Source organism: Pinus tabuliformis, chromosome 5_2 (assembly GCF_031772625.1).
Source record: "Pinus tabuliformis cultivar Carrire ecotype Pingquan chromosome 5_2, CPIR1, whole genome shotgun sequence".
In the NCBI taxonomy this organism is placed as follows: Eukaryota; Viridiplantae; Streptophyta; class Pinopsida; order Pinales; family Pinaceae; genus Pinus; species Pinus tabuliformis.
Window position 1 is genome coordinate 245,288,714 of NC_142306.1, and position 144,179 is coordinate 245,432,892.

At 36.6% G+C, this 144,179-nt stretch overlaps 1 protein-coding gene across 1 annotated transcript; it reads right to left on the bottom strand.

The window, feature by feature from the left end:
* Positions 1 to 27,771: 27,771 nt before the first annotated feature.
* Positions 27,772 to 29,786, bottom strand: LOC149158454 (uncharacterized). Its single transcript, XM_089433986.1, has 2 exons — positions 29,060 to 29,786; positions 27,772 to 28,931 (listed from the first exon to the last, which is right to left on the bottom strand). Exons 1-2 carry the CDS (start codon positions 29,784 to 29,786, stop codon positions 27,772 to 27,774), a joined length of 1,887 nt encoding a protein of 628 aa, XP_089290112.1.
* Between the last annotated feature and the right edge of the window lie 114,393 nt (positions 29,787 to 144,179).

Here is a 144,179-nt window from a genome sequence, read left to right on the forward strand (position 1 = left end):
TTGTCCATTATATATCCCTTCTTGATGGTTTGATATCCTCTTTGATGCTTTGTCTTTTGATATTCCTTTTGATGGTTCTTCCACAAGCTGCCTTTCCTTGCCTTGTTACCTTAGCTCTTCTACCATGTTGAGAAATATCAAGGCAGTAAGTTAGGTGATTCTCGTACTTTGATAACTACTTGTGATGTATTTTTACTTAACTTAATTAGCTTCTTCTTTCTCTTGATTATCTTTAATATTCATATCATCAAACAACTACCAAATCATAAAGAATAATGAGACAAGAGGACACAATATATAGGCGATAAGCCAGGGCCAAAACCTCTCCAATTTGGGAGGAAAACCCACAAGAATTCTTCTCTTCTTATAGAAATTCAATTGACGAATTCCAAGACCTATGACCCTTGACCAAGACCCCTCCAGGACCAAGTCACACTTCTTAGGGATGAGATCCTCTTCCAAAAAGTCAATGATAGTCAAACTATCCTTCCAATAGTGGTTTGCTTCCTCTTCGATGTTAATTTCAGACTTGCACTTTTGACTATGATTTTTGGCCCCTCTTGTAGTCTCTATTCTTCTTTACTTGGGCAACAAATCTCTCTTCAAAAATTCAACTTGAATATTAATGCTTCTTTAACCCTTTACATGGATTCTTGACCTGACTGTAACTCAATCTTGCTATAGGTGAATGATGCCCTAATAACAATCCATGCGATTAAGAGATTTACCCAAAACATTCTTAAGAAATCCAACTTTTCATTCGTTCTATCTTTTTCCTTCTTCACTGGATCTTCTATTGATTACTATGCTTTAGATCAACTTGGTGTATTCTTGGATGCCCTTAAAGGTGGTCGACTAGCCTCATATCTATAGGCTTCTTGTATTACCTTAAGGGCTAAATTATCATTATTTCTAGGATGACTTGACACTTGAAAAGGCAAACTTTTCTAGGAGAATTATGACGAGGTCTTGGAGGGTCTTTGACTTGATTTTGACTCAAATAAAATTTTCTTTTACAATATGTAACATGACCAAATGGGTATTTAATACATGAAAATGCCTCAATTGACCTAGAAGCACTCAATGAGTGCTTGATCTAAAAATAAATTTCCCTTGAGCATGAAACCCTTGCCTGAAGAAAAAGAAAAAGAAATTTATTTTTCCTCTTTTTATTAAATACATAAAGTCATGATTACATATGTCATTATGAAGACCAAACGTAGTTACATATTTCAACATTAATAACATGAGAATTTTTCATTACTAAGGGCCAAATTAGTTTCTATACAATTTTTAAAATGATTTCAAGAATGATTAAGGATTCTTGATAAGTATCACCATATACAGAGAAATCATCCATATAAATTTCAAGACTTTCATGAATTAGATCAACAAATATGTCCATAACCACTCTTTGGAATGTGGTTGGTGCATTACACAGGCCAAAGGGTAATATATTGTACAAATATGTTCCCTAAAGACATGTGAAAGTGGTTTTGTCCTGTTTCTCTATAACTATATTTATTTTATTATAGGCACTAAATCCATCTAGGAAAGAAAAATATTTCTTCCTAGCTAAGGTATCTAGGACTTGATCTATGAATGGTAATGGAAAGTGATATTTGGGGGTGGATTTATTCAATTCCTTATAATCTATATAGATTCACCATTTCCATTTTTCTTTGGAACTACAACTAAGGGATAAACCTACTGACTGTTAGAGACAAGGAAGATGTAATCTAATTTTAGTAGTTTCTGAAGTTCATCTTTTAATATCTCCTTCACCATTGGATTCATCTATCATTGAGGCTACCTTATAGGTCTAGTATTTTCTTCCAAATAGATATGATGAATGCATGTACTAGGATGAATACCTTGCATATCAGTGTAATCCCAAGCAAATGCTTTGGAATACTTCTTTAGAACTTAAATTAATTGATCTTCTTGAGATGCTTCCAATGTGGAAGTAATATTTATAGTTTTTCCTAGTTCAAGTTCAACAATTTTAGATTTTGAATTTACCATTGAATTTATAGGAAAAATTGCTTGAAATGAAGATTGTAAAGAATTCATTGTGCAATTTTCTTGAAAATTTTGTTCCAAAAGATTATTTGTTGTAGCATATTGAATTGTTATTAATTGTGTTTCAACATCAGGATTAAAATGAAGTAATCTAACAAATTCTCATTTTATGCATCCCTAAAAACAATAAATTGATTAATAGTAAATACTGATTGAATCATTTATTCTTCTAAATTTGTTTGTTTAAGCCATGACAATTTTTCTAATTCATTCAAAGTTTTAGTAGGGGGATATAATGTTATTTTGTTACTTCCAGTCCCTTTAGATATTGTCATTTGCATTGATCTACTACTGATGAATGCATCAAATGTAGTGTGCCATGGTCTCCCAAGGATGTGGGGATGCCCACCTAAATTTGATTTGGACTATAAATTAGAAATTCTATAGGATATTCCTAGGAATTCAAGGAGACTATTAAATATTCTATTACACCTTTCAACTTAGTCCTTGATCTATCAACTAAATCAATTATTATTGGAATTGGTAGAAGAGTGTGCAATTAAACTTTACATTGTATCCATTGTCATTACATTGATTTTTGCACCTAAATCAATTAAAGTATTTAGAATTAACATATTGTCAATATATTTTTTGCGGAAAATCAGGGCAGGTCCATGTGAAGGGACCACACCCCCAAGCCAAACTAATCTGAGCCTAACCCCAAGGGTGTCGAGGAGAATTGAACCCATGACCTCCGAATGGTAAGGCACTTTAGCAATGGGACCTTGACCAATTAAGCTAACCCTCGGGGATTCAATCGTAATTGTAACCATAAGAATTCTTGGATCCACAGAGTTTTTAGTTTCAATGACTTTGACATTAGGCTAGCCAAATGACCCATGGCATGTATTGTAGATGGATCTTTCTTTATTTTCTAGGATTTGAAACAAGATTCCTTAATTGTTTTAGCACATATTGAAATTTCTTTAGTAACTGCAATAAAGGAATTTTAGCAAATAAATTCTTCAATTGATATAAGAAAACATGGTCAATAGGAATCATTTATTTTTCTAAAAACTAACCTCTCTCGAAAGGGAGGTACTTTAGTAGCTAAAGATTGATTTTGATGAGATTCTATGCTTTTAGATGTTTATAAGATTTTAGATTTTTTCTATGATTGTTGATGTGCCGATTTTTCTTGGAATTTCCTCAATTTCTTGTTGTTGTTGTTGGTTTTTTTTTTAATTATAGGAGATTTATTTTGCAATACCCTTCTTGACATTAAGTGAATATTATCAATGAAAACAATTGCACAACGGGGAGTGTTTCTTCTAAATTATATACAAGTTTAATTAGTTTAACATTAGGATTTTCCACTATATGGGATAGTAATTGAGGAGGTCTAGGATGAAGTTGATTAGAAGCTAGATGAAGCTAATGTGGCTGGGATCTATGGAATGCAAAGTTGTTGTTGAACATTTTGAGATGGTTGAAATTATTGAAAAGTTAATTGTTGTTCGAAATATGGTTGATAATATTTCTAGACAACTTTTTGATAACGCTTTTGGTATGGTTGTTTGTAAGATTGTTGATATGGGGGTTGGTTTCCATAAACTTTTCCTCACCAATCTTGTTGATAAGGTTCATTTGGAGGTCGCTGAGGTGACCAACCCTACCATGGCATAGGAGTAGTATATGTATTCTAAACATGATTTTGATAATATATAAATTATGGATTTGGATTTGATGACATACCTATGGGTCACAGTTGCTAAGGTATTATTAGAGATGCAACGTAATAAAGTGATTTTGTTGCTTCACCTTCTTTTCTTCTAGTTTAGTTCAGTTATGCTATTGTTGGGAAATTCGTTGTTGAATATTTTCCTACACAAATTCCAAAAACATGAATATTGTCCAAAGGACATTCATGTAAATGATATTTCTTTCATGTAGATAACACTTCATTTTGTTCTTCTTGCCTCTTCCTAGTTTTTAATGTATCATTTTGAGAACCAAGAGTAATTAGAAGATAAATATTAATTTTTTCTAATAAAATTCCAAATTCATCTCTCGTGACTCCTCCGAAAATTGATTTAGTTACCGTTGAAAGTGCATCTCTTTTCCCCTTACTAGACTTCAATCTTCCTTTGGAGTATTTCTTGCACAATTCAATGATTTTTATCATAAGGTAATTGAGAAATATCCCCTATCCCCATAATATTGAGGACATCTATATATTCATCCCATATTCCTTTTAAGAATTGCATTCATATAAATTAAGGGCTTAGATCACTTTGCTTTGTTCTTTGAAAATTATATGTAAATATTTCTACGTAATAATCCATGTTTTCATCTTCCTATTGACTCTTTTTAAAAATATCTCGTTTAGCACTCTGGGATTGATAATAAGGTTGGTATTTTCTCAATTTTTTTTTTTTTTTTTTCTAAGTAAGGTTAATCTATTGATATGATACAAAAATAGTTACAGAGTATCTGGGCCGTAAAGGGTCTCGGCCTTAATCAGCACACAACCATGAAAATTGTCTGAGACTACCCCTACAAAGGGGAAACCAGTCCAAAAGAAGAACTGTCCAAAATGCAACCAGATTTAAACCACAGTTTTCCTGATGAGACCAACCCATCATAAACAACAACAAAACCACCCAGAAAAACAACAGATTGTCCTGACTGGACCAACCAACCAGCAGATTACCCTGATGACACAAAAGCAAGACAAAAACTAGACCCAGAACTAAATGAAATGCCACCTGGCAGAAGTGATACGTGCCTCAAGGTCAGTCAAAATAGGTTCCTCCACGATTGGACATGCCCACGGGTTGTTCGCGTCGCCACGTTCCACTTCCTGATGTCCTTCTTCCCTGCTTCCAGCCTCCACCTGCGGGCTCGACGTGTCCTCCAGATGGCTTTCCATGGCCTGCGTGTCACTTGGAATGCTCAAGTCATCATGCGAGCTGCCAGCAATGGCTTTCCCATGTCTTCTGTTCCGACCTCCATTACCTTCCAGCTCATCATTGTTGTCTCTGTTCTGGCTTGGGCCCGCTCTGTTCGTCTCCTCCATGGACATAGTCATGGGAATGTGCTGCTCAGTCTCTTCAGAAATGGAGATGGAGACGGTGGCAACAATGACCGGGCAATTCAGAGTGCTACGGAACTGGAACTGCGTCGTGTGAGGGACCTGATGCGGAGGCAGAGGAAAGGTAGCAGTGCGGACTGCCGCCTCGTCGCGTCTAGAGCAATGGAGGCAGGCTTTGCCTCTACCACTTCTGGTATTCAGATAAAGACCTGCAAGACTATAATGGCGGGGATTTTCAGCTGAGGAGGAAGGGGAAGCCGAATTGTGGCTATGAAAAGCAGCAGAGTGGGAGCTACCACCTCGCGTGCCACCTTGACGGCTGTGCATTCGGTGGTGAACCATGATGGAGATAGGAGCAGTGGAAGAGTTAGGGGGGGCGGAGGAGGAATTGACAGTAGAATTTTGAGCAGAGGTTACAGGGTGCTGAGGGACAAGAGCCGAGTTGCAGAGGTTTGTATGGGAATGGTGGAAGCCATTACCTAGGTCAAGACAACACACAATCTAGCATCTGTGCCCAGTGCTGGTTCGCTCAGTCGGCTCTCCCGCTTGCGGAGGGCAAGCACAGTGAAACAGGGGCAGGGTGACTGGAATGTGCTCTGGTTCCATAGTTATGTAGGTAATGGCCTTGCCTCGGCTAGAGCAGGCATTAAATGCCGCCTGCGAGGTGCCATGAATATCACTCATGTTGTTCTTGGGATGGTTGCAGAGGGCCATGTGGCCACCTCACCCACCGTCGCCCCGTCTCATCACCAAACTCGCCTTAATTACCACCCACATCTGGGGCTCAAAAAACATTTTTATTATATCGTCCCAATATAATATTGTTAACTCTCCTAACTCCATAAACCATTTTAATGTAGATAGTTTTAATGTAGCATGAATATGTACAACATAAAATATCAAATTCTAATAAGAAAGCATCAGGGTCTTTAATATGCATACCATTGAAACTTGGTAGAACAAAAGGAGGAGTGTTCTTCATTTTTACCTTAGTTCCTAAAAATGTCGAAACTATAAAATAGGAAACCCAAAAGTAACTTCGCCTTCTTGATATTCTCTTTCAATTCTAGGTCTTCTTCCTCCTTTAGTTGATCCTCCTCCATCGTGTTATACTTTAGATTTTCTTTCCCTTTCTGCTTCAAGTACTTATCATTCATGTTCATGTATTTCCTATGCTTATTTTTCTCTTTGTTCTCATTTTCTATCTTCATATGCCATGTTTACTTCAAACAAACTTGACACGTCTTCAGTCTAATCAAAATTTCCTCCTACTAGTTCACTAGTCAATTTAGGTTGTTCAAATTCTTCAAAGACTAGTTGAGGGTTTGGTTCACTACTTTGAAGTTCTTATTCTCTTTGAATTCTTATTTCTTCAAGTATTGGTTAAGGAACTTCTTTTCTTAATCCTTCTACTAAAGAGGTTCCTCATTGTACTTTCTTTTTCTTAGTTTGATGTGCCAATAGCACTTGTCTTTCCACAAGTGTCTATCTCTTTCCTGTATACAATTTTTGTGCAATTTGCTCAATAGTTATATTTCCAACAATTGGTGTACGTTAGTTAACCTCTTTTTGAGTTTTTGATGTTCCAGCTACCATCGAGGGTCAGTCAATTGTGGAGGTTTTTTTTCCTAACATACCTACCTTTTTCATCCCTAGGTCTATGCATGTTTGAACACAATTAAATCTAAATCAATTAAATAAATATAAACATGATTTGGGCTTGAAGATACTCAACAAAAGTGAATGCGCAGGTTCTTACATCTCACCTTACCACCTCCACTCATAAAAATTATAAATGCTTATATTTGTCTCAAAATGCAAACTTTCAAGAAAACTCTAGGTCTAATTAACTCAAAATGTGCTTCCCTAACAACGACGGAAAAAATATCAGGCTAAATTATAGACTTATATTAGGACACAATATTCATATCAATTCAGTGTTTGTAAACTTGGAAGAACACTACAATATGTAATGAGTTAGATTAGGTTAGATATCACTTCTAGGTTGAATTAAAATCGAAGGACAAAACTAAAGACTAAGTCAAGAAAACATGAAATACAACACTATTCTAATCGCACATGCTTGAAATGTAAAACACAACTACATGATTTATTAACACTTTGGACTGGGCATAAACTAAGACTTCTCACTCAAGTCAGGGTCATTTATGTAATAATGTTCAAGATATCATGTTCACACTTAAATGCTTGTAAATGAAGATGGTCAAGGGGGTTTCAATCAAAGGGATTGATTAATGCATTAGGGTCTTTCTTGCCATTGAAGGAAAGTAGACACTCCGGTAGTCTCTTAGCCAATCTAATATATTTTGACCCAATACTATTTTAGAGGCAAAGGATGCACTACAACCTTTCCCATTTGTGAGAGTGAAAATGGGTAGTCACTCATAGTATTCTACTCATCCTTTTAATCACTGTGTTCCCGAACCATTACTCTAATCTAAGGAAATAAGGAAAACAATGTAAACTTTGAAACGGGAACTGATACTGTTACCCGTTTTGTAGAGATAGCAAAAAAGTGACCCGATTTTGAAAAGGGGTGATGCAGAATACACATGTTTTGTAGAGATAGCAAAAAAGTGACCCAATTTTGAAAAGGGGTGATGCAGAACACACATGTTTTTTTAGAGCATAGTTTTTGGCACTTTAATTTTTTTTAATTTTTTTTATGTACATTGTGTTTTAGAACGGTAGTGATTTTCATGCTGATTTTAAAAAGTGGTTATTCTGCATCAGACCCTTTTTTTAAAAGACCTATTTTTTGACTTTAACTTTTCTAATGTATGTAATGTAAATAATTATTTTGTAAATTTAATAATTTTGGAAGTGGTCTTCTTCTTCATATTTTCTTGTTTTTATTTTTATTTTTATTTTTTTTGGTAGTGAGGTTTTTATTGATTTGCATATTTAAAAAAGACAGTCAATATTTTTCATTTTCCATATTTTACATATTTATACATCGTTAATTAAATTTTCAATCCAAATGAAATAATTGTCTCTAAAAAACAAATACAAAATTATATATAGAAAAAGACAAAAATAAAAAATAAAAGTGTTAAAATTTTTTTATCTTATAAACCATAAAACACTTTGGAAAAAAAAAAAAAACAAAATTACATATATATATATATTAAGTCGATAAAAATTGAGAAATTAAAAAAAAAAAACATTAGCAAAAACTAGGAATAAAATTTTAAAAACAAACTAGTTTAAAAAAAATAGAAAATTAACCAAAAAATAAATTAAAAAAACTAATAAAATAAATATTAAAAAAAAAGGGTTAAAAAAATTATCTCACAAAAAAAAACATTAGCAAAACTGGAAAAAAAAAAAAAAAAACTAGTTTAGAAAAAAAAATAGAAAATTAACGAAAAAAAATTGAAAAAATAGTAAAATTAATATTAAAAAAACAAAAATAAATTCAAATTATAAAAAAAAAAAACAAAAAAATACGTAATTTTTATTAAAAAAAAAAATGTAATTATTTTTTATTAAACATACATATTTTATTTTATATATATATATTATTTTTTTTTTTTTTAAACAACCTTTTTTATTATTTAAAAAGAAAATTATAATTTTTTTAAAACAATTTTTATTTTTTCCCTAAAAATACAAATTATTAAATCTACGTTTTATATTTAAAAAAATAAAAAAATAAATAAAACCTAAATTTAAAAAAAAAAATTTACATTTCTTTTTTTATTTAAAAAAAATTAATAAAATTAATTTTCTTTTTTAAACAATTCTTTTTTTATTAAAAAAAAAATTATAACTTTTTTTTAAACATTTTTTTGTTTTTTATTTAAAAATATAAATAATAAAAAAAAATGATTTTTAAAAAAAAATTATATATATTTTTTATTTAAATATTGAAAAATTATTAAAAAAAAATTTAAATAAAAAATATATATAATTTAAAAAAAAAAAAAATGATTTTTAAAAAAAAAATTATATATATATATTTAAATAAAAATATATATAATTTAAAAAAAAAAAATGATTTTTAAAAAAAAATTATATATATTTTTATTTAAATATTAAAAAATTATTAAAAAAAATTTAAAAATTAACATTTTTTTTTTAATTATTAAAAAAAAAAATTTATGAACCCCGGCCGCGCCACCACCGGCCGCCCGTGGTGGCGCGGCGGTGGGCGGAGGGTGGGCGGATTCCGGGGAATCGACGGGCCTTCCACCGCCGCCCGTGGTGGCGCGGCGGTGCAGCCCCCTCCGCCCACCGCTGCGCCACCACGGGCGGCCGGTGGGTGGCTCGTCGATTCCGGGAATCGACAGGCCGCCCACCTCAGCCCCTCCGCCCATTGCCGCGCCACCACGGGCGGCCAGTGGGAGGCCCGTCGATTCTGGGAATCGACGGGCCGCCCACCGACCGCCCGTGGTGGCGCGGCCGGGGCTCATAATTTTTTTTTTTAATAATTAAAAAAAATTGTTAATTTTTAAATTTTTAAATTTTTAATTTTTTTTTTAATAATTTTTTAATATTTAAATAAAAATATATATAATTTTTTTTTAAAAATCATTTTTTTTTATTAATTATATTTTTAAATAAAAAACAAAAAAAATGTTTAAAAAAAAAGTTATAATTTTTTTTTAATAAAAAAAGAATTGTTTAAAAAAGAAAATTAATTTTATTAATTTTTTTTTAAATAAAAAAAGAAATATAATTTTTTTTTTAAATTTAGGTTTTATTTATTTATTTATTTTTTGAAATATAAAACGTAGATTTAATAATTTGTATTTTTAGGGAAAAAATAAAAATAAAAATAAAGATTGTTTTAAAAAAATTATAATTTTTTTTTAAATAATAAAAAAGGTTGTTTAAAAAAAAATTTAAATTTTAATATATATATATATATATATATATATATATATTTTAAATAAAATATGTATGTTTAATAAAAAATATATATATATATATATATATATATATTTTTTTTTGTTTTTAATAAAAATTACGTATTTTTTTGTTTTTTGTTTTTTTTTATAATTTGAATTTATTTTTGTTTTTTTTAATATTAATTTTAGTAGTTTTTCAATTTTTTTCGTTAATTTTCTATTTTTCTTTCTTTAAACTAGTTTTTTTAATTTTTTGATTTTTTTTTTCTAGTTTTGCTAATGTTTTTTTTTAATTTCTCTATTTTTACTTACTTAGTATATATATATATATATATATATATATATATTTATAATTTTATTTTTTTGTTTTCCAAATTTTTTTTTATGGTTTGTGAGATATTATTTTTTAACATTTTTTATTTTTTTATTTTTATCTTTTATATATATTTTAATATTTGTTTTTCAAGTAATCAACATTTTAATCTTAATTTTAGTAATTTTTATCTTTTTTTGTTAATTTTCTATTTTTGTAGATCTAGTTGGTTTTTAATTTTAATTTTTAGTTTTTTAGATTTTCCTTAATTTTTTTTTTTCTAATTTTTCTATTTTCACCTACTTAATTTTTTTGTTTTTTTTAAATGTTTTTTTTTTTTGTGGCAATCTTTTTTTTATGTTTTACAAGATAAATCTTTTTCTTTTTTCTCTCCATTTTTTTAAATATTTTTTTTACTATTCAATTGTTTATAGTTTTTTTTTTTTTTTTTAGTTTTTTAATTCTTATCATTAATTTTGTTTTTTTTGCATTTTTATGATTGACTTTTTTTTTTTTTTTTTTTCGTTTTTTATTTTTATTTTATATTTTCCTTTTAGTATATATTTTAATCTATGTTTTGTTATTTTTTTTAAACTTTTTTTTTTTTTTTTTCATTGTTTTAATTTTTTTTTTTTAATGTTTTTCGGGTTCATGATAAAATATTTTACACCATTATTTCTAAATGTTGAAATTTTACTGTTGAAAAAAAAAAGTGTTCTCCCAGCATCAACACTTTTCGTTTTGAGGGTGTTTTTTGGATATTTTTTGCTCAAAAAATTTGTTTTCACCGCCATTTGTAAAACATGTTGAAAATTTACCCAAGAAAAAAAAAGGTGTTATTCCAGCATCAACACTTTTCATTTTTAGCACTGTTTTTGATGTTTTTTCGGAGTTTTTTGGCCAAAGTTCCCGTTTTGAGTTTATAGTTCCCGTTTCATAGTTTACATTGTTGGAAATGAAAATATGGAACTATGTTGTTTTTTAGCCCAAGGATAAGTGGAAAGGTTGTCAAGATATTTGGGGCCTTCTACACTAAGAAAAATGGTGAATGACACTCCCACGGCCTTGGTCAACTTTTCCAATTAGATTGTTTCTCAAATAAATATTATTCTATGATAAATAAGAATAATAAAGACACTTAAATATACAACAATATATATTCTAATGATGCAATTTTGAATGAATGTGGTTTCTATGATATACGAATGCAATATGGTTACGATATCTAGTGATATGTGGCTTATGATGTCTAGTGAGCTCACATTAAGAATCAACAATTGTAACCAAATCAAATAGCATTAAAAACACTAAAAAATAAATGATATAACCATGGTATAATTAAAAAATGCTTATAAACAATGGATTTAAAACTAGTTTGTGACATAACTACACACCAATTAGGAAACTAGTTTTATGAACAACTTTGTACCTGATTATATAAAATATAATCTAAGCATATAATGTAAGGAAAATTACTGAGAGGGTCGGTGAATCAATATTTTTAAACTACTTAACCTTTTATTTTCACATCCAGATTTATGTACCCTACTATTATGAAGTAAAACTGCATATGTATGTGACTGTAATGAAGACAAGTAGCGTATATCTAGTTAAATAAATTTTTCTTTAATTCATCAACTGTTTAACTTGTATCAGTAATTCACTAGACATTAATTAAATAATAACCATGTGCAGTAAGAACATAATAAACCATCACACAAAAGAAACACATCAACACTCATGAGCACCAAGAGTTTTAGGTGGAAACCCAATGTGGGAAAAAACCACACTGCTGTCATCTTTGTCTTCTTATTTTATTATAAAGAGAAATTTCTTACAATATTATACTGACACAAACTCACACCAATATGCAGGCACCCACCTGCAGAAGGCTACAACCTTCTCTCATTCTCCAACTTCTACTGGAAGTGATATACAACCCCCTTACCCTCTGTTCTTTGTAGATCACTTTTCATAATAATTCAAACTAGATCCATTCCATATATCAGATATAAATATTGAAATCAAAACTGTGTCACGTCACTGAACCAAGTGGATCACCAAATCAAATATTGAAATAACTTATTCAAACAACCAGACCAACTTATATCACTTTATAACCATTCATCAGAATACCAGACTACATACTGCTCGTTAGAATATATATGCTACTATTCATAAGCATACCTGCATATCTATGCACTTTTCCTTCGGATGGCCTGCGTATAAATATCAAAACACAAAAATCTAAATCTGAATTACTACACTACTGAAACAATCATTGAAACACATACTGACCCCATCATAGATCTCTGAACCACATACAAGTCATCTCATAGTAGCATCATTACTATTCAATAGTTTAACCCAACCAACACTATTAAACATAAATAATCATGCAAGATTTCATCGAGAGACGATAAAAAACATAATAAAACAAATCATTCATTATCATTAGCTCATATTGCAAAACCTAGCAGATGTATGCAACCCTTATAAATAATTTCTGTGTATGTACACACCTTTCGTACTTGATACCCGCATATAAATCTATCCATACTGCAGAATATATACGAAACTACCTAGAAGAAGATTCGCATATGTATGTGACCTTTTTGAAGCAAACCTGTGTACATATATGTAATTACTAAGTCAAACCTTCACTCCACACAAAAACACCCGTCAAACCCAAATATCGACATACACCATAATAGATAGAGATCATACAGTCTTCCTAAAAGATCTATCAAACCATAAGCATATTATTCAATATATAGTCATTTTAGATCTAATAGATCTGATCCATTGTCATACTCCTTGGTGCACACCTATTTCTGATCAAACCAATCATCAATAACCCAATACATTCACACTAAGAATTTTGATCTCCATTTACTTATATAGCTTAGGCCTTAGTCAATACCTTAGGCCAATTCCATAGTTATGCTGATGGTATTCTTTGACAGGATCAAATATCCGTTGTCGCCCTCATTACTATGGGCTAATACTATGGAAAATACCCCTGGCATTGAGAATAGTTTGGTGTGGAAACTGTACGCAACTTTGCCTCACCATACCCATGTATGTACACGACCTTTGTTTACAGGATCCATGTATACTTCTTGAAACATCACCTTTATCCTTCCTCTATCTTTGAACTGATATTCCCTTGTCCAATCTATTTGTCACAGCGATACTGACCTGTATACTCATTCTAATACCATCAGGTTGACATCCTTATCAAGTAGGTTTCCATTAAGGACAACACATTAGTCATAGTGCCAACAATATCCCCCTTTGCACTTGATGGCAACCACTTTTGTGTTTGGTCACCCCCACCTGTAGATACCTATAACCACATCTGTAGAGATACCAAGCTTCTCTCCCAAGTCACCAAGAATTCCCAAACACCAAGCTTCTCTCCCCCTTTGACATCAAGGGAAAAGGGCTGACCAATGCTGTATGAAAGCCTCTTTTGCAGAGATGAGCACCATAGATGCTTCTGAATATGAGCACTGACCATGCTCCCCCTGAGCATATCCTGAAACTTATAGAAGATATGCAAAGAAGTACATGATGCTATGACCCAACCAAATATTACCAAGGACTCATGCTTACATCAATTACCCAACATTGTGGGGTTACATATTTGACTCAACATTACATTAAATGCCCAAAATAATGGGATTACATACATAATTAACTTGACTTCAATAGTTCAATCATGACTAAATATAACAATTTTACATCATGGGTCTTTAAATGACCTTTACATTAAGAGACAAATATGAAATTTATAACCAAAACCAATGACCTCAATAGTGAGGTAGCAATATGATGATAGTCATCAATAACCATCATTTACCATATAAGGATGAGCATCTGTTAGCAAAAATATGAACATCTGTTAGCAACAATATGAGCATCATTATGCAACAAGGGAAGCTAAAGAAATCAAATGAAAACAATGTGCACGTTTAGAGATATAGCAAATGATCTCCATGAACTTGTGCCATCTGTTCACTTTTAGGACTTATCATATTCACCAGTAAAGTAATCAAAGCAACAATGTCATTTACAAACCATCATAAGCCAATATGACTTTTAAGTTTCATTGGAGAAACAACAGACTGTAACCAGTCAATATCAGAAGTAGAGGGCCAAAGACCCATCGAATGAAGTATATCAAAATCTCTCCTTAAGTCTGTCCCATAGTTTATTCTTCATAGAGAAACATACGCTACTATCAAGAACCAAACTCGCGTATATACATGACTTTCTTTCATGGAATTCACGTACAGAAAGTAAAATGCAGTAATATTAGACTCAGCTACCCCTGAACATGAAATATCTATCAGAATAATTAACAAATTGATGAACTAGATACCACTCCTAGTTTCTTTCTGAGATATTCAAAGGAATCACATGGAAGTGGTTTAGTAAATATGTTCGCAACTGATTCCTTTGAGGGAACATATTCTAGTTTGACCTTTTGTTCAAGAACTTGTTCCCTTAGAAAGTGATATTTGTTTGGAATATGCTTGCTTTTAGAGTGGATGACAAGATTTTTAGAAATACTTATGGAACTAGTATTATCAAACAAAATAGGTATAGGTTGAGGACAAGTGATTTGAATATCTTGTAATGTTTTCATCATCCATAGAAGTTGAGTACAACAAGATGAAAAAACATATTTTGCCTCATAAATAGATAAAGCAATGGATCTTTGTTTTTTTCTGAACCATGATACCAAGCAAGTTCCCAAATAGAATTCTCCTCCACTAGTACTCTTTCGATCATCAACCCAATCTGCATCTGTGTAAGCATGAAGAGAAAAATATGCATCTTTGGGATACCATAGACCATAATATTGAGTTCCTTGTAAGTACTTAATATTCTATTGATTGCATGGAGATGATTTTCATTAGGATTTTCTTGAAATCCCCAACTACATGCATGATGTCTATTCTTGTTCTTGTAAGGTAGAGAAAGCTCCCAATCATAGATCTATATTCTGGTTGATTTACTGCAGGAGAATCATCATGTGAACTGAGGTTACATTCTATTACCATTGGTGTTCATACAGGCTTGTAGTCTTCCATTCCATATTTCTTTGAAGTCTTCGTGAGGTACTTAGTTTGTGAGAGAAAGATACCATTCTTTGCTTGTTGAACTTGATGACCAAGAAAGTATGTTAGTTCACCAAGTAATGAAATTTCAATTTTTTCTTGCTGCATGGCTGAGGCAAAAATTTGACTCATAGAATCTTCCTTGCTTCCAAATATGATGTCATCTACATAAACAAAAACTATCAAAAGTTTACCATCATCCCTATTTATATATAGATTTCTATCTATAGATCCCTTAGTGAAACCTTGTTGTTGAAGATACTTTTCAAGGTGATAATACCATGCACGAGGAGCTTGTTTTAGCCCATATAATTCCTTCTTGAGTTTAAAAACAATATTTTTATCATTTCCTAGAATGAACCCTTCAGGTTGTTCAATATAAACTTCTTCTTCTAGGTCCCCATTTATAAATGCATATTTAACATCCATTTGATATAATTTAAAGTTATGAAAGCTTGAAAATGCAAGGAACATTCTTATGGCTTCAAGTCTGGCTATAGGTGCAAATGTTTCTTCAAAGTCTATTCCTTCTTGTTGAGCATAGCCTTTGCATACAAGTCTTGCTTTGTTTCTAATTACCTCTCCATTTTCATTTAGTTTCTTTTTGAATACCCATTTTGTCCCAATAACATTTTTATCACGAGGTCATGGTACTAATTCCCATGTATGGTAAAGTTATTCATCCATAGCCTTAAACCAACATTCATCTTTGCTAGCTTGATTTACATTCTTCGGTTCAATTGTGGATAGTAAGGCTAGTTAAATAGAAGTTCCAACAAGATTTCTTCTAGGCTGTAATCCAACTTCCTTATCACCTAAAATTTTAGATTCTGGATGATTTTTCTGAACATACCTTGATGGAGTATTTTCTGATGCTTATACACTGTCAATTCCTTCTTCTGATGCTTCATTGATTCCTTCCCCTACAATGTTTTGGCTTGTTGTAGGAGAGGGAGTCAATTCCTTCTTCTGATGCTTCCTTTTTGGTACTTGTGGATGCTTCTTCTATCACAACATCAATGCATTCAACAATCTTTTGAAGTCTTTAATTGTAGAATTTATATCCTTTTCTTCTAGAGGAGTATCCAAGGAGAATTCCTTCATCAACTCTAGCTTTAAACTTTCCAAATTTATCATCATTATTATTTATGTAACATTTGCTTCCAAAAACTCTAAAATGCTTGACAGTTGGAGGCTTACCAAACCATAGTTCATGAGGAGTTTTGTCACTGTTTACTCGAATATGAGCTTTGTTGAGGATATTTACTACTATATGTGCTACTTCCCCCTAGAAGGTATGAGGTGTTCCAGACTCATCAAGCATGGCACATGCCATTTGTTGGATTGTTCTGTTCATTATTTTTGCCACTCTATTTTGTTGAGGAGTTTTAGCTATAGAAAACTGCCTCTTGATGCCATGTTGTTCACAAAATTTGAAAAACTCATCTGATATAAATTCTCCTCCTCTATCAGATCTAAGACATTTGATTTTCAAATCTAACTCATTCTCTACTAGAGCTTTGAAGACTTTAAATTTATCAAATGCTTCATCTTTATGTTTTAATAAGCCAATCCAACACATACGAGTAAAATCATCAATGAATAATATGAAGTATTGTTCCCCTCAAGGAGACTTCTTTCTCATAGGACCACACAAATCAATATGAATAAGTTCAAGTGGCTTACTTGAAGTACCTTCTTTGACATTAAACTGCACCCTGGTTTTCTTACCAAATTGACATGATTTGCATATGGTATTTTCTGGTAGAGAGATGTTAGGAAAGTCACAAACTGCTCCCATTATGCTTGACTTAAGTAATTGACTGAAGCTTAGATGTCCCAATATTTTGTTCCAGAGCCATATTTCTTCTGATTTTCTCAAGTAACAATGTTCTAAATCGCCTTCCAAGACATAGACATTACCTGGAGTTCTTGTTCCCTTTATTATGATTTTACTTGTATCGAGATTTTGTACCACACAATTCTTTGATCTAAAAACAAACTCATGCTCTTGATCAGACATCTGACTAACAACCAACAAATTATGTTTTAATCAATTAACAAACAAAACATTTCTAGATTTAACCTTTTCTTTCAACAAAACAATTCATTTTCCTTTGATAGCAAGAGGTGAATTATTTCCAAATGTTACATTCTTTTCTTTCTTTATTTCATTAAAGGACATAAACTTATCTTTATCACTTGTAATATGTTTTGAAAATCAGCTGTCAATGTACCACATATTTTCTTGATCCCCTGCATAGAAAGATAAACCAAAATTGTCATATTCTATTTTTTTCTTATTCCATATCTTAGATGTTGTTGCTTTTTGTTCATTCTGAAGAGTTGATCGTATTTTTCTTCTGCATTCAGTTTATCTATGCCCAAATTATTTCAAAAGGAACATTCAGATTCATCTTGAAGAGGTGAGAAGGTATTATAAAAGTATATCTTTAACCCTGTCTCACTCTTTTGTTTTCTTGCTTCTCTAGTCATGATAGTTTTATAAGAAACACACTGAGCAGCCTTATGACAAAAATTACGATAAGTGAAGCATTGAAAATTAAAGGAAAATTTCCTAGGAGCGTAGTACATTTTTATGTAGCTTTCCCTTTGATTGTGATAAGGGTGATTCACCTGAGAAACATTTGATTGCTTATTCATTTGTTGAGAGCTAGAATTTTGTTGTCTGCTTCCTTTTACAACATTGAGATAGCTTCCTGTACCTGTTTCAGAATATTTTACAGTCTTTGCTGATTATCCATTGTATCTGAGACTTTTTTTTATAAAAGGAGAGTGTTGTAATTTGATGATTTCTTCTATGCTCTCAGATCCTTTAGCAAATATAAGGTTTATACTTTTTCCTTTCTCAATTTCCTTCCTTAGACTTACAATTTATAGTTATAACTTTTCATTATGCCTCTCCTTTTCTAGAATTTGTTTGTTCGGAGCTTCTTCTAAATGAATTTTAAGATGAGTAATTTCTTCTATGAGATTATCCTTTTCTTCTAGGGAATCCATAAAAACATCACTAGACTCATTAATACATTTATCTTCAAATGCCATAAGTAATTGATATTCTTGATCAGACTCACCTTATTTGCCATTTGAAAGACCATCACTATCTTTGTGTGTGTAGAAGCTTCTCTTGTCTTTAAACCTTCCTCTAAAATTTACTTTTGTTGAATTATTCCTTTCTCATGGTTTTCTTTATAAGGGAATTTAGCAACATAATGACCAACTCTTCCACAAGAAAAACATTTTAAAGGAAGCTTACCTCTAAATCTGCCAGTGCGTACTTGGAGTTTCTTTACGAAGTTTGTCTCTTCTTCATCTGATGCATACCATGGTTCCTTGAGCTCCTATTTTTCCTTTCATTTAGAAGTAGCTTTGAATGCAACTTCTATGATATCTAAGGGACCCCCTTTTCTCATTTCGTAGGTTGTTAAAATCCCATGAAGCTGTTCAATAGTAAGGTTCTTGAAATCTTGCATTTCTTCAATGACAGAGACTTTGAAATCAAATTTGGGGTTAGATATCTTAATATTTTCTCAACCAATGATGATTATTTTATTTCTTCACCAATATTTCTCATTGAATAATGATATCATCTACCCTAAGAAATAAACTTGTAATACTTTCATTATTATGCATTATGAGAGTTTCATATTAAATTCTAAAAGTTTGAAGTTTGGCACTTTTACCTTGGTGTCGCCTTCATAGCTTTGGACGATATTGTCCCATATAGCCTTTGCAGTATTCAACCGCATGACTTTGACACATTCTGATTCTTCCAAGCTTCCTAACAGAGAATTGACAACCTTTGCATTGGTCTTATACTTTTTATTTTCTGCTTCATATGTGGGAATGGAGGATGGATATTGATAGCCTCCTCCAACGATTCCCCAAACATACACTCCAAGTGATTTTAGGTAAGCTCTTGTTCTGAATTTCCATAAAACTAGATTGGATCCATTAAAAAACAGTGGCCAGATAAATGCTGCTCCCTCTTGGTTTCTCATCTTGATAAGTCTTCCTTCAAGCGATCAAGCTTATTCTGAAGGACCTGCTATGATACCAATTGTTAGGAAAAATACTAAGGTGGTGGGGGGGGGGGTGAATCAATATTTTTAAACTACTTAACCTTTTATTTCCACATCCATATTTATGTACGCTACTGTTATGAAGTAAACCTGCGTATGTACGCGATTATAAGGAAGAAAAGTAGTGTATATCCATTTAACTAACCTTTCAGTTAATTCATCAACTTTTTAACTTGTATCACTACTTCATCAGACATTAATTAAACAATAACCATGTGTAGTAAGAACAAAATAAACCATCACACATAAGAAACACATCAATGCTCGTGAACACCAATATTTGTAGGTGGAAACCCATTGTTGGTAAAAAACATCATTGGTGTCATCTCTATATTCTTATTTTATTATAAAGAGAAATTTCTTACAATCTTGTAATGGCGCAGACTCATACTAGTACACAGGAACCCACCTAGAGAAGGCTGCAACCTTCTCTCATTCTACAACTTCTACTGGAAGGGAGCTACAACCCCCTTATTCTCTGTTCCTTGTGGATCACTTTTTAGAATATTTCAAACTGGATCCATTCCCTATATTAGATAACAATATTGAAATCAACACTGTATCAAGTCACTGAACCAATTGGATCACCAAATCAAATATTAAAATAACTTATTCAAACAACCAGACTAACTTATATCACTGTATAACCATTGATCAAAATACCAGACTACATATTGCTCATCATAGAAACTAGATCTTGTCACCGCAAACCCTGATTAAACACATGTCAGAATATATACGCTACTGTTCAGAAGCATACCTGCGTATATACACACCTTTCCTTCAGATGACCTGCGTATAGATCTCAAAATAGAAAAAATTGAATCTGAGTTACTGCACTACTGAAACAATCACTAAAACTCATATTAACCCCATCACAGATCTATGAACCATATACAAATCATCTCATAGCAGAATCATTACTATTCAACAATTCAATCCAACCAACATTTTTAAACACAAATTATCATGCAAGACTTCATCGACAGACAACAACAAACATAATAAAACAAATCAATCATTATCATCATCTCATACTGCAAAACCCTAACAGATGTACACAACCCTTATAAAGCATTTCCGTGTATGTATGTGCCTTTCATACTTGATACCCGCGTACAAATCTGTCCAAATTGTAGAATATATACTTGACTACCAAGAATAAGATTCACATATGTACACAACCTTTCTAAAGCAAACTTGCATATAGATCTGTAATTACTGAGTCAAGCCTTCGTTGCACACCAGAACACCTGTCAAACCCAAATCTCGGCATACACCATAACATATACACATCATAAAATCATCATCACAGATCTATCAAACCATAAGAAGGTTATTCAATATATATTCATTTCATATCTAATAGATATGATCCATTATCATACTCCTTGGTGCACATCTTTTCAGATCAAAATAATCATCAATAACCCAATAGATGCACACTTAGCATTTTGATCTCCATTTCTTTATATAGATTAGGACTTAGCCAATGACTTAGGCCAATTACGTAGTTATGTCGATGGTATTCTTTGACGGGATCAAATATCCATTGTTGCTCTCATTACTATGGGCCAATACCATGGTAAAGACCCTTGATATTGAGAATACAATGGTGCGGAAACTGTACGTGGCTTTTCCTCACCAAACCAGTGTATGTACACAACCTTTGTTCACAAAACCCATGTATACTTCTTAAAACATCACCTTTATCCTTCCTTTGTCTCTGAAATGATATTCCATTGTCCAATCTCTTTGTCACATCTGTAAGGTCTGTATACTCATTTTGCTACCATCATGTTGACATCCTTATCAAGTAGGTTTCCATCAAAGACAACACATTAGTCATAATGCCAGCATATATACAGGCGAAATATGAGATTAAAAAGCAAGTATATACCAGACTTATGCACATCAATGAAATTGTGCACCAACTTGAGTCATGGGGGGCCTAAGCAAGTACACTTATCTTGTATTAGTGATTGAAAACTCAAAATCACTCTTTGAATTTATTAAAATGGGTTGAAAATAGGTTTGGAGACAAAGTATGATTTCTCAAGTCGAAATCCTAAGTTTCAAAAATAATAACATGTATTGGAAAGCAAGGTTTGCTTTCCTTTATAGGTAAAAACTTAACAAAATGCCCAAAAATCCTACTAGCTATTAATTGCGGCCTATTCTAGAGATGAAATATGATCAAGTCAACCTTATTGGGTGCTCAAATATTGGATTTGATCTCACAAAATCAGATCTGGGCTACTTTTCCAACTCATGATGTATTTTTCCTGCTGGAGTACCTGTGTTGACTATGCATTCATCGGATACTTTGAGGCGAATAGGAGTCTCACCATCTCGAGACAACCATGAACAAAACCTATGTCTTAAAATTTACATAGACCTCCTGAAAGTATCATAACGGAGGAATATTTATGGATTGTACTAAAATCTATAATTTTCTTTTATAATGTAATTATTTATATAAAATTTTTAAAATTAAAAATATCAATAAAATATCTTGGGAAAGTGATAATATTCAAAAGATACGAGAAAATGTGGCCATAAATGACTAAGGGAGGTGTTCCCAAGGAAAAAGAAGGTATACAACTATAGAAAAATTCTATCAAAAGAGAGGACTGACAATCCTTCCAACTTTGATTTTTATAAATTCAATTGGCATCACTTTGGAGATGGTCAAAGGTCCACTAACAATTTGAACTAACTAAAGTCACTCTTGAGCACGTTGATTGCTTTCACATGTCAAGGTATAAAACTTGGATGTCATGTGCATCTAAGGTGATCAAAGTTGACTAAGGGTTCATCATTTTAAGGGATTTAGTTACACCTTTTGTTGGTGCACAAATTGTTTCGGTAATTGAGGAAAAGCTAAGACCACATCACTGAGGATCCTAGATTCTCCTACTCTAGGTGATAAGGGTTGACCTCCCTTTCACTACAGGGGGTATTCCCTGATAATAATGTAAATTAAATAATCATTGTAGAATAATGTAAATTAAATATATTTTCTAATTAAAGAAATAGATAGGCCACATTATTAAATAAATAGTATTTTAAATAAATAATGTTTTTGGGAAATAGGAGTGGTAGGCATATAACATGAGAAAACTTATTAAAAATAAAATATCATTTTGACTAAACGAGGTTTAAATTAATATATCATATTTCTCACAAAACATAAGAGTTAGTAAAAATAAAAAATAAAAATAAAATGAAAGGATAGAAGTTAGGAAAAACTAGTTTAAATGTATTTAATAGAAATGTTGTAGTTGAAACAATATGACATCAAGTGCAATTATTATTCATCTTGCAACAAAATAATTTAATTATTTGATTTATTTTTTCTGAATAGTAAATATTCGAAAAACTAAACCAATTTTACCATGGGAGATTAACCAATCTAATCATGTCAAAACATTGATAATCACCACATATTACCAGTACAATAGAAAAACGAAAAAAGAAAAATAAATTAACAATAAAAAATAAAATAGAAGGACTGGTTTTAGGATATTTAGATTTACGTGCAAATAAAACCCTAAATAACGTGTATTGTTAGAGTTTCGTTTTGCAACAATTAAATTCAAATGTAATTTAAAAAACTTTAAATAACAAGTATTTAAATATTTAAATCATTATTGCAAGCAATATTATTGAAATATCATGTTATATCAATAACCTGCACAATGAACCAATAAATAAAACCTCAAATAAAAATAACGCATAAGAAGAAAGGAAGAAATAGATATTATTATATAAAATCCTCACAGTTAAAATGAAAAACACCATTGTACCAAGTACATGATGGCCTTAAAAAGAATAAGCCTTCATCTCCAATGCACTGCCATCCTTCAATTTTCCCAAAAAGTCCGCCCAAGAAAGGTCCCTGGAACAATCTTCTACCTCCTCATTTGAATGCCTAGAAGTTCGATTCATTTTTAGTTTTCGTAACTTCCAGTAAAATTACATTAATATTTATTATTATAACTAAATGAAACATATATTTATTTCTCCCATTAGTTTCCCATTCAAATCTTCAATCAATTAATTATTAAATTTCCCATGGTAAAATTCCCACATAAGTAGAGAAACGTACAGATTAGTAAATATATATATATATATGATAAATAAAAATTACACATAGTCACCCATAAATTCCGAGTTTGAAACAAAATCTGAAATAAATATAATAAATTATAGATTTCCATTTCAATATAAAATTTGAATAATTCCCCTTCCAATGTTCTTTCACCTTAAACTCATGCCTGCACATTCCCCATTCACCATTAGCTCCATAAAAATAAAATCTCAAAGGTATAGCTTTAAGTTTACATTTTAATTTTAATTTTAAATGTCATTATATTTTTTAAAATAAACTTAAAAAATTATTAAAAACATAATTAAAATGATATATATATATATATATATATATATATATATATATATATATATATATATATATATACAAGAACGGGTATGGGATTATATTAGAATTTGGCCAAAATGCCTTTCACCGGTTACATTTGATCGGGCATAGAATAGGCTCTAGTGCCTCCTTCCTTCTCCTATTGTATTATATTTGTAAATCCTTCAATCCTATCCCAAGTTGTTCTTAAGGGGGGATGTTAGGATATTCCGACACATAGGAAATAGTTAAGTACAACTTGGTCTAGTATAGAATTAGGTAAAGTGTGTTTCTTTACCGTTGTACATTTTGTAACTTACAATCCGACGGTCACGATATGTAGTGATCTGACGGTCCATTCTCTCCTTGGTATTATCGACACTTGATCCGTGGCTTGACACCCGATTGGTCCATGATTTCTATTTAAAGCGCATGGAGGGTCATTTGTAGGGTAATCCGTGCATGAGAGAAACATATGTAAATTTTCATTCTTTTATTAATAAATTGCCTGAAGTGGCCGCGTTGGCTCAGGCCGTGGACTGCCACGTCAAAAATACTGGTGTATTGATCTGCGATCTGGTTGTGAGCGGTGTGCTTTGGTGTTCCGTCTGAGGAACTTACCCTGTAAATTCCTACAAATAGCCCTTAAAATTTCTTCCACTAACTGATCAAAGGCCCCAAAACTTGGGAAATCACAAGAGTTACTCGAGACTATCAAGTCTATCTCCGTTATTTTCCCTATCTTAAATAGACAAACAAACTGATTCAGTAAAATGCAGAAAAACATGACAATCTTTATGGAATGGAGTCCCAGTTCTCAATTCCGTCTGCCAAGAGACAGCCAGCGGGAAGTGGAACTGCCTTGTTGGCTTCCAAATCAGCAGCTTTATTATTGTCCCTCAAAACGTGGAGGAAGGTTGTAGTCCGGAAAGATTTCACCAAGGTTCTGATTCTTGAAATCACTCTTGCCAGTCTAATGTCTGCAGGAGAGGAATCCTCCACTAAGACTTTGATAATGGATTGAGAATCTCCTATAATACTGACATCTGAGAGACCAATAGCCTTTGCTTGCTTAAGACCTTGCAGAAGTGCCAAGGCTTCAGCTTGCATGCTGGTAGACTGCCCTAATCCCCAAGCGAACTTTGCCACAGTTATGCCCTCTTTATTTTTTATAATTCCTCCTGCCCCAGCCAATCCAGGATTGCCTTTCGCTGCTCCATCGAAGAACAAAGAGAATCTGGATTGCCTGAGGAGAAAATCCGATAGATCATTCTCCTTCCCTCTGAATTGCCACTCTTTTATGACCTTGTGATGCCTTGTTTCGCCAGAGAAATGGAGGTCCATTGAGGCACCCCATTCTAAGTCTTGCTGGCTCAGATTCAAATCTGGAAAATGTTCCCCCAGACTTTCTTTCCAAAGGAATTTTGTTTTGGTGATGATGAACTGTGAATTTAGACTTTCATCTCTGAAAACTCTTCTATTACGCTCGAGCCAGATTTTCCAGCAAGCAAATTTCGGCAAGGAGAGCCATGCAGCTATGAAACTTTCATTTTTTGGGAGCGTTTCTGGGTAGTAATTCCGCCAGTTTGCAAAAAGATCTGATATAGACATGGGTAAAATGAATTCAGATTTCCAGTAGCTCAAAAGGCCATGCCAGATTTCTCTTGAAAATTTGCAGTCCAGTATGATATGTTGGGCGTTCTCCTCACTGTCACAGCATAAGTGGCATCGAGAGGGACCATGAAATCCTTTCTTCTTCAATCTATCTGCTGTTAAAATCCCTCTGTGGCATAACAACCAACAAAATGAATCGACCTTAGGCATGGATTTGAAATTCCAGATCCCGTTCCAAACAGCAGGATTAGGAGGGACGTTAGGACGATCATGAAGGCATTTATATCCCTGCGCAACCGTGTAAAGCCCTGGGGCGGCTCCCCAACCACGGGCATCCTTCTTACCTACGCGCAGAGGCGCCATACCATTTAACAAAGAAAGGAGAAGATCATGTGCTTGAGACAGCTCAGGAGGGACACAACCAATTTTTGCCTTCCCATTGTGAAATGTCCCAAAGAGTAATGCAACCTGCATTGTCCAACCACAAATGTAGCACATGTAGAGAGCAATGGGACGATAAAGGAGGGTGCATCATAATGCTGTCGTCCCATATCTTAATTTCTTTGTCGTTTCCTGGAATCCAATACGCTCTGTCTCTGATTAAAGGGGCTGCTTTGTGACAGAGTTTGATCAGCTGCGAGCCTGTGGTGGGTAGTAGGGCGTCCAGACATCTCTTCCTCTTTCCCATGAAATATTTCCTCCATAGAGCTCTTTGCGCCCAACCTGGATGTGGTCCAATGATTCTCCAGAAGATCTTGGCTCCCATGGCTATGTTTTGGAGGCTGAGATCTTTGAAGTTAAGGCCTCCTTCGCTCTGGGGCTTGCAGATTTTCTCCCAACTTACCAAAGGGATTTTCCTGTCATTGTGATTGCCCCCTTTCCAGAAGAACTTGCGAATGAAGGCTTCCATTTTTTTTATGATGCCTGAAGGGGCTAGAATTACAGAGAATTGAAAAATGGGGAGGCTACTGAGAACGGATTTGATGAGGACAGTTTTGCCAGCAAGGTTTAACCATGAGAATCCCCAAGCTTGGACTTTGGCCTTAAATTTGTCCAACAGAGGAATCCAATCTCTGCTGTATGCCAATTTGTGGAAGATGGGGAGGCCCAAATAAGTAAAGGAGGACCAGTTGAGGGAGGCAGTAAAGCCCAGAATTCTTGAAATGGCAGAAAGGGTGGAAGCCGAGATATTCCAGCAAAAAGCTTTGCACTTACCATTGTTTAAACTGCTGCCTGTAGCTTCACTGTAGTCGTCCAAGACCTCCTTGAATCTTAAAGTAGATCTGGCAGAGGCAGCCCCTAACAAGAGGGTATCATCCGCAAACAGGGTGTGGTTAACATTTTTAACCCCTCTGGCTATATTGAGCCCCAAGATCTCTTGGTCAACCAGTTTCTGATCCAGGTAGAAACTCAGGACAGAAACATGAAGGATGAAGAGGAGCGGAGAGAGGGGGCAACCCTGCCTAAGCCCTCTTGAAGCTTTAAAAAAACCGGCTGCTCTCCCATTCACCAGGGGGGTGATCCAAGGATTAGCAATACAAGCAAGGATCCATTTTAAAAAGCCCATTCCAAAGCCAAATTTTTTCAAGACTTCCCAAAGAAAGTTAAGTCTGACCCTACCAAAAGCATTAGCCAAATCTAATTTAATTACCATACCTTTCTCTTTGCAAAGCTGGCTTGAGTGAATCGCCTCTTGCATGAGGATGAAGTTGTCGGCAAGTTGTCTCCCCTGAACAAATCTGCCTTGGTTCTCCGGGATGATGGCTGGAAGAATACCTTTTAGTCTGTTGGCAATAACCTTTGTGATTAATTTGTATCCAATATTACAAAGAGAGATGGGGCGGAACTGATTAAATTCTTTAGCACCCTTTTCCTTGGGAATGAGGGCAAGAAAAGCTGAATTGGTGCTACCCCCAATTTTCTGGCAATTTTGAGATTTCAAAATCATTTTGTAGAGGTCTTTCTCCACAATCTGCCAGCAGGTTTGAAGAAATCTTGCAGTGAAGCCATCCGGGCCTGGGGCTTTGTCAGGCTCCATGTCGGAGAGAGCATCTTTTATTTCTTGTATAGAGATCTTCACTTCAAGATGTTGATTGATTGATGGTGAGATCCTAGGGGGAACCACCTCCAAAAATTTAGAGTTTGGGTTCGTCACGACCTCTTCTCTATACAGGTTTTGAAAGTGATTGAAAGTTGCTCTCTTTATGCTATCAAATTTTTGTGTGTCAAGTTGCCATCTTTGACTTCTGCAATAGAATTAAAGCTCTTTCTGGCTTGAGTTTGTTTGTGGAAGAAGGTAGAATTTCTGTCTCCTGCTTTAAGCCATAAACTCCTAGACTTCTGTCTCCAATGCTCTTCCTCCGAAAGGCAAGCTTTATGGAAGATTTGCTGGAGCTCAGCTTCCTTATCTAATACTTCTTTAGTGATTTCTACATCTTCACTTTGGGCATGGTGCTGGGCGAGATTGTCTTGGGCCTGCTTTCTCTCTTTTGCAGGGGAGGGAAGAGATTTGGCCCAAGTTTTAAGAACCACTTTCAGTCTTCTAAGTTTTTCTTCCCAAATGAAGAAAGAAGAACCTTTCACTGGCGTATTCCAGCAGTCTTGAACCAAATTCAGAAACTCTGGTTCCTTGACCCAAAGAGGGTTGAATCTGAAGGGGATGGGGCCAAGATCTTTGTGGCCCAACATCTCAAGCAAAATGGGCTTATGATCTGAAACACTGCATGGGAGGATATGCAATCTGAATTCTAAGCCCAGCAAAAGGAAGGAACTCTGCACCAAACATCTATCAAGTCTAGCAGCAATGTGACCAGGACCTATTCTTTTGTTAGACCAGGTGTACTTACCATTTTCTGGGGGGATGTCAAGCAGATCCCAGTCCTGCATGAGGTCTTCCACCCATTCCCTTGCAGGGTCCCTTATGATTGTGCCTCCTCGCTTTTCCTCCATGCGCAAGGTAAGGTTTAGATCCCCTGCAACAATGATGTTTTCCAAATTTTCTGACTCTGACAGATGTCTGATGGAGTCCCAGCACTCCCTTTTCTCCCCTATATTTGTTGGAACATAGACATTGAAAAGACTGACTGCCTCCCTCGAGTCCAAAGGCTGGAGCTTCAAAAACAGCCAGTGGGTGTTGTGCAACTCGGTGACCAGCCTATACTTGAGAGGGTTCCAGAGGGAGCCCAGACCCCCAGAGGCTCCCCGTGCTGAAACTGCATGTCTGCTGCTTCCTTTCCAAAATTTTTTACTGATTTGGAGAAACTCCTTGTCCTCCATTTTGGTCTCCTGAATCAGAAGAATGTCTGGGGCTTCTCTTCTTATAAGGCTTCTCGTTGCTTCTTCTTTCACTTTGCTCCCCATTCCTCTGCAGTTCCAGGAGACAATCTTCATCATTTATTTTTATGATGATGGGCTCCCTTGGAGCCCTGCGCTTGGTTTTTGATCATCTTCGGATTTTTGCCAAGGAGTTTCTCCAGAGTGGGCTGACTACCCTGAAGCTTGTCTTTGTAAGTTTCCTGATCTCTCTTTTCTCTAGCAGATTTGCGGCCCCTTGCAGATCTTCTGACCGATGTCTGCGTATCTCCTATTTCTCCATCCTCCTCAGACTCCTCCGAGTCATGTTCCTCCTCGGAGGCTTCTGTTTGCTTATCCTTGTTTCTTGCCGTGGCGCTTTCTTCAGGTCTTGCTTCTGCTGAAGTCATTTTTTCTAATGGTTTATCTTGCCTATCTTCTTCCTGAGGAGTCTCTTCAGCAGAGCTTAAGACCTCATACCTATTTTCTTGGCTTTTTGGTGGGGGAACATTCTGGGTGGAGGCAGGCTGGGGGCCATGAACCCTAGATTTCTTGTGAGATGTCTTTGGCCTCTTGACCTGGTTCCAGCCCTCTTCCTTTCCTTTCTCTGCTTCCCCTTTGTTCGGGCACCCTCTTGCAAAATGGCCATAGATGTGACATTTACGACATTTGAAAGGGAGTTGCTCATAGTCCAGCACTTGCACATGCGTCCAACTGCCAACCTTTAATTTGATGGCCTCCGGAAGCCCCACCTCTAAGTCCACCTCGACACAGATTCGGGCGCAATCGTACTGATCGTTGTTGTTTGCTCTATCAATGAATTTTCCCAAAGTATTTCCTATGTGCTTGAGGGACTCCCAGTTCCAACAATGCACTGGAAGATTAGGGAGCCGAACCCAGACAGGGACTGCCGTTGGGACATCCATGGCTGGATCGAAGTCAGGGGTCCATTTGTTGAGGTAGAGGCCCTGAGGTCCCATGAAATAGGGCCCATTCCTGAAGATCAGGTCTTTGTCCTCCTTTGTGTTGAACTCGAACAGGAAGAAGCCTCTACCCAGAAAATAAGAGGTGACTTTGTTTTTGATCAGCGGAACCCAGTTCTTAACGACCCAGTTTTCCGTCGATTTTGGCGAGGGCCAAAGGCCCGTGAATTGACCCACCAGGGCACGATCTGCCAGGGACAAAGCGACCTGGATCGGGCCCTCAGGAGGGAGGTTTACCTCTGGAACATCGTCGAGCCTTTTGACGAACTTAGCGACTTCGGACTTCTTCTTTTTGGGCAGTGAAGCAAGTAGAGAGGAGAAGGCTGCTTCAGCTTCCGGGGATGGAGCTTGCGAGGGACCGATGGGCGAGCCTTGGGCCTCCATGGCAAAGAAGATCAAATCAGCAAAACCGATCTGCACCAAGCAAATACAGGAAGTGAGGCATCTCAAGACCGGGATGAAGAAGAAGAGGATCCGATCAGACCCTGCAGGAAGAATCTCCGAGGGCGCAGATCCAAGCAGTTCTGACAAGAGATCAAGTGGCTCAGCGAGATCTTGAAGAAGAACAGGAGAAAAAAGAAGGATCCTAGCAGATCCGAGAGACCCAGAGGTCAGGAGGACCAGGGTCAGAGGCGGAAACGGCCGAGAGGGCAGAGCCCAGTCTCAGGCTGCGCAGAGCAGGTCGCAGCAGGAGGTAGCAATGCGTGGCAATGAATTTAGTAATATTATTAATCACCTAAAATGATATAATTTTAAATATATATGTTTTTTTAAAATTTTAATAATATCTCACACACACACACACACACACACACACACACACACACATATATATATAAATGATTTCAAATAATAATATAGGAATACAAATTAATACATATTTTAATTTAAATAATATATATTAAAATTATTATTTAATTTGAACATATTTTATAACTCTGTCGGGTCCACGGAGGATGGAAGAAATCGAATGTAAGTAGGTAATCTCACTTGTTATTCAATGTTGTGACAATTTCTTCAAAATCCACCTCTCTATCTCTTTGAATCTAGAATTAATAACTTATGAAGTTCCCTAGTTTTCCCAATATAGCATTAAAGCTAGTGGTTAGATATATAGCCTGCTTCTTTACAAGGAACTTATAAGGGTTGTTAGATGTATATGCACTTCTATTGGGTCAGATCTTCAAATTAGAAGGAATTATGTTTAGGCTTCGACATTTGATTAGGTTTTGTAGATTGATTATCAATTCTAAGCATGAGCTTGTGGTTTTAAGTCGCCACAACCATGGCCTGTGGGCACAAGATATATAAATGCTACGAAAGAGTAAATTGCATTGGTAGTTTATAAATACTATCATTCCAAACCTTGCAATTGAACAAAACACGTTTCTTATTAATGAGAAAAGGATAATGTTATAGGAGTCATAATGATTGCATTTATAGGGAGATTCACTTTCATACAAGCATATCAACTCTCTATATCAAGTTTGGAAGAAGTTTAAGACTATGTTTGATAAAAATGATGAGACTCAGGCTATGTATATTAAGAAATATTTTCTCTCTCCAAATATTATCTCATTTGATAGCTTTAAAGACTATTTGGCTCATGTGAAAGAGCTATAGTTGAATTTTGGTGAATGTGGTAAGGGATATTTAAAAAAGGAAAGTCATCATATAGAACCAATCCTTATGAATCTAAAGACACCTTACGATGTTTCATTTTTGATATTTTGTGCTTGTTGGGATTCTTTAAAAGAAGATGATAAGGATTCTACCTTTGATTATTTATGTGGTCTACTAGTTAGGGCACAAGAAAGGTTAATTCATGAGGCTAAACTTGAATACGTGACACACACATTAAGGGAGAAAGTTGACAAAACTATAGAGAAAGAAGTTGTGGAGGAAATTAGGAGAAAAATCACAGAGGCTACCATGAAATTTATTGTGTTGATCAAACCGATAACCATAAAGTAATAAAGGTAAAAAAATAAATATTTGCCGATATTAGGGAAAGGTAGAACATGCTGAGAAGACATGTTGGAAGAAAAGAAATGAAAATGAGGAAAACCTAAAAATTCTTGAAGGTTAGTGGTTGAAAAATTAATAGACGAACATATAGCGGTGAGTGATTTTTAGAAGTCACAAGAGACAATGATACATTTTATGCTAGTTTTTCCTATAGATTGCATGCTTACACTTCTAAATCTGAGTGGATAGTTGATTATGGTTGCACCCATGATATGGATACGGGGCCTTCTCTCTTTTCCTCATTAAATAAGGCCACATTTTTTTTTCGCAAATTATTATGTACTTTACTATTATTAGTTGTGGTAGGATTTGTTAGTGCTTGGATCTACCTCAGGCTGAAGGAAGGCAGGTCTAGGGTAACATCAAACCACGCTTAACCTGGTAGCTAGCCCTACCAGGTTGGGAGAGGGCTCTCTCCTTGTCAATCTCAATTAGAATATGGCAACTAAGGCTTGAGATGACAAAAACAAATGCTGATTTTAGGCTAGGTATAGTAGATTAGGGTTTCAGGTTTTGATTTTAGGTTTTGTTTGCTGGATCATTTGGAGAAGGCAGATTGGATCTGGGAAATCAACTCAGGGATATAGTCATGTCTTGTGGGGCAAGGTAGACAAGAGCTTATGTACTAGAAAAGGATTGAGATGGTAGAGTAATACTGCTGAGGAGTTGGGGAAGGCACAAGAAACTATGAATCCTCTTCAAACAGTGAAAACATTGAAAACCAAATGCATTCCCAAGACAAAGCACTGTAAATTAGTGTATTTTGTCTATTCACCTTGATTCATTTAGTTTAGAAGAAAGAGAGAGATGTGGATACATATAAAACATCAGAAAAAACTCATTACAAAGAAGAAACAATACATAAACTCACTGTCACAAGAATCCCACAAAAATAGCTGTGAAACCTGGTTTTATTCCTTGCCAAACTGCTGATACAAATGTTTAGTGAGTCCAATGCTTCTGCCAAAGTCCAACCTTTACAAATGAATCAAAAAGTACATGATATAGGCAAGGAAACTACTCAAGCTAGCTATCAGGGTCGAATCCATGAGAAAAGGGGTGGTTTCAACCATATCTAAACTAAGAATAGGAATATAGGTAGTGGAATAGCTTGCCTCTAAAACCAAGAAAACCAATTCATTCAGTTCAAAACCACCTTTGACTTGATGTATCTACCCTATTGAGTGTTTTACATCCATAATTACATCATTCACCATGATAATTTCACCAAGAGGGAAAGAAAAAGTCAACTGCAGAGAAAACTAGGCGAAATCTGGAAAAACAGGCGAAACTGGTAAAATTCATCCTATGCACAGCGCCACTGATCCTATGCGCAATGATTTTTCTAGGCCAATTTTGGAAGGCTTCCCAGAGTCCAAATTAGGTGCAGGATAGCTCGTTGGAAATCTTGATGAGTCTACTTTCTGGAAAAACTTGAATTTCTAAAATTGGAGTCCATTTCCCACTCCAAAAATTGATTCTCCCAAAACTGCTTCCTGTGTGGCAAAAAAGTGGTAGAGATGGCACTTTTAGGGTGTTTTTTTTCCCTTTTGGAGACCTAGAACTTGTCCAAAATTATCATCCATTTTTGAGCTTCCATATTTTTCCATGCTGATTCCAAAAATATAAACTTTTTTGCAAGAAAGTGTCCCCAACAAAAGCGCAGCGCCAGTGGCATTGCACACCTATTGGAAAAGCCTGTTTTTTACATTAAAAATTTCAAAAATGACAAAAATTGCTCCAAATTTCTTGAAATTTGGCATGAGTGATCCTTGTTAGGTGCTTTGATGGGCCAATGATGCTTCAGCCAAGATCTTGAGTTTGTCTTGCTCTTTCTTGTTCCTCAAAACTCGTCTTAGCTTGGCCTTTAGCCTCTTTGTCCTTGCATTACAAATCTTTTTCCTTGATGATCAAATCTTTGACACTCCTTGGATTTTGAGCATCCAAGTCCATGACACTCACCTCTTGTGCCACCTCATGGTCCATAAGGACAAAAGCTCCATAATCACTGTCCATTGGCTTGATTGACTGTAAATGCTAGTGAGGAAAGAAAGGTAGTGTGGGTGAATGATGAGTATGAAGAGACTTTCAAAAGAAAGGGAATGAGTGGGATGAGATAGGGATATGAGTGAGATTTGATGTAATGTAGGGTTTCAGCGAATAGGGTATGAAGGGGATGACTAAGGTTTTAAGAATTGAGGGTATAGGGTTATGTATGTAAGTAGAGTTTTAGGGAAGTGTATATGAGGGAATGGGAATGGGAAGTAGGTTTTTAGAGAAGTGTCATGTGAGGGAATGGGAATGGGAATGGGAATGTGTGTAGGGGTATATATGGAGGGTAGGGTTTTAATATGTAGTGTATGAGGTTATAGGAACCAACAACAAAGATAAACGAGTGAACCTTGAACCATTATGGTGAATAGTGGATACTAGGGTTTTGATTTTATGGGTAAAAGACCAACAAGATTTCATGCAAGACCACTCTTCAACAAGGAGGATCAATGTACTTACTTGTAAAGAGGAGGAAATTGGAGTTTTGAGGTATTTTGAAGTGATTTGGAGAAATTTAAGTGTGTTTGACAGGTGCGCAGTGCCCTCACATAGGTGCACAATTCCTTTTGTATGCACAGTGCCAGTGTAATTTTACATTGGAAACCTGCCACAGGTGCGCAACGCCTTTTCTATGCATAGCGCCAGCTGCCAGGTGCACAATGCCTTTTTTCAGACCACTTTTGGAGGCCTTCCTGGTGTCCAAATTGGGCGTGTGATAGCTCGTTGGAAAGCTTATCGAGTCTACTTTTCAGAAAATCTTGCATTTTCCAATTTGGAGGTCATTTTACTTGTCAAAAGTCAAATCTCCCAAGACTGGTCAAAATGTGAAAAATGAGGCTGCCTAAATGCAAAGTGCCGTTGCAGTCAATGTTTGAAGGTATTCCTCAACTCCAAATTGAGCTCATGATAGCTCATTGGAAATATATTTGTGTCTAGTTATCATTTGACTCATCAAGCAAGTCATTTGGCCAACCAGGCTAGGAGAAATCTTGATTTTCCCAAGGTCACTCCAGAGGTGCATTAACTCTCCTGAGGCAACTGTATTTTTGACATTTCTCTAAAACCATGACACCTGTGTAAAAAGTGAAGAAGGTTTTTCTTCCTTGGCCTATTGTGGACAAAAACCTCTCTCACTTTTTCCAAATTCATCTTTTCTTGCTCAGAAACATAGTTTGAAGAAAAACCATCCCTTATGTGTGATGAATGGCTTGTTCCTTGGAATGACTTCTCGACAAATGGTGGAGACCTGATGTTTGATGATATGAGATGGCCTCATTCCTTCTGATATCTCTCATGCCTCCTCTGCTTAGATATCTCTGATCCCATAGCCAACCCTAGCTCAGTGGGAGAGGAAATTAGGGTTTGTTCTCTTTTGCTTTTGCAGGCGGATTGGTGCTCAAGATGACTTGATTTTTGCAGTGGTAGGTGCTTGGAAATATCACCGGGTGACCAGGAGCAGCATGGAACCATTTATTACATATGAGAATGATAAAATTACATTAAATTTAACTATGAAATCCAAATGCTTTGTTTTCACCTCAAAACTAGTTTTGAGGTGAGCCCTTCATTAAGCTTACAAATTAACACATTTTGACTTTTCTGATCGTTATTAACCTCCTCATGTCTTTTCTAACCATTATTAGCAATAATCACTGAAATCTGACCATGGAGGAAACCCTAGACCTAATGAGACTAAAATCCTAAAACTGAATTTTATAAATGAAATGAAACGGGATGACAATAAATGACTTAAAAATTGCATGAACAGGTCAGTGGGTGAATGGCATGAGGAAAATTGACATGAAACCACTACCATCAGTTGATCCATGACCTAATGGAATGTAGCTGATCAGATGGGACACCTAATATGCATGCAAAAAAGAGAAATCTGATCACTGATAGAAGTGTGAAGATACTGACACTAACAAGATTGAATGAAAAAATGGTCTTATCATTGATGTATATCACATACCAAAATTGAGTTCCAATTTTTTGTTTGTACCGCAACTAACCTAAACTGGTAAGAAGGTTGAATTCTAGCAATATAGGTTTGTGAAGGACACTAATGATGTCATTTTTGTTGTTGATTATGGTATCATTAACTCTAAAGACATAATATACAAGTTTAACAATTCCCATAAACAATATTCAAGGGCCAACTACCCTCATCACTAGGATGGATGACTAAAGCTTAATTTGGTTTGAGTAACTTGGACATCCAGACTAATAAATAATGATATTGATGCTCAAGTTTAACACAATTAATAGCTTAAAAATTTAGCTCCCCTTGATGGTGTAAGTTAAATTTTCATTCTTGGAAATAATCATTAGGATTCATTTGAGACAAGAAAGCTTTAGAGAGCAAAGACGTTTTTGGAACTTATTCATAGTGACCTTTGAACAATTCACTAGCATCATTAACTAGTGCAAAGTATATTTTGAATTTCAGTAATGATTTTTCTAAACATAGTTGGGTATATTTTTGAAGAATAAGGAGCATGTATTTGAAAAGTTCAAGGAATATAGGGCATTGGCTAAAATTTAGTGTGATTAACTTGTGAAAAGTCTAGGATTTGACAATGGAGGAGAATGTTTGAGCAATGCATTTGAGAGTTACTCCTAAAATAACGACGTTCCTAGTAGAATTTGTACTTCACATGGCTCAACAAAATTGTGTTGTTGAAATAAATAATATAACTATGATAGAAATAGCAATTTTCTTTCTTAATGCTAAAAACATGCTAACTAGATTATAGGCAAAGGTTGTCTATTGCTCAATTTTGAATAAGGTTATAAAAAAATTATGTGTGAGGTGAACTTGATAAATGGAGTGAATGGAAACCCTAAGTTGGATATCTAAGAACACTTGTACATATACCATGGGTGTAGGTTTTAACCTTGCTCAGATAATTCTTGCAAACATATCCTCAACAAACATAAAAGGTTTAGATGGAAAACACACACGTTACCACAACTATTTTATTTTGGAAACCCAAACTGGGAAAACCAACAAGGTTTTTTCAACATATTGCCTTACAATGTTACAATACAATATGTATATGCCATAGAATTCATAAACCCCCAATCCATTAACCATGAATTATAACACAAATATAGTTCCTTTGACCAGATTTATATAACCATGGGAAAACCACCATATGCCCAAAAAATTCTAAAGGTAAAAAGTGCATGCCAAAAAGTGCAAAAAAAGAACCCAAAAAATTACGCAATTTTTTTGGGGGCGTTACCTCTAACCTTATGAAAGGGGGATATCACCCCCCTCCATACCCCCCAAATACGGGGATGACAACCCCCCTATATTCTTTGTGCATATAAATCACGCATGGGGTTAGTCATGCAAATAATATAACACATACCTAACAACGGGCTCATATTCCAAATAATAAACAAATGAAGTTCTATGTAAAAGATCATTCTCGTATCATGATGAGTGACATGCCTTTCAATTACCTCCTAATTTCTTAACAGACAACTAAAGAGTTTAACATTTAATTATCAATATAAGGTTCGTATGGAACTTGAAAATTGTTGTGCACCATATATGCTAGTACAATCTTTTATGTTCTATCATAGTCATAACAATTTATGTCACATGGCAATATATTAATATTATTTCACAAGTCACTAGGGAAAAATGGCACCGCAATTGCAATCAAAACCATTCTTGCAAGAAAGTAAAGAGAAAACTTGTTGAAAATTAAAAACACTTGCAAGAAAATAAACACTCTTGTAGGAAGTAATGGATGGGCATTAAAGGGTGACTTGTTCAAGTATGTAGATGATCTTCAATTCTATAAACATAATGCATATGAAATGCAATGGTTAAAAAAATCTTTAATAAACCACAAGATTTAAGAGATTCAAACTACACTATGCTACAAATAATTACACCATGAAAATAATTACTATTTTTTGAAGACAAGGTAAGGTAAAAGGTAAATTTGAGAACATAGCACTGTAATGTTAAATGTACAGTTGAAAAAGTAATCTAAACTATGGAAAACAACTATTATTGCATGCAAATTACAACAATAATCAAGTCATGAATTAGAATAATAGGAGTTGCAACTATGTATATAATAAAGAGGTGTAGTGCCATGTGAATAATAGAATTAAATATCAGACTTGCAACACTATGTAAATAACAAAGAAATTGCCATAAATAAAATACTATAAGTGAAAATACATCTACACTATAAAGTTATAGAGAATACCTAACTAAGTAGGAGGCCCTACATCCTTAGGCAAAGCATTGGTTAAAAGAACAATATGGCACTAATAAATCAACACACCATCAAATCAAATTGGAGTAGAACATAAAATTGTATTATTGAAGTTAAAATTGCAAATACATAATAGATGATTCTCTCTTTCTCCATTTTTCCAGAGTTAAACACCTTTCCTAGATGGTTAATTGACTAAGAGTTGTAGCAACAGTTTTTGGACTAAGTTACAACAACGATGTTGAGGTAAGTTACAACAACTGTGCTACATGAATTGGAATATCAAGGAGTCATAATAAGAGTGGAAACACTTTAGAGTTACAACATCATTGGTAGCACTTCATAGTTGCAACACAAGTGGAGGGATTCCAGAGTTGTAGCACTTCATAGTTGCAACATCTGTGTTAGAATAATGAGTTGCAACAATCAACAATAGGTAGTTACAACACCTTTATTTGAGCAATGAGTTGCAACAACTATCCATGGTGAGATACAACACTTGTGTCCCACTCCTGTATAAAGGAACTTTTGCAGATCTACCTCTTTAATACCACTGGTTAACATAGATAGGTAATTGCCTCCCTAAACGCATATAAGAAGCATTAAAATGGCATATCAAGAAGATAATTGTACCTTTACAAAAATTCATTTTCAAAGGAAAAAAGGGAATTAGGATGAGATGAAAATGGTGAAAATATGTGCAAAAAGGTATTAGGTGGGTTCTATAAAGATTCTAGATTAGGTTCCCATCATATCCCCCTAGAAAAATTGTTGCATGCATCTGTGCAACCAACAGTTAGTCTGAGTTTGAGTGATTATGACATCCATGTGTTTAGAAATCAAAGGTATTGTAGATTAGGGTTTGATTCCTCTTAATTGATAATTACTTATGAGATTTTTTGGAATTTAATTATTTTTTATATGATATTCATCAAGCAATTACCAAAACCATAAAGCATATGAAGATCTCAAGAACAAAAAGTAACATGAGACATAGGCTCCAAGTCAGGTAAAAACCCTCCAGGAGAAAAACCTAGAAAAATTCTTCTCTTCTTATAGAATCAATTCAAAGTGAGGCATTCAATACCCAAAGACTAAGACCAAGACCTCCTCAAGCACCAATTCAACCCTCCAAAGAAACCTTCCTCAAATTTCTCAAGATCAACAACTTCAAACTAGCCTAGCCTCAAAAGTTTGTCCCAACTTCATAGATTTTTGACCCTACAAATTCAAAAAAAAAATGGTCCTACAACTTCTGAAATTTTTTTCCCTACAAATTGTAAATATGCCCTAGAATCTCACACGTGTGAACAAAATATGCCAAAAACAAAAATATTCTCCTTCTTTCTTTCCTTACTCTTCTTCTCTTGACCGTCACACTTGATTCCACCTCTCTTGCTTGGAGATTGAACTTGTGATTGATGTGTCCAAATGAGGTCAAAGTCTCTTCCTTATATAACCTTTTCAAGTGGTTGAATTAGATCTCAATAGGCTAACTTGTCTTTGGAAGGGTTGACTTGGTCTTGGGGTCAAATAGACTTTTCTAGACTCAAGAATTATATTTTATTTTGATTACAAAGTGTCTGAAAGGGACTTTGACTCACGATAAAATTCCTTATTGACTCAAGAAACCATAGAAGAATGAAGACCATGCTTATCTAGAATAATAATAATGATGATGATGATGATAATAATAATATTAAAATTTCTTTTTCTCTTTTCTTTTTTTTTCTTCATAAATTTTACATTGATACAAGTACAAATACAATTATGAAGACCAAACCTAGTTACATTTTATAACACTCAGTCTTAACTAGGGAGGTATTCATAATTCCATAACAAGGTACATGAATTCTCAAGCTGGAAAGTTCTCATAAGAAGAGTTGGATTGATAAGCCATCTCTTAAGCATCAATATCATGACCAACATTGTCAAATAAAAACATAGGCCTTTTGACTATCAATATCTACCTCTCCACAAGATTAGAGCACAATGTTGGGAGGCACATACATATGGAAACCTCAGTGTCTCAAGGAAAATACCCCATCCATTTGTTCACCAGGTGTGCACTTCCATGAATTATTATTATCTTCAATTTCCAATCCTCAAAGAATATCAATCCTCTTCGACTACTCTTATCTTGGATTCCCTACCACATCCTCAAAGAGTATCGGTCCACGGGACTAATTCCTTTATTGGATTCCCAATCCTCAAGGAGTACCAGTCCCAAATTCTTATCAATACTCCATTCTCCCTCCTAGTGTGATACACTAGATGTACGATAGTTAGTCCTGACCTAGTGCATGGCATCTATGGAGAATATAGTGTCCCATATAACTCCCTCTCAATGATAGAGGTGATGTGAACAAGTCCAAGCTTGTTACTTATGTACTCAAGCTTTTTATTTGGAAGATACTTTGCTAGAATATCAATTACTTGTTTGTCATTGAAGATGTAGTGTAGCTTCATGACCCCATCTTGAACCAAGCTTCGCATGTAATGATACTTATTATTGATATGCTTTTTCTTTAGATGAAATACTAGTTCCTCAGTTAGTATTATACTTCTCTAGTTATCACAACATATGATGGTAGGTTCCAACAATACTTCAAACAAATATTATAGCACCTTTCTTAACCAAACAAGTTCTCTTCCAACTTCACATGCTACCATGTATTCTTATTCAACATTACTTAATGCAACTGAATCTTGTTTCCTACTCATCCATGAGATCATGGAGGATCCCAAGCTAAAACATCCACTAGTAGCGTTTCTTCCATCTATCTCATTGCCACCCCAATCAAAATTTGTATATCTTACTAGCTAAATTTCCTTACCAACTATCTTAGACAATGATGTATTGTTCCATGAAGATACCTCAAAATATGTTTGGTTGCTACCTAGTGGTCATGCCTTGGCTCCATCTGAAATTGACTAAGAACTTTTATTGCAAAGCATATATCAGGCCAAGTGTTCACGAGATACATCAAGGAGCCAATTAACTATCAGAAACATGCAGGATCAACAATAATTGATTCTAAACATCCTAATCTATTTAAATTGCTGATCATCAGGGTTGTCATCAATTTTATATCCATCATGCCAAAATTTTGTAATGTCATAATCACATATTTTCCTTTACCAAGGCATATTTCACCTGGTTTTGGCCATACCTATAATCCCAAGTAGTAATGCATATGCCCAAGATCCTTCATGTGAAATTCGGCTGCCAACTGCTTCTTGCATTCTATAATACAATGCTCTACACATTTAACAAGTAATTCATCCACATATAATAGTATGATCACAGGTTCATTCTTGACCACTTTGATGTAGAGGTTTGGATCTGTAGAACTCTTGACAAAGCCAAGTATTAGAAGATATGCATCCATTCTTGAGTACCAAGCTCTAGGAGCTTGCTTCAAACCATATAGAGCTTTATTTAATCTGTAGACATGTGATTCCCTATTATGGAATTCAAATCCATGGGGATATTGAATGTATACTTCCTCATCTATTGTTCCATTAAAAAAAAAACTATTTTAACATCCATCTGGTCAATGTTCCATCCCATAGTGGTAGACACATATATTAATGATCTTATGGTTATAAATCTAGCTGTATGAGCAAAGGTTTATTCATAATGGACTCCTTAGAAGCCTCTTGCTATGAACCTTGCCTTTTATTTTTCAATGCTCCCATCAACTGCATGTTTAATTTTGTAAATCCATTTGGAAGTGACAATAGATTTGTCACTTTCTCTAGGAACAATTTACTAGACATCATTTTTCATTATAGATAGATATTATTCCTACACAGATTTTCTTCATTCTTGATGTTTTTTTGCTTCCTCATAAATAAATGTTTCTACTTAAATGAGCTTAGTCATGTAAGCTACATATCCTGAATATCTTTTCAGCTTCTTGCATTCTTTGAAAGTTCCTCTTGTTGTTGCATGTCCTTCGGCTTCCTGAAGTGTTTATCTTAACCAAGCTAACCTTTTATCATTCTTTGGAATGATGATCTGCTACAAGGGTTTACTTGGTCCTTCAATATCTTCATGATTTGATGTATTTTCTTGATTATTTTCATGTTCCACAATTTCTTCAAAGATTGGTACTTATTCTTCATAGAATCGATAGAAATGTCCTTGGACTTCTTATATGTAATACTTTCATCAAAGATAACATCTCTACACACTTCAATTCTTCACTCTTATTTAATTTTGACTTTATAAGCTTTGGATGTTGTATTATAACCAACAAATATGCATTTCATACTTGCAGGGTCTAATTTCTTTCTTTTATATTTAGGACTTTGAATGTATATTGGGCATCCAAAAATTCGAAGAAGATCAACATTGGGCTTATTTTCAGAGAATGCTTCTTATAGAGCTTTGCCATAAAGAATTTTTTGAGGAATTTGATTTTAATATATACTTCTGTCACTGTTTCTTCTCCCCATAAGGCCATTGGTAGGTCTTGATCATGAAGCAGGGCTTTGATACATTCTTCAATCGGTCGATTCTTCCTTTCATCCACACCATTTTGTTGAGGATTGTAAGGAACCATTAGCTCCCCTTTCCTTATAAAAATCCACAAGGTATTTAGAAGTGTATTCTCCACCATTATCAGATCTCAGGATATTTATCTTTTGTTCTATTAGATTTTCCACTTCTTCCTTGAACTCTTGAAACTTTTCAAACACTTCATCCTTTGACTTAAGAAAATATATCCATGCTTAATTTTCTAGATTGATCATCAATGGATGTCACATAATATTGATGACCTCCAAGATAGATTTATGTCATGGGTCCACAAACATTAGAATGGATAATATCCAAGATTTCATTGGATCTAGTGTCACTATTTGCAAATGGTTTCTTTATATTCTTGTCGAGAGCATATCCCTTACAAACTCCTTCATGCTATTTTTTTAGTTCAGGGATGCCATTGACCATATGATTTAGAGATGGAAAACTATTATAACGAATATTACCAAACCTTCAATGCCAAAGCTCACAAGGACTTATTTCAAAATGCACTAAAGCTTGATGAAGAGGTGTACGAAGCCTATACAACCCCCCCCCCCACGGATCCCAATAGTTTTAACACCTTCAATACTAGATCCCTTACCATATACAATGAATTTTCCATCAGCAAAATCAACTCTACCACCTTTATCTTCTAAACAAGAATAGAAAGAAAGTTTTTCTTCAAGCCTAGAATGAAGAGTATATTGTTGAGATGAATCCTACCACCAGTTTCCAGCTCCAAAGAAGTAGATGCAATCTCCTTGACAAAGTAACTCTACTCGTCTCACTATTCAACTGAGTGGGAAGATACTCCTTTTGATATAGTTTGAAGTTTTCCACATTCCCCTATCATATGTTTGGAGGCTCCACTATCAATTACCCAAATATTGTCATATTCAAAAGTAAATGTGAGTGCAAAAATTAAAATTCCATCCATGACCCTTTCAGAAAGCTTGCAGATGAGTGTCATGATATAACTCTTGATGGAGACAACAAGACTCCTAAGTGTCATGAGACCTTTCAGCATATATATTTTCATGAGGGATATAGAGAATGGATGAATTATTTAAGAGTTTCTTCTAATAATATAATGAACAATGATGTGATCTTCAACATTCCTTCCTTTACCTTACCCATGAAACCATGTCAGGAAATGAAGGGTATTGCATATTAAGGTTTTATTCCTCTTAAATGATAATTACTTGTGATATTTGTTGGAATTTAATTATTTTACATCTTCTTCATCAAGTAATTACCAAAACCATAAAGCATATGAATATCACAAGAACAAAAATGAATACAAGATATAGGCTCCAAGCTAGGGAAAAACCCCTCTAAGGGGAAAACCTAGAAAAATTCTTCTCTTCTTATAGAATCAGTTCAAAGTGAGACATTCAAGACCAAATGACCAAGACCAATACCTCCTCAAGCTCCAATTTATCCCTCCAAAGAAAAGTTCCTCAAAGTTCTCAAGATCAACAACTTCAAACAAGCCGAACTTCAAAATTTTAGCCCAGCTTCACAGATTTTCAACCCTGTAGATTCACACAAATTTCCACTAAAAGGAAAAGACCCTCTAGCGGGTTTTTTGTGGAAGCCCCTATAAAAATAACCCAAAAAATTGTTTGTAGCAGAGGCCACTTGCGGGGATGGGCGGGCGGATGTTTTAGAAGATGTTTTTTAATTGTGTGTCTATAATACCAAAAATGTACTAATGCGTTATATAATCATACACACTGGTGCTTAATAGTATATGTTACATTGTGATAGATTTTTTTATAAAAAATAAAAAATGTAACGGTGCACTAAGTACATAATGCACACCGGTGCATATAATACTTGATAGCACTGAAAAGGGTTGAATTTAAAAAAATGTTGGTTGTAAAATTCATTTTTCTTTGTCTGGTGCTATACTCTCATGATGCCTTGGTGCTAAACAAGTACACGAATACCCTAGTGCGTAACTAACATATATCACCAATGCTTAATAGCGAGTGGTGCATTATTACAGGCTTATTTTTTATAAAAATAAAAACAATAGTGCACTACCTATATAAAGCGCACTGATGCATAAACTACTTGATAACACCAAACAAAGATTAAATTTAAAAATGCTAGTCATAAAAATTCATTTTCACCATTTTAGAGATATACTGAAACGACACACCAATTCTCTTAATGTATTTAAATGCATCGGCGTGTAAACAACAAGGTGCACCTCGATAGGGTTTTTAATTGAAAGATAGTAGTTCATTCAGGAACGTGCATACACCAGTGCTATTAACTTATTGCACCAAAACATGGTTAAATAAAAAAAAATCTACCAACCATGAAAAATCACTTTTACCATTTGTAGTTCTATAGAGCTCTCAAGCACCTATGCTACTCTTGCCTTTGTCAAGCACCCTCCCGTCGGTGCTTCCCTTGCTTGTCATCCTTCCATCTGTTGCTCAGTGTGTTGCTTTCAAATTTTCTCAAATGATGCTCAAATTTGTTTTTTTCATTTACGTGGTAACCATGCCTCCCCAATGAGAAAATTTCCAGGTAATGTCCATGTTTCTCTTTAATTTAACTTTTTAGCATAGTAGAATTTAAAATTAGGTTAAAAATCCATTGTTTTTTATTTTTTTCCTACACGGTGTGTTTGACTGGTTCAGATCACATCGATGGAAGTGCACCTTATAAATTTATAGGGTGCACCACAAATCAGTGCATTCTATTAACACACCACAGTTTTGCGGTGCGTTTAGTAAATTGATACGCATCGGGAAAGTTATAATTTTTCTGCAGTGCATCTGGTAAAATTTACTTCTCAGTGCATTTGTTTTTTACCAAATGCACCACATGCATAAATATTTAAAAAGTATAGCTTGGTGCATTCGTTAACCTAAACATTTCGTTTCAGTGTGAAAATTTATTCATACACACATGTGCGAGTTGTATGTTGACGCATTGCGTCAAGAAATAAAAACCAATTTTTAAGCAGTGTGTTTGGTATATTGGTACATACCAAGAAAGTTATAATTTTACCACAATGCGTCTGGTAAAATTAACTTCTCGGTGCATTTGTTTTTACCAAATGCATTGTATGCATAAATATTAAAAAGATATAGCTCGGTGCATTCGTTAACCTAAACATTTTGTTTCAATGCGAAAAAAGTTATTAATACACACCAATGTGTATTGTATGTCGACGCATCACATCGAGAATAAAATACCATGTTGAAGTGGTGTGTCAAGTAACTATATGTACCATTGTTAATGCTTTAATGTATTTTTTGGCTCACCTTTCACAGTTCTTTACTATTTTTTGGCACATTGAGGATGTTTTTTTTATTGTTGAAAGTTATATTTCCATTTTTATAAACACATTTTTCATTTAATAAAAACAATTTATGTTTTATGTATGAGGTTGATGTATTTTATATGTCAATCATGCAACAAAGACATCAATAGAGGGAGGAGTAACAACAACAGGATAAAATGACAAACCATTACAATGTTGTCTGACCATGGGAGGCATGAGAGAGGGAGCGATATTTATACCCTCGCCCTATTACCACAAGGACCCAAGTCTTGTTGAGGAATGTAGGCCTCCTTAAGTACTATGAGGAGGATACATCCCTGAAAGGGCACTCTAGATTGTTGGTGCAACTGATCCATCGATGATATGTCCACCAACATGATTTCCATGTCAATCCTAACACGTGGTATTGGCCCACTGGGGACGACATATATTTCATCACTAGCCTATCGAGGATATTAGAGGATTTTCCCTAGTTCCTTGATGTCCCCCATGGTGTTGCAACAGAGAGTCATCTTGTCTACTCCTAGAGATATGTTGGGGATCATGTAGCGTGCACAACATATTTTCAAGTGTTTAGTGGATAAAAATGGATCACTTCTTTTAGTGCAAAGGAGGTTAGGTGCCTCTCACTATTAGTGAGTACCATTGCACACTATACTAGTGATGAGTAGTGAATTAGTTTCCCTCTTTTGTTTTATGCCGATTCTTTGGTGCAAAGGCCACAATGTATTAAATGTTCTACCATTTTTTTGTGGCAGTTTTGTGTGGGTTTAGATAGATGTAGTGCTATGATACCTGGGAGGACGAACTTCCCTTTTGCATCAGATATTTTTTGTTTATTTTTTGAGAGTTTTTGGGAGATGAGACCTACTTTTGAACATCACCCTCCTAGGCCGATGATTGAGGTGCAAATGCGCATGTGGGGCGAGATGATTCCAAATACGGGGCTACAAGAGTATCTGGATAAGATTTCCACTGAGGCATTGTGACTACTGGGCAGTGAGGATGACCACATGTTTGTCTTGGTGCCACGTCCTTACACAGGGATGGATTGGTGACAATGTCGCAACATTCTCTTCACACTGGATGAGCCTACAGATGATAGAGGTAATATTAGTGTTTTCTTTAAATTAATCTAGTTTCATTTTATTATCTTAATTAATTAGGATACAATTTATTCTAGCACGTTCTTTAGTTTGTTTTATGAAATTGTTTAATGAAATTGTCTAATTATTGTTGTGTATTATATATTTGTAGACATCCGCAGTTTCATTGGGGACATAACTCCTCCCCCACTGGAGGGAGATGCGGAGATGATTGAGGTTGCAGAGGGTAAGACACATCCTCAGATGTATATGGGCGAGGGCATGCAGGCACGTAGGGTTAGTCTCATATTTAGGATGAACTATTGCAACTAGATTTCTAGACTATTTATTGAGGAGGGAGTCTGTCTAACGATAACTCGAGACATAAGGGAATATCCTAGGCTCGTGGATCTCTTGAGGGACTATCCATGTGATATGATGAGTATGATGAGTCATATCATTGAAGCTACTAGGCTATTGGCAATGAGGAGAGATCATGGGTGATGATCCATCTAGTGATGAGGGTGGTGATATTTCAGATACACAATATTCACCCAGACGTACTCCCCATTGGATCATGATCAGGGTGGCAGTGATCTTTTCGGTATTACTCCACCTCCTCATCATTCACCTCATGATCACCCACTACTACCTCATGTTATGATCCTTAGAGAGCAGACTAGCCACCTTCTCTTCCACCTCATAGTTTGACTATTGAGGCAGTTGAACATCCATCATCTTCTGCTACAAACTAGATTGCCACTACTACTGTTGTATAAGATATTTCACTTGATTATGTAATTATTTGACTTGTTTGTATGTGTGTATATATATATATATATATACCATGCATTTTTTTTGTTCATGTTGATGTACTTAATTTATATGTTGGTGTTGATGTGTATATTGTTAGCTCATGTTAGATGTGTTCATTTAATGTGCTTGCAGATAGATGTGTACGTGACAACAGTTATTTGACATGAGATGTATATTTGAGGCTTCGTGTGGTGATGATGTTAGATTACAATACTTTTGTTTTGTTAGATGTGATCACGATGATGATGCCCTGTTACATTATTATATATATGCTAGATAATGATGTTTATATGTGTTAGAGGTGTATATAATTAGATGATGTTAGCAAATTTGAATGTGTATTTTAGATTATTTTTTTGTTTTTTAGATGGTTATCATCATCATGATGTTTATTTTTATGAAATGATATTTATTATAGATTATGTATTGGTCAACGTATATCAAAATTTTAGGTATGAAATCACATGAAAAATGACTTAATTTAAAAAACAAAATGCAAATATATCTTTATAAATTATCGTAAATATTTTTCTATTGCTTAGATAGTTCATACATATTCATTCTAACCTAATTAGTAAAATATTTCAATTTTCACAAGGAAAAAATAATTAAAGGTAAAATAATTTAGTTAGTTTTTAATAATACGAAATTGTGTAACTCATTCAATTTTTAATATAAAATATTAATAATAATAAACTATTCAAAAATACAATTTAAACAATGAATATATACATGGTCTATTTATAGAGATAGAAAAGCAGTATAGATCCATCTTAATCACAAATTTATGAAGCACTAAAAGAGATTAAATCTTTTGACATATACATATTTTTTCAAGTTTTGCATTCTAAAAAGAGATTTTCATATAATGAGATTTGATCCCTCTCAGCTCTTGGTAGATCTGTTGTTAAGATGGATCTATACTAGTTTATAAAATTTAATCTATTGTTAAATTTAAAAAACTTAAGTCATATTTTGTTATAATTAATTTACATTTAATATAACTTAAAAATTTGTATTTTAATAAATTTAATTTATAGCTAAAATTTATGAGAGTTTCAAGCAATGTAAATTTAATATTTATAACAATTCTTACCAATTTAAATTAGAAATTTCTCTCTCTAAAGACGAGGAAGAAATGTAAAATAAGGCTTGTGAAGTTACTTGTAGTTGGGGATTTGCTCTATTGGAAGTTCTCCCTTAAAGAGGCAAATGCAATTTTTTTCTAGTAATAAAGATATAACATTTTGGTGCTAATTAGGTTCTATATTTGCTGTTGTGGTCTAAATTGATCTTTTTTTAATAATAAATATGACTTAAATAATACAAAAATCATACTATATTAGATTTAACTTTTTGACAAATAATATATTTGATTATTTCTTAATGAAGAACTCAAGAAATATTATTTTTTCCACATACTTATCACAAGATAGTCACTAAAATTCATGTTCTCACATTTCTCCTAGCTATCATGCTTACAAAGATAAAGACATGTCTACTTTAAATAATTTACTTATAAATACATAAAAATAGATATTTATTTTATATAATCTAAATATGAAAGAAAAATGCATCACTAAGTCTATTAGAAAGTCAAACAAATGCCTCTTAATCATCATCACACTATTCATCATTTAATTCTTAGACATAAAATATCTATTAATTCAACTTTTACTTATAATTACCATTGAAAAGAAAAGTCAAAACTCTTCCATTATCTATGAAGAAACAATTAAAACCTCTCATGCATCCATGTAAGCCCATTCGTTTCTCTTATATATGGCCCATGAAAATATGTAATCAACATTTTACACATGCACATAAGACCTCCTTTTAGTTTACATAATATTGCAAGAACTAGAATTTAAATATAGTAAACATGAGTTTACCTCTCATGTCAAAAATTTAAATTTACATATTAATACTCAATTTTTTCATTGTTAAACTCCTCATAGATTTATCACTACATGATTTATATTGATTTTGATATAAACCAGAAGAAAAAACATGTGAAATGATTAATAAACCAATAAGTATCTAACATCTAATTAGACATTCCTTCTCTTTAATTCCATCATCTCAACCATTTTATGTCAAGTAGGGAAGAATCGACTTATTTTATTGAAATCATGGAGTGTTCTTGTGAACCTTTCTAGAATTATTTTTTCAATGTTATGTTTCCAAATTCTCTATTTTCACATTTTAGGGTATTCTTCTCGTTGTCCTATTTGAGAAGGATTGTCACATTGAATCCTTATTAATAGATATTGTACACCATGTTTTAAACATTTGTATTTATGGATATATGTTGCATAGTGAAAATAAGGGAGATTATTTTACTATATTGAAAAACTTTGATGATGGTTGTATTAGGCCTTTTAGTACACATATATATAACACAAATATGATTTTCCTTCTCTATTTTCGACTATCACTTTGTGAATTTATTAGATTCATACTCACAATGTCATTTGAGAAAGGAGATAATATATTTAGATTGATATCTTAAAATAATAGTTATAAAAAAACATTCTTAATGGAGTGCCCACCTTTAGGATTCAAAATAGACTTCTACATTATCTAGAGTAAAAATGTTTTATATTAGAAATATATGTTTGGGGTCACAAAAGTATGACAAAAGAGTATAAAATTGATATCTCATGCTTAGAATTACAATCTTTCGATCCATTGTTGTATCTATAAAGCTTATAGAAGAAGTTTTCTATAAATTAGAATTAAATAAATTAAACAAATGCGTTAACATTTTATTTTTTAAATTATACATTACATAATTGGAAATACTTAGTTTTAAGTGTAAAAATGTTTCCAATGGAAAACAACGTGTAAAAACATTTGTGAATCTTACCAATTACATAAAATTCCAAAAAGACGAAAAAAAACAATATAATTAGCGAAATAAAGGAAACTAAAACATACCACAATAGTATAAATGATGAAATAACACAAGTACATATCACTCTTCATTGTCATCACCCTGATTATCTTTGTTACCTGGCATGATAACACTATTGTTCTAAAAATTATGTTTTGATCTAGGGTTGTGTCATAATCCGAACCACCAATCCTTATCCAACACATCTGGGTAAAAAATAACACCCAGTTACAATGTTTGGGGAAACATAAGGCTCCCTAGCTTCATGCCACATCTTTCTAGAGTTAATATATATCAACCCATTATCACGATATTCCTTTACATTATTTGAATCAAAGGTGTCCCACCACTTGCACCTAAAAATAATACATTGGAACAAATAAAAGTCCACTTGAATGATATCTTGTATCTTTTGTTTGGAGTGTTGATTTGTGTAGCTTGGGAGGTACTCCAAGCATGAGGGTTCAGGGTTTGGAGGGAAAAGAACCACAAGGGAAACTTTTGGGCTTGGAACCCAAGGATGGGGTTTTGCACCCAATCATGTTTGGGGAAGCTCTAGAGGCACATTTATACATGTGATGGCATGAGACAATAGAGGGTGGAAAGACAAATCTAACGCTTCAAGAATCGTCAAATTATGAGTTGTAGAAGTGGAGAAATGTATTTTTGAAGTTAGCTAATTAATTATTGGTTGTCAAGTCATGTAAGCTTGACGTAGAACACTACAATAGAAGAGTCTCTTAATTAATTCGTGGAAGCCCCTCTTTAGCCTATAACAATGAGGGTGAGAACTTGTGTTTTAGGCATCCATCTTGACCAATAATCATACAAAAGAGCTCTGAATTTGGAGGCCTAGCCTAACTAGACAAGAAGGCTTGGAACAACGTGAGGGTTTTTCCCTAGATAGTGTGGAACGAGTTGTAGGAGAAAACGTATTGTTGAGGGACGTTTGTGGGCTAAGAAAAATTTCTTTGGGCTTATTTCAAGTGTGGTTTAGAGTAGGGAATCTAGGCAGTCAAGGCCGCAGTAAGGAGAAGTCAAGGGACAACATCAAAACAACGTCGGACAACCCTGTAGTGGAGGCTGAGGTGCTGGGCATGATGCAGATTGTCTAGAGGTCTGTTTTGATGGCTGTTTCAAGGCCGATTTGCTAGATAGCGAGGTCCGAGGAGCCAAGGAGCATGATAATGTTGTTTAAGGGCAATTTGGGCTAGATTTGAGGGAGGTCGAGACCTACAAATAATGTTGTGGTAGGACGCAACTAAGGTTGTTTCAAGGGAACCATTGGGTTGACAAGGTTTGGTTGAGGCATCATGTTAGTGGAGGTCACTCTCCAAGGAAGATCGTAGTTCTTCAAAGGCTAGATTGCTAACTGCGTGGAGTATTGAGGGCTGCAATTTATTCCCTAACCAGGGTTGCAGAAGAAACAAGAAAGCGTGGAGGACAACAATGTTTTGTGGAGGAATGTTGGGTCAAAGTATTGACTAGATTTGAATCAGTTTACCTTGCAGCATGTGGGAGCCAATTTGAAGACGAGATTGGGTGATCAAGTGTCTTCATTGGTATAGATTCCATAGTGATTGGATTGGGTGCCATAGATCTGATTGGAGGGCAGTGCGTTGGCTACCTAAAGTAGCCCTAGAGCAGCAAACAAGTACATTGTTGGTGCATTATTAGGTGAAGGATTACAACCTTATGAGTAGCTCGTTAATGGATGAAAGAGGCTACTAAAAGGTAGATTGGAGCTCAGATATTGGCCAACCTAGAGAGTAATTTGATGAGCCCATGTACACTCTATAGAAGTGACTTGTAGCAGTGTTAGAGGGCAACCCTCTTGGAGTCTCAATGTGTAGTGGCCTTGATGGACTAAGGCACTACTAGTGAGCAATATGGAAGCAAAGGACCAATAGGAAAAGATACAACATTAATTTGTGCAACAAAGTTTGTCATTGTATCTTGTACACCATAGACTATTGCATTATTCAGATTTGGTTTAATATAACGAAGATTGGGATTGTACACTATAGTACAATTTTGTTAAAAACCGTGGATATTTGTGCATATGTGATTTACTTCTTTATATTTCCACTTTGCAAAGTCGTTTATGGTTGAGATTCTTGGTTTGGTAGCGTCAGTGATTTTAAGACTCTAACCTAGACCTAAGGTCGTGGAAATTCAACATGGTATCAGAGCATGTATGAGCTACTTTGGAAGTAAGTAAATCAGAGTTGTGTGCAATGAAGTACATTGTGAGAGGGAGTTGGTCACATTGTGAGTGAAGGGTTCACTATAATTTCAAAGATGCAGACAGGTCTTTGGTATGAGGATACGTTGGAGGGGTTGTCCAACTATAGTCCTTGGAAGGAAAGGATCAAGTTGGTATTACAGGTCAACAGGCTCTGGGATTTCGCCGAGAAAGAGATCAAGAAGCCAACCGACCCTAAGGAGCTAGAAATATAAGAAGATTTGGATGCAAGGACGAGATTAATAATCCTATATGGTGTGAAGGATGCCCTAATACCTCATTTTTCCGGGAAGAACAATGCACATGAGATGTGTATGGCTCTTTAGAATTTGTTCCAACATAAAGATGAGAACTAGATACTAGTATTGGAGGATAAGTTGAAGTCCACCAAGATGATAAAGGGTGAAAGTGTGACCTCATATCTGACAAGATTGTCTCAGGTCAAAGATGATCTTGCTGCCATCGGTGTGTCTACCTCAGATGGAGATATGGTAAGGATTGCCTTGAAAGCTTCACCGAGGATTGGAATCCATTCTTCAAAGGGATCGTTGCCAGGGATAACTTCCAGAATGGGATAGGTTTTTGGATGACTTCGTTTAGGAGGAGTTGTGAGATGAGAATCTTCATTTGAAGAATAAGGCTTCAAATGATGACATGGCGCTTGCATCGCGAATGAAGGGTACACAAAAGAAGGACCTAAGTAAAGTCAAGTGTTTTAACTGTGGTGATATGGATCTTTTTCATTGAGTTGTCTGATGAAGAAGAAGGGAAATGATGAGAAGAAGAAAGGAACACGGTCGTCGGTGTTGCCACTTCAGCTGAGATAGATGAACTCTATAGAAAATTGGAAGAGGAGGAATTTTCTATGATTTCTCATTTCTCGCAAGGTACTGTCTATAGGTTTTAACCCCGTACATAAATTACTTGCATACGAATTGTAAAAACAGAAAATAAACAATGGTGAGAGCATAACACATAAAACAAATATACCTAGAGATTTTCCCATGGATCCCAAAACTGGGACTACCAGATTGATTTTTCATTATGTTCCTTTCAATGTTACAATACATATATATACATGTCGAAGCATCCATAAACCCCATTCCATTAACCTTATATTAGAACATAACCATAGTTCCCTTGACCGGATCTACAAAATGCCATGGAACGAAAACCATTGTGCCCAAAACCATGTGCAAAATCCATCCACAAAACCATAGGTAGGTCCGCCCACCTAATATCGGGTCTAAAAAAATTTCCCAGGGCGCTGCCTCAGATCCTGTGCAGGGGGGCTACTGCCACCCTGCTTACCCCCCTGTGACCCCTTGGAAATGCCCCGCACAATGTACAGGTGGGGCTTTTGCCCCCCTGTAACCCCCCTTGGGCTAGTCATGGAAAGAATATAACACAACCCAACACTGTCAATGGGGATGGATGGTACGTGGAAAGTAATACAACCAAGCATATGACATGGTCACAGGAGGTTTTTGAGACTCTAGTTGAATGGGACTGAAAGTTGCACATGGTGTTTGGTGATAAGAGTTAGTTGGATATCCAAGGATCGGGTGTTGTGCCATTTAGGATGGAGATAGGATGTGTGATGTGGGTCCAGAATGTACTGTTTGTACCAGGACTCAGATATAGCATGATCTATGTCTCGATGATCAAGAAGAAGGGGTTTGAGGTCTTGTTCTAGGATGGGAAGGCAAGAATCATGCCTAGAGACTCTAAGTCCAATGGGATTATACTTGGAATTAGAGAGCATGGTCTCTATAGATTGATGGGAAAGCCTATGGATCATTGAAAGAAGCTGGTGGAGCAGGTGTAGGTTCCAGAGAAGTAGGGGTAGGTGCAGGTGCAGGTGTAGGCTTCAAAGGAGCAGGTACAAGTTCCCGAGAAGAAGGTACACCTTCTCAAGAAGGTCCAGGTTCTAGAGACTTAGAAGGATTCTAGTTCAAGAGGTAGCTTGTAGATTTAGAGGGAGACTCTGCATCCCAGGAAGAGCATGTGGTCAGTGGGGAGCAAGGGTGCTCCTACAACTACCAAGAAGGAATAATGGATAGAGTGGAAGATGTTACAAGATAAGACGAAGAAGAAATGTGCTTCCAGTAGTGACAACGACACTTCTGAGAAGGGCCTAGTTCACCATACAAGGATTACTACTATTGTGAGCACTAAGAGTTGGGAATGTGTTGCGAGTAGTGATGATGATGACAAGAGACTTCCTAGTTTGGAAGTAGCTCCCTCGCTAAGAGGGAGTGTTGATTTGTGTAGCTTGGGAGGTACTCCAAGTCCTAGGGTTCAAGGTTTGGAGAGAAAAGAAACACAAGGGCAACTTGTGGGCTTGGAACCCAAGGATGGGGTTTTTCACCCACTCATGTTTAGGGAATTTCTGGAGGCACATTTCTACATGTGATGGAATGAGATGATAAAGGGCGGAAAGATGAATCTAATGCTTAGAGAATCGTCGAATTCTAAATTGTAGAAGTGGAGAAATGAATTTTTGAAGTTGATTATTAATTATTGGTTGTCAAGTCATGTAGGCTTAATGCAAAACACTCCAATAGAAGGGTCTCTTCACTAATTCACAGAATACCCTCTTTAGCCTATAAAAAGAGGGTGAGCACTTTTGTTTTAGGCATCCATCTTGAGAAACACTCATACAAAAGAGCTCTAAATTTGGAGGCCTAGCCACAGCTAGACAAGAATTCTTGGAACAGTGTGAGGAGTCTGCCCTAGACAACATGGAAGGAGCTATATGAGACAATGTATTTTTTAGGGATGTTTGTGGGCTATGATAGATCCGTTTGGGCTTGTTTCAAGTGTGATTTAGTGTAGGGAAGGCAGACAGTTAGGGCCGCAACAAGGAGAAGTCAAGGGACAACATCAAAAAATGTAGGACAACCATGTAGTGGAGGCTGAGGTGTTGGGCATGATGCAGATTGTCTAGAGGTTTGTTTTGAGGGTTGTTTCAAGGTTGTTTTGTTGGATAGTGAGGGCAGAGGAGCCAAGGAGCATGAAAATATTGTTTAAGGGAAGTTTGGGTTAGATTTTAGGGAGGTTGATACCTACAACTGCTACTTTGCTAGTTTGCAGGCCATATCCAACAACTAAGGTTGTTTCAAGGGCAGTGTTGGGTTAACAAGGCCTGGTTGAGGCAACATGGCAGTGAATGACTCTCTCCAAGGAAGACTGCAGTCCTTAAAGGGATATATTGCTGACTGCATGGAGGATTGAGGGATGCAGTTTGTGCCCTAACTAGGGTTGTAGGAGAAACAAGCAAGTGAGGAGGACAACATTGTTTTGTGGAGGAGTGTTGGGTCAAAGTATTGACCAGATTTGGATTGTTTTACCTTGCATCCTGTGGGAGCCAATTTGAAGACGTGATTAGGTGATCGCGTCTCTTCATTGGTGTTGATTCTGCAGTGATTGGATTGGGTGCCATAGATATGAAGGACATTTTTGGTGCGTGATTGGGTGAAGGATCGCAGCCTTATGAGTAAATCTTTGATGGATGAAAGAGGCTACTAGAAGGAAGATTGGAGCTCAGGTATTCGCCAACCTAGAGAGAAGTTTGATGAGCCCATGTACACTTAACATAAGTGACTTGGAGCAGTGTTAGAGGGTAGCCCTCTTAGAGTCTCGATGTGTAGTGGCCTTGATGGACTAAGGCACTACTAGTGAGCAGCACGGGAGCGAATGACTAGGAGGAAAAAATATGACATTGAAGTTACGCAACGAATTTTGTCATTTTATCTTGTATACCATAAACTATTGTATTATTTAGATTTGATTTAATATAACAAAGATTAGGATTGTACAATATTGTACAATTTTGTTAAAAACCTTGTATATTTGTGCATATGTGATTTACTTCTTTATATTCCGCTGTGCAAAGCAGCTTATGGTTGATATTCTTGGTTTCGTGGCGTCAATGATTTTAAGACTCTAACCTAGACCCAAGGTCATGGAAATTCAACATGGATAAGCTCCCATTATCTTTTGTCTTCATCCCTTTCATCATCCCAAATCACTTCACTTGGTGTGTTGTCAATCTACTTGAAGTACTCATTGGCATAATCTAAAGACTCATACAATATGTACCCCTTTGCCACAAAACCCTAAGGTTTTTTCCTTTGTCGAACAAAACTTTTCAATTTCTTCATGTACATCTCTAAGAAGAACATCCAATGACAAGAAACCATCCTAGTTAATTCAACCCCATATACTAGGTGAATTAGGAGATAAACTTGCAAGTCCATGAAACTCGTCGACAGTTCCTTCTCAAACATACAAACAATCTTAGCTATCTCTTGACGCCACTTTGGAATGCTAGCCATATGAATCTCCTTTGATGCGATCCAACATACAAATGCAAATAATTTAGAAATGGCATGTTGTAGGTCTTCGGGGAAGTCATGGTTCACACACCCACACACGAGCAGGGGACAAGGACATTGCAAAGAAAACACATACAAAAATTATTATAGTTTATCCCATTTCATAAAAATAAAAATAAAGATAAAAAAATCATGTTTTTGACATATGTACTCTTAGAAGGTTCAAATGGCCATGTGATTCAACCCCAACAAATGGTCTTGCACAGTGAAGAAACTTCGTAGTGAAGACTCATAAAATAAGGCACCCTCACACCCATTATAACTTCCTTTTCCAAATAAATATCATATTTATTTAAAATCCATGGGACACCACCTTATTTGAAATACCAAGAGGGACTAACCTCTCCTCTACTTTCTAGTCCTGGCCAGTGTTTCTTTTTAGTTTTTGAAGAACTAATATATCTCTTAAAATCCAATGTGTCATTTTATTTCTATGATATGTGCCTCCATGAATAAGATGAAACATTTTTAAATATATGCACAGGATCTAGTAAGTGGGCAATCTTAAGATGTTCCCAATATGGGAGCTCATAAAAGACAAATTTCCTTTTCATCCTAATGGGCAATTTCTCAACATAGGTATCGACGAATTCAAGATCATTAAACGTAGGCTCTCCATTTGAATTGAAAATTTATGTAATATCCTCCTCCTTCTCTCTTTCATATGATCTAAGCCACTCAGTTGATGCCATTATTGTAGGGCTTGTTCTCTCTAATTTACCATTGAAGGTGGATGTTGCTGTTTTCTAAGGGTGTTCTTGATGAGCCTCATTATTGAGTAATTATATGGGCCTTAATTCACCTCTTAGCTTAGTCAAACTAACTATTCTCACAACTTATTGCATACTTTGATTATATTTGGTTTATGAAATGAGTTAGAGTTGGATATTTGGCTTTGTGGTCTAATATGCATACAATGTAGGAATAAAGAATAAAAGTAAGGAAAAATGCAGGTATAAAGGATAAAAGAAAAGAACTATGGAAAAGACCTTGGAAAATACTCAAATGGGACAAGGGAGAGTAACTATAGGAGGTAAATCCTCCTCATTTACTACCCCTCCATTTGAATATTCCTCCACTAGCTCGGAGTGCAAACAACCATCACTTTGAAGACTAGAAGACAACCGAGCAAGTGAAAAGGATAGAAAACAATTTATCAAATGTATATGTAGAAGAGGCTTAGGACCTCATTAGGATTGGGACTTCATTTGTAAAAATTTGTTTTATTTCTGAACTGCAAAGACTTGTGAATTTGCTCTGTAATAAAGATAAGTTCTGTTTAAGCCGACTCTGAGTTAAACTTCAAGGGCTGAAGCTGTTAGATTAGGGCTCAACCCAAGCAACCACAACTCCTCTTTACTGTACTGTTATGCTAGCATAGATTTCTGTTCTATTTATTTGTTGAAGTAGATTCATGGTTTGCTAAATCATTTGCTCAAGAAGTTTCTGGTTATGATTCATTTGATTAAGAAACTTTCTAGTTTTGTTCATTTGTTTGAATAGTTTCATGTTTCTGTTCATCTATTTCGGTAGCTGCATTTGCTGTAGTTTACTTTCAGTTGTGTTTTTAATTCACAGGTTAGTTAGAGGAAAATATTACAATCAGGTTGTGCATAGGTGTCTCGACCTCATCTCCTTCCTCTAGGACCATGACTTGAGGCAGAGACCCTCCAGTAACCCCAAAACACAGCCTCTGGTTCTTGCATGGGCTATGGAGTTTTTTGTTTAAATGCAGTTAGCTATTTACCCGCATTGGTTTTTTCTGTCGTTTTCCTTTAAAAATCACCTCCATCACGTTCCTCATACATCGCCTCTTCGCCGTCCGGTCACCAACAAACCTTCACAATCACCATATGATTCACTCTTTTCTCCAACCGCTGCCCCACGTGGAGTCCACCACTTACTTTATGAATTTTAAATCCCCACTGTTGATCTGCCTTACCTGATCCAATAGTTGTCGCTTCACCCGATTACCAACTAGCTTGGCCGATCTCCACCGTTGATCAGCCCCGCCTGATCGAATGGCTATTGTAGCATATCACGTGGATTTCTGTCTGACCATTATCCGCCCGAGAGCACGCCAAATGGGTGGTTTCCTCGTGATACGTGTCGCCCGAGGAGGCTAATCGCGTAAAAATTGAGAAAACCACTTACAGCTTTGAGGGCGCGCGATAAACAGCTTACCACCCTCTAAACCTTCTCCACCATTTCCGCACATTTATTTTTCCCGCGAACTAATATCCATCGTCCATCTTTGGCCTTCACCTGCGCGATAAGATATTAGCCATTCATCGCTCCTATTAGCCTCGTCCGTCCATCTCTTGACATCACCCGCGCGATTGAATCTTAGCCATTCATCTCCTTTTCTCCCTTGTTCGTCCATCCATTCACTCACCTGCACGATAAGATCTTAACCGTTCATCCTGTTTGTTAACCCTGTTCGCCCATCTACCTACGTTTGCTCCTGTGATCAAATCTCCATTGTTGATTACCTTTCACCTCACTGATCCAACGGTTCTTATGCATTGTTCCTCCCTCATGTCCTCCTTTCACTGATTTCGACCTCCGATCACTTTTTCCACCTGAAACCATATTTATCCTAAGTTTCTTTGTTACCCCTTAGCCTAGTTTTAATGCTTTTACTTTTGCAACATAGATAATTAGCATTAGGTTAATGTTGAAATTAGCAATTCTGCTTAGCATAGCTGTGTATAATTTTCTCTACAAATAAGCTAGCTCACTGATATCATGTAGAAATTTCACTTGCAGATCAAACCGATATATGCAATGTCCTAAAGCATAATACTTGTTCTACTTCTACAAAACATTAAGCGGAAGCATAATTGAATTCATGAGCAAAATCAAGTAGAAACATGCATAACTGACCAAGAGAAATAATCTCACATAACACAAGATATATCCAGGGGAAAGCACCAGCATAAAACCCCAACCATGTATTATCAATCAAGTGGAAATTCTCTTCACAATACAAAAAGAATCAGCTCTCAAGCTATCCTGCTCTCTCTGTACTCTTATGATCTTCAATCAGAAGATAAAAATCATGGACTACCTAGGCCACAATATATAGGCCACAAGTCCTCCAATCTCCTATATTAGATCCTTCTCCATGCAAGGAATACTTACTAGAAATATCCAAGCATCTGATAGTACACTGTCCCACATCTGATCTCAATTAGATATCTGATAGAACTGACATGCAACAGTTATCCATGAGTGAATCCTCAGTTATCTAAAATAATAGTTGTCACATGCATGCAAGCATTAACAAACTATATTTTATTATTTTAACAACTTGTTAAAATAATCTAACTGGACTTGACTAGTTAGAACTAAGTCAACTGATTCTCTCATTATAGAACTCATACTTATTCCCTCAATCAGTGGAGGAAATTAAGGATAAATTCCTCAATCAATGGGACAACTCATGTGCATGCTCACAAAGACTTCAAATTCGAATTTCCTTAACTAATTAACTCAACTGAATTAATTAATTAATATTTCCAACTGCTGTTAAGATCAAAATTAATTTTACTTCCTATAGATAGACTAGGGACTGCTATAAATAGGAAGGGACCCAGAAATGCTATTTTTAGAACTTTCTATTTTTAGTAGTTTCACCTCTCACCCAATGTGGCCAATGACCTCACTGGCCAAACTGCTATTTTTAGACATGCTATTTTTAGCAGGTCTATTTTTAGCACATTCTAAATTTAACATTTCTTGTTGCACATTTTTCAACACTCCCTCTCAACAAGAAAGGCTTTCTCTCGAACCTAATCCTGTAACTCTGGAATGTTCTGCATGCAACACATCTACCCGGTCCACTTGCTCCAAAAACGCTTGGAACAAAAACAATCCCAACTTACCACTCTTTTGGGCTAGGAACATACTCTGATGTTGAAGCTCTACTTGCTGCTGACAAGTGCTCCCTCTCTGACATCTGCGCTACTGCAACATCTCCATGCATCTCGCACTATTGCACACCTCTTTGTGCCACCTAGCACTGTGCAAAACAGTTGTGCCTCTAGCATTGTTGTAGCCTGCTAGCTATGTGTTGTCCTAGGATTCCCTGCACAGTCGCTCTCTCTGCCGCTCCATCCGCATCTGTCTCTACCCAATCAGTCAGTTCCTGCTACTCCACATCGGGGCTCCTGTAGCAAGGCCTCATCCAAGAGTTTGGGTACCTCAAGGATCCTGCCCCTCTTCCTTAAGACGATCACTCTATATCGCCCCACCTCCTACCTGGAGGTATGGCTACATGTGATCCCTCTGCCCACCTGGCTCGAAGTTTCTCCCTACTGGAGGTCTCTGCATGAGTAGATGTCTCTACTCGATCTCCTCTTAGCTTCCCCTGTTGTGGCTACTCCACAACCTCCTGAAGTTGTTGCACCAATTGTGGCTCCTCCACAATCATCTGAGACTTCTTCTGGCTCTGCATGTTGAGAGGTAATATACCCTCCCTCTCAACCACCAAGTCTCCATCAGTTTCCTTGCTGCTCAAGGCTTTGCATGCATCTTGAACCTTAAGAGCATATAGGTTCTTGACTTGTGAACCAATCTGCTTCACCTGTCTAGAGGTGATGTGTCTAAGGAAAACCTTTCCCTTACTGAAGATTACATCATAGCCTCTGTCTTCTAGCATCTCGATTGACACCAAGTTTCTCTTCAGTCCTGGTACATACTTGACATCGGTCAAGGTAAGGCGAGATCCATGCTCCCTCTGAAAAATATCTGTGCCTACACCTGAGACACTATACTTCTCATCATTACCCATCACTATGTGTATCTGGAGATCTTTCTCCTCCAAAGTATTGAACAAAATCTTGTTGCTGGTCATGTGGAAAGAAGCTCCATTGTCAAGAAACCAACCGCTTCCCACCATGGATGAAACCATGCATGCGAAGAGTGTGAAATCCAACTCAGACTGTGAAGCAAGTGCCTCACCTTTAGATCCTTCCCCGGATCCCTTCTTGGATTTCCTCCGTGGACAATTTGCAGCATAATGGCCCACCTCATGACAAAGAAAGCATCACACTTTCGATTTGTCAACCTTATTCCCATCATTGGAAGAATTGGATTCGAAAAGAGAAACCTTCTCCTTCCCCTTCTTCGCCTTACTCGCTAAGGCATAGTTCTCCTCATCATGCATGGATGAAGAACTATCTCTGGTGCTCCATCTGACCTCCTCCTACATCAAATCCAACCATAGTCGTTCCCAATATGGCAGTTTCTCCCTTCCATTCACTGAGTCCTGGTAGCTATGCCAGCCCTTAGGAAGGCCAAGGAGTGCTAGACTCACCATATCCTCATCCGATGTCACGACCCCTACACTTGCAAGCTCATTCCTGCATGTGATGAGCTTGGTCAAATACATAGAGATCGTCTCACCCCTTTCACACTTGATCTCTAGAAGTTTGTCCTTCAGTGCCAACTTCCTCTGATCACTGCTATTCTGATATAAATCTTTCAATGTTTTCCACATTGCATGCGGAGTCTCCTTCCCACAGAGGCTCAAGACAATGTGATCTCGCACTCCCTCTAAGAGAATTCTCCCAGCTCTAGCCACACACTTCCTCCATTCCACTTGCTCAGTTTGTCAGTAGGCTTAGGAATTTCTTGATCAATGAAATCTTTAAGGCCATTATCTTCCAAAAGTACCTCCATGCGATCCTTCCAAGCTATATAGTTTGAGCTGCCATCAAGGGCATACTCAAGCCTCAAACCATAGAACGCCATCGATAAAATAGATGTGATAAGAACTTGAGATCTATGTCCCGAATAATAAACTTCGAATTTCTCCTGCTAGCATATTGTTCTTGCTTGATCACCTGTGCTCCAATACCATGTAAAATTTTCTCTACAAATCAGCTAGCTTGCTGATATCATGTAGAAATTTCACTTGCAGATCAAACCAATATATGCAATGTCCTAAAGCATAATACTTGTTCTACTTCTAAAAAACATTAAGCAGAAGAATAATCGAATTCATGAGCAACATCAAGTAGACACATGCATAACTGATCAAGAGAAATAATCACACATAACACAAGATATATCTAGGGGAAAGCACCAGCATAAAACCCCAACCATGTATTATCAATCAAGTGGAAATCCTCTTCACAATACAAAAAGAATAAGCTCTCAAGCTATCATGCTCTCTCTGTACACTGATGATCTTCAATCAGAAGATGAAAATCATGGACTACCTAGGCATCAATATATAGGCCACAAGTCCTCCAATCTCCTATAATATATCCTTCTCCATGCAAGGAATACTTACTAGAAATATCCAAGCATCTGATAGTACACTGTCCCACATCTGATTTCAACTGGATCTCTGACAGAACTGACATGCAACAGTTATCCATGAGTGAATCCTCAGTTATCTAAAATAATAGTTGTGACATGCATGCAAGCATTAACAAACTATATTTTATTATTTTAACAACTTGTTAAAATAATCTAAGTGGATTTGACTAGTTAGAACGAAGTCAACTGATTCTTTCATTATAGAACTCATACTTATTTCCTCAATCAGTGGACGAAATTAAGGATAAATTCCTCAATCAATGGGACAACTCATGTGCATGCTCACAAAGACTTCAAATTCGAATTTCCTTAACTAATTAACTCAACTGAATTAATTAATTAATATTTCCAACTGTTGTTAAGAGAAAAAATTAATTTTACTTCCTATAAATAGACTAGGGACTGCTATAAATAGGAAGGGACCCATAAATGATATTTTTAGAACTTTGTCTTTTTAGCAGTTTCACCTCTCACCCAATGTGGCCAATGACCTCACTGGCCAAACTGCTATTTTTAGACATGCTATTTTTAGCAGGTCTATTTTTAGCACATTCTAAATTTAACATTTCTTGTTGCAGATTTTTCAACACTCCCTCTCAACAAGAAAGGCTTTCTCTCGAACCCGATCCCGTAACTCTGGAATGTTCTGCATGCAACACATCTATCCGGTCCACTTTCTCCAACAACACTTGGAACAAAAACACTCCCAACTGACCACTCTTTTGGGCTAGGAACATACTATGATGTTGAAGCTCTACTTTCTGCTGACAAGTGCTCCCTCTCTGACATCTGCGCTACTGCAACATCTCCATGCATCTCGCACTATTGCGCACCTCTTTGTGCCACCTAGCATTGTGCAAAACACTTATGCCTCTAGCATTGCTGCAGCCTGCTAGCTATGTGTTGTCCTGGGATTCCCTGCATATTCGCTCTCTCTGCCACTCCATCTGCATCTGTCTCTACCCAATCAGTCAGTTCCTGCTACTCCACATCGGGGCTCCTGTAGCAAGGTCTCATCCAAGAGGTTGGGTACCTCAAGGATCCTACCCCTCTTCCTTGGGACAATCACTCTATATCGCCCCACCTCCTACCTGGAGGTATGGCTACATGTGATCCCTCTTCCCTCCTGGCTCGAAGTTTCTCCCTACTAGAGGTCTCTGCATGAGTAGATGTCTCTACTCAATCTCCTCTCAGCTTCCCTTGTTGTGGCTACTCCACAACCTCTTGAAGCTGTTGCACCAATCGTGGCTCCTCCACAATTGTCTGAGACTTCTTCTGGCTCTGCATGTTGAGAGGTAATATACCCTCCCTCTCAACCACCAAGTCTCGATCAGTTTCCGTGCTACTCAAGGCTTTGCATGCATCTTGAACCTCAAGAGCATATAGGTTCTTGACCAGTGAACCAATCTGCTTCACCTGTCTAGTGATGATGTGTCTAAGGAAAACCTTTCCCTTACTGAAGACTACATCATAGCCTCTGTCTTCCAGCATCACGATCGACACCAAGTTTCTCTTCAGTCCTGGTACATAATTGACATCGGTCAAGGTAAGGCGAGATCCATGCTCCCTCTGAAAAATAACCGTGCTTACACCTGAGACACTATACTTCTCATCATTACCTATCGCTATGAGTATCTGGAGATCTTTCTCCTCCAAAGTTTTGAACAAACTCTTGTTGTCGGTCATGTGGATAGAAGCTCCACTATCAAGAAACCAACCGCTTCCCACCATGGATGAAACCATGCATGCGAAGAGTGTGAAATCCAACTCAAACTGTGAAGCAAGTGCCTCACCTTCAGATCCTTCCCCGGATCCCTTCTTGGATTTCCTCCGTGGACAATGAGCAGCATAATGGCCCACCTCATGACAACGAAAGCATCACACTTTCGATTTGTCAACCTTCTTCCCATCATTGGAAGAACTGGATTCGGAAAGAGAAACCTTTTCCTTCCCCTTCTTCGCCTTACTCCCTAAGACATAGTTCTCCACATCATGCATGGATGAAGAACTATCTCTAGTGCTTCGTCTAACTTCCTCCTGCATCAAATCCAACCATAGTCGTTCCCAATCTAGCAGTTTCTCCCTTCCATTCACTGAGTCCTGGTAGCTATGCCAGCTCTTAGGAAGGCCAAGGAGTGCTAGACTCACCATATCCTCATCCGATGTCATGACCCCTACACTTGCAAGCTCATCCCTGCATGTGATGAGCTTGGTCAAATACATAGAGATCATCTCATCCCTTTCACACTTGATCTTTCGAAGTTTGTCCTTCAGTGCCAACTTCCTCTGATCACTGCTATTCTGATATAAATATTTCAATGTTTTCCACATTGCATGCGGAGTCTCCTTCCCATGGAGGCTCGAGACAATGTGATCTCGCACTCCCTCCAAGAGAATTCTCCTAGCTCTAGCCACACACTTCCTCCATTCCACCTGCTCAGTCTTGTCAGTAGGCTTAGGAATTTCTTGATCAATGAAATCCTTAAGGCCATTATCTTCCAAAACTACCTCCATGCGATCCTTCCAAGCTATATAGTTTGAGCTGCCATCAAGGGCATATTCAAGCCTCAAACCATAGAACACCATCGATAAAATAGATGTGATAAGAACTTGAGATCTATATCCCGAATAATAAACTTTGAATTTCTCCTGCTAGTATACTGTTCTTGCTTGATCACCTGTGCTCCGATACCATGTAGAATTTTCTATACAAATCAACTAGCTCACTGATATCATGTAGAAATTTCACCTGCAGATCAAACTGATATATGCAATGTCCTACAGCATAATACTTGTTCTACTTCTAAAAAACATTAAGCAGAAGAATAATCGAATTCATGAGCAACATCAAGTAGAAACATGCATAACTGATCAAGAGAAATAATCACACATAACACAAGATATATCCAGGGGAAAGCACCAGCATAAAACCCCAACCATGTATTATCAATCAAGTGGAAATACTCTTCACAATACAAAAAGAATAAGCTCTCAAGCTATCATGCTCTCTCTGTACACTGATGATATTCAATCAGAAGATGAAAATCATGGACTACCTAGGCCTCAATATATAGGCCACAAGTCATCCAATCTCCTATAATATATCCTTCTCCATGCAAGGAATACTTACTAGAAATATCCAAGCATCTGATAGTACATTGTCCCACATTTGATCTCAACTGGGTCTTTGACAGAACTGACATGCAACAGTTATCCATGAGTGAATCCTTAGTTATCTAAAATAATAGTTGTCACATGCATGCAAGCATTAACAAACTATATTTTATTAATTTAACAACTTGTTAAAATAATCTAACTGGACTTGACTAGTTAGAACTAAGTCAACTGATTCTCTCATTATAGAACTCATACTTATTCCCTCAATCAGTGGAGGAAATTAAGGATAAATTCCTCAATCAGTGGGACAACTCATGTGCATGCTCACAAAGACTTCAAATTCAAATTTCGTTAACTAATTAACTCAACTGAATTAATTAATTAATATTTCCAACTGTTGTTAAGACTAAAATTAATTTTACTTCCTATAGATAGACTATGGACTGCTATAAATAGGAAGGGAACCAGAAATGCTATTTTTAGAACTTTCTATTTTTAGCAGTTCACCTCTCACCCAATGTGGCCAATGAACTCACTGGCCAAATTGCTATTTTTAGACATGCTATTTTAGCACATTCTAAATTTAACATTTCTTGTTGCACATTTTTCAACAAGCTGTTTGATTGATTAAGTTAGGTTATGGTGCAAGTTTATCATTTCATACTATTTTTTTCATTACTACAGTAGAAGTGGCTCTCTCTTATAATAAGGTTTTCTCTCCTTCTATCAAAGAATTAAAGCTTCTTCTGATTCTATAAACAATGACAATAGGCAGGACTTTCGCTTCTACTTGTGCATATAGCATTGCCACCTCCAAGTTGTACAAACCCCGGGTTGATAAGTAAAGTTGGTAGCCCTGGGAGTTGCAACATTATTGTTGCAATACTTGGGCTCATCACTTTTTGGCGCCGTTGCCGGGGAGGTGTTAGAGTAGAAGTGATTGCTGCTCTTTTCTTCTATATTCTAGTTTCCAACTTTCTTCCATTAGTTTATTTCTTCAAAAGTAATATAGTTTCTTTCTTTCTTTCAGTTGTCATTATCTGCTTTCCTTTCCATTCTGCAAGTAGAATTTCAATCATAAAAACAAAAACAAAAAAATTCTCCAAATACCAACCCAACCCCCGATTTGATCATGTGGTGCAGCAAGAGCCACATCACCATTCACTCTTGCATGTAGAAGAAGAAAATGGCAAAGAATGTAGAAGAAATGGATGGAGATGATGATAATGAGGAAGATCCTCTTGGATTTCCCATTCAAGAGACTAATGGTAGTGTGCACATGAAAAACATCCCTCCATCTTTCCTTCCAAAATTTCATGGTCTAAGGACATAGAATCTGGAAACCTTTCTCTTTGAGTTTAAAATTATTTGTAGATCTTATTGTTACTCATCAAAAACTCAAAAACTGAGATTGTTTCCAACAACTTTAAAGGATAAAGCTCTTAGATGGTTCATGAGTTTAGGGACTAATTCAATAAGATCATGGAATGATATGCAAAAGATATTTCTAGACAAATATAAAGATCATGATCTTAAAGAGGAAATATTTAGAATGAATCAAAGAGAAGATGAGAGTATATAGGATCCAATAGAGAGGTTCATGGACAATGTTAAGAGGGAAAAACTACATCGTTTAGGATCTGACACACTAAAAACCCTCTTACTTAGAACAATTAGGGATGAATGGATTGATCTCCTTAATATCATGAGTAAAGGTGATGTATACCAATTATCATTTGAGGAAATATGTGAAACATGCAAACACATATCAAGAGGAAAAGCAAGAATAGGTAAATCAACATCAAGATCAGTAAGTCAAGCTAAACTTGTAAATTTGTTTGATGATTTTAAAGCAAAAATTCTTAGCAATCTAACAAAACAAGTAGAAATGTTAAGAATGCAAGATGAAAGAAAAAAAAGTGCTGATATTTGTGTTGCAGAATCACAGGATGTTAGACCTTGTCCATCATTACTAAGGTTGAAGAAAGTTCACAAGGAGGACAATGGACCAAGTCCATTTCCAATACAACAAGGTTATGTAGCTCCAAGAGGACCATGGCAGCTTATTCAGCCTGATATGATGCAAGAGCCTAATTCAGAATTTCAGGATTGCACATCCACCTACAAGTAGTTGGAACACATCTTTTCCTTGGAAACATTGGCCATCACAACCCCAAAACCAATCTTGGCAACAAGGTTGGCAAGAAACTTATGGGAGCCATCCACAATATCCTTAATATCCTCAATATTTTCCTCAATATCCTCCACACCAAACTCCATGTTATTCTTACCATTCACCTCCACCACAACCACAACCTCATCCACATCCATCTCAAATATACACTCCCACTCAACTACCTGTACAACAATTCCAAACATCTCCTCTTGAGGTCAATAGTATTCACCATAGCTCAGGAAGAGTATTGCTGAAAAGAGATTCTCATAATATCATTGAAGGACAACATACAGAAGAAGAAGATTCAAAAGAGAAGATCAAAGAACCATGGGCTACATTTGATGGAGAGTAGACAACTAAATTAGAGATTGAGAAATCTCCCTCATGTTTACCATCAAACCCTCCATATGTTCAAGAGAACACTCAGCAAAAAGAGGAATATTTGAAGGTCATGAAAGAAGAAGTCATCCAAGATGATCCAAATCAGCAAGCGGACCAGGGATATCACAACCACATTGAAATATGGTTCCAGACAGTCACTAAGTTGCAGCATCACTCTCTTCCTCAAATATGCTTGATCCTTTCAAACTCAAATCATTTGGTTTCTGAAATCCAGGTAGATGTCAAAGCATACATTTCAAACCTCCACATCATCTTGTCTGTCATATTGATGTGCACTTGGCTCCATTGGAAGTATTCTTATACTTGAAAGTTATTTTGTTTTTAAAATAGGGTAGGGTAAAAAAAAAGAAGGAAAAAAAAGAATAAGAAAATCCTTGGGTGAAAGCCTTCCTTGAGGCGCCCAGGCAAAATATCTAGGGTGAAAACCTCTCTGAGGTAGCCTAGGTATTTTTCAAAAATTAATAATAATAAAATAAAAAAGAAAAAAAGAAATAAGACATAATTGTTCTTTGCAGGTGGGTGAGAAAGACAATCATGGAGCAAAGAGAAGATCCAAAGGGAACCCTGCCTCACATATATTCATCTCCTCCACTCCTTACCATACATCCCTCCATCAATTCCATTGTTTTTCACTTCATTGCTTCAATCCAGGTGAAGATTGTGTTTTCTAACAGAATCACCTCATCCATTACCATTATCCCTACATCCATACACACTCCTACTCCCTCTGTCTATTCATTACAGCATCCTCATAGCACCAACCAGCAACATGATCAAGAAATTCTAAAGGAGACACCAAACATTGCCAAGTGGTAATCCAGGAGCTCCACAGCAGTAGCAACATCAAATCCAAGAGCTCCACAACAACAGCAACAACATCAGATTTTCAGTTAAAGACACCTGCAAAATCTAATAAACCATCAACAAACAACAGAGGAGGAAGAAGAATGACCATCAGCAACACCTCTGATCTTTGACAGCTGCAGCATGACATCAAGACCACAGGTAAGTATCCCACTCACTCACTCATATGCATCATTTGACCAAAAGTTGTAAAGGTTAAGAGGTAGTTGGTTTATAAGTGAAAAGGTGGCAAAAAGGAAATTCTTTAATAAGTCAAAAGAGAGCGCAAGAGTCCATAGATACAATTTTTTTATGGCAACCATTTGAGAATGTTTGAAGAATTAAGATTTGGGGTAGAAACACCAGTTCACAAAAGACTTAGCATACCATATTTCTTGATGCAATTACTCATAGACTCCAGCAACAAAGTAAAGGAAGGGAATTCCCAACAGTTTACTCACCATGATTTGATGAGAATCCTCATTGAGGATGCCCTCCAAAACCTCAGGATCCCTATGAAATGGTCAGTCTTCAGAGACTTACCAGTAGAGGGTGAAATCAAAACCCTCATCTATGATGCTAGTCCTTCTGTCAGCGAAGAGGAGGCTAAACAAGAAGATGATATAAAGCTAGATGGGATGAGATGAATAAAGAAGAAACTAATACAGAGGACCATGCTGAAACACAAGGAGGATGATGCTGAAACATAGGAAGAAACTAATGGAGATGAGAAGAACAACAAAAGGAAGAAGATAAGAAAAACAGAGAGGAAAGCTGTAGGAAAAGGAAAACTAGCTAGCATGTATGGCCAACCTCTCCTTGGAGGCCATCCAATGTAGGATGCCAGCTAAATCCTATGTTTTTACCTTAGAAAATAATGGCTGCAATTTCAGATTAAAACACTAGCACAAAGAAGCACCATGTCATTTCAAGACTGTAGACAGTTTATTGATCTTTGTGATCAAAGTGTACTAGAAGATAGGGCCAAAATGGCTGAGTTTTACTTGCACAACATGGCCTTCATAGACATGAATATTTGGGATCTTAATGCAGATCTAGGAGATCTACATTAATGGCTTTGGCATCATGGATGAACCATGAGGAGTCAAGGGCTGCAGAGATGAAAATAATATTGGCCAAAGAGAAAAATGAACCTCTTTTCATCAGAGCTAAACAATCAAATCCCATGGCCCTAATAAACACCCATAATATAATTACAAATAATCCTCAGCTAGCACTTAGATAGCTTGCTGCCCAAGGGCAAGCAATTTCACATTTTGAGGATATATTTAAGCTGCTAAGAGATGATAATATACATGCCTACTAAAATGGAACACACTGCCACACAGTTTGAAGATCAGAGAAAAGAAGAAGAGGAAAAGAGGCAGTGGGAAGAAGCAGAAAGGAAAGCAGGCTTCTATGAACAAGAAGAAGAGACCACAACAGAAGCATGGGATGTCAGAGAGGCTACCAGAGCCACTAAGTTGCTCAGAGGATGAGCAAAACTTTTAGTAGGGGGTGATGATGAGACTCATTATTGAGTAATTATATGGGTCTTAATTGGCCTTAATTCACCTCCTAGCTTAGTCAAACCAACTATTCTCACAACTTATTGCATACTTTTGATTATATTTTGTTTATGAAATGAGTTAGAGTTGGATATTTGACTTTGTAGTCTAATCCGCATATAATGTAAGAATAAAGGATAAAGGTAAGGAAAAATTGCAGGTATAAAGGATAAAAGAAAAGAACTATGGAAAAGACCTTGGAAAATACTCGAATGGGACAAGGGAGAGTAACTATAGGAGGTAAATCCTCCTCATTTACTACCCCTCCATTCGAATATTCCTCCACCAGCTTGGAGTGCAAACAACCATCACTTTGAAGACTAGAAGACAGCCGAGCAAGTGAAAAGGATAAAAAATAGTTTATCAAATGTATAAGTAGAAGAGGATTAGGACTTCATTATGATTGGGACTTCATTTGTAAAGCTCTGTTTTATTTTTAGACTGCAAAGACTTGTGAATTTTCTCTGTAATCCATGGTTTCTGTAATAAAGATGAGTTCTGTTTAAGCCAACTCTGAGTTAAACTTCGAGGGCTGAAGCTCTTGGGTTAGGGCCTGACCCAAGTAGCCACAACTCCTCTTTATTGTACTATTATGCTAGCTTAGAATTATATTTTGTTTATTTTTTTAAGTAGTTTCATGGTTTGCTGATTCATTTGATCAAGAAGTTTTTGGTTATGATTCATTTTATTAAGTAGCTTTCTGATTCTGTTCATTTGTTTGAATATCTTCCTGTTTCTATTCATCTGTTTCGGTAGCTGCATTTGCTGTAGTTTACTTTCAGTTGTGTTTTTAATTCACAGGTTAGTTAGAGGAAAATATTACTATCAGGTTGTGCACAGGTGTCTCGGCCTCATCTCCTCCCTCTGGGACCATGACTTGAGGCAGAGACCCTCTAGCAACCCCAAAAACACAGTCTTTAGTTCTCGCATGGGCTATGGAGTTCACTGTTTAAATGCAGTTAGCTGTTTACCCGCACTATTTTTCTATCGTTTTCCTTTAAAAATTGTCTCCAACACGTTCCTCATACATCGCCTCCTCGCCATCCGATCACCAACAAACCTTCACAATCACCGTTCGATTCACTCTTTTCTCCAACCGCTGTCTCACTTGGAGTCCACCACTTACTTTATGAACTTTAAATCCCCATCGTCGATCTGCCTTGCCTGATCCAATGGTTGTCACTTCACCCAATCGCCAACTATCTTGGCCAATCTCCACCGTTGATCAGCCCCTCCTGATCCAACAACTATTGCGCCATATCACGTGGATTTCTGTCCGACCGTTATCTACCAAAGAGCATGCGAAATGGGTGGTTTCCCCATGCTACGTGTCGCGTGGGGAGGCTAATCATGTAAAAATTGAGAAAACCACTTACAACTTTGAGGGTGCGCGATAAAAAACTTACTGCCCTCTAAATCCGCTCCACCATTTCTGCACGTTTCTTTTGCCCGTGAACTAATCTCTGTCGTCCATCTCTGGCCTTCACCCGCGTGATAAGATCTTAGCCATTCATCACTCCTGTTAGCATTGTCCGTCCATCTCTTGACCTCACCCGCGCGATTGAATCTCAGCCATTCATCTCCTTTTCTCCCTTGTTCGTCCATCCATTCACTCACTCGCGCGATAAGATCTTAACTGTTCATCCCGTTAGTTAACCATGTTCGTCCATCTACCTACATAACCTCCTGCGATCAAATCTCCGTTGTTCATTACCTTTCACCCGACTGATCCAACGGTTCTTATGCGATGTTGCTCCCTCACATCCTCCTTTCAATGATTTCGACCTTCGATCACTTTTTCCACCTGAAACCCTATTTAGCCTAAGTTTCTTTGTTACCCCTTAGCCTAGTTTTAATGTTTTTACTTCTGCAACATAGATAATTAGCATTAGGTTAATGTTAAAATTCGCAATTTTTCTTAGCATAGCTGTTTGATTGATTAAGTTAGGTTATGGTGCAAGTTTAGCATTTCATGCAGTTTTCTTCATTACTGCAGTACAAGTAGCTCTCTCTTAGAATAAGGTTTTCTCTCCTTCCATCAAAGAATTAAAGCTTCTTCTGACTCTATAAACAGTGAAAACATGCAAGACATTCACTTCTACTTGTGCAAATAGCATTGTCACCTCCAAGTTGTACGAACCCCAGGTTGATAAGTAAAGCTGGTAGCCTTGGGAGTTGCAACATTGTTATTGCAATACCTAGGCTCATCAGTTCTTCTAGGAGGAATACCATGGAGCAGTCATACATTGACTTTCGTAGGTGGTTAGACCATGTAGCCTTCAGAGAAGGTCCACAACATTTACATCGATGATACCATTTTGTTATAAGACCTACAAAATTATTGTATAATACAGGGCACGTTAGCAATAATGAAGATCAGAAAAATTGCAATGAATTAAATTAATATGCAACAAAATTATATTGTTACATATATAAAAAACCAATATACATGTAATTTACTAGAGTAAACTCCTAAGCCTGGATAATCATGTATGGTGTAAGAACATATGTTGTACAATGTAAAACTCCTTTCTATTGCGATGGGTCTTGATACATCATATACATGTGTCCGTTCCCATAATTCCTTCAATTCATCTACCAATTCTTGTAAGTAGACATTCATATTCTTCACTTGTCTTCTACTAGGGACTATGAGATCCAACATAAGATATTCATTCTTCATAGATAACCATGGGGGGGTATTGTTATTCATCACTACTATAGGCTAAACATAATAATTGGTGTTTTGGAGGGAATATGGGCTAATATCCACATTATAGACATATCTCTTTGTTTGCATATTCTCCTCTATATAGAATATAATCATTTAGACATGCATGATATGATATATACTCAACACCTAACATTTTCAACAATTACTTGTGCCTTCACAACAATTGGGCAAGACATTATCAATCGAAAGAACCTTATCTTTGAATAATCTGAAGTTGGTGGGAAATATAAATGTACAATGTCAATATTTAGCATTCATAAAATCAACCATTTTTAATGTTGATTGTGTGACAATATTTGATCTCAAAATATAAGGGACTTGATCATGGTTAATTACTTCAATATTACTGAGAAAATTTCCTTTGAATTCGTATAGTAACATCGTTGTGTGCAGCTAGGTAGAATTTGACTAACCACTAGGTCCAAAGAGAGGGGTGGTGGTAACATATTTTAGGATTTTGAATAAGGTATCAGTGATATGAACGTCATCCCCTAGCTCATCGTTTTGGAATGCATATAATGCCTCCATGGAGGTCATATCCTGTAAGTAATCATGCATACCTACAACCTCTATTTGATTGTCTCCATTACCAACTTTTGATGAAGAACTACTATTATTGTAGTCATTCCTAATTGGTGAATCTGGACATAGTGGGAATTAAATAGGTAGTTGATTCAACCATTTTTTGTATGCTTCCTCTCCGAGTTTTTCTCTTAATGTATCATTCTCTCAATTTGACATTGTATTAGGGTGCTTTGGAAGATGGTAGGTGGGTTGTTCATCATTACTATAATCCTAATTTCAAAAAATATTGAACATTAGTACAACAATGCAATTGTTTTGTTGAAATTACATTATACCAAACAATTATTACCATCACTGACCGAGGATTGCAGCTAGAAGATGCCATGTTCCAATTGGTAGGGTGAAGCCACTGCACATTTTCATTTACCAACTTCTTGCAGTATGTTGCTCCTGATAAGATCTTCCAACGTTTTTGAAATGGGGGAATATGTGTAGCATTTGAACTCGATTCTAAATAAGGATCCTGTAAATTTGGATACATTTTTATTCAAATAGACATGGATAAAATCAAATTCAATTAGATAATCGAATTATAAATAAAATCTAAACTTACTCGAGATGGAAAGGGAGAACTCCGCGAAGGAATTTGAGCAATATGGAATGCGTTGGAATATGAAGAATTGACCATTTGATATTATGAGATTTTCCATTTGTCTTTGAGTAAAATCAATAATAATTTTTTGTGTACATACCTCAAATTAAGTTCGAGAACCATATAACTGCAATTTGAATTTCAATCTAGCTTTCAAACCATTTTTCAAAAATAAAGTGACTTTAAACAAAAAAAAAATATATATAATATGAATTATTTAATTGGTGAATTCATCCTAAAAGATAATTTGAGACGAATATACCATTTTATGTGAAAATATATTTCATATAACTTTTCAAACACATCGGTGCTCTTGTAAAATTCAACACATTCATGCTTTCAATAATAATAACATAGATGCGTTAACATAATAACCGCAATAGTTTCCGATATTTTTAAATAAAAATTGAAATTTCATCATATCAGTGATCTTCTAATACTAATAAAAAATACACTGATATGTTAAAATAATAACCACACCAGTTTCTAAGATTTCAAAAATAAAAAAGGAATTGTATAATATCGGTGCTCTTATAATAATTATCACACCGATGCGTTTCACGTATAACGACACCGAAGCATTAAAATAATAACCACAATGGTAAGGAATTTTATCATATCAATGCGTTATAAAATTTTAGTGCACCAATAAGTTATTTTGATCAGTATGCGTTACAGAAAAACGCACCAATGTGTTTTCCTCTGAAACACACCGACATTTACAAAACTGAAAAAAATAAGGCGGTTGTTTTTTTTTTCGAATTTAAAAATGAGCTGTAAATTATTTTTCGAAATTTGATTTCATAAAGTCTTTTAAATAGTAAGAAGTTGTTTACTATTTCATTATTTTTCCCAAAATATCAAGGGAGAGATTTGCAAGAAAAACAAATTAGGAGAACTGTGGAGCAGCAAAATACTTTCAAACAATAAAACTATTCAGAAGATCAAAAGTGGAATGGTATGGTGATTTACTCAAAACCCTGCATAGTAAAATTTTTAATTGTTGATTGTATTAATAATTTTTTTTAGAATTTTTGTTAGATTCAATTAAAAGAGAGATTTTAAAAAGAGACATACTAGGAGCATTATGGAGTAGAAAAATATTTTGGAACAACATATCAACTATTTAGAAGATCATAATTTGAAAGGTATGGTGATCTACTCAAACCCGTGCATAGTAAAAATTTTAAATTTTACCGTTGATTTTACTAATTTTTTTTACAATTTCTCTTAGATTTATTTTTTTTAAGAATTTTTGTTAGATTTAATTAAAAGAGAGATTTTAAAGAGAGACATACCAGAGCACTATGGAGTAGAAAAATATTTTGGAACACCATATCAACTATTTAGAACATCATAATTTGAAAGTTATGGTGATTTACTCAAACCCATGCATAGTAAAAATTTTAAATTTTACGGTTGATTTTACTAATTTTTTTTTACAATTTCTCTTAGATTTAATTAAAATTCAGAAAATAATAAAATCCCTGTATAGTAAAAATTTTACTATTTATTTTACCAATAAAATTTTGTACAATCTATGTTCCTATTTAAATTTAATTAAAAAAAGAAAAAAAGTCAATACTTATCTTAAACCTTTGCTTATTCTTTCTTATATGACTGCAAAATTTCACAGGTTAAATCACTTTACCACTTCACAATTAAAGATTTTCATTTTAGGGTATTTAGATTTAAGGGTTTTGTGGATTACTATATATAAGAGATTTCACATGTAAAACATGGGGACTAGTTGTTGAATGGGATCCAAACCCTATCAATTCCGTCCATTTAAAAAAAAACAACTTCCATTTATTGGTGTGCTATGTTTTAAAAAACACACCAATGCTTCCTGTTTGTTATAATGCACCAAGACAACTATGAGAAATAGCACCACTAAATTAAAAAACAATTTTTTCATTATTTATTTATTTATTTTGAATGCTCTATAATTAAATGTCTGGTGTGTTTATTAAAGTATAATGCACCAATACCCCATCTTTCATATAACACACAAGAAAGCTTATGAAAAATAACAAACTTAAGTAAAAAAAAATGCGTTTATTTTCTTGTTTTCATTTTCTATTGTGATGGTTGTTCTTTCATCATTACATATCACACCATCATAATTTAATTTAAAAAAAAATAATTGTCATTGTTGATTCTTAATAATTAAATGCGTAGTGTGTCAAATGAATTAATTGCACATGTGTGTTTTGTTCACATAAGCCCACCCGTTTCGAGAGCACTTTTTAAATGAAAATTATGTGATTTATTTATAAAATATATTTAATGGTTTGTGTATTTAATGATACAAATTTTATATTCATATAAAATGACTGAAAAGTTGTCAAGTAGCAAAAATATTGATGGACACGCTGATAACACATCCACAAAAGAAGAAAATGTAAGTTCTTTGTAAATTCTTTACAAAATTAATATGTTTGAATTATATGTAAGTTAAAATAATATGTATTGGTTAGTGTGTGTCATGAAGAGCCACAAAATAAGGAAACTCAATAAGGTTATTTATACTAAGTGCAGAAGAGCGTAAAACCCTGATGGAAAAAATGCAGAAGGATGAATTAGGTGAATGGAAAAATGCTTTTCAATATGAGTTTTTTCTTTTGAATGTTTATTAATAATCTACTTAAAAATATTAGATAACATCCTTCAAAGAATTTATTAATTCACATATGTTTAATTTTCTACATGAACTAACAACGGAGGAAAATAATGTCTTTCTAAGAATTTTTTTATACAACATATAAATGATGATGAATTGGTCCTGAGCTCATCTGGAGTGGCACTGACAATTAATGAAAGGGGGAATTTTTTTTACGGAACTATGAGGGATATAGTGGAATGAATATAAAGATATACCTTCCACTTACAATACAAAAATGGATCCAATGATTCCAAGAACCAAGTTATATTAAAACTACATGAATCATTTCCAGAGAAATGGTCAATAAGGCAGGTCAGACTTGAAATAATAAAAATATACAAAAACAAAAAGAATTATTAAAAAATAATATTTCTAATAAAAATGCTTTTCTAGAATTATTTGTATATATTACTCCAAATCATTCATTTATTAATATCAATTTTGTTATACTTAAGTTTAATATATCAAGATAAAAATAGTTTATTATTTTTGCAGGAAGATTATGAAAATCCCAAAGGATCAACATATCCGAAACATACGAGTAGGAATGTCCAAAAAGTGTACAAGGAGATGGTTAAAGAAATGGACACAATTATATCATAGGAGAAGCTATCTCAACAACAACGTGCTTCAAATGTATGTAACCATATAATTTTTCTATTTGGTACATATAAAAAAATAATTTAGCATTAAATATTAATTTTCATGTAATTTCTTGCAAAAAAGAAAACAAAAAATGGAACCCATTCAACAAATAAAACGTGATGACAAGGAATAAAATGGTTGATATCAAAGTTTGTAAGTAATTGTCAATATTTCATTATAAGAACTTAAGATTTTATTTTTGTATATTAAAATTTGTTTTGCAACAACCATCCTTAAATGTCTTTGAATAGGTGCTAACATATAAAGAAGAGCCATCAAAAGAATTGATTGACATTTGGTTAAATATGGGTTGTGAGTATATGTTGGCATATCAAAAACTAATTCTGTGTTTTGTAAATATCTATGTTGTTTTACTTTTTTGAGTTTATAATTAATAAAAAAAAAAATCCTTTATATTAAATCTATGATTTATTATTGGGTATAAAACTTGCAGGAAACAAAGTACGAAACTATGTCAACTGAAGAGTTGTTGCAACAAAGCATGAGACTTGGTCTTGAAACCATGTGTACAGTTCATGAGCCACTTCTTGTTATGGTACATTGCTATTTGATCTACATTGATGTATATTATTTATTTCAATTTTCATTATTCTCATCAATGTAGATATACACATAACACTTATTTTTATGTTTGCAGATGGAACAAGAAGAAGACGAAAATATTCGATGCAATCAGCAAAACATCCATCCAAATAACCCAAGTCATGAAAGTAGCTCGAGTAATACTGACAGGAGATCCAACAAAGAATGATGATCTATTTGGATATAAATGCAAGCTGTTGTATTTTTTGAAATAATTGTTTGTGAAAATAAGACATTTCATTTAATGTAATGGACATAGTGTCCTAATTGAAAGACGGGTTGCTAATAACTATCCCATTTTGTATGATAGAGAGCTTCTTATTGATATATAATACAATACATTTTAATTTATTTTATTGTGTTGTCCAATGTCGCTGTGAATTGTCCCATTTTGTATGATAGAGAGCCTCTTATTCATATATAATAAAATACATTTTAATTTATTCTATTGTGTTGTCCAATGTCGCTGTGAATTGTTACACCACTAATTAAATATATGGATAATTAAATATTATAATAAAGAGATGTGAAATCTGATGATATAACAAAGTAATCCAAACATCATATACAAATGCACTAATTAAAAAATAATTTATATGAATATTTTTATAAGATATATATCGATGTTTTGATGAATAATGAATTTAAAAAATCACAATAATTGCACTTTCACAGGCCGATGTTTCTAAAAAAGAAAAAATGGATAGTGGGACATTATATATTAATGCACACCACTCCAAATACAATTTTTTAGCAACGATATTTATAATGATAAAAAATGGTATCATATGTCAGAAATGGTATATTAATTAAAAAATCTTCGTGCGTTTGTAAAAAAAATATATGCACTCGCGCATTATATTATGTAAAATTTCTAGTGGGGCTAGACTTTTTTTCACGGCTTGGTGCCTTTCCTAAATATTACAACACCGAGGCGTTCAGAAACAAATGAGCACTAGGGAATTATACTCTTCAAGCACCGACATCGTTTGCATTTAATGCCCTGGTGCATTGTAATTCTTAAAGCACTGGTGCTTTCATAATGTTAGTACACCGATTCTTTCTTTTTATTAAGCGCACCACAAAATAACATCTTCTAAAACCTCTGACCACCTAGATTTGTTTAGTTGTGATGAAGTTTCGTTATCAGCTCTGCTAAAACATCCTCTACAATAAAGAGATGTTGTAGCAGAGGTTTTTTTGACATTTTTTTCCACATTTATAATACCAAAAACCTCTGTTATAACCTTTGCTAGAAGGTATTTTCCTTGTAATGTTCAGTCCTGTAGTTTCAAAAGATTTCAACCCTACAAATTGTAAATATGCCCTAGAATATCGCACCTGTGAACAAAAGAGTGCCGAAAACATAAATATTCTCTTTATTTCTTGCCTTGCTCTTCCTTTCTTGAACTTCACACTTGATTCTTCCTCTCTTGCTTAGAGATTGAACTTGTAATTGATGTGTCCAAATGAGGTTGAAGTTTCGTCCTTATATAGCCTTTTCGAGTGGTTGAATTAGGCTTCCTTGGGCCGACTTGTATTTGAAAGGGCCAACTTGGTCTTGGGGTCACATATGTTTTTCTATACTCAAAAATAATATTTTCTTTTGATTACAAATTTCCTGAAAGGGACTTTGACTTATGATAAAATTCATTATGGAATCATCAAACCCTATAAGCATGAAGAACATGCTTATCTAGAAATTCTTTTCTCTTTTCTTTTGTTTTTCATAAAATTTAGATTGATACAAGTACAAATACAATTATGAAGACCGAACCTAGTTACATTTTCTAACACCATAGAGGTTACTAATACTGTATTCAACCTCCCCTAACTTACGGGTAGATAATACATTTCCTTTCTTTAACCTCCCTCCAATAGGAAAGTTATTCTTTTTTGGGCATATTGTAGTCTTTTTGTTACTTGTGGTGTTGAAATTCAAATACAAGAGAGAAGCTATTAACATGATAATTACTTGTGACTATTTATATATGTTTTTTTTTTAGAATTTACTTTATTCATAAGGTCATCAAGCAATTATACAAATACAATGCATGTTGGGTCCTTCGTTTTGGGGATGGAATTTTGGCAAAGTTTTGACTAGATTTGACCGAAAAGCAATTGCGTAGACGAAAAGGAAAAAAGTGATTCAAGAACAGCTAGAGGTCAAAGCAAAAGGTGTGGGGAAGATGAAGAAAAACACAGTCAAGGTAGAGTTCAAAGAGGCTTCCAAAGAAAGATAGGTGTGTATAATGAAAAGCTAAAGTTAAGCCTATAAAAGCCACCGAAGAAGAATGGACATGACATCCAAGGTGACAATAGGAAGTTCAGGCGAGTGAGATTTCAAAAGGACATCTATAATAGTACTGAGTGGGGGAAGAAGGGGGATCGATGTTGAATCACTTCCACTATATTGAACGAGACCCCCTTGCTGTTAATTGGTCTTTCTGTGAATTTTGTTTTGTAATGTAATCCACTGAGTTTTCGCACTAGCGGTGATGGTTATAATGTTGTATTGTGATGATGCTTCTATCTATTAACAAAAGGGGAAGTTGCAGGAAAGTATTATGTCTATGTAATGAAATGAAATGAGTGGCCACTTTAAAATTTTCTTTTAGTATAATCATGAGTGATATCAATTCTTTCTGTTTATGTTGTGAATCTATTCTTTATGCATGATGCATGTCTGGTAGTGGATATGTTTATTAGAAAGTCATGAATCATAACACCTATTGTGTTGTTCCTTGATGCCTCTCCTTGATCCCTTATCTTTCTCAATCTCAACATGCCTCGGTTGAGACTCCTCACTTCTTGCTAGGCGAGATGAAAAATCCAACGTGGTGCTAGACTACAATAGACCCTTTTGTTGGCACCCTGTGTCTAAACCGAGGGTCTTTACCGATTACAATTTCAAGCCAACAAATGGTTTTGTTGTCGAGGCCCAAAGTTTCTTAAGGGATATAAATCATGGTATTGAGTATCCTTAAAGGAGACCTTCGGGATTGGTGGCATGAGCAAGTTGATAGCTTTATTTACCTACAAGTGCAGCTCTGCTAAAGGAACGTGAAGCAGGTGAAGGAAAAAGTCTTGTATGTTGAACCTACATGTGACCAATATGAGATATTTTGGTGTAAGTTACCTAAAGAACTTTATAAATAGATGCAAAGGCTGCAGAGAAAAGGGGGAGCTAGGGATTGATGTAGATCTCCCCATAATTGGACTTCCGCTAACCTGGCCAAGTTACATAGGCTAGATATGGAATTGACAAGGCTTGTCGACTTCTACGTACAAGTAACGTTAGAAATCAACATTATTGGGTTTGATGCAAAAGGCCATCTATCCTTCTCCAAAGCTGAAGTTGTGTTCAGATTTGGGTTGTGGGGAAGTTTGCTGAAGGAGAGCCCCCTTTAGATTAAAGTATTTATGGTAAAAGAAAACTTACTACAGTTCCAAGACCAGGCGATGGCTACTTAAACCTCAAGTACTAGGGGTAGGTCAGAGTGGAGCAATTGCAGGAGATGAAAATGTTGATGCGAAGAACATATATGCCTAACGAAAGGTTTGAGATTTGAGAACACAAAAGAGGGAACAAATCGTTGATGAATGGTGGGGGAAAACTTTGCAATATATTCAAAGGTGACAAAAAGAACTACACCAAATGGCCATGGTGTTGAATAGTATGAAGTTGTGGGAAGGAGGATCAAGCCAACTAGAGTCGCAACATGTGGGGGATGGTGACAAGGCAGGCCATGGTCAAATAGGAGAGGATGGAACTAGTGTGGTGGAACGAATGGATGAAATCAGTGGATATCTCCATGTATTAGAAATAATAGAGACTTTAGATGGATCGAGATCTACGGTCCTAGTAGCGAGCCAAGACAAATCTCCCGATGATGATATACATTTTGTGATAAAGAGACTATTTTCTAAAGATGATGTGTCTCCTGAAAGAAATAGTTCATTGCTCAACAACACAAGTAGTACCTCCCTTGACCTTCCCTTGGTACTTTATCAAGACCTTGGTCATTTTCTTTCAAATTTAGTTAAAGCTATAAAGGTTCTGAAAGTATATAGTACTTATGCAATCAGTACATCGGGTGGTAGTGGTAGTAGTTTTCACTTAGGTTCTCTAGGATCTTTATAACCCAGTTCTCAAGGGTTCATACTTGTATCAGCCAGTCAATCAAGAATGGATGGCAATGTGGTGGGCTCATTCACTTAGTATCATGAGTTCTCGGGACGAGGGAATGAAGATGTTGAGAAACATTGGTACTTGTACAAAGCCATATGGAGAGCTCACCAAACTCTAGATGCTACTAAAATCATTGAGTTCTAGACCACCCTGAGAGAGAGGGATCTTAGGTGGTTCATTAAGTGGTATTCTCTGCACCAAAATCCCTCAATAGATGTGCTCATGCGAGATTTTATTCAAGAATTCAAACTTCCATAGAAAAATCAGCAGGGGTTGTTTGAGTTGTGGGAGATCAAGAAAAGGGAAGTGGATACTGCATGGGAGATGATGCAATGATTTAAGGAAGCTATTGGCAATATGAGTTATCATATTGATCCTAATCACTAGTGGGATTGGTTCATCAAGGCTTTGATCCTTTGACACGAACACCATCAACTAGGTAGAAGATCGACACTCTTCAAGATGTTTTAGAACAAGCAACCAAGAATGAAGTTATGGAAGGTTACCCTCACGAGAACCAAGGGGGACTTGTTTCCAATGATATTTCCCTTATTGGACTACAAAATCAGATTACTAATCTAACTAAGAAGTTAACGGATATGCACCCTGCACAACTTGTACGACCTCAAGTGTGGTGTACCAATTTCCATGTTGAAGGAAATCACGCTACGAAGTGCTCGAGACTGATTCAATTATGGTATTTTCATGCTCTTTAAGTGATTCTTTTTAACATCACCAAAGAAAAGATCTCAGATCATGTTGGTATCAAAGTGGCCTTCTTTGATATGAATTGTGAGTGTCAATGCTTACTAGGGTCCAAGTCTAAAAAGGTGAAAGAAAAATCAAGTCTTTTAACCCCGATATTGGATGTGCAACACAAAGAAAGAAAATGGAGGATAATGACATGCACATAGAGAATGAGCAAGATTTCCACATGGCGTTCTACCATATGGTATATAACGTAGAAAATTTATTTGCAGATTATGAAAGGAGAATGGAAAAAGAGGGAAGGAAAGAGGGAACTCTAACAGAAGATAATGTGTCAATAGATTGAGGATGTGGATGAGAAATTATTGAATACCTATCTTCAAGTTCAAGCTCTTCCTCTTCCTCTTGTTCTCATTCTCATCATTCTAATAGTCATAAAAAAATTGCTTCTAAAAATCCATTTTTAAAGTTAGATGTGAAATTTTATTTGCCCATGTTTAATGGAGAAGTTCATGCTGAAAATATAAACAACTGAATTAGATAGATCAAGTCTACTACCATATACAATAGATCGAAGAGGATGAAGCAAATATTCAGTTGACATCTCTTCGGTTGGGAGGAAAAATTCTTGTATGGTAGGAGAGAAAAATTCATGGTATGAGTTTATTGCTACATTAATATGGAAATTTTACCCATTGGGTTATAGGAAAAAAGTCATGATGGAATGGAAAAACTTGAGACGGGGAAAATGTCAGAATGTTCAAAGTTTTACATAAGAGTAGGTATTAGCATTGAATATTATGTTAGACTCATCATAAAATTTGATGAAATATATTGGTGCTTTACACAATTATCTTCATCATTCATTGTTGTTGTTTTATCCCACTAATCTAGATGAAGCTAGTGTGGAAGAAATTCATATTGAAAACAAGGGAGAGAATGGACAAGAAAACCATCCAAAGAAGCCTCCATGCAATCCCCTGAAGGACAAGTTCAAGGGAAAAGGGAAGCATAAGAACACAACAACATCAAGGAAAGAGGAAGGAAAGTCCTCTTGCACTCATTACAATAAAGAAGGGCATGGTGAGGAGCACTATTGGAAGTTACATCCAGAGTTAAAGCCTAAGAAGTTTGGTGGAAAAGGGAAGCAAGGATAGTTGTTACAATGCAACAAGACCTTGATTCTGGTGATGAGATGCATATCACAGTCATTGGGGTACAAGGTAAAGCTTCCTATCATGCTAGTTCAAGCTCCAAAAGTAAATCTCATGATGTTGAAAAAAAAATAAGTGAATTGTTTCACATAAGACTTGTATCCAAGCACACAAAAATAGATACATTGTTTGATCTAGGTTCTCAAGTTAATTTGATCTTAGAATCAATTTCTAGGTTTGGAAATGATACCTCATCCAAAACCATATCCTCTTGGTTGGGTATGCGACAATTAAAAACTCAATGTCACCAAGTAGTGTAGGGTTAGACTTTATATTGCCTCAAAGATGATACATGAGGTTGATTAAGATATTATCCCACTTGGAATTTGTGGCATATTCTTGGGAAGCCCATACTTATATGACATGCAGGCAGTCTTTTTCAGGCATGAGAAGAAGTACCATCTCATCAAAAATGGGGTGGAATATATTGTTAGAGCTCACTATATGAAATTCAATTCAACTCTTGTTCGTGAAGGAAAGATGAAGAGGCTCATCAACTCCAACAAGAAGTGAATGCTCATGGTTGTGAGGGAAAAAAGATTCTAATACATTTGATGCTTTCAATGGTTGTAATCCTTCTCACACAAAAGAAATGTTTGATATTGTTTCTAACTATGATAATATTTTTTAGGAGCCAGGTAGATTGCCTCCCAAGTGGGAAATTCAGTATGAGATCCTTCCAAATTTAGTCATGTACATTGTAAAGTAGGTCTTTTAGTGGGGGGAAAGAAACAAAACGCTTTTGACACCTTGAAGGAAAATATAAGCACAACGCCATTACTAGACTTTCCAAACCTTTAACAACCATTTGAGATTAAGACATATGCCAGTGGATATGCCATGGGTGTAGTATTGATGCAACATCGTAATCCTTTTTCTTACCACTATGAAACTTTCTCTTAAGCTCTTGTTAAATATCCCACATATGAAAAAGAGTTGTATTTGTTGGTTAAAAGTGTTAATAAGTGGAAACACTACTTGATAGGGAAGGATACTATCATACATGCATACCATCAACCCTTATAGTATCTCCAGTCATAGACCAAGTTGCAACAGCCTTGTGAATTTAGGCGGATGGGATTCCTTCATGAGTTTCATTTGGTAATCAAGTACAAGAAGGGTACAAGTAACAAAGTGGTAGATATGCTTTCTAGACCTCCTATTTCTGCATCTGTTGTTTTTAAGAATGCTTCTTTATCTCGTGATAACTATATTAAACAATATGCTACTAATGAATATTTTAAATATGTTTATGAAAGGCTAACCCGTGGATCACAAGTGGAGAAATATCATTTGCAAGACAAGTTACTCTACCATCTTGGCAATTTATGTATTTCTACAAGTGAAATAGTCCATGAAATTCAAGAATATCACACTTCTCTTGTGTTTGGTCATTTTGGGGTAGGAAAAACCCTCACCAAGTTGCAGGGGTTTTGTTATTATCCTTGGATGAAAGAAATTGTAACCAAGTATGTAAAGGGGTGTGTGATGTACTATACTTGTAAGCCCACTAATAGAAAATTGGGTCTATACATACCACTCCCTGTTCCTTCTTATCCTTGGGAGAGTATCTCCATGGATTTTGTAGGGGGATTGCAAGTGTCAAAAAGTAGTCATTACTATTTGTATGTAGTACCGGATATGAAGATGTGTGCCTTGATGCCATGTAAAAAGTAGATTACTACTTAGCAGACTGATCATATTTTCTTTCAACATGTATGGGTTCATTTTGGACTGCCTACATCCATAATCTTGGATAGAGTTTCTTGATTCCTTGGAGAGTTTTGGACAAGATTGTGGAGAATGATGGACACCAAGATAAAGTAGGAGTATGAATTTCCATCCACAAACCAATGAACTAAAAATTTCATCAATAAAAAAATGCTTTATTTTCTTCGAGGGTATTGCAACAAACATCCCATGTTGTTGGATGAATAGGTACATTATGTTCAACATGCATATAATAGGGATTTGCACTCTTCTACTCAAAGCTCACCATTTGAGACATGTTTTGGGTACCTTCCTGTTGATGTTGCTGGACCCGCCAACATGTCAAGGGGATATCCCCGGTAAGAAGTCCCAATTAGACCTCAGACTGTTTGGTGTAGGAGTCCCAGCAGTGGGTCATAAGGTAATTCCTTGACCGCGATGTTGCATAGAGGAAATTAAGATAACTATGTCAGTAGCAAGGGTGTGACTACTGCAGTGAGTCAAGGAAGGTGAATGAGAGGTTCTAACACATAGGGGGTGAGATGAGTGCGCCCCTTAGCAACCTGTAGTAGTACTCAGCTGAGAAGGGAACACATGAGTGAAGATGCATCACAAGCTAGAAATAAGATCAGTCGATAATCCAAAGTGATGGTTAAACCAACAACACATCTCCAACAAGATTCATATAATCGCATACGAAATAGTTCATACACAAATACATAAGTTAAACAACATATGTTGCCAAGCAACCAGAGCAATCCAACTACGATAACAACATATGCATGAAAATGTGTTGGCTCTTATTATATAAAGAAATGTAAGTCCCAATCATGCAATACATCCATGTAAACCTGCATGCGTGCACACAATGACATGCATGTTGTTGAATCCCTTGCATGTGACCAACAACATTGCTCACCATGTCTACTCTGTGTCAGCTGCTAGGATGGATCTTTAACTTGTATGGGCGCAGTTTGATCCATGAGTGCATGTTGCGCCCACTACTATTCCTGTTCCTTCTGCAACTCATTCATCTATCTATGCAGCTTCATGTTCTTCCCGAGGTGCTGATTCAGCACATGCAACTCCTTATCTATTCCATTCTCTGTCTTTGTGTGATCTTCATGTTGCGTCATCACCTCATAGCCCGAGTCTCCAAATTTTCTTTCATTATCCGTGGATCTGCTTGATCTTGCAACTTTGTTCCGCCTCTGTGTTGTCAACAACCTTCCTCTTGTATTCATTGCATTCACTAGGTTCACTGCGTTCGTTGCATTAATTTTATTCATTGCGTTTGGTATGCTACCTTCATCTGTTGTTCATGATGCTGCTTGCTATGATATCTTGATGTTCTTATCTACGAACAACTTGATATCTTTGTGAGTAGGCAAGCTCATAGACATTTGGTCGATTGCATCTCCAAGTGTGCTCTAAATGGTGTCTTCAACGCTGCTCTCTTGGAAACTATTGTACATGCACTACTAAGAGGTAGATGAACACCTGCAATACCTGGAGACATGAAAACACTCATGGCAAGCAATCTGTCAGTAGAAAACCAAAATGAACTTGAGAACTGACTTGCAACATACCTGTGTGACTGATCATGAAGGTTGTGCAATTTCAGCTGGGAGGTCAGAAGATTGACTGCTAAGACTGTGCAAGGCACAGTCTGGGCCGTTGGGAGACTAACTGACTAATGGAACTATGCAATGCATAGTCCATTGTGGTTGCTGACTGCTAGAATTGCGCAATGCGCAATCTCAGCTAGAAATGGCTACAGGCTCAGTCACTGCATTGCGCAATTTTCTGGGCCAATAGTCAATGTCCCTCAGGATTACACAAAGTAGGCCTGGGGAATAGCTGCTAGGCAGAAATGTGCATTTCTTGAGAGGAAGGCAGAGCCTTCCCTCTGAGGATTATGCAATGCTATCTTGGTGAGGCTCTTGGTGAGGCAGAGTCTAGGCCAAGGCTGTCTAGACTCGCCGATGGGCAACTGAAAGTGAATGTGGGTGTGAATGCATGGTGATAATTAGTGTAGGCGTAAGTGAATGATCATGCATGAAAACAATGAATGATAGATTCAGAAAATGGAACAACATGCATGTGAGTGAGGCGAGTCGTCGAATCAACGACCGTTCATGAAAAATAGTTTCATGCATGTGACAACAGTGAGATGTTGACAAAAATTGAAATGGTGCTAGGAAAAGATAATATACATGTAAACGATAGCAGGCATTCAAAGAAATCAAGCAAATAATACTCATACAAGTGAAAACACAAAATCCGAAAAAAGTGCAACACAAGGCATGGGAAGCAGGCTTACCCCAAAACATCTAAGTTGAATGTGTCGACAACGCCTAGATGTGATGCGAGATGTTAGAGCTACAAGGTTGATGTGGGGAATGAGCTTTGTAGTGTCCAGTTGATAAGTTTTGATAACATCGAGGTTGTGATGCACATGCCACAAATATAGGGAAAGTGACACTTTATGGGAGGTTTCCGAAATGATCCTTGCATGTAACATCAACCTGCTAGAAAAATATCCCTGAAACAAAGGATGCCTTTGCATGTTGCCTTGGGAGAAGCAGTCCATGCATGCAAGCTAGTTTTTCTCGGTCTCGGAGGGAACCAGTCAACTTAGTTTCACATGTAAGAGACTGCTCGATTGTTGGGAGAAAATACGCATTTCTGGCTGGGAGCTGGGTTGTCTGCCTAGGATATTTGTGAAATTTCTAGGCAGAGCAGCTGATTGCCGCCCAGATTTGCGCAAATTCTAAGCTGAGTAGTCCTGTTTGGGGAAAATTGTGCAATTCCTGCTGGGAGTGTTGACTGGTAGAATTGCGCAATCTTGGAGCCCAGCAAGCTGCCAGACAGGATTGTGTAATTTTTGGAGGGAAGGCTAGTTGCCCTCCAGAAATGCACAATTTTCTTGGGGAAGCTGCTCAGCCTGTAGCTGGACCAAGTCTGGGTGATAAACTTGTGAGGGAAGTGCATCAGTCTGTGATCGACAGACTACCTTTGTGTAAGAAAAAACTGAAGCTTGTGAACTTGACAAAGCAAGGAAAGCTGCTGTGAAGGTTGGAAGGGAGGCTCCAAAACAAAGCTAAAGCAAAATTTTGGAGGGCGGTTGTAGCCACTACAATGCTTCCAAAGTCACCCATAGATTTGGTCTTTGAGAAGAATGAGGATTCCAATGAATGAAACGATGAAGACAGAGCTCACAGGCTCATTCAAAGGATCTAAGTGATACATCAAGCAGTGTAGGAACATTTGGAGAAAATATAGGCACAATATAAAGCTTGGTATGAAAAGCTGATGGTTGATCATCAGTTCCAGGTTGAATGTTGAGTATGGCAGTAAGGACAAGTTGAAGGGAGAAGGAAAAAAGTTTAAACCAATCAGATATGGTTCATTAACCATCTTAGAAAAGATTAGGACAAATGCTTATCACCTTGATCTACCAGCTTATATACAAATGTATTCTATAGTCAACGTATAGAAATTGAAACTTTATGAACCTCTCATGATCATGGATCCAAAGGAGAGTGGTCAAGTTGCATCAGTGGATGATTTTTCTCTAGAGTACTTGGTAAAGTTTCTTGAAGAAGTCATCCTAGATATAAGAACTAGGACTTCATGGCGGAGAGATGTGGAGTGCTTTCGAGTGGGTTTCAAAGGAATGCATCCCAACAAATCATGATGGATTGAAAAGGAGAAAGTGAAGGAGAATTTCCCTCACCTACCATTTGATTGATAATGGTTTTGGAGGCCCAAAATCTCATTAGCAGGGAGGATTGACCCAAGAGGATCTAAAAAGGATCAAAATTTAAAGTCCTCAAATCTCATCAAAACTAGCATCAAGTCGTAGATCTCGTTAAGAAAATTCCAACAGCATGACCAGAACCTCAATTTGATTTTGTATGAAAATGTTATGCTCACCTGAAGTTTTGAGGAAACATGAAAAAATTTGGCACTGTCAGTGCTATGTGGCACCACTAGAAGAGGCCACATGTCACCATTAGGAGGTGACATGTGGCACCCTTCACATGGAAATCATACAATCACAATGATTAGGTGTGAGACCCAGGTGGCACATCGGTAGGTGACTCAATGACACGTGGCTTGACATGGAACATTCCACAAGTGACATGTGGTCCAATCACTAGGTGCCACATGGAACCTTGTGGTTAGCCACTTTGGTTTGCACTAAAAATTGGGTTGGTTGAAATGGTTGGGGTCGAATACCTGAACTTGATGTAATGAACCAATGGAATGATCATTTCAGCAACCATAACACTAGTTAAATATGGTGGGTACGTGTATATTTATAAAACCATTGTTGTTAATAAACCAAATGGGGAGGGGGAGCATGCGAGCTTGACCCCAAGACCCCCAACCAACAAACACACTATATTAAATCTTTGGCAACCAAGATTCCCAACAAATGTGTTGGTAAGTCCACCCATGGGAATGTATTTAAAATATGCCATGTAGATCCATTGGAGGAGGCCGCAACCACAGGGAGGAAACAAACAAGCATTCAACATGTGGTAGGTTGAGAGGGATCCCATGTAGGAACAAATCCTAAGCTAGATTCTAGAGAATATTCCTAGAGCATATTTTTGGGAATATTCTAGGGGAATGTTTTAGGCATATTCTAATTTTTGTGGCATGAAATTTGAGGAGGAGGTGACGGTTTCATAGCGTAGTCAAGTTTATACTCATTTTTCTCAAAATTTCGCAGGAATGCACTGGTGCAGTCATAATTGAGATCCAAGTATCAAATTGTTGGTTCATCCCGAGATGTGAGGTATTTCCTTCTATTTGTCCATGTATTTTCCATTATTTTGCGGAGATAATATAGAGGCCTCTCCACTTTAAAGCTAGGCCTGAAGACGTAGTTCACACATTGTGAGTGAACTCCATTAACGAATCTTGGTGTATTTTTTATGTTGCCTTCATTTTGTGTTTCTTCTTCATGGATGTTGTATTTATGGTATTTTAATGTTCTTTAAGAAATTATGTTTAACATCATCGAAGAAAAGATCCTAGATTAGAGCTCGCATGTTCAACATAAGGACGAATTTGAATAATCCATAATCTATAAGTGTATGCATTTCCTCTTGACCTTATAATACCAAAATTGTCCATTTATTCATGCTCATGCTCTCTCCCTAAAATCAAATATTTTTTTAGGGTGAAAATATCCATTTTCATGTGCATACACTTCTTTTTATTTGAACGGTCAGGTATATATGCGATTTGTTCTTATGAAAAAAATTGTATGATGTTCGTCATACATGACTTGATAACAAGGGATTCATGTATGTGCACACACCCTTTCACAACTTTAATCAAATGGAATGAAGAGTTTTAAGTGAATAATTCCTTGAAACTCATAGAATTTCAATCAATGGTATAGAAAGTCCAAAATGCACAAGCACTCGAAAGGGTAAAAACACAAATGAATGGTAAGTTTTACAATTTATAAAACCTTTAAACCCATTTTTATATCATTTATTGCTATTTTTATTCAATAAACTAATATTTAACATAATGTTTTAATGTTTTACTCATTTTTTAGGTCTTTTAATTGAAGTTCATCACTTTCTGACATTTTATTAAGATCTTCAACCATAAATAGATCCATTGTTGTAGGTATCATTTTCGTAAAATGGCACAAATGATAGGAAATTTGCATTTCATAATTCATTATGACCTTATTTTTAGTACCTCACCATAGTATAAACCCCATTTCTTTGCAACACTACCTTTCCACTCATTATTTTATGTGTCTTAACTTAGTGGTAAAGACTACCTTCACATGGGCATCCTAGTTAGCACCTCACTAGCCATTTTGTGTCTATGATGCATTTAATTCTTAAGATCAAGAGTCCTCTTTAGTCCTCTCAATATTTTTCATTGAATCCACCTACTTCTTCCTCTCTCTTATTTTAACCTATACTTGAGAGGTTCCCAAATGTTAAGTCATATTATTGCATTGCATATTAACTACTTTTGTTTTTGGGTTTAGTGCCAACTTCAACTTGCTCTTTAAAAAACCATATGATTTTGCATTATCTCAAGTAAAAGCCTTTATTTCATTTCTTTTGTTACTTGACACCCTTATCCTTGTAGGGAACATTCCTTGAGTGTCCATATCCCGCATGCTTTCCCTCATATTGAGCATATGATCATTTTAGGCACTAGAACTAGTTTTCTTGTTCGTGGCACTTGTTCCCTCCATTGTATCAAATAATTATTTTATTTGTGTTCATGTATGTTATAATATGCAAAAGACAAAAAAATATTAAAAAAAGAGGGGATGGAAAGAAAGTTTCCTTATATATGTTTGATAGTAGTGTCAATCATGTTTCCCTTGAACAAAACACCAATTATGAGTCTTATCATCATTTGGTTGGTTTGGCATGGCCTTTAGGAAATCAAACCTTATTTTTGAGTTTTATTTACTCCTATGGTTGGTTACTATTCTGATCATATGGAGATTATGTTGATGCCTCATGTATCATATACTACATTATTTGTTCTATAATATATGCTTCTTAAGTCACAAAATGTGTCGTGCTTATGTACAAGGGAAGTTAACTTTATGCCATCCATTCTACAGTGTCTCTTGACTCATTGTCTTAATCATTCCTAGTTTTCAAGTGACTTTTAGTATCAAGCCTTATCTTAGTCATGCACTTGTATTAGTATAGAAGGTCCCCATTAACTTCCTATTGATAGGTTTTCTCTTATTGACTCCAGAAAATTGCTCTAAGAGTAGACCTATAGTAGCACCTTGGCCCTATTTCCATAATTTATAGATGACCTTGTGCCAAACATTGATTTTCATTTTCAGTCTTTGATTGGGTGGTTTCCATTTGTTCAATTTTAGCTTACATTATCACACAGTAGGATTCGTCGACTACCTTGGTTTCCATTTGACCATATTGGTGGATTCCTTGCTTCTATTAGAAGCTTTCATCATTGGATATTATTTAGAGGGTCACCTCCCTGTGTTATTCCATATGTTGCATGCAAGAGATGTAATCGTTGGTGGCTCATTCATTATTTTTTCCAAGTTCTTCCAAATTATTTGCCTTCTGGTTACACTCACGTTGGTTGATGGAGTATTCCCTAATTCCCTCCTTCCATTAGATATTTTCCCACTAAATAAAACTCATTACTCTAGGAATAAGGTTTATAATCCCTCTTTAGTACCTTGGGGTTTGCACTCATTTGTGGTAGATTCCCTCACTATTGACAATGTGATTACATTAATGTCCCTTGCTTAATAGATTATTCCAAGTTTTTGAAATCAATGCATTTATTCACACTTGATAGATTGTACTAGGTACCTTGATTCCCATTATCATTATCAATGGGTGGTCTTATGTTTGTTGATAGTGCACATCAATGAATGGTAATAAAAAAAATTCTCACATGGTCAAATTCAACTTATATACTCCCATGGTTTTGAAAATGTACCTTCGGTATTCAATTTTGTAGACCTTAGGTTGTGTCAACCTGCTTGTGCACTTTCAAGTATCTTTAGTTTTTATTAGTGATGTCCATCTTTCTATGCTACTTCTCAATTAAATTTAAGCTTATATGTTGACACTCGAGTTCTTGGATAGTAATAGTCCTTTACACATGACTTTGGTAATTTTATGGAGGGTCACTTGTTCACTTCAAGTTTTCCAAAATATCCTTCGATTTAGATACTAATACATAGCTCCATTGTGTATTGTTCATGGCTATGATATATTTTCTGTGGCTCCACATTGTATTTCTTAATGGCCATGATTTCCACTTTATGTACATGTATATGGATTTGCATTTTAGTTGAGTTGGTGACCATGATTTCCTTTCCCTATGCATGGGTATTCCTAGTTCAGGATATGGGTTTTCTTTCCTATTTATTTTCACATCTATTGTTTGGTCCACCAGTTGGTGAAGTCATTCCTGTTCTTCCTAATAACGTCTTCCTACTTATGCATAATCAAATTTGGTCGTTAGAAACCCTTTTAACCTCATACATTATAGAGAATTTTTTATATATTATTTTGACACAAATTATTTGGAGATGGAACTTTTGTTGTTCCCTATGGTAGACTTGATGTTCCTCAAAAAATTTACTAAAAAATATTTTTTGGATTTCCATACACTCTGTTTATTCTAGAATCTCGCTTATTTCCATGAATCTCCTTAATGAAAGTAAACTAAGTCCATGATTCTTCCAAAACAACTTATGTATGTTTACAAAATGCACCAAAAAAATATAAATGTGAACATTTTCATGATTTTTTAGGTGGGGTTTATGGGTTAAATTGGAAGCCACTTTCTACAACCTATTTCATAACCGCCCCAACCAATTTTTGGTGGTATATAATTATGCCTTGGGTATGAGAAAAACCATTTCCTATTATTGCAATCCATCCCTAGCAAAATTCCTTAAGATCCAGGTCTCTCTCCTTATGCTTTTAAGCTTTTCCCCTTCATCAGGAAACCATAGTTTCCTTATCTTACCCATATATCACTTATATTGTGTTGATTTCTCATCACTTTTGGCGTGGAAGACTGGAGGAGGAGACCTTTAGTCACCCGAGTAGGAGGAATTCAAAGGACGGTTATGTTCAATTCATGAAGAAAGGATCAAGCATATGTATCTATTATATTTTTTCTTCTATATAAATAAATAAATTCATCTTCCTATTCAAATTTCAATGTTATATGTGAATTATTTCCAATTTATGAATTGAAATTCAATTATACCGACATTTTATATACATGTATGCTTTAATCACTCTTCTGGTTGTTGTTTTCTTTCTATTTTGATTATAGGTTTGAATATTAGGAGTAACATAAGAGAAAAAGGATTTAGGATCTACTTCAATCGACAAACTATAAAGTAGGTCATCCACCTTATAGATCTTAGAGTGTGTTTATTACATGTATTTATGGGCTTGTATGGTGGGCTTTTTCATGCACATTGTTATATTTTATTAATAATTTCGCCTTGGAATGTGTTTCCTCATGAAAATTTCTTGGAGAAGTATTGATATAATAAGGGCACACTTTGGAATTTATTAATAAGCTTTTATCAACCAAAATTTGGGTAAATCCAAATATAAGAAAGAGATAATGACCATTTGTTGTAGTGGCTGTAACACCCTCCAAAATTTTGGCCTGCATCCAATTTCGGAGCCTCCCTTGAGTTTTTACTTGATGTTTGCAATCACTCAGGCTCTCCTCATGGGCTTGTGTGAGGCTTTGCACCCTCTTTTCTTGACCATTCAACGGAAGAATTTTTGCATGTTGGTCTCAATGCCATGCCTACAACAACATTCTGGTCGTGCACAAGGTCTCCGCTTTGTGTGTACATGTTGTGTTCACTATGTAAACATCCGTCGCACTCACACACGAAGTTGTATGCATTGTTAGGCAAGTGTCGTCGCGGTCATTCAACGATCCATCACAAGCATTGCACTTGTTGCTCACACTGTCGGTCAGTCATGTTGAACATATTTTGTCTTGATGATTTGAGGCGTCTTGTCATCGAGTTATGTTGAGTGTGTGTTTGCAAAAGTTGTGTATGCACAAATTCACTCGCTCACACACTTAGTCATTTTACTGAAGTTCTGACGAGGGATCACCCTATAATAGTCGGAACTTAACCCTGCAATCGACTTGACCGACTGTCACCTAGAACATTGCATAAGTGTCCAACAATCCATTTTGATCTGTGCTTCCTACAAGATGATCAATCAACCATCCTACTGGTCAACCAGAAAGTTTGACAGGGCAGTGACCCTGGGACTCACTCCCGTCAAAAATTGTGTAGAAACTGCAGACATTTCCCACTTCGCTCACTGAGAAAGCTGCAAAAACAGGTGAGATAGGCACCAAGTGTCCGTCCCTGTCTTGCCTCTAGAATTGCGTAGTTTTTCCAGCTAGTCACCCAGTTAGCCTACTGGATGCTCACCTGGAAATTACGCAGATTTATGAGCAAGCCCCTCAGCAGCCCAACATCCCGCTCAGCTCAGAAACTGCATAGAGGTGTTCAACAGGACAACCTCCTAGAAATTGCACAGTTTTGTCTCTAGCAAACCCCGCAACCTGCTACAAGTTCCCTCCAGGAATTACATAGTTTTTGCTGCCAAGACATCCCATAGCCTGTTGCCAGCTCCCTCCAGGAATTGCGCAGTTTTTGCTACCAAGCCTCCTGAAGCCTGCAGCCAGCTCCCTCCAATAATTACATAGTTTTTTCTGCCAAGGTCCTCTGCTGCACAAACTGTTTCAACCCAAAAATTGTGCAAATCTGCCCTCCACCCGAGCTAGATATCGCAGACTGTCACTGCTGATTTAGATTGTCCATCTTACACTCCCATCGACCTTTGCGCAATTTTCACCAGCAGTGCCCAGAGCTCGTATCCCAGCTTGAAACTTGCCGCGCACAGTTTCATAGTCTTGTCCTCTCTGCCGGTCACTTGCATCCAAAAGTGAACAACCATGCATCATGGTAGACTAGGAGGTTTATGGATTTGATGTCATCTCATCATAAGTGATTTCAGATACAGCTACATGAACAAACATGATGCGACGACGGATGGGATGAACAAGGAGAGTACATGCAAAAGGATGTGTTTGTGAATAGACGAACAAATGATGCATGCGAGAAGATGTATTCGCGAAAGAATGAACATGCGAAGATGTGTTCATAGATGAATAGATGAGCGAACATGCGAGGAGATATTTTTGCGAACAGACGAACATGTCAAGCATACGAAAGTACAAGAAAAGGAAAAATGTTCAGATGCAGCATCAAGTGAACCCAATGACCATCGAGGGCTCCACACACCTTACCATGCGAAGGTGAAGCTGTGATACACCAAGAAGACATCCATCACTCGGTAGCATTGCAGCTCGACATGCACACCAACAACATCATGAGCATACCAGCATTGTCATGTTGAGTTGTGTCATAAGTCATGTCGACCACATCACTATTGTGGGCCATACTGTTGTTAATCAATGTAATGTAATGTAGAAGTACAAGAGACCCACTTGTAATATGAAGAGTCATGTAAGCTGAAAGGTCAGGAAAGTCAAACAGTCATGAGGGAAGTCGAACAATCACAAGGGCCGTTTTCACCCTTGGCTATAAATACGCCCTCATTTGTACATGCAAAGGACTTTTTCACTTTGGCTCCTCCCACGTAGCCTTGAGAGTCTATAATATTTTCTTTGAGGAGTGAGTAGTGGTTCCGATGCCCCACCCACGAGGTTAGTGATGTATGGTGTATCGATATGTCTTGGAACTTTCGCTTAATTCAGAAGCCTACTTACAGGCCAACACATTTTCATACATGTGTAACTGTTTGTAAGAATTAATCTTGAACACTTGTAATACATGTTACTTAACCCGTGTTAAATAGTTGAACCCATTCCGCTGTTCTAATACATATATTTACGAAAATGTGTTGTATAAGTTGTTAACGCTGTCCAGCCCGTGTTGGTTACCTCCCCGGACATCAGACAAAACCTTTCACATAAGCCTGCTATAATGACCATCGCACTCGCGAGGATTCCCCCCTGGGTGTTGTACGTGTTATCTTCCTTTGTGTGTTGTGACTGCCGCATCCATGTGGATTACTCTTCCAGAAGCTGTGCATGTCCTGTAGTGTTGTGTGCCTATGATAGAGTTGTGACCTCCTCCATTCCCACTGGAGACTCACTCCCACCCTCTCTGTGTGCTGTGAAAGAACCTTGACACAAGAAACAATAGAACTCACTAGGCATGCGAACCTCGTTGTTCGAAGACAAATCAAACCACTCTCTCGTGCTGACAAGCAAGAGCTAAGGCAAACATCTAAGATAATGGAAACCAAGCCATCATACCAGATGGGACTCCTACACCAAACGATGTGAGGTCTAGTTGGGACTTCATACCGGGGAGATCCCCTGAATGTTGGCGGGTCTAGTACCATCAACATTTCTAGTGCTAGAAGGAGGGCCGCCAGTTTTTTATGGATGAATGTCCTCTCACACCCACTCATCAATCATCTGGTCAAGGCAGTAACTTGCACTCCCTTTCACCTATGCGCTACTCTGCAGTTGGTTACTCCTCACCTCTCAGGACTAAACAAGAAATTTCATATTAGCACCTTCACTCCATCCATTCCATCACTCGCTATTTTGCAAAAGTAGTCAGACTGATCCCAGGAATCCAACATCTTCCATACACATCAAGAAAGCTAAAAAATACTCTCATAGGGGTTATTGTATCATCAATGGAAGAGGTAGTTCTTGCGACACTTGAAGGTCTGAAAGAAGCTGTTGGAAACAGAGAGGAACCTACGGTCTTCCGACAGGGAGAATGAGACACCCTCATGATCTTGGCTTAGACTCTGGTACAGGAGGCAGAGGGGAATGCAGCAGAGGATGATCCGGATCTTGGGGGGAGGCCCCCAAGATCTAAAAAAATGAAATGGATCTTGGGGGGGAGGCGCTCAAGATCTAAAAATTTGCAATGATAGAAAGAATATGAGATAACACACAGTAAATAAAACCACAAAGAAACATTTTATTAAAATGGAGAATAACTATAAAAGCTAGATTGCATTGGACAATTTGTCCTTTTACAAAATGTGACTTGTTACTTATAGCCTTTTTCGGTTACAATACCATGGCTAAATTCTATGGGTGAACGAATACCATGGGTGGATGTCATAGTACCATGGGAAAATACCATGGGTGGATGCCACTTACAATACCATGGGTGGATGCCATTTACAATACCATGCGTAAATTCTATGGGTAGATGAATAACACGAGTTGATGCCATTTTCTATTCGGATCATTCCTCCCTCCTCCATTGCGTGAAGTTCCCTCCTACGAAGCATTTGTTGAATATGAAGAGCCACTGAAGGGAAGTGTTTTATGTGGTTAACCCATAACCATGATGAACAAAGATCTGAGGATAGAGATACCCTGTAATGCTTGTGACCAACTGTGATACTGACAGTGTGAGGCCTATCAAATAGACTTCAATGAAGTGTGGGTTTGTGGATGACCCATAACCATGATGAACGAAGATCCGAGGATAGAGATACCCTGTAATGCTTGTGACCAACTGTGACACGGACAGTGTGCGGCCTAGAAAATGGACTTCGATGAAGTGTGGGTTTGTGGATGACCCATAACCATGACAAACGAAGATCCGAGGATAGAGATACCCTATAATTCTTATGAACAACTGTGATACTAACAATGTGCAACCTAGCAAATGGACTTCGATGACAAGAATTTTATGCGGTTAACCCATAACCGTGATGTTGATCGTTGATGAAGTAGCAGGTGCCTACATAGCTTGCTGTGGGAGGGAACGTCTCCAAAGAACCCAAGCCAAATGCTACTATGTTGAAACTGATGAATGTGAAGTAGGTGCCTACTAAAGTGGGATGGCAGGGCACATTTGCAAAGGGAACCCGCTCCGAATTTTGCTCCAGATTTAAAATGGACATAACTCGGTCAATATAAATCATAATCTTTATTATAACTTGTTTTTTGAATCAAAATGACCATTTTACATCTTTCCATGTGTTGCAAATCCTTATCTGGACACTCTGGAATCTCATATTCAGGCTGCAACTATTCCACCGTCACAAAAGTTCTAAAAAAATAGCTGATTGTAAATCAACGATATCTCCCACATCTGAACTCAGATTTGACCCATTTTTTTTCAAAATTGGGTGATTTTTCAAGAGGATATCAGATCTTAAATCATTGCTCTGAAACTCTGCACAGAAATTTCAAAAAAATGATAGGAGAGTCGCCATCCACTAGTTGCCGTCAGAAAAAATTCTACAACATAGATGATTTTAAATCAACGATATCTCCCTCATCCAAACTCTGATTCGGCCGATTTTTTTTGTTGAATTTTGGTATTTTTTCACAAGGAATCTAGATCTGTTATTTTGTTTTGTCAATTTGATGAGCCTCGTTATTGCAACAAGAATGTTGCAACTCCAAAGGCTACTAACTTTTAATTATCAGCCTAGGGTTCATACAAAATTAAGAGGTATCGACACTATATGTGCAACATACAATGTGTCATTTCTTTGTTGTCATGATGTAATGGAGTGCATGTACTGAAATCAAACCCTAAACTTATTGCAAAAAATGAACTGAAATGGAAACCCTAACTTATTGCAAGAAATAAAATACAAGGAAAGAAACATATTGTTATTGCATAAAGATCATGAACTAAATGTAAAAGAGACATAACTTAACCCTATTTATTACATGTGATGATTTAAACTAATTGAGCACGAAATCTGATCTAGAGAGTGCTAATTGCTTTGTGCATGAATAAATATAAAATAACTTTTCCCTTTTTATCTTTTTGCTTGAAAAATGTAAATGCTAATCTTGCTTGGTTCTTTGGGAGGGGAGACAGGTGTGGAGGAAAAGGAGTACAATGGTTTAGATGGCTTGGAGGGCAAGTAAGGGCCTAATCCTAGCTTCTAATGATGATTTTTCTCAATTCGGGCTCAAAACAGGCCACTACAAGTTTTCCTACAAGATGTTTATAGGAAGTACTAGTTCCCATAGGATATCTACATGATCCCCTGTTTTATTAAAAAAAGCAAGCCGAAAGCTTAGCAAGTGGTATAGAAGGTGGAATGGAGCTTGGGAAAGGTGGATAATGGAAAAATAAGGCATGGAGGTGGTGGACACTACCCATAACTCAAGTAAGGGCTTCAAGATGGGTAGATTTTCTCAATGGAAATGATATTTTTTGCTTTAACGACATGGGTGGATGAGGCCTGGATGAGGCGAACGAGATGACGTATCCCTAGAATGTAGAAGCTCCTACAACAACACATATTATTTCCCGCATCTTCCAAAAATTCATCTATACATGGGAAAGATTTATTAAATAATGGAAAATTACTTAGTCTAAAAATCAGAAATTCGAGAACTAGTGAGCTAGTAAATCTATCAAATGCCTAACCTAATCAAGTGAAAATGCAATGGCGTAAATTTTGTTATTAAATAGAACGTTTTTGTGATATAATTCAAGTGGAACTAACTGGATTGAAGCTTGTTAGCATGCTCTAAAAAATAGCAGAAATTTACTGTTCTTTACTAAAAAAGAGTTCTAGAAATCTAGATTTGGGAATAAGAAGACTAATTCAAGTAGCTCAATGATTACTATGACCTTCCAAAGCTTTTCCAAGGATAAAATGATGCTTGTGATCCTGCAAAGGAACTTACATCAACCGTTTAACCCAATCCTACAACAAGAAATCATTAATACTAAATGCAGAAATGGAAATAAATAAGAGCAAGAGATGCATGTGAATAAGAAGTGAAAAGAAGAAAAGAAAATGATATAAAAGGGCTATGAGGCTTCTAGGATGGCCAAGCCCAAGGAAATTCAAAGACCTATGGAGGAGAACAAGATTTAGAAGTTGAACTTGGCACCAATCTTCATTATTTTCATCAATACAATTACATCCCTGCAATAAAATACAATGGAGCTGCAAAAATACGAGTTCTCTTCCTAAGAAGACTAATAAAAATGTATCCCTAAAGGCAAATTTGACTTGGTGGTTATAAAAAATGATTAGGAATCATTCCCCATGAAAGGAGGAAGCTTTCCCCACCAAAATCCATTGATTTGTGGATCTTGTTCCCTATACTAGGAATCTGCATTAAATGGAAGGGAACACATTCCTAGATTTTCTCAATAATTGGAGTTCCACAATCTATGCCATAATTCCATAATGTCTTGTTGATTTATTATTTAATATTGATCCTCCTGTAGTAGGGAGCAAGTCCCTAAATTATCTCCTCCAAATGTTCATAATCTGCCCAATATTCTCATAATATTCCACAAAAATAAATAATACTAGGCACAAATATGCAATTATTCATAAACCTTCCTAATGAATATATTAAAGTTAAAAATACATTATCTAATGCAAAAAGAGAGGTTTAATAAGCTGAAGGATGGTTAGGTGGGCCTTAATTTATGTTTAATTTAGAGACATGAGCCTTAATTTATGTCTAATTTAGAGGCCCATCATACCCCCTGCTGAAAGTGTTGCTCATCCTATGAGAAACTTAGTGACCTCATTGTGCCTCATTCATGGCCCTAGTGGCCTCTCTCTTGTGCATTAAGAATCTTGGTTGTAAGTTTTGCAAGGACAAGCCCAAAAACATATTTGTGCAAAGAAAAATCATTGTTTCTTGAGACCATTAGCTTGCCTTCTTCTTTTCTTTTGTGGCCTAGATGATTGCCTAATGGCCTTGGAGTTTTCTGTTTTGATTAGGTCTCTCTTAGGCACTGCCTTTTTTGATTTTTAGCACAATTTGTTCCTTTCTTCCTTCTTGTAGCAACATTCTTTTTTCTTGTAGCAGTCATTCCTTCTTCCTTCAGAGTCTTCTAACTATATGGGAGTGATGAGAAATGATGTAAGTTTGTGAAATGGAGAGGATGCTCTGTTTGTTTTTTTAAAGAAATTTTCAGGGTGAGATAGAGTGTAGGGTTTTTTCATGAAATTATGAAATGGGATGGATGAATGATGGATAGATAGTGAATATGAAATGGATGGAGGGCTTGGAGTGTTGTGGTGATTTGGCCTTTGCAAAAATTTCTTCTTTTAACTAAGTCCTCATTCCTTGAAATCATCACCCTTCATAATTTGACTTTTCAACATTTCATGAGTGAAGGAGTGAGATGCAATTAACTAGTTGAATGCAGCTGAGACCGCTGACCCATGCATTGACAACAAATTTCTAACTATAATATGCTCAAGAGAAGAGGTCAAGAATATTGTGTACCTGTACCTACCTGATGGTTGTTGGAGAGACATGCATGTTGCTGTTGAGTTGATGTTGCTGTGTTGCTAATGACTCAGGTACATCTTCTTGACTTCCTTTTTCTTTTTTGTTGATCTCATTTTGTTGATGGTTGTCTTCTTATTGATGTGCAGGTGTTGGGAGAACTATATCAACATTCCCTAATGAACACCTGACCTTTTGACCCATTTCTCCATCATCTTGCCTCTTGTAGCTTCTTCTCGGCCTTCCTGTAGAGATCCTATAGTAATTCAAAACTTCTTGTAGAGATCCTATAGTAATTCAGGACAACCTCTCGTAGTAGAATTCTTTTGTCCATATCTCCCAAATAGTAGAATGGATTGACCTGAAATTTTCTGAGCATGTTTCCATCATCATTATTCACCTTCCCATAAAAAAATCTTGGCCAATGGATGCACACATCTTGAGAAAAACTAAAAATGGTTGAAGGTGATGGAGGCCAATTTTTTGGAAACCGTGCACTAGAATTTGCTCAAATTCCTTGGGCATGTTTCGATCATCCATATGCATCTCCACATGAAACAAATTTTTAAATGGATGCATGGATATCGAGAAAATTCAAAAATGGTTGTAGGTGATGGAGGTCGATTTCTTGGAAACTGTGTACTAGAATTTTCTAAAATTTCTTGAGCATGTTACCATCATCCATATGCATCTCCCCATGAAACAACTTGGCAAATGGATGCATGGTTTTCAACTTATGGAAAAAATAAATTTCTTCTCTATGTATTTTTGTTTCTTGTAGTAAAACAAAGCATTCCTGTAGTTTTTTGGACAACAAACAAACTGAATGGAAAAAGCTTGAGAATGATAGGTGGATGGTGGAAATAGATGAGGGTGATGGATTGACATGGCCTTGGTCTTGTTGAAGCATTTGAGCAAAGGAGGAGAAAGTTAAAATTTGACTTCTTTTGACTAGGCTTGACCAATTTTTTTTTTGGTACCAACTTTTTTTTGTTGCTTGCAGATGTTGGAGAGTACGTGCATTCATCAGAGAGACACATGGAACAAATATTTATTTATTATTATTTTTCTAGGCCTACTAGCCACCTCAAGGAGGTTTTCAACTAGTAGGTCTGCCTAGGCACCTCAAAGGAGGTTTTCACCTAGGATCTTTTATTTTTTCTCTTTTTTTCTTTTTTCCCAATCCATTGACTGCCTCATGGAGATTTTCAATCAATGATCCAATCTGAGGCGCCTCAAAGGAGGTTTTCACCTCAGACTTTTATTTTTTCTCTTATTTTTCAGGATTTTTTTTTTTACCCTACCCTACTTGAAAAACAAAATCACTTTCAAGTATAAGAATACTTCCAATGGAGCCATGTGCACATCAAGATGACATAAAAATTGATGTGTAGGCTTGAAATGTATGTTTTGACATGTACCTAAATTTGAGTGATAAAATGCTTTGACTTTGATGATATCAATCACATTTGAAGAAGAGAGTATTGTTGCAACATAGTGAATGTCTGGAACCATATTTCAATATAATTTTGATGTCCCTGGTCCACTTGCTGATCTGGATCATTCTTCATGTCTTCTTCTACCATGACCTTAAAATCTTCCTCTTTTCATTGAATGTTCTCTTGAATACATGGAGGATTTGATGGTAACCATGAGAAATATTTCTCAATCTATGATTTTGATGTCTGTTCTTCATCAAGTGCAACCCATGGTTCTCTGGTCTTCTCTTTTGAATCTTCTTTTTCTGCATGTTGTCCTTCAATGGCATTAAGAGAATCACTTGTTTGTAATGTTCTTCCCAGGTTGAGATGAATACCATTGAGATCAAGAGGAGATATTTCGAAGTGGAGTACCTCAACATTGTAAGTGGGTTGAGCTACCTCAATGTGTGGGTTTGGAAATGGTGGTACAGGTAGTTGAGTGGGACTGGATATTTGAGATGGATGTGGTTAGGGTTATGGTTGTGGTGGAGGTGAATGGTAGGGATAATATGGATATGGGTATGGAGGATATTGAGGAAAATATTGAGGATATTGTGGATGGCTCCCATAAGTTCATTTCCAAACTTGTTGCCAAGATTGGTTTTGGGGTTGAGATGGCCAATGTGGACAAAGAAAGGGTGTGCTCTAATTATTTTACGATGGATTTGCATAATGTTGAAATTGTGAATTAGGCTCTTTTATCATATAAGGTTGAATAGGATGCCATGGTCCTCTTGGAGCTACATAACATAGTTGCTTTGGTGATTGACTTGCTCCATTGTCCTTGTTGTACCTTTGATATAGTAGTAGGTTAGGCTACCAATGTCAGAGCATCTAAAATAATTGTTTTAGGGGTTTTTGGTTTAAGTTTCTGGAAGACCAATGAATGAAGACATATGTAGAATTGAACTAATTAATCTTTTGGGGTATATTAATACTTCAGCAAAGGGCTGCTATAAAGCATTACACAGTGACATAGATTAAAATAGTGGTGAGTAGAAGACATCAAAAAATATTATTATCATAGTTTCCAGACTTTAAAACAAAACAATCACAAGTTGGAAAACCTTCTAAAATATGTTCCAAAGGTTCAAGGTAGTATACTTAATGTTTACACAAGATGATGATGATTTATTGATTAGAGTGGATTAGCTACACAAACAGTTGCATTAATCCAATCTCTTAATAAATGATCACTTCAGGAGCTTATAGGAATCAATTGAAACTCTAATTTTTCCTACCTAGATATCTCTGCAAGTCATAAGAATATGAAGAAATACAAATGATTGAAAAACTAGAAAGACTTACAAGATAACACAAACTATGCAAGACCATATTCAGAATCCTTTACTTTGTATTAAGGTTCCAGAAAGATCGATTACATCAAGTGTCTACAAAAGCTTCTTTCAAAGGTGGCTTCCAGGTTCAAAGTAGTATAAATAGTCAAAGACTTTTACAAGCAGTGAGCTATGAATCTTGAACTCCGAACCCATAACATCTCAAGAAGAGAGTTATTTATACAATAATAAAACTACAAATATCTTAAAACTGTTTAAGATTTATTCAAGGAAAGGAAAAGATCTTCATGGCAAGAAGATAGGGGCAGCTATTGAACTGCTTCTTGCTGTCCCCTTTTATTCAGGTTGTGCTGGCTTCATTTGTATGATATTTTGCCCCTTTATGTTGATATATTGTTTGAATCCTTTATGCTGGCAGATTTGCTTCATTTAGCCTTTTACTAATATGTTTAAACTCTGTGAATCTCTTTTAACCCTGCTGAGTAGATTTGACTGTGCATTTCAGGTTTTACTGTGTTTTTCAACAGTAAATATTCATATTTAGTCTTCAAACTATTTTGCAGGATTTTTGTTTATAAGCCTAAAACAACAATATTCTTACCTGCAAAACACATAACTCATTAAGAAAAATATGGCGACAGAGGAGGTCGTGATGGATTAAATGGGTCGCAGAGGAATTATTGGATTGCGCTGTGTTAAAACAAGGAAACAAAGCAAATGGTGCTGTTTTTTTAAATGGAGAAAAACAGTCTTGCTTTTGAACTATCGGGCAAAAAATGAACAGTGGCGGAAAGAGTATAGAGGGATTAATAAAGGTAGGAATGGCTTAATCATGTTTAAAATAGTGATTAGCAGCTTAAATGGAGGTTTTGGGTCATTTCTATGTTTAAATCGAAAATCGATTTAACACAGAAAATCATCGCAAAACAATACATGGCGGATTTGAAATTTAATGGAATCAGGCGGATAAAGGTATCGGGTCCAAGGTTAATCACATATCGCTATCGGAATGGTGGGGAGTAATGGTTTTGGTCGAGGCTTGCGACAATAGGCGGATGTGATGTAGCGGTAAACCAGAATATATACAACGTCGGGTCTGTGGCTATGACATATTGCATATCGCAATCGGGGAAAGGTGCATTCATATGAAAGGTTGCAATCCTTCAACATTTGCTATGCGATATTTAGATAATACATAGTTTTATTATAAAACTATGGTATATGCATTTTTGAAGGCCGGTGGTTCCGCCGATGAAATATTGTGTATAATATATAGTTTTTAAACAAAACTAAGGGTTTTCGGATATTATATTAAAGGAGCTATTATATACGAGAAAGGGGAATTCTTAAGGATTTAATACATAAGTCAATGTTAATATGAATATATGAGCGGAAAGGAAAAAAGGACTAAGTATAATGTTTTTTAATGAATCATTTGACTTTTCATATAAGCATTAATACTTAGGGTAAATATGTTTTTATGGGTTTTTGTGTAAAAAGGATTTTATATGGTAAAAAGGGAATTTATATGGTAAAAGGGTTTTTTTACCATAATAAAAAGGGATTTTACATGATGTTTTTACTTTTCCTTGGTAAAAAGGTTTTTTTTTTCATAGGAAAAGGGATTTTATGGAAATGAATAAATATGAATGTATGAAGGGGAAATTAGAAAATATATAAATGAATAAGGATGAGGGAGGTTAATAAATTGATGTTTTAGACCTTCATTTTCTTTGTGTAATTGTCTCCTGGACACAAAAATGATAACTATACATTTTGTCCAATCAATAATCAAACTGCTGCAACCTTTCTCTACTTACCCTTTGCTTATCCTATCATTTTTTCTTCGTTTAATGGGTGCATTTAAGCTAGTAAACCCTTATCCTTTCTTCTTAATTTACAAAAGTAAGCTATCTAAATATACCCTTATAACCTCCAAGGGCTCAGATTAAACTGATGAGCACCTTATTATTCTCTACCTAACTATTAATCTGCCAAGATTAAACGGTTTGGACAGATCTTTATTCTCTAACTATAACATGAAATTTAAAGCATGAAGCAGTCAAGATTAAACAGTTTGAATGTCATGGGTTGTGGCATTTAAAACAAGTTGCACACAACCATTATTTTGGAGAAATAGAGTAGTGGCATTTAGACTTGCTCACTTTCAGAGTTTATTTGTTTTCTTTCTACCTAACATTTTCTTTTCGCCTTGATTTTTTCGAGCATCTAATCTAACATTTTATTTGATATGGAAATCATCATCAAAAATATTTTTTAAACTAAAATTTTATTCACTATTGTATGTCCATATCCTAACTTAACATTTTTTGAAATATTCTATCTAATCAAAACCAAAAAATGCTACAACATTGGCTCCATCTGGGGATTACTTTCTCTTGTAGAATGCAGAGAACCTACAGATCCATGTGCCTTCTCCTTGGGCTATGGAGTCTTTGTTGTAAAAAATATCACATTGACATCTTGGAAAGGAAAAGAAAACCAAAGTATTTACAATGAAAACTATTTCAACCTTCTTAGTACTGAATGTAATGTTTGAGAAACCTTCCATTTACAAGATAAGTGGAATATTGCCCCTCAAGATTTTGTAGAACAAAAGTGTTGTTACCCTTTACTTCAGCAATTGCTAAAGGTCCAAACCATAGATTGTCAAATTTGCCATGCTTTCCTTTCTCTTCTCTCCTAGCATCCCATCTTAGAACTAGATCACCTTCCTTAAAGTCCCTTTCCCTGGCTCTTCTATCAAACAAGACCTTCATATTATTCTAATATTTCTAAAATTTGTATTGAACTTCATCTTTGTTTTCATTAAGCTCAATAATATGATTTATTCTTCTAAAAAAATCATCAGGTTCGTCTGTTGCATCCTGCAGAAATTTTAAAACAGGGAAAGCCAAGTTGGTAGGGAAAATTGCATCTTTCCCATAGACTAGCTGAAATGGAGATTTTCCAGTTAACCTCTTTGGAGTAATTCTGTTTTCCCATACTGCATAAATCAAATGTGAATCCTAGCTCTTCTTATGATCAGCTAGTGTCTTTTTTATTACCTTTACCAAACTCTTGTTTGATGATTCTGCAAGGCCATTACCCTAAGGGTAATATGGAGTTGAATGATGTAAAAAAATCTAATATTTCTGGAAAAATTCAATCATTTTAACAATAGAAAAAGATGTTGCATTATCAGTTACAATTTGAGCTGGGCAACCAAATCTAGACAAGATATTCTCCTCAATAAACGTAATTACTACTGCATCAGTAGCATTTCTGACTGGAATTGATTCAACCCATTTAGTAAAGTAATATGTTGCAGTTAAGATCCATCTATGCTGATTACTTGAAGTGGGGTGAATCTCTCCAATAAAATCTAATCCCCATTGAGAAAAAGTTGCTGAAACTATTGATGGAACAAGTGGAAGAGTTGCTAATTTCTGTTTTCCAACAAACATTTGGCAAGGAACACAACCTCTTACCTTTGCTCCTACTTGTAAAAATAATGTGGGCCAATAAAATCCTCCCCTCAGAATCTTGTATGCTATTGCTCTCCAAGCATAGTGTCCCCCACAAAATCCTGTATGAAACTAATCAATGATGCCTTCAGTTTTTGATTCTGTTAAACATAATAAAAAAATGTTAAGTGGATCTTTCCAGTATAAATTTGCATTTATAATACAGTACTTGACTGATTTTAACTTGAGGGTTTTACACTAGGTTTTGGAGAATGATGCTGGACACTCAAAATGGATCAAGAAATTTACAATATCTTGATACCAGTTTGACAACAAATATTTCTCATCAATGTGTATAGGACTGATCTGCTCTGAAGGTGGAGGTTCTTGTGGATTCTCCCCTGTAGGATGAAGGGAAGGTTCTTGTGTATTCTTCCCTTGTATTTCTAAAACAGAATTGATTCCAAGAACTTTGCAGTTAGATTCAACTAGAAGCTTAGCTAACCCTTAACCTTTTACTATCTTGGTAGTCTTGATAGTTAGATCAAACTCTAGAATTTGAGTGATCCATCTACCTCTTTTCCCATTGATGTTTGGTTGGGTTAAGACAATTTTCACAGCACTATTTGGAACATAAGAAGTAATAGGTGAGTGTAAGACATACATTCTGAATGATTTCAGGGCTTGAATGAGGGCATAGGCTTGCTTCTCAATGATGTCATACTTTAGCTCAACATCTCTCATAACCTTGCTGAAAAAGGCTATTGGTTGGTCATGGGAATCTTCATTTTTCTGTAATAAAACAGCAACAAGGGTTGTTTTAGAGGCAAAAGAGAAAATACTAAATGGCTTAGTATAATCGTGGCTAGCTAAGGTGGGAGCTTCAAAGATTGCCCTTTTTATTTGTTCAAATTCATTTCTAGAAGAAGGAGTCCATTTGACTTCATGGTCCTTTCGGAGCATGTCTGTTATATCTTTCACAATTTCTGCATAATTGGGAATGAATCACCTTAGAAAATTAATCTTGCCTAGAAAAACTCGAATTTCGTTCCTGTTTCTAGGCAAGGTCAATGATTCTATGGTAGATACTCATTTGGGATCAATTACTACGCCCTCCTTTGAAATTATATGGCCCAACAATTTTCCTTCTTTAACAGCGAACAAGGACTTCTTTGGGTTCAGTGATATTCCAAATTTTCTACACCTGTCAAAATCTTTCATCAAGTGTTTTAAATGTTTCTAATCTAATTTAGAAAAACAATTATGTCATCAAGATAAATAACTACAAATTTATCTACCTGACCCATAAATGCGATGTCCATAGCTCTCTAAAACGTTTCTCTAGCATTTGTTAAGCCGAATGGCATCCTTGCATCCATGAATGTACCCCAGGGTGTAGTAAAGGATGTTTTCTCTCTGTTCACTATATCAGTGTTTACCTGACTATAGCCTGAAAAACCATCAAGCATAGGCAGTCTTTGTGCTCCTGAAACCATTTGCAGTAGGTGGTCCATTTTGGGAAAAGGATAATTATCTTTTAATGATGCCTTATTCAGATTTCTAAAATCCACACAGAGTCTTATTTCTCCATTTTTATTTCTACAGGAACTAGATTTTCAACCCAATTAGAATATCTAAGAGGGAGGATGATCTGCGCATCTAACATTTTCTTAATTTATGTTTCTACAGTTGGTAGAAGAGTTGGATTTATCCTTCTAAGCTTCTGCTGATACGGTTTTGCTTTTTGCTTAAGAGGAATCTTGCACTGTATTAAATATGTGTCATAGGTTTTCAAATCAGTGTAAGTCCAGGAAAAAACATCTTTATAATTTTGCAACAACTTAAAATACTGAGCTTTGATTTCTAGGTCTAGAGATGCGCACAATTTGATGTTTTTAATATATTTATCAGTTCCAACATTAATCTCTTCTACGTCATCTTCTAAAGAAATAGACTGTGGGTTTTGGAAAACATCATTTTGATCGAATAATTTTTCTAAAGGAATGAGTCCCTTTGGAATAAAATTATTAGATAATTGAATAATTTCGTGATTAGCAATCTGGGCTTTAAAATCTAAAGTATCACTCCCTTCTGCATTTTCATCTATTTCAGTTCTCTCATCATCAATTTGTAGAAATGAGAAATCATTTATTACCTGGAGAAATGATTTAAGCTATTCATCATCTTCAAATATTTGCCAATGTTTCAGGTTATCTGGGATAGATGGCTTGTATTTGACTTGAATCTGATAGATTACATCAGTATGATCAGGGATTTTAAAAGCGCTAGCAGAGACAACTAAGGAATCTGCGTGAACATTCTGATCTCTGGGAATGTGAGTCAAATTAAAAGCATCGAACAGGTTTTCAACTGAATCCCATACCTCATTTCGATAGGACCGAAGTCTTGGGTGCTTGGTCTGGAAAACATTCTTTACTTTCTTAACAATAAGCTCAGAATCGGTAAAAACGCTTAAGTTCTGAACTTTTAGGCTTTTGGCTAGCTGCAATCCTAAAAGGAAAGCTTCGTATTCAGCTACATTATTAGTAACTTCAAAATCTAATTTACATGATTGTGTTATATTTTCCTTTTCAGGCGAAATTAAAACAACTCCAGCTCCTGCCCCATCTTTCATGCAAGAGCCATCAAAGAACAGTTTCCAAATATCAGTTTGGTTTGCTTCAGGACTTTCAACTATCTCTTCAATTTTGACTTGAGTTTTGTGTTGGCTTGAAGTGAGCTGAAAACAACTGAAGTCTTGATCTATTTCATAAATTGGATGGTTCTTGGGCTGGTCAGTCTTACAAACAGTATGTGCAAATCTTACCTCTCTATATAATCTTAACTGCTCTCCTCCATAAACAAGAATAGTAGCATATGGCATGTCCATTTGTAGATTTCCCCCTAGTTTGGCACAACATGACCTAGAAAGGAGCATTCCAAACTTGGGAGGGATATCTGTAACAACAATGTCAAGCACTACACTTTTGACTAGAATTTGGGCAAGGGTAACCACTAAATCCTTGATCAATCCTAAACAAGGCACCCTTTTAGAATCAAAGGTGTACAGGTCGTGGTAGGATTTAGTGATATCTAATTTCAAAAGGTCCATGATGGATTTTGGCATAAGGTTGTGTGATGCTCCTGAATCAAGCATACAATTGTATAACATGGAGTCATTTGTTTTAAGAGTTACATAAAAGGGAGGCACTATCTCATCTATCATGTCTGAACTAGGGCCAAAAACTACTGCTGTTTTTTCATCTTACAGACTTATGACATCACCTTTTGCATCAACCGAGGTATTTTGAATCCATTTAGTGACTTGACTTTTGTAACCAGGGTTTTTAGAAAGTTCTGACAATGGAATTGGGATCTTAACCCTCTCTAATTCCTTTTCAACATTGAATGCAATCAAAATGTTTTTACCAACATGGGAAGTATCAATTGACTGATCTAATGGATGAATAAGAGTTGTTTTAGCTTCAGCAGTTTTGGTACATGGTTGAATGATTGGAGTTTCCTTTGGAGGTCTCCCAGGACCAGGCCTAGGCCTAAGATCATACCTTTTGTTTAATTTTTCAATTAAAAATTTAGAAAAAGCATGATATTTAGATACCTATGCAGCTTCCTGATCCTCTTGAACTTGATTCTGTTGTGAGAGAGGAATGATGGCTGTTTGATTGGAAGAAGAAGAATCCATACTATTAATATCTTCAGTAATTGTCATAGTATTATCATCAGGTTATTGGTCATCTATCAATAGAGGAGTAGGAACTTGTTGATCATTGGCAGGTCTCTGAATAATTTGTAGTGGTTGGTTTCTTTTATACTGACCTTGATTTTGGTTTGAGGTCTAGCAACTATTTGTTGTATAGTCCTAGGTTGGGTCTCAATCTTTGAAATCCTATTTGATAGGTTTCTAATAAGAGATGTTATTTCATCTATTTTTGAGTCTTCTGATTTAGTCTTAGAGGAACTCGAGGCTTCTTGAACAGATTTAAGCTTTCTTTCGGCCTTTTCTTCCTTAGTTTCAAAGAAGTTGAGGCTGTCCTATTTGCTTCTACTTCTATAGCGTTTGTTTGCATATCTTCAAGAGTTCTTGAAGTTCTCTCACGTAGCATGACAAAAAAGTCATCATCGAAAGCTTTAGAAAATCTGGACTTAGCTGCTACTACAGGGGGCTTACAATCAACAGGCATTTTGTGATAGAGTTTGTTGAATATTTTGATAAAATTTGCTACTGGTTCACCGAAGTTCCTTTTAAGCTCTTCAAATTCTGTGAGGAAGTAAAGAGGATCCTTTTTCACACCCCATTGATTTTTGAATATGGTTGTAAGCTCTTCCCAATTTCTAATGGTAGCTGCTAGTAACTGCCTGAACCAAATCCTCACATTTCCTTCAAGTGACTGTACAAACAATCTCATATAAACATTCTCTTGCTCAATATTCATATTGTTTGCAAAGTCTAGGAAAGCTTGAAGATGGTCCTTAGCTGAGGGACCAGTTTCTCCATTGTACTTGGGAAGGTATTTTAAATATCCAGGTGGGAATGCATCAAGGTTATTAGGTAAGACTAAGGCAGCATATCTAGCTTGTACAATTGGTCAGAAAGCCATGACAACAGGTGGTGTATGAGGTGCTTGAGGTGTATGAGGAACAGGTGGTGTATGAGGTGCTTGAGGTGTATGAGGTTGTCCAGGTGGAGTATGAGGTGTTTGTGTGGATGTAGAGGATGAAGGCAGTGAAAATTTTAAGAACCCCCCTAAATTTATAAATATAATAAATGGGCGAATCTCCATGGTATATAGGAAAAATGGAAGGCGATTTTATCAATAATATAATATGTATATATAATTTTTTGGCGAATCTCTCACCAGGCATGGCGAATATTTTACTCAATTATAAAATCTTGTAAGATCTTGACGAGTCTTTCACTAAATAATAAAACTTTGTAAAGTCCTAGTGAATCTTAGCATAGGTTACATGTTGGTTTAATTCCCCCATTTAAATAGGCTAGATTCCAGGTGAATACCATGGGCCAATACCATGTGCCATTTTGGTGAATACGATGGGTCAATACCATGTTCCATTTTTATTTTTATTAATTCTAATATTAGGGTTAATTGCATGGTATTAATAACAATCTAGTCCATGGTATTTGTCCCATAGTATTTTGGCCATAGGTTTCACCTAAATATAACCCATTTTTTGAGTGTTCGTAAATATAAGGTGACTTATGGAGTAAATATAAAAAAATGTTTTATTTGTTTACCATACCTCTTGTTTATTTATTTTTTTATTAATTTACCATACCTCTTTTACAAATATGGTATTTGGCCCATAGGATTCACTTAAATAAAACCTCTTTCTTGAGCCTTCATAAATAGAACGAGGGTTATGGACTAAATATAAAAAGAGGTTTTATTTATTTACGATACGTCTAGTTTATTTATATTTTTATTTATTTACCATACCTTTTGAGTAAGTATAAAAAGACGTTTTATTTATTTACCATACCTCCACTTTACTTATATTTTTATTTGTTTACACCCTTACATGTATATAAGGTGACTTATGGAGTAAATATAAAAAATGTTTTATTTATTTACCATACCTCTCATTTATTTATATTTTTATTAATTTACCATACCTCTTTTATAAATATGGTATTTGGCCCATAGGATTCACTTAAATAAAACCTATTCTTGAAAATGGGCGAATGGATTCACTTAAATTAAACCTATTCTTGAAAATGGGCGAATGGAAGGTTGTAAGTCCTAATTTCAAGGGCTAAATTTACCTTTTTTACCCTCTCCCTTAAAATAAGGTGGGCTATTTGAGGTGATTTGTAAAAATGTACTATGATACAAAATATTCGCCCACTAAAAATTTAAAACCCCTTAATTTCGCCAAAGGGCGAACATTCGCCCCTAAAATTATCCTTGGATGAAGGAGAAATAAAGGAAGGAAATGGTGCTTTAGGGGTTAGTGAACTAGTTGGCAATGAAGGAGGAGGAGATCTCCTGAAAAACTTCAAAGGAGTCTTAAGAACTAGCTTTGGGACCTGTAAAGGAATACCTCTTTTGATTCAAAGAGAGGATTGGTATATACAGAGAAGGTCTCTTCAGGTTGATCAAAAATGGAAGGGAAATGATAGGTGGTAAGGGATACGAAATATGTGGGTTTATATTCTGGTAGATTAACACACAATTCAGATTCATTTTTAGGTGATCCTGGTGGTAGTGTGGGTCTTGGATGAGATTCTAATGAATGAATAAGGTATGCTGACTTAAAATCAACTCCTCTGTTTAGAAGTTCAGCAACCCTAGGTGATAAATGGGAATAATCAGGATCAGATGGAATATTACTATAGGGGTCAAATGATTTAAATTCTTCAGACTGTAGGACTAAAGAGGAAGAAGAACATGGTTGGTGTCCCCTTTTAGATCTGGCTTTTCTCAGAATCTTTTCAAGATCTGACAAAGGGCTAACTATGTCACCTTCTGAATGAGATCTCGTATGTTTATAAGGTGCCAACTTAGGAGTGTGGAGCCGCCAAGGTGAATGATTTTAACCTTTCTAAATCCTTTAATCACCTTTAAAGGAAAATAATGAAATAATATCGTTGTCCCAAGGGAAGCTTAAATGAAATCCGAATCCCCGGAAATGGCGCTAGTCTGATGTTGTACCTCTGAGATAGTAGTAGGTTAGGCTACCAATGCTAGAGCATCTAAAATAATTGTTTTGGGGGTTTTTGGTTTAAGTTTTTGGAATACCAATGAATGAAGACAGATGTAGAGTTGAAGTAATTAATGTTTTGGGGTATATTAATACTTCAGCAAAGGGCTGCTATAAAGCATTACACATTGATATAGATTAAAATAGTGGAGATTAGAAGGCATAAAAAATATGATTATCGCAGTTTCCAGACTGTAAAACAGAACAATCACAAGTTGGAAAACCTTCTAAACTATGTTCCAAAGGTTTAAGGTAGTATACTTAATGCTTACACAAGATGATGATGATTTATTGATTAGAGGGGATTAGCTACACAAACAGTTGCATTAATCCAATCTCTTAATAGATGATCACTTTAGGAGCTTATAGGAATCAATTTAAACTCTAATTTTTCCTACCTAGATATCTCTACAAGTCATAAGCATATTGAGAAATGCAAGTGGTTGAAAAACTCGAAAGACTTACAAGATAAAACAAACTGTGCAAGACCATATTCAGAATCCTTTGCTTTGTATTAACGTTCCAGAAAGGCCAATTACATCAAGTGTCTGCAAAAGCTTCTTTAAAAGGTGGCTTCCAGGTTCAAAGTAGTATAAACAATCAAAGAATGTTACAAGCAGTGAGCTATGAATTTTGAACTCCAAACCCATAACATCTTAAGAAGAGAGTTATTTATACAATAATAAAACTACAAATATCTTAAAACCATTTAAGATTTATTCAAGGAAAGGAAAATATCTTCATGGCAAGAAGATAGGGGTAGCTATTGAATTGATTCTTGTTGTCCCCTTTTATTCAGGCTATGTTGGCTTCATTTGTATGATATTTTGCCCCTTTATGTTGATATATTGTTTGAATCCTTTACGCTGGTAGATTTGCTTCATTTAGGCTTTTACTGATATGTTTAAACTTTGTGAATCTCTTTTAACCCTGCTGAGTATATTTGACTGTGCATTTTAGGTTTTACTATGTTTTTCAACAGTAAATCTTCATATTTAGTCTTCAAACTGTTTCACAGGCTTTTTGTTTATAAGCCTGAAACAATAGTCTTCTTACCTGCAAAACACAGAACTCATTAAGAAAAATATGGTGACAGAGGAGGTTGTGATGGCTTAAATGGGCTGCAGAGGAATTATTGGGTTGCGCTGTGTTAAAACAGGCAAATAGAGCAAATGGTGTTGTTTGTTTAAATGGAGAAAAATAGTCTTGCTTTTGAACTATCAGGTGAAAATGAATAGTGGCGGAAAGAGTACGGAGGGATTAATAAAGGCGGAATGGCTTAATCATTTTTAAAACAGTGATTAGCGACTTAAATGAAGGTTTTGGGTCATTTCTATGTTTAAATTGAAAATCGATTTAACACAGAAAATCATCGCAAAACAATACATGGCGGATTTGAAATTTAATGGAATCAGGCAGATAAAGATATCGGGTCCAAGGTTAATTGCATATCGCTATCGCAATGGTGGGGAGTAATGGTTTTGGTCGGGGCTTGCGACAATAGGTGGATGCGATGTAGCGGTAAACTGGAATATATACAGCGTCGGGTCTGTGGCTTATCACGCATCGCATTTCGCAATGGCGAAGGGTTATGTGTTATAAGCGGGACTTTGCGATGGGAACGAATGCGATATGGGAATAAACTGTGATATATATAGCGTCAGGTCCGAGGCTATGACATATTGCATATCGCAATCGGGGAAAGGTGCATTCATATGAAAGGTTGCGATCCTTCAACATTTGCGATGTGATATTTATATAATACATAGTTTTATTATAAAACTATGGTATATGCATTTTTAAAGGCCCGTGGTTCCGCCGATGTGATATTTGTGTATAATATATAGTTTTTAAACAAAACTAAGGGTTTTTGGATATTATATTAAAGGAGCTATTATATACGGGAAAGGGGAATTCTTAAGGATTTAATACATAAGTCAATGTTAATATGAAATATGAGCGGAAAGGAAAAAAGGACTAAGTATAATGTTTTTTAATGAATCATTTGACTTTTCATATAAGCATTAATACTTAGGGTAAAGATGTTTTTATGGGTTTTTGTGTAAAAAGGATTTTATATGGTAAAAAGGGTTTTTTACCATAGTAAAAAGGGATTTTACATGATGTTTTTACTTTTCCTAGGTAAAAAGTTCTTCTTTTTTTTTTAGGAAAAGGGATTTTATGGAAATGAATGAATATGAATGTATGAAGGGGAAATTAGAAAATATATGAATGAATAAAGATGGGGGAGGTTAATAAATTGATGTTGTAGACCTTCATTTGCTTTGTGGAATTGCCTCCTGAACACAAAAATGATAATTGTACATTTTGTCCAATCAATAATCAAACTGATGCAACCTTTCTCTACTTACCCTTTGCTTATCCTATAATTATTTCTTCGTTTAATGGGTGCATTTAAGCTAGCAAACCCTTATCCTTTCTTCTTAATTTACAAATGTAAACTATATAAATCTACCCTTATAATCTCCAAGGGCTCATATTAAACTGATGAGCACCTTATTATTCTCTACCTAACTACTGATCTGCTAAGATTAAACGGTTTGGACAGATCTTTATTCTCTAACTATAACATGAAATTTAAAGCATGAAGTAGTCAAGATTAAACAATTTGACTGTCATGGGTTGTGGCATTTAAAACAAGTTGCACACAACCATTATTTTGCAGAAATAGAGTAGTGGCATTTAGACTTGCTCACTTTCAGAGTTTATTTGTTTTCTTTCTACCTAACATTTTATTTTTGCCTTGATTTTTTAGAGCATATAATCTAACATTTTCTTTGATATGGACATCATCATCGAAAATATTTTTTAAACTAACATTTTATTCACTATCGTATGTCCATATCCTAACTTAACATTTTTTGAAATATTCTATCTAATCAAAACCAAAAAAATGCTACAACAGTCCTCTTGGTAAACTTCCTTCAACTTTGGTAATGATGGACAATGTTTAACATCATGTGATTATGCATGGACAACACAAATATCAACATCTTTTTTTTCTTCATCTTACATTCTTAACATTTCTACGTGTTTGGTTAGATTGCTAAGAATTTTTGTTTTAAAATCATCAAGAAAATTTCCAAGTTTAGCTTGACTTACCGATCTTGATGCTGATTTACCTACTCTTGCCCCTCCTCTTGATATGTGTTTGAATGTTTCACAAATTTCTTAAAATGATAATTGGTATACATCACCTCTACTCATGATATTAAGGAGATCAATCCACTCATCCATAATTGTTCTAAGTAAGAGGGTTTTTAGTGTTTCAGATCCTAAATGATGTTGTTTTTCTCTCTTAACATTATACATGAACCTCTATATTAGATCCTCTAGACTCTCATCTTATTTTTTATTCATTCTAAAGGTTTCTTCTTTAAGATCATCATCTTTATATTTTTCTAGAAATATCTTTTCCATATCATTCCATGATCTTATTGAATTAGTCCCTAAAATCATGAACCATTTAAGAGCTCTATCCTTCAATGTTGTTGGAAACAATCTCAAATTTTGAGTGTTTAACAAGTAACCGTAATATCTACAAAAAAATTCAAATTAAAAGAGAAATGTTTCCGGATCCTCTGACCTTAGACGATGAAATTTTGGAAGAAAATATGGAGGGATGTTCTTCATGTGCACACTACCATCAGTATCTTGAATGGGAAACCCGAGAGGATCTTCCTCATTGTCATCATCTCCATCCATTTCTTCTAGATTCTTTTCCATCTTCTTCTTCTACGTGCAAAGTGAATGGTGATGTGGCTCTTACCGCACCATGTGATCAAATGGGGGGGTGGGTTGGTGTTAGATAATTTTTTTTTTTTTATTATGATTGAATGAAAACACTAATGCAATACACTTTTCTATTTTTGAAATGAAATATGCCTAGTGCAATTATTTTTTGTTTTTTTCATAAAGTAAAAATAAATGAATCAAATAGGGAATAAAATAATGCATACTTTGATACCTCCCAAACAATGCAAAAAAGTCATGAGCCTCGGTATTGTAGCAAGAATGATGCAACTCCCAAGGCTACCGAATTTTAATTATCAACCTAGGGTTCGTAAAAGATTAAGAGGTATCAGAACTATATGTGCAGCATACAATTTGTCCTTCCTTTGCTATCATGATGTAATGGAGTGCATGTACTGAAATCAAACCCTAAACTAATTACAGAAAATGAACTGAAATGGAAACCCTAAACTAATTACAGAAAATGAACTGAAATGGAAACCCTAACCTATTGCAAGAAATAAAGTACAAGGAAAAAAACATATTCTAATTGCATAAAGATCATGAACTAAATGTAAAAGAAACCTAATTTAACCCTATTTATGACATGTGATGATTTAAACTAACTGAGCATGGAATCTGATCTAGAGAGTGCTAACTACTGTGTGCATGAATACATATAAAATAACTTTTTCCTTTTTATCTTTTTGCTTGAAAAATGTAAATGTTAATCTTGCTTGGTTCTTTTTTATGAGCGCCAGTATTGCAACAAGGATGCTATAACTCCTAGGCTACCAGCTTTACTTATCAACCCGGGGTTCGTACAAACTTGGAGGTGACAGTGTTGTATGCACAAGTAAAAGTGATGGTTCTGCCTATTGTCACTGTTCAGCTGGCGAGAGACCACTGGGGTTCCAAGCTAGACTTCTATAGAGTCAGAAGAAGCTTGATTCTTTGATGGAAGAAGGGAAAATCTACTCTAAGAGAGTTACTTTACTGCAGTAATGGAAAAGGCCAACATGTAATGCTAAACCATACCATACCATAGTTAACAATTTAAGAAGCTATGCTAAGCAGAATTGCTGAATCAACAATAAACAAATGCTACTATCTAAGTTGTAGAAGTAAAAAGCATCAAACCATACTAATGTGTAAGCAAAGAAACTAAACTAAGTTTGTTTTCATTTTTTTGGTTTCTTAGGAAAAATCCAGTACGTAAACTAATTGTTCTGTGGATGTGACAGGTGGATGGATGGTGTTTGAGGATGGCTAGAAGGTTTATGGAGTGGTTGGATGGTGTGGAGGGGTCCTAGGAGGCTTTTTAGTGACTTCCTAGAGGTTTCCCATCAATTTGGCCTCAAAATAGGCCATTTCAGGAAAACCTATAGGATGTACTAGAAACCTACAGGATGATCTTGTAGGAATTACAAGAAACCTATAGGATACAACCGATAGCTAATTGTGAGGTGTTGGAGGTGTTGGGAAGCTTAGAAATGGTGTGTGATGGGTGGAATGGAGTGTTAGAAGGTCTAGGAACACTCAGGAGTCAATATCCAAGATAAGAGATGGCTAGATTCACTTAATGTGTTTAGGGAAATTTCAATGAAAAACGATGAAAAACCAGTGAGGGTGATGGTGAAACAAGGGAGGGCTAAGGTGGATGAAGTGGAAGTTGTCTGCTAGTTATGAAGTCTTGGTCTCCTCCTGAGGTACCTTCTCTGCATAAAACATGTGCGTCTTCCAAAGAGAACTATGCAACAAGATACATTTTTCATAAACTAGAAAAGCATGAATCAACTGCCTATATTATGCATGAAGAAAGTTGTTGAAGGGAATGAAAGCATGAGTGAGATCTTATTGTAGAAATGGAGATGGAAAAGGATGACAATGAAATCTTCCTTGCAACATTAACCAACTACTGAATTGAAGACAACAAACTCCCAAGCTCATAAAAGAACTAGAAATCTTTGTTTTTGGGGCTGCTGAAGGGTCCCTTCCTCAAGTCATGGTCCCAGAGGGAGGAAATGAGGCCGAGACACTTGATGAAAACCTTGTGGTGATCCTTTTTATCCTTACTAACCTGCTACTTGAAAGAAGGCACAAATGGAAGCAACTATTGCAAAACCAAGATGATCTACACTACTTGTAATGGAAATGCATCTACTAAGCAAACTAACAACTAAGCTATGAATCTACACTAAGAATACATGTACAATAAAGAGGAGCCTTGGTTGCTAGGGTTGGGCCCTAACCCAAGAGCTTCATCCTCTGAGTTAACTTAGTGCTGGCTCAAAAGAAAACTCATTCTTATTACCAAAACAACATATTACATCAAAAGAACTGTCACAAGTCTTGCAGCTTGAAAAATAGAGTAGAGTTTTACAATAAAAAATCTGAATCCTACTAAGGTCCTAGGCCTCTCTACTTATACATCTGAAGTCTCCAATGACTTCCTTAAAATTAGGGAGGCTCGGCTCCCAAACTCGAGATAAACTGGTTCTTTGTCTTTCACTTGCTCGACTGCCTTCTAGTCCTCATGATTTGATTGTTTTCACTCCGAGATGATGGAGGAATATTCGAATGGAGGGGTAGTAAATGAGGAGGATTTACCTCCTATAATCCCTCTCCCTTGTCCCATTCGATTTTTGACCTTGGTCTTTGCCAAAATTCCTTGCTTTTCTCCTTTAATCCTGCATTAAATGCACATTAGACCACAAAGCAAAATATCCAACTCTAACTCATCTCATAAACAAAATATAATCAAAAGTATGCAATAAGTTATGAGAATAGTTGGTTTGACTAAGCTAGGAGGTGATTTAAGTACCATATAATTACCCAATGATGAGGCTCATCATCACCCCCTACTGAAAGTGTTGCTCATCCTCTGAGAAACTTAATCAATATCCATATCCTTCATGGCTTTGGTAGCCTCTTTGACATCCCATGCCTCTAATGTGGTCTCCTCTTCTTGTTCATAGAAGCTTGGTTTCTTTTCTACCTCTTCCCGCTGCCTCTTTCCCTCTTCTTATTTTCTCCCTTTTAGCATACCTAAGAGTAGTGATGGACTGTGTTTTAGGCCTATCCAATTGACATTCAACCTTTGCATAGATTGCTTATAGATAGGTGTCCTGTTGAGTGCCTCTCTTAACCTTTGAGGGGAGTGATATTCTCTTATCTTTAGGCTGTATGGTAGTGTGTTCCATCTTCTTAGGCAAGCATGTATACTATCATCTCCTAGCAGCCTAAACATGTCATCAAAATATGAGATTGCTTGCTCTTGGGAAGCAAGATATCTAGGTGCCAGCTGAGGGTCATTTGCAATCAAATTATGGGTACTGATGAGGGCCATGGGATTTGATTGTTCAGCTCTGATCAAAAGAGGTTCAGTTTTCTCTCTTGCCAATATCCTTTTCATCTCTGCAGCCCTTGAATCCTCATGGTTCATCCATGATGCCAAAGCCATTAATTGTAGATATCCTAGCTTGGCATTAGGGTCCCATACATTCATGTTTGTGAGGGCCATGTTGTGTAAATAAAACTCAACCATTTTGGCCCTATCCTCTAGTGTACTTTGATCACAAAGATCAATAAACTGCCTGTAGTCCTGAAATGGCATGGTTCCCCTCTGTGCTAGTGTCTTAATATGAAACTACAACCATTTTTCTTTGAGGTAGAGAGCATAGGATTTAGTTGGCATCCTACACTAGATTTCCTCCAAGGAGAGGCTTTCCATACATGCTAGCTGGTTCTCTCTTTCCTGTAGTTGTCCCCTTAACCATGCATTTTCTGTCTGTAGTTGATTTCTCATTATAGCTTCTCTATCCCTTAAGCCACTTAGTTCTCTGCCCATTTCTTTGAGTTTCTCCTCCATGTGGCCAATGTATTCTACCCCCTTCGATTTGGTAATTTGCATCCATCGGTGAGTTCTGACCCTCTCCTTCTCAAGCTCGAAGAACAATGGGATGGAAAATTTTTGAGGTATGACCCTGCCTCCTTCAATAAGCTGGTAATAGGAGTCCAGGTTAGGTTGGGAGCTAGGTTCTTTTGTCTCTGGGTCCTCCTCTTTAGCTTCTTGCTACTCCCCTACCTTTCTTTCCAATTTCTATGCCTCTGGTAGATTCAGCAGAGTATCTTGTAAGATTGTTTTTGCTTCCTGTAGATTTTGCTGTGGATCTTGTAGGATTGCCTTACCCTTTGAGGAAGTTGATCTAGTAGTAGGCCTCCTTACATAGGTGATAGGGGACTTAGGGGAAGGCATTTTGAGTTTTTATGTAGGGGAATCTTCAATCTCAATACGAATTTTGGTTGATGTTTGTGGCTTCCCCTGTCTTATTCTTGTGCTCTTTCTTGTCCTGAAATATAGTGGGGTCTTCCTCTGACTTTTTCCTTTTTTCTTGGTTGGGGTGCTAAGAGTAGTGAGGCTAGCTGCTGCCTCTCTCTCAGTGGCCTCTGGAGACACCCTAGGTGAATCCTCCTTGTGTTTTGTCCCCTCTATTTTATTTCCTTCATCCTATATGTCTTTCATGTCTTCTTCTTCTTGTAGATCTTCATCATCTCTATTAGTTTCCTCCTTAATTTCCTCCTCTGTTTCTTCATCATCCTCCTTCTCTTCTCCCTCTTATTCTTCATATTCATCCTTTTCCTCTGTGTCAGTTCCTTCTTCATCCATCTCATCCTCATCTCCTTATGTATCTTCCTCTTCCTGTTTTACTTCCTCTTCACTAACAGTAGGCCTAACATCATAAGTGAGAGCTTTGATGTCATCCTTTGTTGGCATGTCTCTGAAAATTGACCATGTTATAGGGGTTCTGAGGTTTTTGAGGGCATCTTAAATGAGGATCCTAATCAACCCATGGTGAGCTAATTGTTGGGAATTCCTCTCCACTTTGATGCTCGAGTCTATGAGTGATTAAAGCAAGAAATATGGTATGTTGAGCCCTTGGTGAGGGGGTGTTTCTACTCCAAATCTTAATTCTTCAAGGATCCTGAAATAATAGCCATAGACAACACTATATATACCCTCACATGAGATGTATTTTATTAGTTGGTAGCCTACCTCACTCCATGGATATGGCAGAGTTTCCCTCCTGACTCCATTTTTGTCCTCACTGGGTTCCTCACCTTCTAAAGAGAATTTTCTTTTGGCAGCCTGGCTATCTCCTTTGTCTTCTTTTCTCCATGGGACTCTGAGGGGAAGTGTGGTGATCCTGATGATGAGCTCAGGGGTGAGATCTATAGTGAAGCCCTTTATTACAACAGTGGCATGTATTCTGGTGTGTGGAGTGAGGGAGAGAGCAAATTCTTGAGCCACCTCATCATCATACCCTCTAATTTTTTCGAAAAACCCCATCCAATTATGTCTTGTGAAAATTTCAAGCACTTGGGGGTGTTGTTGGATTCTCACAGTGTTTGTGGGCTCTCTTCTATTAAACCCTCCTGTCATCTTGCTAGTGAAGCTTGAGGAGAAAATGAGAGGGTTGAAACAACTTTTCAAATGCAGGAGCAAAACATAGATGATTGTGTATTTAATTCCCTTTCACAGTTGCTAAATTCACTCAAATTTAATGTATCCTTGGTTCATTTACTTGCAAAGGGGAATGTAATTTTAGAGCCTAACTCTTTAGACTGGTTGTAGTGGCGAACTCTCGTGATATCCCTTTTGAACTCTTGTTTGCCAATCTTGTAGACAATCTCTGTGTATCCTGTAGACTGTATCTTGTAGGAATTCCTGTGCATGCTCCTGTAGGAATTCTTGTGTAGTGAACGATGGATATTTGCTTCCGGTGGGTGGCCTGGGTTATGAGAGCGACTTGAGTGAGGGAGTTTCGAGGAGGTGAAATGCATGAATGCATGGGAACGATGTTTTATTTCCTTCTATGGTGATTCAGGGTGAGGTGGTGTGCTAGAAGCAAAGGTACATTGCCCTTTTTGGACCGTTGGTCCCCACTACCACCTCATCATTTCCCACTCCTCGTAATCAGCTCCCACCTCGTAGATCCGTAGTTTAACCAGTTTTTGTCTTACTCCTTCTCTGTCTTTGAGTTGATAGTAGCCACGTGTGAGAGGACACTAGGTTGTGCATGTGCTAACTAAATGAAGGTGGCCAATTTAACTGGCCACCTTTTCACTTATAAACCAATTATCTCGTAACCCTTACAATGTTTTACTACATGATTCATATGAGAGAGAGAGCGAGATACTTACCTGTGGTTTCAATGCTATGCTGCAGTTGTTGAAGACTAGAGGTGTTGCTGTGTATATTTGCTGCATGCCATTCTTCTTCCTCCTCTTATTGCCTGCTAATGGTTTCTTTGTTTTTGTATGTATCTGTGGTTGAAGATCTGATGCTACTGCTTTGGAGCTCTTGGATCATCCTGGTGAAGTCTTGTTGCTAGTGTGATTGGCATTTTGTGGGATAGGCTACTACAGGATTTCCTACAGGATGTCCTGTAGCTGCTTCTCCCTCAAAATTCTTTAATCATTTTGCTTGCTGGGGCTGTGAGGATGGTGACATGGATGGAAAGAAGGAGTGGGAGTGTGGAGAGTAAAGGATACTTAGGTGATGCTCTTTACTCCTCTCTGTTTCCTTTTTTCTTTGAAGACTGAAAAAATTGTTGAAATTGATCATTTTTTTTTTAATGATGAGTGTAGGGATGATGGAGGATGAGGTGAGGTGCTAGATCATGGAGAGGGTGGATTTTAGGGACCTAAAAAGTCCATCATTTGCCTTCGGATTTCTTCCTGTAGGATTTCTGGGTCACTGTAATTCCTACAGGATCATCTTGTAGGTTTTCAGGGGATCCTGTAGAAAACATAGTCTTTGTATAAATCGAAGCAATGGAGTGGAAAAATGACAAAAATGATGGATGGATGCATGGTAAGGAGTGAAAAAATGAATATGTGAGTGGCAGGGTTCTCCTTGGGATCATCTTTTTCTCCTTAACTGACCTTCTCGTCCACCTGCAAATGGAATTTTCATGAATTTTTCTTTTGAAAAACAACTAGGTTGCCTCAGAGAGGTTTTCACCCTAACTGTTTTCCTTGGGCGCCTCAAGGATGTTGGCATTATGATTCTGGTATGGCTCTATGATACAGATGTTGTACTTGATGGCAACACCCTCAAGTGGCAATGCTTTGATCAGGCTCTCAAAATGTTGGAAATTAAGAGGTACGCAGGAGAATAGCTCAAAAGGTGCGTACCCGCAGGTACGCCATGAAGGGACTGCGGCCGCACACGCAGGTCACCCGTTCAGAAGGTGCGTACCCCCAGTTCACTTACTTCAAGGCAGAGAAGCACATTCACGTGGGGTTTCCTATGTTTGGCCCGTGGTATTTAGCCCGCCGTTCTTGATTCTATGGTTTTGGCCCATGGTATAGGATCTATTTTAGCCCCGGTTTGGATCCCTTGTATTGGTTATTGATGGTTTTGCCCCATGGTGTGAATAAGGGCTTGACTATAAATAGGGAAGGAGATCACTTGGCTAATGCATCTTTTACAAATTGAATATCTTAAGATCTGAAATATTGGGTTATTGTTTTAAAAGCTTGATCTATATAAAAGTGAAGTTGAAAGCGAATCTATGAAGGGTGATCTCTCGAGCACATGATCAGATCTGAGCATCTGACTTTCTGTGGCACACTGGGGGACTGCCAATTCGGCCCTAATCAGAGGTACGCAGGTGATTAACGGTGCAAGTTCGTGGGTACGCAGAGCAAAAGAAGGAGCAGTGCGTGGGTACGCAGAGCAGAAGAAGGCGCAGTGCGTGGGTATGCAGCGCAACAGAGGTTTAGGTGCATAGGCATAGTGAAAGTACACGACGCTTCAGAAGCCACAGGTGCGTAGGTACGCAGCGGGATAGCATCTGTGGGTGCATGGCTACAGTAGCAGTACGCGGCGCGATAGCATCTGTGGGTGCGTACCTACAGTAACAGTACACGACGTGATTGAAGAAACAGTGCGTGGGTACGCGGTGCAGCAGAAGGCTCTCTGCGGGTATATGCAGGGGAGCAGAAGGTGAAGTGCGGAGCCACGCAGGCCAGATAAAGAAAAACTGCAGATCTGTCTTAAGAACTTTTGTTGGCTGAATTTTTCTGTTGATAAGGTGTTCTGGGTTTAGTTTACTGTTATTGTTGTTCTGGTTACTGCAATTGATTGGGTGATTTACCTGTACTTGATGATCTCTTGATGTTTATGGATCCAGTTTGAAAATTTATGAAAAGTGGTACTTGAAAGAAAAGAAGTAGGGGGTTGTAGCTCCCTTCCAGGAGAGTCTGGAAAACGAGAGAGAGTTGTAGCTCTCTGCAGGTTGCAGTCTGCGTACTGGTAAAGGACTGCACCAATACAAAACCATTGTAAAAGGAGTTTCTAATTTGAAAGAAGATAGAGACATATTGCAGCAGGTGGTTTTCACCCACATTGGGTTTCCACCTTACATCTGGTGTTCTTTGGTGTGACTATCTGTTTTCTTTGTTCATGCTCATTATTTTATGGTACTGACATGCAAAAATAATTCAAAGTATAAATAAGGAAGATTTATTAAAAGAACTTGATAATACTGATTCACCCCCCCTCTCAGTATTATTTCCAACAATTGGTATCAGAGCAGGTCCTTCAGAGAAGCTTGATTGCCTGAAGGAAGATCATTCATCATGAGAAACTACGAGAGGGAAGCATCAATCAGGCCACCAATCTTTGATGGGACAAACTTCAATTATTGGAAGGTAAGAGTTACTGCCTATCTTCAATCTCTTGGTACAGAAGTTTGGGATATCATAGATATAGGCTACACTTTTCCTTCAGCTACTCCTACAGATTCGGCCGAGAAGAAGAAATATGAAACAAATGCTAAAGCAGTCAATACTCTGCTAGGATGCTTATCTCAAACAGAATTCGTAAAGGTTATGTAATATAAATCCGCAAAGGAAATATGGGACAAGATTGTCTTGAGCTACGAAGGAGATGAACAGGTAAAGCGTGCTAAACTTCAAACCCTCAGGATTCAGTATGAGAATCTCAGAATGTATAATGATGAAAGTGTGGCTAACTATTTTCTTCGGGTATATGAGATTGTTAATTGCATGAAAAACTTGGGTGAAGAAATAAAGGAGGCTATTGTGGTTGAAAAAGTTTTAAGATCATTGTCCCCCAAATTTGAATCTAAAGTATCTGCAATAGAAGAAAAAGAAAATCTACGAATTCTTACTATGTCTCAGCTACACAGAATTCTAACTGCTTATGAAATGAGAAAGGGAGGTCCATCAGACAGGAGAGAAGCTGCTTTCAAGGCTACAGGCAAAGGAGACTACTATGAAGCAAGTCACGTGCCAGAAGAAGAAGAAGAATCAAATTTTGTCAGAAATCTTCAATGGGGTACTGGAAGGTTCAGAGGTAAGTTACCTTTTAAATGTTTTTCTTGTGGAAGAGTAGGTCATTATGCTGTGAAATGTCCTCATAAGGATAAGATTGACAAAGGAAAGGAACCTGCTAGATGGAGCAAGAAACAGAATGCAAATAAGAAAAGCTACTACACTCATGAAGATAGTGATGGTCTATCAAATAGTGATGAAGATGAACGAGGTAATGACTATAAACTTTTAATGGAATTTGAAGATGATGATTACATGGATGCTATAGATGTGGATAGCTTTCATGAAGAAATTTCTAGACTCAAGACATGTATAGAAGAAAAGAATATGATCATTGATACTCTACAATTTCAGATTGATGAAAAAGAAAAATATCTTGAAAAGTTAGAAGGTGAAATTGTTGGTCTTAGAAAAGAGATTGAGAAAACAAAGGCTATTAATCTTAAGTTTGTCAAAGGATCTAAAACTCTGGATGAGATCATCAATGTACAGCGTTCTCCACTAAACAAGACAGGTCCGGGGTCTAATGGAGAAACTTCTCAAGCATCCACCTCAAAGAGTTATCTTGATGCAGCAAGGAGGAATGAGCAAAAGCACAATGGAGATCACCAGGTAAAGCAGGGACCAATTACAAACAAAGACTATCAGGCAAACTAGGGGCAATCCGTCTTAAGGATGAACAAAAGCTACAACCAGCCACAGGTAAAATCCTCTCAATTTGCTTCAAGAATGAATGACAATAGAAATTACAATCGTTTGGCCGGAAGATTTGATAACCGCAAAAGTTTCTTCAATGGACAATGCTTCTCTTGCCATAACTTTGGTCACAAAGCAGCTCAATGTGTTGCATATAAAACGATCATGACTAGAGAAGCTCAAAAACAAAGAAGTATGACTGGGATTACAAAAAGGACCTATAACAACTTTTCGGTTCTTGAAAATGAAGTTGGATGTTCTATTTGCAATAATTTTGGTCATGAAGATTCTAAATGCAGGAGCAGGTTTCAGCAGACAAAGGAACAAGCCTCAAGCACCAAAACATGGAGAATAAAGGAACCACAAATAGAAAGATGTGGGATAGCATTTTATGCAGAGGGACAAGAAAATCTATGGTACATTGACAGTGGATGTTCGAAGCATATGACAGGTGATAAAGAAAAACTTGAATCATATTCTGCTCTAGAAAAGGGAAAGAAAGTTTCTTTTGGAAATGATACTCCTGCAGCTATAAAAGGAAAAGGCACTGCTCAGTTAAAAGAAAATGTCAAAGCTGGAAATGTTTTGTATGTTGATGGATTGAAACATAATCTTCTAAGTGTCAGCCAGATGTGTGATCAAGGAACCGAGGTGATATTTAGAACAAATGGATGTCTTGTTCGTGATCTTGATACAGGTAAAATGGTGATCAAAGGTAAAAGAACTCCAAATAATCTATACATATTTGAAGAAGGACAACAACAATGCTATCTAAGCAAGGATGATGAACACTGGTTATGGCACCGGAGGTTGGGGAATCTAAGCTTTTCACAAATAAGGAAAGCATGCAAATATCAGGCAGTTCGCAGTCTTCCAGATATCAAAATTCCAGACAACACCATATGCAAATCATGTCAGTTTGGAAAGCAAACCAGAACTAACTTTCCAGAGAAGGAAGGATTAGCTAGCATGCCTCTTGAGCTTGTACATACAGATGTATGTGGACCATTCAGGAAAGGGACACCTCGAGGAGAAGAATACTTGATATTATTCATTGACGATTTCTCCAGGTTTGTCTGGTTAGGAATTATGAAGCACAAAGATGAAGCATTCGAAAAATTCAAATCCTTTAAAGCCTTGGTTGAAAATGAATCAGGATACAAAATTAAGTGCCTCAGATCCGACAGAGGTGGGGAGTTTACCTCAAATGAATTTTTCGATTTCTATGAAGAACATGGGATAAGAAGAGAATTCTCTACAACTAGAACTCCTCAGCAAAATGGAGTAGTGGAAAGAATGAACAGAATAGTCCAACAAATGGCTCGTGCTATGCTTGATGAGTCTGGAACTCCCGCAACTTTCTGGGGTGAAGCTGCATATGCTGCAGTTGTTATTCTCAACAAAACAAAATTCCGGGTGAACAACACTCAAACTCCTCATGAGCTCTGGTATGGTGAGACTCCTTCGGTAAAGCACTTCAAAATATTTGGGAGCAAATGCTATATTAAGAATACTGATGAGCAACTTGGCAAACTTGAACCTAGAGCAAAGGAAGGCATTCTTCTTGGTTATTCTCCACACAACAAAGCATACAAGTGCTACAATAAAAGACTTGGAAGAATTGTTGACAGCATTGATGTAGTGGTTGATGAGAAGGGATACATTCCTATGCAAGTAAATCATGAAGATATCGAAGAAGATGAAGACTACCCTCAAAGACAGAATGATGAAGAAGAAGAACCTCAAGAATAACCAGAGGAGCAGATAAGGATAGAAGAGAAGACTCCATCCAGATATGTTCATAAGAATCATCCAGAATCTCAGATTTTGGGGCAGAAAGAAGCAGGTGTACAAACAAGAAGAACAGTTGCAGAAGCTTCAAGCTATTTGGCGTTACTATCTTCCACTGAACCACAAAATGTGAAAGAGGCATGCAAAGATGAATGTTGGGTGAAAGCAATGGATGAAGAACTTGAGCAGATCGAAAAGAACAACACTTGGGAGCTGGTTCCTAGACCAAAGGATAAGAATGTTATAGGGACAAAATGGGTCTTCAAAAATAAATTGAATGAAAATGGAGAAGTAATTAGAAACAAGGCCAGACTTGTTTGTAAAGGGTATGCGCAGCAAGAAGGAATAGATTTTGAAGAAACCTTTGCTCCTGTTGCAAGACTTGAGGCCATCCGAATGTTCCTTGCTCTCTCAAGCTTTCAAAACTTCAAAGTATTTCAAATGGACGTGAAATCAGCCTTTCTGAATGGAGACTTGGAAGAAGAAGTATACATTGAGCAGCCAGATGGTTTCATTCTTGGAAATGATCCAAATCTTGTATGCAGATTGAAAAAGGCTCTCTATGGTCTCAAACAAGCTCCAAGGGCTTGGTACTATCGTTTGGACAAATATCTTCATCAACAAGGTTTTTCAAAAGGATCAGCAGACAACAATATTTATATAAAAGTTGAAAATGACAAATTGCTAATACTTGTTGTGTATGTAGATGACATTATCTTTGGCAGCAATGAAGAAGCTATGAGTCAAAGCTTTGCCTTGGTGATGCAGAAAGAATTCGAAATGTCCTTGCTGGGAGAACTGACATATTTTCTTGGTTTGCAAATCCAACAAAAAGAAGGAGGGATCTTTTTGTCTCAAACCAAGTATCTCAAGCAGATTCTGAAGAAATATGGCATGGAAGATGCAAAACCAGTATGTACACCCATGGTCGCAGGATGTAGCCTCAGTGCAAATGATGAATCAGCAGCAGTGCATCAACCAACCTACAGATCTATGATTGGAAGTCTACTTTATTTGACAGGTACCCGACCAGACATCATGCATGCAGTGGGAATAGTTGGAAGATTTCAAGCAAATCCAAAGGAAACTCATCTTCAGGCAGTGAAGAGAATCTTTAAATATCTTCAAGGGACTCAAATTATGGCTTATGGTATCCTAGAGATACAGATCTCACACTTCATGCTTATAGAGATGCAGATTGGGAAGGAAGCATGGATGACAGGAAGAGCACAAGTGGTGGTGCATTCTTTATGGGTTCCAGATTAGTATCTTGGTTCAGCAAGAAACAAAGTTCGATTGCCTTGTCTACAGCTGAAGCAGAATATGTTGCTGCTGCATCTTGCTGCACTCAACTCCTTTGGATGATGCAGACCTTACAGGACTTTCAAATCACTTGTACACCACCTATCTCCATCTTATGTGATAACACAAGTGCAATCAGCATTTCAAAGAACCCAGTCATGCATTCAAAGACCAAGCACATACCGATCAAGTATCATTTTCTCCGGGAACAAATACTTGAACAAAAGGTCAAGTTGGAGTATGTTCCTTCTAAGGAACAAGTTGCTGATATACTCACCAAACCATTGCCCAGGGAGACCTTTGAATACCTCAGGCAAAAGCTGGGGGTTGTTGATGCATCATCTTGTTGAATCTCTTCTGATGGTTGGTTGTACGCAAGGCTCATTTGGGGCATATGCGTACATGTGCTGGGTTGCGGATTGGTTGAAGATCGAATGGCACAAGTTCAGGGGGAGCATATAATGCATTGTTGGCATTATGGAGGACGTACAGAAGGAGATCATGGATGCTGGTCTGAATATTGCTGCAATATTTCTCTATCTCTTTCATGGTCATTTATGGTGTTTGGTGGATTATGGTTCTTCTTTTGGTGGATTATGCAGATCTGGTTTATATTCAGGAGGAGCATGTTCTTAGGGGGAGCATAACCCTTTGCCCTTGATGTCAAAGGGGGAGAATGACGTTGAAGATTTTGAGGTTGCCATCAAGTCCAAAGGGGGAGATTGTTGGCATTATGATTCTGGTATGGCTCTATGATACAGATGTTGTACTTGATGGCAACACCCTCAAGTGGCAATGCTCTGATTAGGCTCTCAAAATGTTGGAAATTAAGAGGTACGCAGGAGAATAGTTCAAAAGGTGCGTACCCGCAGGTACGCCGTGAAGGGACTGCGGCCGCACACGCAGGTCACCCGTTCAGAAGGTGCGTACCCCCAGTTCACTTACTTCAAGGCAGAGAAGCGCGTTCATGTGGGGTTTCCTATGTTTGGCCCGTGGTATTTAGCCCGCCGTTCTTGATTCTATGGTTTTGGCCCGTGGTATAGGATCTATTTTAGCCCCGGTTTGGATCCCTTGTATTGGTTATTGATGGTTTTGCCCCATGGTGTGAATAAGGGCTTGACTATAAATAGGGAAGGAGATCACTTGGCTAATGCATCTTTTACAAATTGAATATCTTAAGATCTGAAATATTGGGTTATTGTTTTAAAAGCTTGATCTATATAAAATTGAAGTTGAAAGCGAATCTATGAAGGGTGATCTCTCGAGCGCATGATCAGATCTGAGCATCTGACTTTCTTTGGCACACTGGGGGACTCCAATTCGGCCCTAATCAGAGGTACGCAGGTGATTAACGGTGCAAGTGCGTGGGTACGCAGAGCAGAAGAAGGAGAAATGCGTGGGTACGTAGAGCAGAAGAAGGCGCAGTGCGTGGGTACGTAGCGCGACAGAGGTTCAGGTGCGTAGGCACAGTGAAAGTACGCGGCGCTTCAGAAGCCGCAGGTGCGTAGGTACGCAGCGGGATAGCATCTGTGGGTGCGTGGCTACAGTAGCAGTACGCGGCGTGATAGCATCTGTGGGTGCGTACCTACAGTAACAGTACACGGCGTGATTGAAGAAACAGTGCGTGGGTACGCGGTGTAGCAGAAGGCTCTCTACGGGTATACGCATGGGAGCAGAAGGTGAAGTGCGGAGCCACGCAGGCCAGATAAAGAAAAACTGCGGATCTGTCTTAAGACCTTTTGTTGGCTGAATTTTTCTGTTGATAAGGTGTTCTGGGTTTAGTTTACTATTATTGTTGATCTGGTTACTGCAGTTGATTGGGTGATTTACTTGTACTTGATGATCTCTTGATGTTTATGGATCTAGTTTGAAAATTTATGAAAAGTGGTACTTGAAAGAAAAGAAGTAGGGGGTTGTAGCTCCCTTCCAGGAGAGTCTGGAAAATGAGAGAGAGTTGTAGCTCTCTGCAAGTTGCAGCCTGCGTACTGGTAAAGGACTGCACCAGTACAAAACCATTGTAAAAGAAGTTTCTAATTTGAAAGAAGATAGAGGCATATTGCAGCAGGTGGTTTTCACCCACATTGGGTTTCCACCTTACATCTGGTGTTCTTTGGTGTGACTATTTGTTTTCTTTGTTCATGCTCATTATTTTATGGTACTGACATGCAAAAATAATTCAAAGTATAAATAAGGAAGATTTATTAAAAAAACTTGATAATACTAATTCACCCCCCCTCTCAGTATTATTTCCAACAAAGGAAGGTTTCCACCTAGGGATCTTCTTTTTCTCTTTTTTTTTTGTCATCACTGGGCTGCCTCAAGAGGTTTTCAACTCAAGGATGGGACTCAGACACCTCATGGAGGTTTTCACTTGAGTCCTTAATCTTTTTTCTTTTTCCTCAGTGATTTGATGAGGATGGAGTTGGAACTTGCTCCACTATCATCACTATTTTATTGATATTGTTAGGGCCTAAATCTACCTCAGGCTGAGAAAGGTAGGATCTAGGGTAACATCAAACCACGCTTAACCTGGTAGCTAGCCCTACCAGGTCAGGAGAGGGCTCTCTCCTTGTCAATCTCAGAAAAGATGGCCAATGAAAGCTTGAGATGACTGGATTTAGGCTAGGTATGTGTACAGAGGTGTTTGATTGAAATTGATGATGTTTTTTTGGCTCAAATGTGAAAGGCAGTTTTGGGCCTGGGGAATGAGGCTCAGTTTTACAGAGATCTCTATGGGGCAAGGTAGGAAAGTGATTTGGTACTTCAATTTGAGTGATATGGAGAGGTTTTAGATAGATGAGGAGTTGAAAAGGGCATGAAAAACTCAGGGATCCTTTTCAAAAATTTGAAAACATAGATAACTAAGCAAACCCAAGGTAGAGCACTGCACTTTCAATGTATTCTACCTTTATCCTTGTTTGATTTAGTTAAGATGAAATAAAGAGAGATATGGCATACATAAAACACATGTAGACTTACAAGTACAGAAGAAAACACAATACCAAAGCAAGATTCCACATGAATCCCATAAAGTGTTGCAAACCACTGGTCTATTTCTTAGCCAAACTCTTGAAATGAGTATACAATAAGCTCCAAGCTTTCCCAAAAGTCCAACCATGCTAATGACTGAAAAATTGCAAGATATAGGCAACCAACAACTCATCCTAGCCTCTAGGGGTCAAGCTCATAATATTAGGATCTGTTCCAACAAAATCTAAACTGAGAACTAAAAAGTAGGCAATGGAACAGCTTGCCTCTAAAACTAGGAAACTGATTCATTCAGTTGCAAACTACCTTTTGATGGATGAATCTACCTCTATAAGTGAAAATTAAGCATAATTACATCAAAATCCATCATTTCATATTAAATTACATCATGAGTTTTACATTTAGAATAAGAAAATTCAAACTATCAAGAAACTAGGCGAAAAACAGAGTATTTTTGGTCAAACTGAGCAAAATTCCTCCAATGCGCCGCACTGATTTCTCTATGCATAACGCCTTTTTGCAGCTGATTTTGGAGGCCTTCCCGATGTCAAAATTTTCTCCAAGTGGGCTTTTTAGAAAGGTATACCTGTTTAATTTCCATCACAAGTGGAATTTTTGAATTTGGCCTTCATTTTCCCCTCCAAAACTCAGTTCTCCCAAGACTGCTTCCTGTGTGTCAAAAAAGAGGCAGAAAGGTCATTTTTGGGGTGTTTTTGACCTTTTTGGAAGCCCAAAACCTGTCAAAATTTCTTGGCCATTTGTGAGCATGCATATTTTTTCATGAAAAATCCAAATATGTTTAGTTTTCCTCAAAAGGATGTCTCCATCAAAAGCGAGTGCCAGGTGGCGCGGCGCATTGGGCAGAAAACTCTGTTTTTTAAGGTAAAATTTCCAAAATTACAAAAAATGTCCCAAATTTTTTGAAATTTGGGTTAAGTGTCCTCCATTAAGTGTTATGCTAGGCCAAGGAAGCCTTGGCCAAGATCTGAAGTTTATCTTTCTCTTTTTTCCTCCTTGATGTCTTCTTCAACTTGGCCTTCAAGTTCCCGATTCTTGCTTGGCACACCATATTTCTTGACAAGTAGTGATATGCCATGTTTCTCAACATATTTTTATCATTGATAGCCTTCTCCAGCATCCTCTCCAAGTGGATATTTTTCCTCTCCAACCAAGACTCATGATCAGCATTGATTTCTTTGCACTAGATATTTGACTATCCACTTGGCTCTTTGTAGGTTGAGAGACAAATGCTGAATGTCAGCTTGTTGCTCCTGGATGATCTCTCTAAGCTTTGAGCTTTGTGAGCCCAAATCAGTGTCATCATCCTGAATAAGAATAAAATCTATCTCCTGCCCTCCTGAAGGCCCCTCATCCTGTAATGGCCGCTTGCCCTTGTCCTGTACCTACTCTGCTGATGGAGGAAGTGAGACCCCTTCCACCCCGGGTGGAGATAATACTCGCTTTGCTGCTACAAACAACCTTCTAGTGCCCTTTTGGTAGGTGACATATACTAGCACACTAGCGGTTTGTGTCTCATGAAGCTCCTGCTGATGTGAAGGTTCACCTGTCTCATGAAAAGTTGCTGGAGGTACTTGAGGAGCAGTGAAGACCTCATGTGAAATGAAATCCTCCCATGAGATGTTCTGTAAACCAAGTTGATGCATGACCACAATCTTGATTAGTGAAAAATGATATATGTTGTTATACTACTGCTGAGGAGTCTTCTTGTGCACTAAGGTGGTCATCTTCTCAATGTTCCGGCAAATAAAGTAGGGGAGGTTCATCATTCTCACCCTAGTGAAGTGCATCAACAATCTGATATGGTAGGCATACAAGCGAGAAAACCGGCCCTCACAGCTGAAATACTTAATTATGAGTTTCATCAAGGGAGCATATGAGTCTTTAAGATACTGGAAGGGAAAAACTCTGATGAGATGTCTCAAATAGCCAGCCTTGATGTAAGGCTCATAATGTTCCCTGTCAATCTGTTGCCTCTTATTCCACCACTCACCGACATTGGGAATGCTAGTTGCTAGAGAAATAGACTCCGGTGTCAAGGTGAATGTCACACCTACTAGAGTGACTTGGCCATTTTGAAGATGGAGCAAAAACAACCTAGCCAACTCATGATGGTACTAGACTCTCTCTACCATCTCACAGAACTGATAACAGGATTGGTGTTGAAAACATGTGACAGTAACAGGACAGGCCTGCAGCTTGGCAAGTGAAGTAGGCTCCTCTCGTATATGTTTTCCACCCTTGTGAGGTCTTCTTGGTGCATGCATTTCTCTAGGAGAATCACTGTGTGTCTCCTCATCTCGGTCATAGGAGGGACCAGACTCCATGTTTGCTAATGCGTGAGTTTTCTTGATGAGTATGAAGAGATTTATGTTGTTTTTAGTTTTTTGCTACCAAGGATGAGAATGTATGAGGGACTATGGAGGGAGAGGTTATGAGGGGTTTTGGGAATTTTATTGACAAGTTTTTGGGAAATAGGGGGTTTAGGGAATAGTATGTAGGCTTAGGGACAACAATTAGGGTTTAGGAATTTGTAACTAGGGTTTGGGATAGTGGGAGTTAGGGATATGGGAATTAGGGAATTTTAGGAATATGGGAATTAGGGAATGAGTGGATGAAACTAAAAAATGAATGGAGGAGTCAAAGAGTGAGGGAGTGATGGAGTGGACTTGGTAGCAAAAACACAAATGCAAACCCTAGGCAATTGTTTTTGAGCAAAAATTGCAAAGAGGTAGGGTTTGAGTTTTATCACACTAAACCACCATAAATTTTAAGAAAAACTCTTTCACTAGCAAGGGAAGAAGGCTTGACTTACTTGCACACCATAAGATTGAGCGAATTTGGAAATTTTTGAGGGTTTATGGGTGAAATTGGGCTTGCAGCTCTATGCGCCGCACCACAAACCCAACGTGCCACGCCTTCTATATGCATCGTGCCAGTTTATTTTTTACATTGTAGAGGGCGGCCCAATGCGCCGCACCGCTGAACTTGCACAGTTTTGCTTCAAACTTGCTACCTTTCTCCAACACAACCTTCTCTTGCTCAATCTTTCCTCTTTGAATGCAAATGAGCTCTTTGAACATGACTAATGAGTTATATACAAGAGATTTTGATTTTTCACTCATAAAACCCACTTTTATAATGTTTGCGTTGTGACTTACTTTTTAAACTCTGTTTTTGTGCAGTTTACTTCATTTTTGCCTTTGATGAACTGAACGATTTGATTTTTGTTTGCCTTGCAGGGGATGGAGTTGCTGAAGCTTGGCAAGGTGACCAGGGTTTCCATTGAAGTTATTTACATATGAAAAAATTGAAATTACATCAAATTTATACATAAAAACACAAAATACTTTGTTTTTCCTCAAAACATGGTTTTGAGGAAAAATCAATCACTGAGTGAGTGATCATGGAAATTATTGTTGCTGGAACTTTGTTTGACCTCCCCATGTGCCTGCTGACCATCACTGAGCATTTTGAGACCTTATTGATGAAAACCCTAGACCTAATGAGACCTAAAACCCTAAAACTGACTTTTACTGATTTAAAGACAAAAATTGACTACAGATGATCTAGATGAATGAAAATAGGCCAGAACATGAGGGAAAATATATACTAAGCCACTACCGTCAGATGATCCATGACCCTAATGGAATGTATCTGATCAGGTGAGACACCTAACATGTAATGCAACAAGAGAATTTGATCACTGACTGAGGGATGAAGATACTGACACTAACAGATATCATCAATGAACTCTTGTTTTAATAAAGGTCTCTTGTACGTTTTCAATCGGTGTCCATTAACAAACAAAGGAATGTATTATTCATTTATGGTTCTGATTTTCACTGAACTATTATCATGGCATCTCTCCACAACATAAGGTTTGAGCCATCTTATCCTTAACTTGCCCTTGAAGTCCGTATACCTAAAATCATATACCAATGCCCAATCGCCCTCCTAAAATTGCTTCTCCTTGATATTTTTATCATGCCAGATCTTCCTCTGAAGTTGAACTACCTCTGTATGTAGGAGGGATTGCATTATGAATTCATCCAAACCATTCAATTGGAACAATCTCTCTTTCTGTGCACTACTGAGATCCAAATCTATTTGGGCTGCCATCCTTAATGTGTTATATTCAAATTTAATGGACATCAGGGCCTTTTTCCCATATACCAGCTCATAGGGTGTGAATCTAATGGTGGTCTTCCATGTTGTATTATAGGCCCAAGTGGCCTTGTTATAGACATTTTTGTGCCTTACAGCATGGAGCATGAAATGTCAATAATCTGAGGGATCCAAAGTCCCTAAACATGTTGTTCTTACCCTTAGAGGAACAAGGTCAGCAAACCACAGCACTGCAAATCAGTTCTCCACTGAAAAACACTCAAAAACAGGTCAATTTTGGATCAAAGCAGCTGCTCCACTGAGCATCTGTGCTGAATGTCAAAAGCTCTATGGTGTACCTGCACTGCATAGCAAGTGCAACAAAGGCTACCTGCGCTGGGCGTACTTTGACCTGTGGAGGAATCTTTTCTCAATGTGCCAGTGCCCAGGAAGCTTCCAAAATGACACTTGGATCAGAAGATTCGCCTAATGATGAGTAAAGAGGTTCTAAAACTCCAAGTGGAAGGTAGAAACTCCGAGTGGACTCAAGGACTGAAGAACAACTGGAGTTGAAGAGGACAACAAGTCACACATCAAGCTGACTTATCTTCACTCCAAAACTCTATATAAGGATCTCATCCCATGGGATCTGGAGGCCGGAATTTTGTGCAAAGAATTGCTGTTGGTTTACAGTTGTTAGTATTGGGTGATTGCTTGAGGGAGGTGAAGAGGAGATTTCTTTCCGTCGGGAAGGTGATGCTGGATTGGACCTCTTACGGTTGTATCACCGCCTGAACCTTACTTCCTTATATTAATAAAGCATTTGAGGTTCTTCTATTCGCATGTGTTTCAATGGTGTATTGTCTTACTTGCGTATTTGATTTATGCTAATCCTTGAATCAATTATGAATGCATGCTTCTTGTAGTTTCCTTTTCTCGTCTTGTTTGCAGGATCTCGTGTAGCTGGGCCCGTGAGAAGACTTGGAGCTGGGAGCAAGCGGCAAATAGAGGAGATTGGATCGACCATTTGCACAAGACATCGGTAAGTGGTTCTCTTCCTTTCATCTCTTGCATGTCATAAAGAAGTAACTTTAGATAGCTTTGCTTCAGCTGTTGCTAAGGAACTATCACCCTTAGAGTGGGATAGGGTCATTCCGTGTTGGATACTTTTCCCCACAACAGACTGGCGACTCCGCTGGGGATCGTGTCTTGTTGGTAGCTTGTGTTTCTTGCTATTCATTTCCTAAACAAAGGGAGTACCGAATCGAACTGCATTCGAATCCTTCGAATGCAAAGTAGAGGGTAGCTACTCTAGCTCAGTGCTGGGCATGTTTATGATTTGAAGAGCTGATCCACAAGGACTCTTTTTAGCTCTTTGTGATAGTGTTCATCTTCCTTAATCATCCTCTAGTGTATACTTGGCTGATAGCCTCTGATTTGGCCAAAAACCATTGATTTTTGAGCAAACTGTGACCCGAAATCTGAGAGAGACGAGAGTTGTCTCTTCAGTGCAGCTGCAACAAAGGCTACCTGCGCTGCAACGCAGGTCCCGAAGGGGCTACCTGCGCTGCATGTCAGATTGACAGTGCAGTACCTGCGCTGATCCAGTTTTGCCTTGTGCAACTGGGATTCCCTACTGTCTGTTGCCCAGTTTTCAATATTGTTTTTGCAGCCTGTTGTCAACCTGTATACCCAGCTGAAACTACCTTTCTTTGCCTTCATTCCGCCTCAGTTGTATGAAGAAACCGTGATTGTTCTTATTGTATTTCTTGCTTTCATTCACAGTTTCCCGTAGCGAAAGTGAACTAGTCTTGCTGTGACCTCTTGGATCTAGGCCTGTAAGAAAGTGTCGTTGTGATTCTAAGAGCTAGTTTATTGCTGTTCATAGCTGCTTGAGCATTTGCTTTCGTTATATGGTTCGAATTTCAGTATTTCTTGTGTTGAAACGAGTGAATCTTAAGGTGTTCTTTTGATTATTGGACAAAAACTTGTTTGCTTTCGCTTGAAATTGAATTCGAAATCATACAACAGCTTTCTTTTTGTAATACATCAACATTAAGGAAGAAGAAAAGAAATACTTGCATTGTGCATGTGCATTTTGACAGTTTGCATGTCGATTTAGGAAAAGTGCATCAGTGTGTGCTCTATGATCTGTTTGAAAAGATGATGTCTTTCTTTTCCTTCAGTAGTTAAGATTTTCATAAAGTTGAAAGAATTGAGAAAAGCTTGCTTATCATTCTTAGACTGCATTTAGGAGTTGTATCATACATCACGTGGTGATCCATAAAGGCAAATTGCTAAGCAAGATCAACCTAAAAAGAACTGAATTTATCTAACAACGCTTTGAAACATAACGAAACACAATAGAGGTCTAGGTAGAGACGTGTTCCGGCGTCGTTAAACATAGTGACCGTCGATCTCTACGAAGGTGGGTGATTCCTCCTGAGGGACGATAGCACTAATACGGACTTGTGCCCCCGCGTACCGTCGCGTATATTGGGGGACCCCTATAGGAACAAAACCTTTATCCATAGGAAGCCATGTCGGCCGCCCTACTGATCGCGATGCAGTGAACACAGCATTCACGAAGATCGACCACTCGTACCGTAAAACGTATTCTGTGGTTTCGCGAAAGGTTTGGCACACCCTCTGCCTAGAACTCCAGAGTAGTTTCTTTTGGCCTTTTTCAAACTCTATAACTGAAAAATTCCATCCGAGCATTTGTCACTTCGGGCTCGTTAATACATCGAAGGAGACTAGAGTCATCTTTAGCTTTT

Coding starts and splice junctions, on each gene's coding strand:
- LOC149158454 (XM_089433986.1), bottom strand. CDS start 29,786: ATGGATGTCCCAACGGCAGTCCCTGTCTGGGTTCGGCTCCCTAATCTT. Junction 28,932..29,059: donor TTACAAAGACAAGCTTCAGG/GTAGTCAGCCCA, acceptor GGAACTGCAGAG/GAATGGGGAGCAAAGTGAAA.